General features: G+C 41.7%; 4 protein-coding genes, 1 long non-coding RNA gene and 2 pseudogenes across 13 annotated transcripts; 3 read left to right on the top strand and 4 right to left on the bottom strand.

Annotated features, from left to right (window-relative positions):
- Positions 1-8,890: 8,890 nt before the first annotated feature.
- On the bottom strand, positions 8,891-23,635 carry TLE7 (TLE family member 7). Its single transcript, XM_081274730.1, has 11 exons — positions 23,551-23,635; positions 18,075-18,746; positions 16,727-16,736; positions 14,618-14,630; positions 11,418-11,784; positions 10,866-11,078; positions 10,536-10,777; positions 10,208-10,349; positions 9,898-10,051; positions 9,471-9,544; positions 8,891-9,159 (listed from the first exon to the last, which is right to left on the bottom strand). The coding sequence occupies exons 1-11, from the start codon at positions 23,560-23,562 to the stop codon at positions 9,055-9,057; spliced, it is 2,004 nt and encodes a 667-aa protein (XP_081130856.1). The 5' UTR covers positions 23,563-23,635; the 3' UTR covers positions 8,891-9,054.
- An 8,868-nt stretch (positions 23,636-32,503) lies between these two features.
- Positions 32,504-45,444, bottom strand: ZNF23 (zinc finger protein 23). Of its 7 annotated transcripts, none has more exons than XM_081274048.1 (5): positions 44,925-45,404; positions 41,415-41,479; positions 38,946-39,072; positions 38,325-38,372; positions 32,504-34,810 (listed from the first exon to the last, which is right to left on the bottom strand). In XM_081274048.1, exons 2-5 carry the CDS (start codon positions 41,445-41,447, stop codon positions 33,093-33,095), a joined length of 1,926 nt encoding a protein of 641 aa, XP_081130174.1. In that variant the 5' UTR covers positions 41,448-41,479; positions 44,925-45,404; the 3' UTR covers positions 32,504-33,092. The 7 variants fall into 7 exon arrangements, with proteins under 7 accessions (XP_081130174.1, XP_081130172.1, XP_081130171.1 ...); XM_081274046.1 differs by lacking the exon at positions 44,925-45,404 and adding an exon at positions 45,411-45,442 and having other exon boundaries at positions 32,507-34,813; XM_081274045.1 differs by having other exon boundaries at positions 32,507-34,813.
- A 44,506-nt stretch (positions 45,445-89,950) lies between these two features.
- LOC308637946 lies at positions 89,951-126,809 on the bottom strand. Its single transcript, XR_014019711.1, has 4 exons — positions 126,746-126,809; positions 125,522-125,640; positions 94,700-94,763; positions 89,951-90,065 (listed from the first exon to the last, which is right to left on the bottom strand). It is a non-coding gene; the product is annotated as an uncharacterized lncRNA (long non-coding RNA).
- CHST4 (carbohydrate sulfotransferase 4) lies at positions 99,309-100,496 on the top strand (the record flags this gene model as incomplete). The annotated part of the gene is made up of 1 exon (XM_081274696.1): positions 99,309-100,496. The coding sequence occupies one exon, from the start codon at positions 99,309-99,311 to the stop codon at positions 100,494-100,496; it is 1,188 nt and encodes a 395-aa protein (XP_081130822.1).
- On the top strand, positions 114,214-119,924 carry LOC308637291 (lysosomal dipeptide transporter MFSD1-like; annotated as a pseudogene). The gene is made up of 4 exons: positions 114,214-114,653; positions 114,703-114,932; positions 116,928-116,989; positions 119,880-119,924. The product of its transcript is annotated as a lysosomal dipeptide transporter MFSD1-like (transcript).
- On the top strand, positions 119,935-121,345 carry LOC308637651 (mitochondrial inner membrane protein OXA1L-like; annotated as a pseudogene). Its single transcript has one exon. The product of its transcript is annotated as a mitochondrial inner membrane protein OXA1L-like (transcript).
- A 2,551-nt stretch (positions 126,810-129,360) lies between the features above and the next one.
- Positions 129,361-138,075, bottom strand: TAT (tyrosine aminotransferase; the record flags this gene model as incomplete). Its single annotated transcript, XM_081273732.1, has 11 exons — positions 137,838-138,075; positions 137,583-137,687; positions 135,575-135,642; positions 134,465-134,623; positions 133,400-133,538; positions 132,774-132,826; positions 131,854-132,006; positions 131,150-131,278; positions 130,728-130,811; positions 129,932-130,030; positions 129,361-129,501 (listed from the first exon to the last, which is right to left on the bottom strand). The coding sequence occupies exons 1-11, from the start codon at positions 138,070-138,072 to the stop codon at positions 129,361-129,363; spliced, it is 1,365 nt and encodes a 454-aa protein (XP_081129858.1). The 5' UTR covers positions 138,073-138,075.
- Positions 138,076-144,179: the final 6,104 nt, after the last annotated feature.

Raw genomic sequence — 144,179 nt, 5'->3', positions numbered from 1 at the left:
ATTATGTCTCAATATGCTTTTCTAAGGTGGGGCACACTGGGAAGAATTAACATGGGATATGAATCAGGGAAAAAGAAGTGTGTCTCAAATGGAAAAAAAAATGTAGAACTATATGGCTGCACCTTTAGCAGTACCACCCCCACCTGGCATTGCTACAAGCTGACGCTGGGTCTTCAGGACACAGGTTCCAACACCCAAGTAGCTAAAGAAGAAACCATAGCTCTGCAGGGCTCTAAAACCGGCCATTGTCACCCCAAACAACATTGTCCACGATTCCTTCTTCCTATGGAAATCAGTACTAATAGGGCTAAAAGAAATCCAGTTTTCCTTGAGTGGTTCTCTTGCTATTTGGATTATGTAACACTTTTGACAAGCTTATATATTATTCATGCAAGATTTGATTTAGTGGTAGTACTAATCATGCCCATCTACTATGTCCCAACCTCATCCTATGTCCTTTATATAGGTCACCCCACTGAACCCTGTAAAGTCAGTGCCATTTTATGCCCATGTTTTGAATTTTAAAATGGAAGCACAGAGATATCAAATTCCCAAACCCATACAATGAGGGATGGGTTCAGGAGGTCTTGACCGTAGCCTATCTGGCTACAGAACCCACACTGCCTTCATACCTTGAACTACCCAAGAAGAGACACTGCACTTGGAAGCTAAAAAAGAATAAACCAGGAAGCCTGTACAAAGAGGTGAGAACCAGGCTGGGCCAGACATCTCCACAGCAATATAAGACTGGGGGTAGGAGGCTCAAGGACAACCACCCTGACTCTAGGATTTGATATCCAGCCAAGTCAGCCCTCAAGAATAAAGTCCACATATCAGTGCTTTTGATCATGCCCAAACACAAACAATGCTGTTCCTCTGCTGCTGAGCCTCAGGGAGTGCTAGGGGGGGTGGGGAGGATATGCTATCAACAGATCTGCAGACAAAAACCAAGTTCTCCATGCCTCCATTCTGCAGAAAGGTAATTTTCCAGGTCAACACCTGCATCTTTCAGAGGTGACATGAACAGTGGGGTTCAGGTGGCCTAGGAGTTGGGTGGCAGAGACAGAGGAAGAGTGTGAGGGATGAGGAGTCCAGGGCTGGCAGGCAGAGAGGCAGGCTCCCCCTGGGATGGGCTCCTCTACCTAAGGGGGTCCACATATGAGTTACAAGCAGAGCTCTCTATGACATGCAAGGGGCACAGGCTGAACTGGGTAGCTTGGAAGGCCTGATCCAAAGTGAGACGGTATGGGCCTGAGCACATCTGGAAGGTGGTCCCAGGCACCTCGAACCTCAGCTTCCTCTGCTCTTTGTCCTCTTCTCTTCAACCACCACCCCAACCCTCAGAAGGGGTCACTTGGACCCCAAACTGGCCTCCCAGGGCTCCCATTTCACCCAGCTTGGGACCCCACACCTAGCCCCTGCACGCTCCCCTCCCATTTTCCCCAGGCATCCCTAGTCCCACCAGCCCCAGTCCCAGGAGCCCCCTCTTCAGTGCCCCCCCCCCGCCCTGCTCTATGCCAGGAGAGAGCTCATCAAGGTCCAGGGGAACCTGGAGGAGGTCAGTGCCCCCCGTAGCTTCCTGGCAACACAGAGAAATGCAGAATGCCACAACGGAGGGGCACAAGATCCTCACAACCCAGCATCTGAGAGCACTGCACTTTGCCACTGGAGGCTGAGCTCCCAGGGAGAAAGACTGGGGACACAGGACACTGCCTCCAAACTCTTCTGCTGTGTCCAAGTAGTTGGAGAGAGTGCTTGGAGCTAAGGCTGGCAGAAGGGACACCTATAGCCTCTTTCACCTGTCCATTAGAATGCCCAGGTGACCCCTGTCCTTTGCACCCCCTGGTGCCTGGCTTTAGCTAACAGGAAAAAAGTGGGGGGGGGAGCAATTTTCCTTCCTCACCCAGAGATTGGTCCCCAGAATGAAGTGACTTCAAGGCATCCTAAATACATTGGCATATTTTGAACAAAAATTTAAGGGCATCTTTTGAGCTCATCAGGGTGCAAAACAGGAATCAGTCTGAGGAAATGTCTGGGCTTGAATAAATCAAACTGAACTCTAGTAGGGAATCTGCATGTTCATTTGGAATCAGAGGAACAAGGGAAAATAGCAAAGATGTCAAAAAAACCAGAATCTATAGAAATATTACAAGACTTCACACGAGATTTAACAAAGCATTCCAAGGTGAGAAGAGCTTTAAAGAATTTAAATGGAGAGAAGAGACACGCAGATCCAAACTGTCAGAATCCAATATGAAAAGAACGCTGCAGAAAGCAGCGGGCCAACTTTAAAGACGCCATCAAATGCCCTGAGCCATCTCAGAAAGTTCCAGAAGTCCATTCCAGCAAGACACAAGAAGATGCCTTCTGAAAGATCACACTATGCCCGGGGAAGAGCTGAAAGGCCAGTAAGTGATAAGAACAGTATGTAAAATAATGGTGGATGACTTTGACCAAGTCTCTGTTTACCCACGGTGGGAAACAACAAGAATACTTCCAGGAGGTTATATCAGCCAGGCAACACCAGGAAGAACTGGCAAGGCAGATGAACAGCACTCACTAGGCAAGGTCAACACTCTTCTGAAAAATGAATGTAGATCCCAGCTGTGCAGAGCAAAGTGATCCTAGCAGCAAAAGAAACACAGGTTCTTTAAAATGACACCGAGGGAGCACACCAGTGAAGCACGGGCTAGAATAAAACCCAAGTATTGAAAGACATTTATTGACTTCATAGGGACAATGCTTTCCTGGAAAATCAACATTAAGAGTCTGCAGGGTCTTAGTGAAGACCATCAGCAAACGTACTGTCCCCAAAACAAGTTTATTCAGTGAAGCAAAAACCAGGAAGTAAGGCAGCAAAATCTTTCCCCAAAAGAAATTAACCCAAATCCTTAGACCTGGGTAAAACCCAGAGCAACAGAAAGGTCTTGTAGAATGCACAGTCCTATCTACAAGGAACACCCGCAGACCCTCCTTCATGGCACAGGAGGGTGAAAGAACTCTGGCCACACCGAAGGTGGCGACTGCCAACCCGAGGCACCCTGCAGGTGAAACCAAGAAACAGAGAGATATTTCCACACACTGCGCCCCCCCCCCTCCCAGCAGCTCCCAGAAATAGCAGCCATCAGAGACTTCCTGGGAGATGCCCTCACCTCCAGAGCATTCTCCTGGCCCAACCCCAAAGCAGGGGGAGTCTCCCCACCACCACCCACTGCCTGAACGGTGGAATCTCTCTTCCTGCTGGAGGAACCCTGTCTAGACTGGAGGCCCCAACACCACTTCCTAGGGCTCAGCAGAGGCCCCACCACAGGGGCAAGAAACCCTTCTCTTCTACAGAGCTAGACATCACAGGCTGCCCATCCCTTCCATGAGTTCCATGATCACCCCACCAGGGAGACCACCACCCCTGATATCAGGAGAACATCCTGTGCTTCCCCTTCCTTCCACCTGCTGTTCCTGTAGACCCTTCGAGAAAACACAATCTTTCCCTAAATAAGAACTTCTGTTTGCCCCAAAGGGCACACTTGAACAGAGGTTTGGGGTTCTAAAAACCGGTTTTGACCAGCATAAAATCTACTCTCACTCCTCAAACTGTTTCCTCCAATAGGCTAACTAACTGTTCCTTAGTTCAACCGTTACAAGCTCTAAAAGTATAGATGGAATGCATGACAGCTGTCCCACGGCTCTGCTGAGCAGAATTTGTACCCCCTCAAGACTGGTGGGAAGGGAAGCCACTCTCTGGACCTGCAGGGGTCAGTGCCCTTTCCTCACTGAACACTTGCCTTCCCCCACTGAGTCTATCCCAGAAGATGGCAGCATAGTGTGGTTTAAAGGAAGGACCAAGAACCTTCCCTTAGGCATCCTTCTGAGAGGGTGGAATGTGGGGTGGTGAGGCTGGCTCAGATCCTGTCCCTCCATCACAAAGGTCCCAGTCTAATGCCTCGGGGAACAATGGAGCACCACCTGAAGCCACAGCAGGTGCTAGTTAGACCTACATGCCCTGGAAGACCAAGGAAGAGAGAGCCACAGTGAAATAAGGGAGCCCGAAAAGAAATTGGAGAGGCTTAGTCCTAACAGGTATATTAAAATATAGTATTACTCTAATAAAAACAAAAGGAAAAATTCACAAGGGCTTGGAGAGTGAAAGAGAAGATGCATCTCAGGTAGTCGTATTACCCCATAGCGATTTGGGGGTAAATGGGATGGGTGCAGATTCCTTGGGCACCCATCCCTCTGGGCATCGGTAGCAGAACTGTCCCTGAAGGAGCGAGGGAATGACACCACCATTTCTGCATTCTTTATTCTCATTGCCTTTTCTTAGAATTTTTAAACTCTGCTCAGACAACGTTCAAGGGCGACTCTTTCGCCCTTCAAGATGAGGTGCCCGTACAGATATCGAGGAAACTAAATCATTATTTGAAAGAAAAGAGATTTAAAAAAAAAATGGAGATCAGTTAGCAAGCCCAAGATAATCATTTCTACTTAAGTCACATCCAAGAGTCTCCTAGACCTTCCTTTGTCATCTCTAACTCACCCCCTTTCCCATCTCGACCCCTACCCCCCGGCCTGGGCGCGGAGACTCCTCGTCGCCGTCCCCCGCCCACCAGCCTTCCTCCACCAGGACACACCCACCGTTCCTGGAAGGTGGGGTGCCGAGGCTGAGCTCCCGGGCGACCTGCCCTAGCGACCACCGCGGCCAAGGCTGAGCTCCCCAGCTGGGCCGGCCACTCGCAGGTGCCTCCTCCGCGCGCTCCCGCTCCCAGCCCGCGACCCTTTCCCGAAGCCGGGCGCGAGTTCCCGGCGCCCCCGCGGCCGCCGCCGCGCTCGCCCCTCCCCAGCCTGGCCCCACTCGGCCGCGCCCGGCGTCCCCGGTAACACAGGGACCCCCTCCTCCCGGGTGACCCGCGGCGCGCCGGGAGGGTCCCCTCGGCCGTGCGCCCGGCAGGTGCAGAGCAGCCCGGGACGCAGCTCTCGGGAGGCCCTAACCCGAGCAGGTTCCCTCCGCCCAGGGCGCTCCGTTCCGGAAAGAGACCCTCCTTCCCCACGTGCCTCCCTCGTCCTCCCCCCTGAGCCCAGAGTCCTCTCCGGAGGCCGTTTCGTGGGCGGAAGGTGCTGCTGCATTTTCTCTTTAGTAATAAAGAACACTCTCCCACCAGCGGCCCTCTTGGCGCAGTGGGCAGCGCGTCAGTCTCATAATCTGAAGGTCCTGAGTTCGAGCCTCAGAGAGGGCACGGTTGTTTTGCCTTCTTAAAATCTGAAATTTAGAGAAAATAATAACATTAACATGCGATGCCACCCAGTAAGGTAGTCTTAAGAGGGAACAGGCTCAGGTTCAGACTTCCAAATCCCAAATCCTGCAGCCCCCAAGAGCCAATCTGTGAGCCGCGGGTGTATAGAGACCCTTTGCAGAGCTGAGCGTTAGTACACACCCCCAATGACGGTCCACCCTCCCGCCAACCAGCTTCCAGCCCAAAAGGTCCGGTGGTAGGCGTTGTCCCTAGGTGGTTTAAGAGAGCCCCTTGGGTTGTGTCATTGATGATGTCCAAGCTCTGAGCCTTGCTATTGTTGACCTTTTCATTTTTGATAGTTTACAATTAGATCTAATTGTTGTGACATTCTTTATTTGTATTTAGAAGTACATTTCTTAATTTCCAAAACAGGGAAATTCTTAAGTTTTCTTATTTATTTCTATCTCAATTGCATTGTGTTCAAAAACATGTATTCTGTAAGAATTAAATCTGAATTTCTGTCAATATGAGGTCGTTTGGTAAATGTTCTGTGGAGTGGACTATGTATGAATTCTGTAGTGGTTGTGTGCATTGTTCTGAATTTTCTAATCAGTTATTCAAATCTCTATCCTCATGAAATTTTGTTTGTTTCTGTGAGAGGTACATTTGTCTATTTTGTCAACTTTTCTTTTATGTATTTTGAGGCTCCGTCAAGAGTATTCTTCAAACCCAGGGCTAAGGTCATGCTAGGCAAGTGCTCTACCATTGAGCTGCAACCCCAGCCTGAAAGCAGAGTTCTTTTATCTTCCTGCTGAATTAAAACCTGAATTAAACACATATAAACTGTTCATCTATATCTCAAATACTGGTTTTTGTTTTATATATATGTTGTCTAGTATAATACAGTGACATTGGTTTTCTTTTAGTGTACACGTGAAATATTTTTCAGTCTTTTTTGTTATTCTTTCTGTACCTTTATGTTGTCTCATTTAAAAAGTTATTTTAATTCATTCATACAACCTCTATCGATTAATTGAAATATTTGCTCATTTACATTTAATGTAATTGCAGATATATTTAAATCTACTTAAGTTTCTCCTTTTTTGTTCTGCCTGTTCTTTGTTGATCTTCTTACTTTTGTGTTCTTATTAGTTTGGATACTGAACACTTGTTTAATATTCTTTTTGTAATTAGCCTAGAGATTATAATACTCCTCTTTGACTTATCAACACTACTGTTAATTGGGGCTTTTACTTTTTTCTTTTTTCCAGAAAGGAGTTTGTTAGAATTTCTTGGTCACTCAAAATTATTTCCCTTCAAACTTATGTGACTTTGTTTTCAATTTCAGTTCTTCTGGACATAGGCCTAGGAGCAGAATGGCAGATTACATGATAACAATATGTTTAGCATTCTGAAGACTGCCAAACCATTTTTCAATGTGGCTGCACCATGTTGTTTATTCTTTCATCCCTTGATAGACATTATAAATTTTGGAATTCTTTGTTGCTATGGCCCAGAAGAATAGATTTACTGATGGCCTCTACCCACTGTTTATTTTTAAATGGATGCTAATTGCTTATATTACTTTGAGGAATACCAGTAACAGCAGAGGTAGGCAAACTACCCAGAAGGACAAATCTGTCCCACTGCTTCTTTTTACATATGAAGTTTTATTTATAAAACTCTTACTCATTCATTTATGTATTATCTGTGGCTGCTTTCATGCTACAGCAACAGAATTAAGCAGTTGCAACAGAAAGTCACACAGCACAGATTAAAATATTTTCTACCTGGCCCTTTAAGAAAAAGTTTAGTGTTTCTAACACTACAGTAACATACAGACCTCAAAACTAATAAAAGTTCAAATACAGGTTTATTTTCCTCCCATGTAATAGTCCAAAGTGGGCCTCTCTGCCCTGCCTTCGATGCATGAAAGCATCCTGCACAGGATGCTTCTGCCTTATGATTGTAATGCCCTGGGGTCTTCACCTCATTTACTTTGAGCTGGTAGAATGAGAAAGTCTCTGGAGGGGACAGGACATTCTGCCTCTTTAGGCCTGGCCCAGAAATAGTACATATTATTCAATCATGTTCTGTGGAGAGCCATTCTGACACGTGATTGGGTGACTCCCGTTAAGGGCCTGAGGCGCTCTGGCTGTGTCGGAGCTTTCCCGACCCTTTCCTGATGAGAGAGCCCATCCGTGTGGGGGTGTGCGTGACCACTGACCCCGGAGACCCAATCACTGACCCTGACCTTGGAGTACAGCCCCCCCTCAACCTTCATTGGATGGAATTCTCCCCTGAATCTCTTGTTCCCCAAATAAAAAGCTACTCCCAGGCGTGTTCGCTCTCTCTCTCCTGCTAGCCCAGAGTAATCCTCGCTGCCCTGCTGGGCGGCTGGAGGCGGGAACCAGGGAGGCGAGCCGTCTCGGACCTAGCAATGTAAAATAAGGTACTGGTTTGTGTGTTTTATTTTGATCTCTTCTAACTAACTTAATGCCAGAACCTCATTAATGAAACCACTGCGCAGGCCGCGTGGTAGAATGTTCCCCTGGCAAGAACTGGGGACATGACCATGTCTAGAAGCTGCAAAGAATGAGACAGTTGGTCCCAGGCTGTGAGGATTCCTTGAAGTGACAACTCCAAGCTGCAGATTTCAATGGGTGGCTGCTACCTCAGCCATGCAAAGAGGCAGATGGAAGAAGACCAGAGAGCAGGACTGTATCCCTTTATTTCAGGAGCTGGGGCTTTTTCAAGGAAATACTGCATTCTCAAATAGGAGGAAGGTGTCCTGAAATAATGAGATAGGCAAGTTTGACTGGTACCAAATGCCAGGATGAGGACCAGGGCTTATACAGAGTGAGGTACAAAGAGGTAGCTTGAAGTAGGAAGTTCCTACATTACCCAAGTGAGACCCACAAAGGGAGCCAGCCTCAGGACATGGGGAGACCATCTCCTGGGTTTCTAACTCAGGTAGTGACTGAGCATCGTGGGTCTAGCCACTTCCTGATACCATCTGAAAGTTTGTATATGTACAGTCATCTTTTGGTATCTGTGGGGTACTTGTTCCAGAAGCTCCCATGGATAGCAAAATCCCTTTTATAAAATAGCATAGTATTTATATATAATCTGCACACATCCCCCACACCCTTTAAGCCATCTCTAGATTACTTACAACACCTAATACAACCTAAGTGCTATGTAAATTGTTGTCATACTGTATTATTTAGGAAATAAAGAAAAAACCTCTATATGTTCAGTATAAAAGCAATTTTTTTTCTTAATATTTTCAGTCCATTGTTGGTTGAATCCAAGGACACAGATAGAACCCACAAAGGCCTAACTATACATATTTTTTTCTTGAGCTTTTTAAAGATTCTAGTAATTCTTTGATCTCGCAGAAAAAGATTACAAACAGAAGTAAGTCTGGTCTATAATTCCTGTCCCACCTGCAAGGAAGTTAAGAGAGTACACTTCCATTTACTAAAGACAGGGATAACCAATCTATTACAATGACTTTATTATTTGAAAAAAAATGGACACATATCCAGGCATTTTGGATTATGCTTTGCTGTTTTATTAATTAAAGGCCATATCTCATAACATTTCCTGCCAAAACCCAGAAATCAGAGGCAGAAAAATAATATAGGAAAAGCCTCAAGCCATATAATTTAAAACCCGAAGTGCAGGCTGGAGGTGTGGGAGAGGGCAGAAGACGGGCCATGAAGGCTGAGGCAAGAGGACGACAGCTGTTGAATTTGCCCAGCATGCTAAGTCACACTGGCCTTCTCGGGGTCTTCACTGGAAGGACCATGGTGCATGATCTTCAGTACATGAGCTGGTAAACCGTGGCACTGTTCTTGGAGCCCGTGACCAGATACCGGTTGTCAGAGGAGATGTCACAACACAAGATATCTGAGGACTCCTTTACCTAGAAGGAAAGAGGGGGTGGAAAGAGGGATGGTATGCAGGGGCTTGAGCCAGGCATGGGAGGTTTCATTTAGGACTATTTCCAGGCTCGCACAGCCCAGAGGTTTGGTCTGGAAACAGGGCCCGGTCTTGGGGCTCGAGGTAGAAGCCGTGAGTCCACGGGATCTTAATTCTCAGTGCCCTCCTTGTGTAATGCCCTGGATCGCTGTCTTAGAGGCACTGCCTGGCACTCTCTCTCTCTCTCTGGGTCCAACATCTGGATCTAGGACCGTGAGCTCCAAGTACCTGGTTTGCACATCCCTCCTCCAGTACCTGAAACAGCCTTTGTAGAGAAGGTGCCGCTAAACAATGGATGGACTCGTCCAGTGTGGTCACAAAATAGCTGCCTGGAAGAGGAAAGAACAGAGGGGGAGCGAGAGGCTGAGCCCACATCCCAGTCCCAACTCTGTCCTCAACTAGATGGGGGGAGGGTGACTCTCTTTCTCTGCCTCAGTTTTCCTGTCTGTAAAAATCAGAGACGTGACCCAAACCATTGCCTTATCTGCCTCCAGCCTCCCGTCACACACATGTACCACTGAATGGGACCATCAGGTGGCTTCGTGCCACTTCTGTCTGTCTGTCTTTGGGCTGTCTGTCATTCTATATAGGAAGCCAGAAAAGAAACAGGGGTGAGTAGAGAAAGAAGATGGGAAAGTGGGTTCCAAACAGGAAGTGGAGGGGCCACCTGCTTCTCCCTCACCACAGGAGGAGAACTTGAGGCTGTGGTGGTGGGTGTATTTTTGTAGGACAGCCTTGAACTTCTCCTTCCGATGAGTGTGTAGGATTATGATATCACTCGTTCTCAAGCCCACTAGCATCCATTCCTCGCTAGGATCGTGGGTAATGCTGAGGATCTGTTTGGAAAAAGTTTTGGGATCAGCATTCAGAATTGCCAAGGCCGTGGTGCATGCTGCCTCTTCCAACCTGGACTCCCCCACACACCGGCCGCCACTACCTGCATCCAACCCCCACGGCAGGAGCACTCAGCCCCAACATGGCTGACCAGGTACCTCATTCTGTAAATTGAATTGCTGAAGCCTCTGGTAGCTCCGCAGGTCCCAGGAATACAAGCTGGTGTCTTCACCTCCCGTCCAGAATTTATTGCCTGCGATGTCAACACAGCGGGACCCGTATATAGGGACTTCGTGTTTCCTGGTGAGAAAACCAACTCAGAGGTCCAGGGGTAGGATGGGGCCTCCAGCAGTTTCAGGGCCAGGGAGTCCCAGATATATCTTCCACACTGCCTCGAATCACCCTACTGCCAAGAGGGGAAGGTGAGGTGTCCCAGCCAAGCCCCCCCCCCAGGGGCACCTGAGTAGCTCTGGAGAGAGGTCATACCTGATCAAGATTTGGTTCTGTAAATCCCAGATCTCCACAAATCCTCTGAAACAAGCCAGGCAGATATGAGCATCAGAGGAGATGGCCAGAGAATAGCACATGGGGCCCGTGGAGGCCAGCTGTGCCCTGACGCGGGGTGTGGGCGCCAGGTCCCAGAGAGTCAGGGTCTGGGACACGCCTCCCGTGATCAGGCTCTGCTCATCGGGAAACAGCTTGCAGGTGAGGACACAGTTCTGAGGGTTCTGCAGGGACAGAGCACACTCGTGTCACCTTGCCTCGCCGAAGTAGAGGCCTTCTTTGGGTTCCCCATCCCTACTAGAACACCCTGACCTGCAGGTCCAGCTGGGCCTCAGGGGCCTTGTCCCAGGCGTGCAGAGCACTCTCGTCCCACACCCTGATGTAGCCGGAGCCACACGTGTACACGTGGCGGGTTGCACCACCGACGGCCACCGCGTAGACTCTCTTCCCGTGGCGGAGCATACCAACCTTCCAGGAATCCCGTGGGGGCCTCTGCCTGACCACCACTTCACCTGGAATGGGAGGCTGGGAAGAGTACAGGGTGGGAGGCAATGAGAGGGTCATGGCCTTGACCTGCTGCCACCCACGGGGACAGCACGGTCCTGTCCACTAAGCAAATTCCTAACCATCAATGCATCCAACAGCAGAGTGTGGCTCCAGGCTCCCTGGGCCACATCCCTTGAAGGAGTGTCACTGGGAGCTGAAAGGCCTACTGTGGGGCTGGTGGGAAGAGGAGGGCAGCTTCCTTCAGGGCACCACCACACGTGGGGAGGGAGGGAGAGCACAGATGCACTGTTTCTCAACTAGCAGGCAGGTGGGAGAGGGAGGCTCGGGGGTTAGAGACCAGGACAAGAAGGTACTTACAACCGCTCTGAGGAGTGACCAGACTTCTCCACTGGGGGAAGGTGAAGAAGAGGGATGGCCTGCGGGAAGACAGGACAGCGACACCCACCGGCTGGTGGAGAGGGTGTCAGCACCGAGAGGTGCACGTCTAGGGGAGAGGGATGCTCTCCTGACGCCAGGGCCCCGTTCCGTCGCCTTCCTGCCCACACTGTCACAGCCAGTACTTACCAAGCGCAGATCCTGGTAGGAAGCTGTGACAAATGAGAGGAGGAGGCATGAAGACAGGGCTTCCTGCAGGAATCCCCTCTCCCCAGGGACAGGGGGCCGCCCCACCCGGTCTGGCTGAAAGAGCCCCACCTGGGGCCAGCCTCTGCTGCCTCTCCTGGTTCTGCCCCCGAGAACCACATGGCCCGGAGCTCAGATGTGTCTAGGGTCTGCAAGTCCCACTGCTGCTGGGTCATACTGCTCATCTCCTGATAAACAGGGCCATGCTGCATGGGGGGACATGGAGGGATCTGGAGCATTTCATAAGGACTGTCCAGTTGGTACTGCACTTGTTCATGCTGAGAAGAAATACCAGAGCTTTCTGGCATATTCCTTCTCTCCTCTGGTTCATCATAAATCCTGAGTATACTGAAAGAGTCCTCTTCCTTCTCTCTACTCATGTCCTGGATCAATGAAGTGCCTGAGCCACCTGGCTCTAGGGCTTCAGAAATAGACCCACCAAACAGATCCTGATCCCCTGTAACAGGAAACAGAACAGAGGCAGGAATGCAGATGTGCCACGCGGGATCTATCTGGAAGGGTCTGATATTCCTTTTTCAGGGCAAGACCTCAAAGTGGTCACCGGCTGACTTTTGTACTAAGCATTGGCAGCAACAGAGTCCAGGCTGAGAGTTTCACACAGGCACCCTGAGAGGGAAGGATCAGGTAGGTTTGTTCCTTTTCCATGCATGGCCTGCATTTCTGGTCATATAAAATCAAACTCACCCTTTCATCTGAACACACACATTCTAAATGAGGGTCCATCCCGAGGGTAAATAAAATACGAGCAACAGGAACACCACACTCCAGTCATCTTGCCCCTGGGAGGGGGCAGGGTGAAGGAGATGAAGGCCATGCAAACTCAAAGCATCCCATCTGGATGGACAAGAACGCATAATGATAAAGAGGTTGGCTCAGAGGTAGTGTTTTCTATCCTCGGGAATCGTTCTAAATGGAATCGTCTGTGTAGAATACTCGTCGTTGTATAAGGTTAGTGGCAAATAACGAACGTAACACAGGGTGTTTGGTCGTGAATTATGCCAGGAACCAGGGCTCTGAGGACTTAAGGCAGACTCGGTAACTTCCTTCAGGAAGATTCCATTACAGTCTGTCCAAAAACTAGTCCTAGAAAGGCCCTGGAGAGACCCAGAGCTCTATTCACAGATCATCAGGAGCTACAAGGCACCACAGTCCTCCAGTTAGGAGTGTAGGCTGACAGGTGGGCTCAGTCCTTGGCCCCAGCGGGCACAGGGAGAACCCAGGCCACCTGCCTTTGGGAAGCTATATTGCTGTGTTTGACTCTGAACTAAAGGTTTCATGAGGCTGATCTCATTTTATCCTCACAACCGTGTGCGCCACATTTTATTGGTTTTTCATTCATTTATTTGCAGAGCCGAGGATCAACCCCAGGGCCTCCAGCATGTCGAGAAATGCTCTCCCACTGAGCTACACCCCCAGCCTGTGTGGGCCACACTTTGTAAATTTAAAAACTGAAGCTCAGAGCAGGTGAGCAATAGGTTCTGGATCAGACAGCTAGAAAAACCTAGAAAAGAAACTCAAATGCTGTCTTTCTCAATCTTTTTTCTACCTAACCATTAGAAGAAATATCCACCATAATTACCAAAGCAGTTACCCTCTGACCTAGCTGTTCATTTTCATGAATTTATTCTGCGGATACAATTGGGTCTATACAAAATATATATATACACAAGGTGGGGTATTACAGCACTGTTTGTGACAGCAGACGACTGGACAAAACCCAAATGGCCATATGAGGGGATTGGTGAAATCAATTATAGCATATCCACATACCAGAATACTACACATTTGTTAAAAATAACAAGGACACATAAATTGATATGGAAAATTCCAAGGCTGTTAATAAGTGGGGGGAAATGCAAAGTTAAGAACAATGTGCAAAATAAGTAACCTTTGTGTGAAAGGATGGAAATGAGAATTTATCCTTATATATGTTTGTATGCACACAAAAAATCAGGAAGAGTGGTTGCCTTTGAGGGACAGAAGTTAGTAAACTGGAAAGAAGAATGGGAGGGAAATTAGTTACCATGTAGCTTGGTAGAAATTTTGCATATTTGCAGCTACTTCAGCCTAAATTTAAAAATTGTGAGAGTTAAAGCCTCTTTCTCAGCTAATGGCCATTTTTCTCCCCCCCCCCCCAATGGTAATCCCCATGATTCTCAAGTAGTTGTTCGGTTAATTTAACCCATCCTCCCAGAGATGTGGCAGGCTTCCTTTAACTGGAGACACCAGGGCTGAGATAGCATGGAGCATGGGCACTCCCCGACTATAGCGCCAGACCTCCTATCCAGGCCCCCTTTGGGAAACTGGGTAAAGCTTAAAGACAGTGAAGCTGTTTAACCAGCACTTCTGACTTCAAATTAACCTGAATTTCATCCTATGAATTAAGGCAAGGTTTTCTGAAAAGAGTAGAAGAAAGGATCAATCTCACTGGGGAGCTCACCCTGCCAGCCAGAGAAGCACCCACACATCCCCCACCACAGGAAGCTCACCTCAGAAGACAGGGCAAACCCTAGGAGGTGTAAAGTCAGCAGAATGCAGACCCAGCCAGGCCCTCCCCCATCCCTAGACCCTCCCCTCCAGACTCAGGCACTGCCCAGGGCTGCTATTTGTAAACCTTAGCCTAACAGATAAGGAAGCCCTGGGTCAGAACTCGGGTCAGCTGTTGGGCCTCTGCATGAGTGGTCAATTACTAGGCCCAGATTTCCAATTAACACTCGTGTCTTTGGGTGGGGGAAAGACAGGGACTTCCCCCCAAGAAAGTTCATGGCAGAAAGAAGATGGGGTGATAAACTTGGGGGGCATAAGCCTTTGAACTGGGTTCCAGCTGCCCTTCAAGAACTAGTGTTTGAGCAAAGGCCAGCTGGGTGCCAACTCTCATCTCTAGAGGAATCCCTCCCTCTGCTCCCAAGGCTGACCTTGGGCTGAAGCCTACAGGGCAATCAGGAGAGGGGGGAGGAGCTTTCCCTTTTCTTCTACCTGCTCTGCCTGAACAGGATGGCTCTGTGTTTGCTGCCTTTTTACCAGAGTCTCTCAAAGTGAGGACCAGGGAAACCCTGCACCTCTGTAGTGGTTCTTCAATATGAGCATCAAAATCCCTGGAGGCCTGGTTCAGAGCGAGTGCTCCGCCCACCCCTACAAACTCTCATTCAGGTCTGGGTGAGGCCCAGACTTTGTGTTTCCATCAAGTTGAATGAAGGGGAAGCTGGACACCTGTCCTGCCCAGCTCCCCTCATCTGCTTCCTGCCCACCATCTACACCAAAACTACTCTCTACTCTGATTTCTTTCTCACTCATTGGCTTCCTTCCTTTGAAGCAAAAGTCCTAATATGGCTGCTGCTTGGAAATCTTTTACCACCCCTGACCTCGGCTCTTCAGAGCTCTCTGTCTCTCCCCTCCTCCTCACATCCCCTTTTCCCTCAAAACTTTCGTAGCCACCTATAGTCTTTAAGATAACTCTAGACTCCCTAGCTTGGCATTTAATATTGGGCTCTCTCCATCTCCCCCACCCTCTTCCCTGTTTCTGCCTTACCTGACCCCCAGGGGACGTAAGGGAGCATTTCCACACCTGGGCTTTGCCAGCAGCAGGGGACCACAGATCAGGCTCGGCCAGGCCCAAATCATCCAATTTAAGAGGGGGGTGGAGGAGACCTTGATATACACATAAATCCACACCCTGACTCATGAACCATTTATTTATTCTCACAGGAAACACAACAAAGAAGTAGAGCTTGGATTTTATTCCTAATCTGGAAATATGAGAATTAATTTGGGGAGTCAGAACCTCACATATACTCATCCAAGATCCCAAACAGGCAGAAGAGCTACAATGCAAATCCATATCTCTACGACTTTTTAAAATGTTTTTGAGGGACTAAGGCTATAGCTCAGGGGTAGAGTACTTGCCTCCCATGAAGGAGACACTGTATCCCAAAAAAATGTTTGAGAAAAACTGACTGGATCATAGGAGTTCTTTATATATTGTAGATATGCATCATCCTTTGTTAGATATGTGAGAGACCAATGTCTTTAAGCAATCTGGGCTACCTTTTAACTCTCTTAATGGTGACTTTAGATAAACAGAAGGTTCCCACATTTAGTTGTCTCTTTTACATTTTCTTTTAATATTAATTTGTTGTTGTTGTTGTTGTTGTTGGTTGGTTGGTTGGTTGTTGTTTTGTTTTTCAGTGATGGGGACTGAACCCAGGAACAGTCTACCTCTAAGTTTCTTCCCCGACCTTTTTTTCTTTTTCTTTCTTTTTTTTCAAATTTGAGATAGGGTCTCACTAACTTGTCCAGGCTGGCCTCAAACTTGTAGTCCTCCTGCCTCAGCCTCCAAGCTTCTGGTATTATAGGTGGGTACCATCACTCCTAGCAAGGCTAATTCTTTCTGAGTCTTGTTTGGAAAATGCTTGCTGACCCCAATATCATGAAGATATATACACCTTCATGCTTTTCAAAAAGCTACATATTTACCTTTCCTATTTTTGTCTATGAAATTTAGGACCTTGGTAATATCTAGAAGGGGTTTTAGGGAAAATAGAAGGCCCAGAACAGAGCCTGGGCCTTTCTCAGGGAGGTGGAATGTTGGAATGATTTTCATTAGGCTAAATAAAAGAAGCCACACATGAAAGTCCATATATTGTTTGATTCTTTTCATATGAAATATCTAGAAAACATCAATCCATAATATCAGAAAGCAGGTTAGCAGTGGCTGGAGGACATGGACCAGGGGACTGAGGCACAAGTGCTTGCTTACTAGGTATGGAGCTCCTTTTGGGGCAATGAAAAGTTCTGAAACTAGATGGTAATGATGAGTGTTAAACACTGTGAATGTACCCAAGTCACCAAATGGTACACATAAAAGGAGTTAAAAGTGGTAAATTCCATGTTATATGTATTTTGCCACGAGAAAAAAATAAGTAAAACCAAAGACTGGGTCATGAGTTAGAGGAACTGCAAATCCCAACAGCATTTTCCCTCTTCACCCTGCAAACTCCAGGCAGTTTTGCCTGTGCTTTTCTCACCTTGGCTCCCCTAGAAGAGCCAGACAGCTGCAGGTGCCTCTTCCAGAAGCTCTTGGCGGTTAGTCAAATGGGCAGAGGAACCTCAACCCCAGATGGGCCAACACCGGGGCCAGTGTGGGTCATCTGGATAAAACTGCAGACATCTGCCTCCAGATCTTTATTTTGGGGCTGGGTGCCCTCTAGTGAGCAAATGGAGAACAGGCCAACTCTCCTTCCACCTGTAAGGCTGAGTTCCTAGCAGGGTTCATTGGGTGGTTGTGTTCACAAGTAGCCTCCCCAACCCTGGGAATGTCTCTTTCTGTGCACTGTCCAGTGGGATTCAGCTGGATGCCTGCCAATGAAAATATATAAGCCATATATCCTCAAGCACAAACTCCTCTTCCTTTTCTGATTCATAGTCATCACCCATTCAATTGGGTACTGTGAACAAGGTCTGGGACTATCTGGCCCACTAAGCCTGTTGTCTACTAGGTTGGAACACCAGCAGCTCCCAGGGGACAGGATGTGGTGAGCGGGGAATCCAATGCTGACCAAAGAAACCAGGGAGGCCAGCCAGGGGCAGGTGGCATTTGAGCCCAGTTCAGTGTGGAGAAGAGCCTTCCAGATGGAAGGGAGGAAGCCGCTCCTCATTGTTCACCAGGTCCTTCGCTGTCAAGGGGAGCCTCCCAGCTCACCATGCCTAACCAAGTTCCTTTTCCATGAGATCACTGTGGTGTTCCCGGGTCCAGTAGGGTGCATTGTTCTGCCCACCCTGCACTGATTTCTTAGAACACTTGAGTTCTGAACCCTGCACTGATTTCCGTCCAGGATTACCTCTTACTTCCTGAGGGATCTTTAGGCACTGCCCAGGCCTCTATTCTGGCCTCCATCAACAACATCCCTTCCCCCTCCACAGGGGCAGCTCTATTTATGTAGGGTGTAGGGGGGGGGTCCGCTACTTTTAGGAAGGGTCGCAGTGTCTGGGCCAATCACCAGGGTGATTGGTCTGCAGCTGCAGGGTCCCCGGCTGGGCTCTGTTAAGTCCTGGGGCCCCTCCAGGCCTCGCCTCCCGCCCAGGGCGCGCCCCAGGAGATCCTTCCGCGGAAAGCTCAGTCCCTGGGGAGCTTGGGCCGGGGCAGAGGCTGAAGGGCCACCCTCGAAACAGGCCCACGGGCCGGCCTTCGCCTGGCCGAGGGACCTGGAGGCCTGCGGCTGGTGACCCTCCTCTCACCCGCTGGGCCCGCGGCTTGCGCTGGCCGCGAGGGGCAGCCGAGGGCGGGTGGGGAAGGGAACCTAATGGCTTCCTGCGCCGGGCTCAGGCTCCCCGACACGGGCCCGTCTCCGCCCACTTCCACTAGAAGGCCAGCACGAGGCCGGGCACTAGCCGCCTCCGCCGAGGTCCCAAGCCAGGAGCGGCCCCTCGGCGGCCCCTTCCTGGCAGCACGTGGCCTGCGGGCTCCAGGCCGGCGGAGCGCTGGGAGTGGCAGATACGCGGGGGGCGAGGGCAAAACAGCCCCTTACCGTGGCCCAGGGGACCTGGCGGCCTCGGGCTGGCGACTTTTTGCCACCCTGCTGGAGGCGGCTGGGTGGCAGCCGGAGGAGGCAGGTTCAGCGCGCCATGCAATCGGGAACTCTTCCTGGAGGCTGGGCTGGGCCTGAGGGTGGGTGGGATTTCGGTGGCCGGTAGGGGGTGGGTGCCACACCTCGGGAACATGGCAGCCACTCGTGGACCGGCGTGGGCAGCGGGAGATGAATCCGGAGCGGGAGGTGCAGGCCCCAGAGGCGAAGAGCAGGCAGCGGACCCCGGACCCTCGACCTGGCTGCGACGCTGGGCGGAAGCCTGGGAGCCGTGGAAGGTGCTGGGTGTGCCGAGGACCAACGTGTGTGGAGCATGTGTGCGGCCTCGTGGAGGAAGGCGCTGCCAGAACCCTGCCTGCCCCTGGTCTGGGGCACTAGCTCCCTCTGGAGCAGGCCCAGGCCGCTCATGTGCAGTTGCCCGGCTCTTGGCCTGGGCTGCCTGTGGAAGCGGCTGGTAAACATTCTGAAATGGAATGGAATGAGTGAAGGGGACGGATGTCCTTGGTTCCTGGTCAGGCCAGAGAATAACAGACAAAAGTGGAGAAGGGGTCTGGAGGGAGTGGAGACTTCAGAGAGGACAGGAGGCAATCTAGAACCTTCTTCTCAGAACCCTGAGCCCCACTGCAGAGGGCCACCAACAACGGGGCAGGGAGCAGTGTGATGACATTGGAACCCTGCTCCTGCCACATGGACCCTCCCAGCCCTGACCCTTGTGGGCCTCTCTCCAGGCTCTTCCCTGCTCACTCACTGGTGCCCTTCAGGAGCCATGTTTTCCTTTGAGCTTCCATTTCCCTTTCTGACCAGGAAAGGGCAGGCCAAGGTCAAAGGGTAGAGGGTTCCTGAAGGTCAAAGGGTAGAGGGTGCCCTGAGCTGCAGGAACAGACACACTGATATGGACTGAAGGAGAAAAACTTTAATCCCAGCCTGTGGGGGCACAGGCTTTAGTTGAAAAAACAAATGCTTTAGTGTAGGACAGGTGTCTCTGGTTCTGAGGCTCCTTGTTGTCCTCATAGGCCTCGGCTGGACTCAGGCAGTTCAGCTGGGGATAGTGACTGCCAAGACAGGATATTAGGATTCCTGGGTATTCAGACCATGTGACTTCATGAGGCTGCAGGAACCTGACTGCTTTCTTCACCCTCCCCAAGCTTAGGGTCTAAACAGATGTATCTTCCCTGGGCAGAAACAAACATACAGAGGGAGAGAAACATCAGGGACTATCAGGTCAGGGAAGGTCTTCCAGAGTCCTGGAAGCAGCCCTCCCCCTGTGTTGACCAAGGAACCTGAGGCTCAGAGAGGACATTGGTGGTAGATCTGAGACATCGGATTCTGTCACTAGTAATTCTCCATCTTCTTGGAGTCCCTGCCTCAGTCCTACCACAGCAGAGAACCTGTGGGCCCTGCAGAAAGCCAGGCTACAGGACACACTGTTCCCCTTCCCTGACCACCTCATCCGTGATCTGAAGAGGCTGCTCATGAGCTGAGAAAGTTGCAGTGAGCTCTGACCATCCGACCTCTCCCATGACCAGGTTAAGAGATAACATGAATTGCTGCTTTGCCCTGTGACCAGGGGATGTCCCACCATCCCTGGGCCTCAGCTTGAACCCCATGACCTGGAGCCCTTCTGGGTCTCACAATGCATGGTCTGGATCAGCCCTTATGAGCAAAGCAGGTGATCCAGGTCCTGTCTTCGCCTCTCTGTATAAGTGTGTTCTGGGGGCTCCAGGGTCTTCTTCTACATATAGCCAGCTCCTGGGAGTGCCAGGATGGGTCAGACTTACATGACAGCATCCCTGGGACCCTCAGTAAAGGTCCTATACCACATCACCAGCTTTCTGATAGGAGGGACTCCTTTGAAGCACTCAAGACACACTCCTTGCCAACACTTGATGCTCAAGCTATAGATTGCCAGAGTGGGCATGCCTGTGAGAAGGGATGACCTTTGGGGTGTCCCATGTGTGCCTCTATGTGCCTGTTTTGTGGGAGTTCTGGGGGACATTGTATGTGACTGCATGTCTATCAGAGGGTCTGTGAAAGATACCTTTGGGGCCCTCCTATGTGAGTCTGTGTGCATGCATGATTGGACAGCTGGTAATTCATCAGCCACACTGGGAAGGTAGGTTCTGTGATTACTCCATTTTTCAGATGATAAAATGGAGGCTTGGAGATAGAGGCACTTCTCCAGACCTCAGTTTTCTCACTGACATGCAGGGAAAATACAAAGACATCCAAAACATGGAAACAGGCAAAATGATGTCAGTGTGGCTTTAAAACAAACCAACAAAAATCATGCATTTCCTAAGCAATTCCCCTCAACTGTCTTTTGACTCTCCCAGGAATCCAATTCGGTTGAATTAACTCTGTAGAACCAATTGGGACTCAGCCCTTTCACAGCCAGTGAACTTGGCACAAATGTTAGAGTAGGGCCATGTCTTCTGCCTGGTTGAGAAGATGACCCTACATGAGTACAGTCTGGTGGCCATGCAAGACCAACTCATCCAGTTTGCAAGTCTAACCCATTCAGTTTCCAAAGTAGCAATCCGGCTTTGACTTTCCTTTTCCAACTGAGTATGTAAATCTCTTAGTTTTAATATTCTTGGAACCAATTACCTTGTCTTTCTGCTGATCCTCTCATCATAAGTACAAAATTCATGAATTAAACAGATACTAACATCCCACCCACATCCCGTGTAAGCGGTAGAAATAGGTTTCTCTCAGTGGAGTGGGATGGCTGCAAAATAAAGACTAAGAAAAATAGAGCAGGGGGAAAAGCCACAGAACACAGGAAGTAATTTTAAAATGGGGGGCAGGACAGGCTGGCTGATCTTAGAGATCGGGCTTCCACACTGAAAAGACAAAATGGAGCCCGTGCTTGCTTTACTTATATCGGGGAACATCATAGGTTTTCCGTGGAATGTTCTTTGCCAAATAAAGTAGGAAGTGGGCTGTCCAGTTCCCAGAGGATTAAGTCCAAAACCAGAGCTACAAGAGGGGTCTTCTAGTAAAGTGGAGATAGAGGTCCTGTGCCTTGGGCAACCCAATGCGCGTTGGGGAGCCTTGGATAGTTCCCAAGGATAAATTAAACCTCCGTGGCTCCATACCAAGAGAAGACCCTCAAGCAATTCACGGGTGGCTCCCCGCATTAAAAAAGGGTTCTAAGAATTTTTCTCTTTCAAACATGAAACCAGTATCAGTCACCTTCTTTGCCACCATTAGGCAGGCCTCAATCACAGTGTGAAATGTGCAAAATTTTGAATTCGACAAGCTGATCCTGTGTGCTGAGAGGTATTGTTGTTATTTTTCTTTGGATTGCTTTCCTCAAAAACTCCTTTGCTACTGCCTTCTTAAAAGACTTAATGGATGAATCCACTGAAAGAGAAATTAGGAAAACTATTCCATTCACAACAGCCTCAAAAAAACCCAAAAAACCTGGGAATCAATCTAACAAAGAGGTGAAAGACCTCTACAATGAAAACTACAGAACACTAAAGAAAGAAATTGAAGAAAACCTCAGAAGATGGAAAGATCTCCCATGCTCCTGGATAAGCAGAATTAATATTGTCAAAATGGCCATACTACCAAAAGCATTATACAGATTTAATGCAATTCCTATTAAAATCCCAATGACACTCTTCATAGAAATAGAAAAAGCAATTATGAAATTTATTTGGGAAAATAAGAGACCCAGAATAGCTAAAGCAATCCTTAGTAAGAAAAGTGAAGCAGGAGGCATCACAATACCAGACCTTAAACTATACTACAGAGCTATAGTAACAAAAACTGCATGGTATTGGCCCAAAATAGACTTGTATACCAATGGTACAAAATAGAGGACACAGAGACAAATCCACATAAATATGGTTATCTCATACTAGATAAGGGTGCCAAAAACATTCACTGGAGAAAAGATAGCCTATTCAACAAATGGTGCTGTGAAAACTGGAAATCCATATGTTGCAAAATGAAATTAAACCTCTATCTATCACCCTGCATGAAAATCAACTCAAAATGGATCAAAGACTTAGGTACTAAAACAGATATCCTGTGGCTAATAGAAGAAAAAATAGGCCCAAATCTTCCACCACATCAGCCTAGGATCTGACCCCCTTAACAAGACTCCTAAAGCACAAGAAGTAAAATCAAGAATCAATAAATTGGATGGGTTTAAATTAAAAAGCTTCTTCTTAGCAAAAGGAAACAATAACATGAGGAGAGAGCCTACAGATTCGGAGAAAATCTTTACCACATGCACCTCCAATAAAGCATTAATTTCTTGGATATATAAAAAACACAAAAAACACCAAAAAAAAACACACACACACAAATAACCCAATCAATAAAATGGGCTAAGGAACTGAACAGACACTTCACAGAAGAAGAAATACAATTGATCAACAAATATATGAAAGCGTGTTTAACATCTCTATAATTAGAGAAATGCATCTCACTCCTGTCAGAATGGCAATCATCAAGGATACAGACAACAACAAATGTTGGTGAGGGTGTGGTGAAAAAGGCATACTCATAAATTTCTAGTGGGACTGCAAATTGGTGCAACATAGAAAGAAGTATAGAGATTCCTCAGAAAACTGGGAATGGAACCACCATTTGACCCAGCTATCCCACTCCTTGATTTATACCCAAAAATCTTAAAACCAGCATACTATAGTGATACAGCCACATCAATGTTTATAGCAGCTCAATTCACAATAACTAGATTATGGAACCAACTTAGGTGTCCCTCAATAGATGAATGGATAAAGAAAAGGTGATATATATATACTCAATGGAATACTACTCAGCTTTAAAAAGCCAATCCCACAAAACCAAAGGCCAAATGTTTTATCTAATATGCAGATACTAATTCACAATAAGGCAGGAGGAGGCACTAGGGAAGAATAGCGTTATCTTAGATTAGGTAGAGGGAAGTGATGGGAGGGGAGGGGAAAGATAGTAGAATGAACCAGACATTATTATTGTATGTATATTTGTGACTACATGACCAATATGATGCTGCAACATGTACACTCAGAAATTATATCTCATCTATGTATGATATATCAAAGTGCATAAATGCATGTATAACTGTCATGTATAACTAATTAAAACAATAAATTTTTAAAAAGCCTTATTAAAATTATAAAAATGTTAAAAAAAAGCCTTAGTGGGAACAGGTGGAAATCAACAAACATGCCTATATCATGTTATGGTCCAAGTGACCCCCATAGGTACCTGGGGGACAGCTTCAGACTGCCCCTCCCTATACTCACCTGTATGAGCATGCTGTGGAGAAGACCCCAGGAGGCACGTGACCAGAAGCAGCATCTTCAGGGGTGAGTCATGGTTCCAGAAGCCCAGGAGAGGCCCTCAGTGCTGGTGAGACGTGATCTCTTTAGGTCCACCTCCTCCTACCTCCCCCACTCCCTCCTGGTCCTGCACACAATGGAGAATCTGGGTGATTCTATAGGAGTCCAATCTTTAAATGGTCTTGGATTTCTAGAGAATGAACACTCAACTGGGGACAGAAGTGGATATATGTCCCAAGCCAGGAGGGAGGGGGCTCTTGATGACAACAATGACACATGGCTCCTTCAAGGGGGATGTTTCTCAACTTCTCTATTATCCAAAATGTCTATCTTGAACTGGGCTGCATCTCAGAGGCTGGGGAGCTCCCACTGAGCTTGATGCTGAGCCATGAGAAGGTGGGGGATGGGCAAGCAGGGCAGGGTAGAAGAGAGGGTCTCGACCAAGTACCATGGACAAGCCTCGGTGCTAGGGATTCAAAATTGGTAGAGACTGCTGAACATGGGTACATGGGCATGTCTCGGGAGGGTTCACAACTTCATCTGAGTCGGAAACCAGAATGGTTAAGAACCCATTATATGTCCTCTGAGCTAGCTGCTAAACACAGATCGCCAGAGCCAATGGAATTTAGTCTCTATCTTGTCTACATTGCTGAGGGGCATCATGGGTTGTGTGTGGACTATATTGCACATCGCAACCTAGTGAATAAGAGAATCTGGTGTCTGGGAACTTCCAGTGGACACTTGCTCTGGTTGACTGCCCAGATACATCGTGAGCCCTATTCAAGCTCTGCCTGGTCCCACACAGCAGGGGAGATGGGATGACCTGTTGTAGCCACACAGCCCCTCTGAGATGGATGTGACCTGCCAAGATGCTAATTAACCTGCTGACTGAAAAATATCATGAAGCAAGACTCCCCCGGTAACCTGTCCCTGCCTTGGGTATACTCCAATGTTGCCCCACGGGAGCCATTTCCCGTTGTCTAGCCCCAGCTCCTATGTGGACTGGATCCATCAGGTGCTCCATCTTTTAAACCTAATTCTGACTTTGTCTTTTGTTCTTCACTAATTATTCTAAACTTTAATTTCTTAGGTGGTTTACACCATCCTTGGCAGGAAGAAGAACCCCTAACAAAGGACTGGCTGCCTCCCCATAATAAATGTTCTTCTGTTCCATAGATCAGGAAGCCATAGAACAGGAGGACATTGTGCCCAAGGTCACAGAACACAGAGAAAGGGTTGGTGGTAAAAGGACACTGTGCTTCCAACACAGCCAACACACCTGGTCAGTGTCCATACTGAGCTGGACCCTGATCAGTTTCCACAAGCTCCATATGGAGTCCTTCCCACCCCTAGACACAGCATCACTGCATACAGGTCATCCCACCAGCCACCAGAGAAATGACCCACTGTCTACTTAGGTCTTTCATGGGACCTCAGGAAGACCAAGGAAGATGGATGCCCTCTCAGTGTCCGCTCTCAAACAGCTCAGACACCCAAGAACTATGGAAGTGAGAGAGCAAGGAGGGCTGAGGTGAGAGCATGCATGAGAGGGAAATTTGGGGAAGAGGGAGGAAGAACAGAGAGGGATGGAGAGAGCAGGCCAAGATGCCCTGGGAGGAAGAGGGGGTGGCAACGTGAGGTGCCACTGGCATTGGGAGGCCCTGTGGAGAAGGAGTCAGGCCCTGTGGCACTCTCAAGATGAGACTATGAGGCAAGAGAAGGTACAGCACCTGCCCAGTGCCACCCACGAAGCCTCTTGGGCCCCAGAACCTGGGTCTGTTTGCTATCTGAGTCCAAGCCCTTGCGCCAGAGTACCCTTCTCAGTGAAGTGGGAGTGATGGCCCTCTCAGGCCTATGTCATGGGGGGCATGACACGCCAGTAGGGGGGGATGGGAAAAGCTCTGCTGTCCTCCCCTGAAGGCCTTGACTACATAGAACCCAGGGGGCCAGGGCTGCATCAGTGCCTCTCCGAGGGTCCCCTGTGCACACACCAAGCCCACCTGCTTATGTGGCACCACACTTCCTCCTCTGCTACCTGGCAGCCCACCCCTGGGCCCTGATGCTCTGCTGTGTAGGTATGCAGCCTGCCCATCTGGCCTGGTCTTTCCTTGGGGCAAGATCTTGTCAGGTCTCAGAGATTTCCCTTATGGAGTCTAGTTGGTTGTTCTGGAAGGCCTGGCCAGGACTATGGGTGTGGCATAAATGACTTAGGTCCTCCCTTGGATCTGCCTCATATCTGCAGGTCTATGCTTCTCTTGGGGTCACATCACGTGTCAAAGCCTCCCAACTCTGTCCTCACTTGTCCCCACGGGGACTCAGACTCTCTGAGCAGGAGGGGAGTTAGGTAAGAAAGGAACAAGAGAGGAAAGGAGGAGGGGACAGAGGAGTGGGAAGGGGAGTGGCAGGGGAGTGCGGAGAAGGCAGAGGCCAAAGGAGAGGGGGAAAGGAACCAGGAGTGGGGACAGTGCAGGCCGCTTCTGCTGGAGGTGTCTGCTCAGGTTCCCACAGCCAGTACGTGTGCAGGGCCTGCATGGGTACCTGTACGGGTAAGTGTGTGTCTGATTGCTGGTCGTGTTCGGGACTGGGGATCTGGCTGGCCCTTGTGACACCTGGGGGTTGTGCAAGTGTGTGAGGGTAGTCTGCACAGTTTGGGAACCAGACTCTGTGTTCAGGTGTGTTGGGAGTGTCCTGTGTGGCAAACCAGTGTTGCACCTTCTGAACTGGCAGGACCTCCACTCTCCTTCAGGGGAGCAGCCCATGGGTTCCTTATCTGTCAGGTCAGAGGAGGCCAAGCTCTTCTGGGAGGGAGTGCTGGTGCCCTTGGTACCCTTGCTCTGGGTCAAGGAGAAGGAGGCTTGTGCCTGGATGGAAAGCAAAAATCACTGTATGTGAAATAAAAATGCTTTTTAAGCTACGTAAACCCACACAAGTGTATTCTAACCATGTGGGCTGGGGTAGGTGCAAGAAGGATGACCCTTGGTAGGAGCAGAGAGCTTCAGGACACTGATGACAGGACTCTCCAGGAGTCCTGCCCACCCATCAAGTCCTTGCCTCACTGTATCTGGGGGCCCAGAGTGGGGACCATATGTGGAGTCACTGACCTGCTCCCTGCAGCAGTGGCTGCTGCGGTCCCTGATCGTGCCAACTCTCAGCTGCTGTCAGGCTTGTGTCCAGGCTGCAGCACCTGGCTTGGTCTTTCTTCAGGGTGAGATCTTGTCCCAAAAGGCCCTCAACCCCATTTAAATAGGCCACTAGAGACTCCTCTCTCCAAGCCATGAGACATGCCCATGCAAATTCTAATAGAGATAGAGCATGAATTTCTCTGGAAAGACCCACATTACAATAAAAGAACACTTGTTAGGGCTGCCCTGTCTGTCCCACTTCCTTTTCTGCAAAGGAGATTCCATGGTGTCATACCACACTTGTCAACATATGTATTTTCCCACCACTCTTAACAAAGATGTGGTCTGAGAGTCATCTGTCACCTGACCTGTCAAATCTGCATCCTACGACTCTATTGACCTTTCAGCTCTTCCCACTACATAATGTAATCTTTACAAAGTGAGTTTTCTTTTGCCTTGTATTTTAGTTGGTTTTCTGGAACAAATACATGAGATGAAAAGCTTAAAAAGCAGAAAGGTTTAGGGGCTGGGGTTGTGGGTCAGCGGTAGAACACTTGCCTAGCATGTGCAAGATGCTGGGTTCAGTCCTCAGCACCACATAAAAATAAATAAAAGTATTGTGTCCAACTACAACTAAAAAAATTATTTTAAAAAAAGTGGAAAGGTTTATTTTGGCTCCATTTCAGAAGCGTCAGCCCATGATGGATTGGCCCTGATGCTTTGGGGCTATGCAGCATGATACAACATGACGGAAATACATGGTGGTGGAAGCTGCTCACCTCATTAATAGCAGTTAGCCAAAGAGAGAATAAAAGAAAGAGACTGGAGTCCCACAATCCCTTGGAAGGACATGGCTCCAATGACCTAGGCTCCCACAAGGCCCCAGCTCTGAAGGATTTGTATCACCTTCCAATAGATGAGGACCAAGCCTCACATGAGCCTTTTGGGAGACATTCCAGATCTAAACTATAGCATATTGTAAGCAAGGACTTTTAGAACAAATTTCTCATAAAAAATTGACCAGGGGCTGGGGATGTGGCTCAAGCGGTAGCGCGCTCGCCTGGCATGCATGCAGCACTGGGTTCGATCCTCAGCACCACATAAAAATAAAGATGTGTCCACCGAAAACTAAAAAATAAATATTAAAAATTCTCTCTCTCTCTCTTAAAAAAAATTGACCAGGTAATATAACTTTGGTGTGTGGCTTTCTCCAGTCTTCTTCTCCCTGAGGAACTGCACCTGAGTTTCCAAAACCTTCTATGTTACAGTCTACTCCAGCTCAGCAGAGGTCAGAGCTGCACTTCTCTCTTCTTAGTTAAAATTCTTAAAGAATTCTTTTCCTTCAATAGTCTTTTTAAAATTTCATGTAAAGTTTCATAAGATTTCTAAGATTTCTGAATTTTGTTGTCATCTTTATTTTCTTTTTCCCTTGGGTCCAAATTAAGGATTCATCTTATAGCAAATGAGGTGAAAGTAAAAGGAAAGACAAAGATATTCCATGGAAACCATAACCAAAAGGGAGTTGAGGTGGCTATATTAATAACAGTCAAATCAGACTTCAGGTCAAAAATTGTTACAAGAGAAAGATAAAGACCTTACATATTGATAAAAGGCTTGATTCATCAAGAAAGCATAGCAGATTACTAAGGCATGAATGTTTTCTGTTCCCTCAAAATTCACATGTTGAAGCCTTATCACCAGTGTGATGATTTTAGGAGGAAGGGCCTATCAGAGGTGATTTTTTTAGGCTCTGCGCATACAAATGGGATTAATTCTCTTTTAGAAGAGAGTCCAGAATGCTGCTTTGTCTCTTGGTCTATCACGTGAGACAATAAAAACCATCTATGAATCAAGAAACCGGCCTGCATTGGACACTGAATCTTCCAGCACCTTATTCTTGGACTTACCAGCACCCAGAACAGTGATATTTTTGTTTATAAGCTACTACATTTATGGCATTTTGTTATAGTACCCTGAATGGATTATATAAAATATCAGACCTCCAAAATGCATGAGGCAAAAATTGACAGAATTTAAGAGATCGGACAATTGTTCTACAATAGTAGAAGACCTCAATACCCCCACCTTCAATATGGATAGAACCAGAAAAAAAGATCAATAAGGAAAAAGAGGATTTGGACATATTACAGACTAACTGGACTTAACAAGCATATACAGAAAATTCCACCCAAAACAGCAGTGTACTCCCTGAATACATACAAAACATTCTCTAGGATAATCCAATGCACGAAAACTAATGATATCCTATATGCTAGTAACAAACAATATAAAAAGGTATTTAATAAAACAATTCTATAATAGCATTGAAAAGAAAAAATACTTAGGAATAAATTCAACTAAAGAGGTATACAACTTATAAACTGAAAATTACAAAACAAATCCTGAAAGATAAAAGAAGACCTACATAAATAGAGATAACCTGTGTTCTTGGATTAGAAGTCTAAATATTGTTAAGATGGCAATACTTGGGGCTGTGGCTGTGGCTGAGTGACAGAGTGATTGCCTAGCATGTGTGGGGCACTGGGTTCGATCCTTAGCATCCCATACACATACAAAAATAAACACATAAAGGCATTCTGACCATCTACAACTACAAAAAAAAAATGTTTAAAAAGAAGCCAATACTTCCAAAATCAATACTTAGAGTTCATGTAATTTTTTTCAAAATTCCAAGGGCCTTTTTGCAAAGAGAGAAAAGCTGATCCTAAAATTTATACGGAATTGCATTGCAAGAGACCCTGTATAAGCGTTTGATATCCGAAATTTAGGAAGAACTTAAACCTAACAAACAAGAGACAAGCAAATCAATATAAAAACTTGCAAAGAACTTCAGTAGAATTTCTCTAAAGATACACAAGTGGGCAACAAAGTACACAAAAAGCTCCTCAGCATCATTCATCATTAGTAAAATGCAAATAAAACTAGAATGAGATAACAACTCGTGCCCACTGGGATGGCTATGAGAAAAAACATATTAGAAAATAACGAGTGTTAGTGAGATTATGAAGAAATTGGAACTTTCATAAACACTTAAGGAAATATAAAATGTTGCAGTGTCACCAAGCATACAGTCCCTGGGTTCAATTCCCAGTACCAAAACCAAACAAAAATAAAACACACATTTATTCAACATATGTACATCAACTGATGTATGGATAAACAAAGATGTAATCTATCCATCAATGGAATATCAATACATAGTATTAACATATACTATAATATGAATGAACCTAGAAAACAAATTACACTAAGTATGAGAATCCAAGTAACATATCGTATGCTCCCATTAATATGAAATATCCAGAATGGGAAAGTCCATAAAGACAGAGAGCAGATTAGTGGTTGCCAAGGTTTGGGATGTGGGGAAAAAAAGAGTGACTGATTCATAATTATGGGATTTCCTTTTGGGGTGGTAAAAGAGTTCAAGACCAAGTAGTGATGATGGTTGCACAACATTGAGTATATTAAATGTCACTGAATTGTACACCTTAAAAAGGTCAAAAGGATCACTTTTATGTGCATTTTATCACAATTTTTACTTTTTTCACCTTTTAAATTTTTGAGTGAATGGGATTTGGTGTTACATATTTGTACATGCCCAAAATATCACAATATAATTTGGTCAATATCATTCCCCAGTATTTCCCCTTCCCCTAGTTCCTTTCCTCTGTTCTACTGATCTCCCTGGCCTTTGTCCTTTTTCCTCTCTGGCTTCCACCTATGACAGAAAACATACAACCCTTGACCTTCCAAGTTTGGTTTGTTTTGCTTAATATAATATTCACAAGCTCCATCCATTTTCCTGCAAATGATATAACTAAAAATCAAGAGTAATAACAAAAAAAATTATGTAAACCAAGTCATTTGATTTTTGCCTGTGGCATAAGAAATACATTTGATATTTTTTCCCCATTTCTGGCATAAGAGCTCCTAAAACCATTGGAATTTCCTGATTTGTGTGAAGAAGAATGTTATTCATAATGAGCTCTCTTCAATCACACCTGAGTTTATGTTAATAAAGTGACCTTAGTGGCCCCCTAGTAGCTTCAAGACTGGTTGCCAGAGGAATCAACCATAGGCTTAAAAGGATAGGGACTTTCAGCCCCACCCTCTGACCTGTGGGAAGGAGAGACTGAATTATTCACCAGTGGCCAAATATCTAGTTAATCATAGGCACATAATGAAATCTCCATAAAAACCCCAAATGAGTTGTTTCTGGAATGGAGAATGTGTTCATGTGCCAGTAGTGGTACACCCCAACCTATGAGGACAAAAGCTCCCACACCTGAGATCCCTATAGACCTTGCCCTAAGTACCTCATCATCTGGCTGTTCACTTGTACCCTTTATGATGTCCTTTATAACAACTGGAAATTGTCAAGTGTTTCCCTCAGTTCTGTGAGCTGTAGTAGGAACATGAGCAAAGGATCATGGGAACCCTCAATTTGTAGTCAAGTCAGTCAGAAGTGGGGTAACTTGGGGACCCCCTTCATAAGATGGGTACCTAAAGTAGGAACAGTCTAAGGCTTTATTCCAGGCAGTGTCAAAATTGATTTACATTGTAGAACACCCAGTTGGTGTCCACAGAGAACTGAATTGCCTAGTGTGGAAACCCACACACTGGGCATCAGATTTATTACACAAAACCACCATCTAGAAATGGACTTTTGATTAGTGTTCAACGATTCTGGAACATTAAATTCTGAGATATCAAGATTTCAGATTTTTGAAAATTCATCATTTGGCATTCTCTCATCTGCTTTCCTGCCCAGCCACAACTTGTCATAGCTGAGGAGAGGGTGATCTCCCAGGACGGGCAACCCTTTTCAGTTCTCCACCCTCCTCACTACTCATTGTTACTGAATATCTTCACTCTTTATCTCATCCTTGTAGGATAAGGAACTTTGCCTACAGAACTTTTGAGGAGTTGGCAGTCTCACTGACCAGCAATTGCTTATCTTCATGTAGCCACGGAGGACACCCAAACATGAATATCTGAAGAAACAGAAATACTTTCAGTTTAAGTATCTAAATAATTGTTCTGCATTGTTTTGCATGGGGGGGGGGGAGTTCTCTTGTCCTTGCATCTTGCTTGAGTTTTTCCTAGTTGGGCCTCTTACTCTTCAGCTTCCTGAAAGTTTGAGTATTCTTTTAATTGCTTAGAAATTTTTAAAGGGGTGGGAGATTATCTTCAAAAGAATACCTTTGGACTTCCAAGATTTTCATGGAGTCAGAGACCTTAAAATGCACTAATAAGAATGGGAATCCAAGGCAGACACCTTCCTTCAGGACCTCAAGAATAATGTTTGTAGAGAAGTACCTGTAACAGAAGTAACAGGAACCCTTTAATATGATTTTGCTGAATAACAACTTGTTGCTTTTTATTTCTATTAAGGGCATCTAAAGTAAACCTCATTTTTGAGGGCTGAAGGATATTTGAGACGTGTGTGTGTGTGTGTGTGTGTGTGTATGTGTGTGTGCATGCGCGCATATGATAAGCAAATACTAATCTCTCCTTAGAGTACTACTGACAAAACAGCTTTTCTTGCTTTAATAGTCATTTTTATGTTTTTAAAAGCTGCCTGCTAATGTCATTTGAAGGTTTTTATTGTTACTTATCTTTCAATTGTAAAACTTCCCTATAGATATTATACTTTCTTATCACAAATTTTACAAATGTATTTCCACATTTTGTGTTTTATCTTTTAGCCTTATTTGGGATTATTTAAAACAAAAATGTACAGAAAACTTTAATTCTGAATGATCAGTTTATCAATATTTTCCTTATTGCTGGCTTTTAGCTTTCATTTGAAGCTTTGAAATGCTGCCTCTATTTCATAAAAATATTCACTCATTTTCCTTTCTAAAGGAATTTTTTATTGTTTTTCCTCTTTACAAAAGTAATGCATGCTTGTTGCCAAAAATTAAACAGAAATTAATTAATTAGGTACAGTGAACATCTTTTAAAAATGGGTTTTCCTATGCAAGAACAAGGCTTCTCTTCTCCACTTATTCAAGTTTCTTCTGGTGGCCCTCAGTGGATAATTATAATTTTCTCCATACAGGTCCTACAAAATAATTATTTATACCTAGAAAATCACTTTTCTTGATGTTGCTGGGAGTGAGATATTTTCTTTAATCATGTTTCCTAATTGGCTGTCAACACAAAACAATGTTATACATTTTTTAGATATTACTTTTTAACTGACTATACACTCCTGATTAAAAACTGAATAAAACAGGAGATGTTTCCATGAGAAGACTGCTATATTCATTTCTTTTCCAAGGTATTTCCCCAGGGTGAATCTGATGATACATAATCCATTTCAATATTAGTCTTCAGTTTTCTACATCATTCTCACTATTAGGATTTTCCTTCATTATGGACACTCTGATGTTGCCTAAGTTGGAAGCTAAATCTGAAGGCTTTCCCACACACATTACACACATAAGGTTTCTTCCAAGTGTGGACAGTCTGGTGTATAATATAGTCAGAACTAAAGCTGAAGCCTTTGCCACACTCCCCACATCGGAAAGGTTTCTCCCCAGTGTGGCTTCTCTGATGCCGAATTAGATAGGCATTAACATGAAAGGCTTTTCCACATTCTTTGCATTGAAAGGGTTTCTCTCCAGTATGGATTCTCTGGTGGACAATATAGTAATAACTACAGCTGAATGATTTCTCACATTCCATACATTTAAAAGGTTTCTCCCCAGTATGTATTCGCAGATGCCTCGTTAACTTGGCATTGACACTGAAGGCTTTTCCACATTCCTTACATTGATAAGGCTTTTCTCCAGTATGGATTCGATGATGATCAAGTAGCTTTCTTTTAGAGGTAAAGCATTTCCCACATTCATTACATTCAAAGGGTTTCTCCCCAGTGTGAATTCTCTGATGCTGCACTAGTTTTGCACTAACATTGAAGGCCTTTCCACACTCATTACACTCATAGGGTTTCTCCCCAGTGTGGATTCTCAGATGCTGCCGAAGTTGGTAATTACACCTGAAGGCTTTCCTACATTCATTACATTCATAGGGCTTCTCACCAGTATGGATTCTCTGGTGCTGAATTAACCTCCCTTTGATATTAAAGGCTTTTCCACATTCATTGCACTGATAGGGTTTCTCACCTGTGTGTATTCTCTGATGCTGAATGAGTTTTGCATTATTATTGAAGGCTTTCCCACACTCTTTACACTGAAAGGGCTTCTCTCCAGTATGGACACTTTGATGCTGTCTAAGCTGGGAGCTGCACCTGAAGTTTTTCCCACACTCACTACATTCATAAGGTTTCTCTCCAGTGTGGATTCTCTGATGTTGAATTAACTTTGCATTAGCATTGAAAGCCTTCCCACAGTCATTACACTGATAAGGTTTCTCCCCGGTGTGGACTCTCTGATGTGTGATATATGCAGAACTACAGCTGAAGCCATTTCCACACTCCTGGCACTGATAGGGCTTCTCTCCTGAATGGATCCTCTGGTGCCTACTTAGATTCCCATTAACACTGAAGGCTTTCCCACACACCTTACACTGATAGGGTTTCTCTCCACTGTGGATTCTTTGGTGTGTAATATAATGTGAACTGTAGCTGAAGCATTTCCCACACTCCACACATTTGAAAGGTTTGTCCACACTAGTGTAGCTTTCTAGTTGCTGATTAAGTTGAGAGTCACACTTTAAAGTTTCCACTAATTCTTCACATTTCAAAGGTCTTTCTTCAGTATCAATTATTTCATGCTTAACAAGTTTTGTGTCAAAGCTGAAGACTTTCTCTTGTCCTATAGAACCAGGGTGTTGCTCTCCAGTGGACGTGGTATGATATTGAAATGAGTTTGAACTCTGACTACAGAGACACTCTTCCATAGGACTTGTCTCATTTTTCACTGTACCATCAGTGACACTGCTGTTTTCCTCCTTCATACTTCCTGCTAAGTGGACTTCCTGTTGTTGCTCAAGCATAAAGGCTTCTGAAAAATCTGTTTCCTGGGAAGAGTCCTTGTGGAGTTCAAATGATGTACTAACTTTTTCTTCACACATTTCTTTGGACAAATTACTGCCAGTCTGGATATCAAGATCTACTATAAAAAACAGAAAACAGAAAATTTCATACAAGAAGCATGTTAGGAAAAAAAAAAAAAAACACTTGTACTATAAAGGATCATAGTAATCAGAGGGATTTTTAAAATCACCAGATTAAGTCAAAGAACTTAAGGTTCATTCATAAGCTGAAATACCATATAACTAAGAGTTAAATAAATCCATATACACTGACATGAAAAGTCTAGGTGAATGAATAAATAAGTACAGAAACAGTACATAGAGGTGATTCCACTCATGTAAAGAAACAAAAAAATGCATGCCTATTCCTAGAAAACTACTTCTGGAAGAATACATAAGAAACTGAGCAAACTGTTATAGGAAATTTAGTAGACTTTCTTTTTCTACTTTATATAATTTCTGTACTGATTTGAGCATGTATCAATATTATGAATTTTAAAGTAATAATTATAAAAGATCACTAGTCACGCTCTGCCTAAGAAAAAGCCATTATCAATAATATGAACATTAAAACTGACAACACTGAAAAAACTGTAGGTCTTGTCCACCATATCAGCATTTTCCCCATCATACTATGCTTTTCTATACTCTGCAATCTTAGTCATCTCCATGACACCGAGTTCCTTATTAATAAAAGAAGAAAATGCTTGGGAAAGAAAAGAAATCCAGCAATATGTGGTAATACTGGCAATGACACATCATGGCAAAAGGAAGCAAAAGGGAAAGAATTTTCTTTCCTCAGAACTTAAATTCTAGGCTTTTCAAAATTCCTTCTTTAACTTCTTTTTCTTCCACTTCAGAAAAGCCCTTATTTGATCCACTTCTTCCCATCCCTCCAGAATACTACTGTATTAGCCTCGCCTTTTCCTTCCACCTTTTCCCCTAATCCTAAAATCAATCATTTCCTAAAATTCTTTTATAATTTCAATAATCTTTAGAGCTACTGAATTCTGCATTTGTTCCCAAACTTCTCAAAATGTTGGTCCAAAAAGAGTGCCTCTATTTTTTTCATTTTCCATACCTGTTGAACCACATGGAATATGCCCCTTAATAAACCCAAATAAGCTGGATTTCCTAGAAAGCATTTTCAAAAATAACACTGGTCTTTTCCTAATTAAAAAATAATTCCCATCTGATGCTACAGAATGTTCTCCACCCCCCCCCCACCTTCAATTCATATGCTAAAACCATAACCTTCAATAAAATTGTATTATAAAGTGAGGCCTTTGGCAAAATCCTGAAGAATGGGATTAGCATGGTTTTCAAAGAGATCCTAGAAAGTTCTCTTCCCTTCCACCATGTGAGGATACAGTGAGAAGATAGTTGCCTTAATAGGAAACAGGCCCTTGCCAGGCACAGAATCTGTCTGCACCTTGATCTTAAACTTCCAGCCTCCAGAAATGTAAAAGTAAATTTCTGTTGTTTATAAATCACCCATCTATGGTATTCTGTTACAGTAGTTCAAACTGATTGAGACAGCTATAATATCAGTAACTTATAAAAAAGGAAATTAAAATTACCTGAAATGTGGCCACCTAAAAATAACTACTGCTAATTTGAAGCATCTCTTTCCCTAACCATTTTCACTTTTTTCTAAAAACAAATACATACTATATCAAAACTGAATATTTTTTTCTTTTATTCATGATGATCATTTTCCAATGTCTAGATAGACTGCAAAAATAGGTTTCTGAAATTGCTAAATACTCTTCTCACTCCAGAGGTACCTCAATTTAACCATTCTCTTTACACTGAAAATTGAAACCCTCCCAATATATTGTTACTATATAAATGTGTGGTAAACTTTTATACATACACATGTTTGCCTATAACTTTGATTATTTTATTAGGGTACAGTCAGGTTACCAAGTATAAACTTTTATTCTAGAAAGACTACTAATTCATAATGGATTCACTTAAGGAGTCTATTCCTGTTTTGATGTACTTTTATCAACACTTAATATAATTGCTCTCACTGATGATATAGGTTCTCTGATAGGTGAAATCTCATTATGATGATCATGATTGGTTTTTTTGTGTGTGTTTGATGCTAGGGATCAAATCCGGGGCCTTGCACATACTAGGAAAGCATTCTACCATTGAGTTAAACTCCCAACTCATCTATCATTATTTTAAGTAGTATTTCTCTGGCTTCTGCTGAGGGTGGACTTTCACACAGATTAACATTTAAACTTTGTATGTGGATCAGCCACTTTTATTCTTTGCCAATATTTCCACACTTGGCACCCTTCTGTTTTCGAATTCTATGGTGTGGCAGATGTCAATATCTATTCTCCACTTCATTTTTTAGAGCATATTTTCCATTTTTTTAAAGTAGGAATATACCCATTTTTTTAAAAAACTACATTTTCAACCTCTTTTTGTAGAATGGACATTTATACAGTTTCAGTACAAGAGATTTAAGTGGAAGGTACTGGACGGGGGTTGTGAAAAAGATTTCTAAAAGAAGGTCAACTCTGCTGACATGGACCTTGTGCCTCCTCCTCCTTCCCTTCGAGCTCCTGCCTAGAACCCATTTTACTCCTCACCTTAATTAACCTACACAAATAGGTGAGGCATGAGATTAATGTTAAATCATGTTAATCCTCAGTTAAATCATGATGGGTTGATTAGAGACAAGATTTCAGAACCATCTGTTGCTTATAGAATCAGATCCAAACACCTTTGATTAAGGACCTCAAAATATGAATGAAAATGCAAACTCTTGACTCCATCCCAAGACTGACTCCCTGACAATATGCATATTTGTAAGACACCTGAAGTGTTTTAGCCATAAATCAACGTTTGAAAAGGAAGCTCTTTACTTCTGTTATGTATAGTTCTCTCCCCGGAAGCCCCAAAATAAAAGTATTTAATTAAACACACACTATACTAGGTACTTGATGTGTCTTAACACATTTAATCCTCAACCCACAAGACTAGCAATCCTACCTCCTTTTATTATTATGTTTTCAGAGATGAGATCAGTGAATCTTAGAGATCTCAAATAAATGGACTTCTCAAAGTCACACTACTAGGAAATAGTACAATGAAGAGGGGACCTTGGGGAAGCCTACTCTAAGCCCAGTATGCTTTTTAGCAGCTTCTGCCTTTCTGTGTGAAAAATCTGTTAATTTTATATCCACCACATTAAGTGGAAAATACTTAATGGCAAGGACTCTCAAAATTAATTACTTTTGTCCGAGAAAGATGGGATTCCAAAATTAGGATTGAAAAGAAAACAAGGCACTTGAAAAAATATCCGTTGTTAGAATTAGGGAAATTTCTGAAAACAGAATAGGCCTAGCTCTCATCAAAATTTATATCCAAGACCCTGGATTCAATCCTCAGCACTAAAATAAAATAAGACAAAACAAAAAATAAAAACTATTTAAACTTTACTCTGTAGGGCTGGCCAATAAATGTGGCATGTTTATACGTTGCTGGGCAACATGTGCCTCCTTTTATCAGTGCAGAGGCCCTGGCCTGTTCTACTTCCAGTGGCCAGTGGAGAAGGGCCCACCAACTTACCTCCTCCTTCCAGTCGTGAGATCACAGCAGGTTTGAGAAGTGAAAATCCTGGTTTGGAAGAAGGAAATACAAGTGACATAAATTATTTCCCATACATGAGTTCCTAAACCTCTTCTCACATTGCCTCTGCAATGAGGAAGATAGAACTCTAGGAATGGTGGAGGGCAGAGGAGGGGAGGGGAGGGGAGGGGGATGAGAAGGGCCAGAACTTTGGAAGGGATGTGGGAAGACTTGGGAAAGGCCCAGACTATTGGGATTACCACTTTTTGACCTTGGACTGAAATATTCAGAGCACAGAAATCCTTAAAAAGATTCAAAATAAGTAAGATGAGGAAAATCCTGAAGATGCCACCATGGAACAGGAAGTAACTATTTTTTTGCTGTGTCCAAAACACAATTTCCATAGGGTGAATCAAAGTGTATACAAAACCTAAAAATCCTATGTTGGTCTAAAGAGAGCTTGAGGTTTGCTCTTCCCGGCAATCCCCAGGAGACTAGAAATAGCACCGAGGTACCCACTCAGTAAAAGAGTACCAGGTGCTCCACCTGCAACCTGTCAGGGACAAGGGAGCCAGCAATCCCCAAATGGCAGAGTTTGAATCCAAGGGAGAGAGACCTTACCCAGGGAGGCCACATTCCCATAATTCTCCAGCATCACATCCCTATACAGGGCCCTCTGCGCAGGAGACAGGCCATCCCATTCCGTCTGGGTGAAGTACACAGCCACATCCTCAAAGGTCACCGACTTCTGAAACAACAGGTTCCTGTTGCCCTAGGGCCAATTGCATGGCTCAGGCCCTAAGTGAGGGGCAGAGGGCAGTATAAAGGTCTGGGGAAGGAGCTTGTTAAGAATACACTATTAATAACAAGGAAGATTTAAGAAAAAGCACCAGGAAAGTAAACCATGGACTATCCATCTACTCTCACAGCACAGAAACCTTATGCCATTTTTTTTATGCTTATAAAAGATAACATAAGCTAGGCTAAAAGAAAATGTTTCCCATAAACAAATTCCCCCAAAACAACTCTGCTCCTTTAGAATAGTTTTGGCTTCCATCTCATCTGCCAGGAACTCCCATCACAGACCCCCTAACCAGGGACTCTGTGGCATTTTCTCTGGCACTGCCAGCAGGGAGGCTCAGTGCTGCCTGGGCCAGTGGTTTCACTGGCATTTTCTGATACACTCTCCCTTTCAAGTTCCATCCTTTCCAACTTCTATCTAAAATTCAGTGTTTCTCCAAAAATGTTCGGGAAAGAAGGAAGACCACCATTCCAGTTTGCCAGCTGCTCTGCCACCCTTCTGGTCTCTATTTTTGCCACTAAGCTATGTGGTCAGCACAAGCTGCTGCTAGGGCTGATGTAACTCCCAAGTCCCTTCTAAGCAGCTGCAGTCCCCCGTTGGCTCTCCCTCCTCCTACTTCAGCTTTCTGTTACAACCTTGAGGACTTGAGATCTGCCTCCCAACTCCTCTCTGCTCGGATTTGTCTTCTTGATCCTGCGGACCTCCATCTACCAACAATTCTAGTCCAATTTCTAAGTGTATCTGTGAGTCCTGTATGTGTGACCTCAAGTAGGTCAAGTAACTTCTCTGCACAAAATTAAAGGCCCTCCTAGGGGCTGGGGTTGTGGCTCAGTAGTAGAGCACATGCCTGGCAAGTGCAAGGCCCTGGGTTCAATCCTCAGCCCCACATAAAAATAAATAAAATAAATAATGGTGTTGTGTCCAACTACAACTAAAAAAAAAAAAAAATTAAAAAAAAAGAGCCCTCCTATATGATACCACCACCCTTTCCCCAAGCAAGTTGGCAGCTCCTCCTGAACTCATTCTTAATGTCAGCACCATCCACAAAGGAAATGTCAGGTAGAAACATGGGGTTGTTCTTGATTCTTCCTCTTCTCTATTCATTTTCCAATCATTTGACTTTCTACATCCTAAAGACTTCTAGGTCTCTAGCAGTACTATTTAAACAACTCCTCTTAAACAACTTTCCTTGATAAAGCCCATATCTCCTGGGCCAGTGGAATTTGTTCTGGAATGGTCACCTTGCTTTTGAATCTCCCCTGAAAATTATTTCATACATGGCTGTCACAAATCTGATTAAGTTAACATGACTGGTTCCACAGCTGTCATGTGGCTGGACAGTTTCAAATCACACAATAATTCTGTGACCTAGGGCACATCACTCCCCTTTGCCTCCATGTCTTTTTGGTAGAATGAATACAACACAGCACCGAGCACAGGGTGTTGTGTTCAACTACAACTAAAAAAAATTTAAAACAAAACAAACAAACAAAAAGAACCCCACCCTGTCCAAATGGTCCATGCAAGGGGCACCATTTGGATCTTGCAACACAGTAAGCCTCAAATATGTTACTGGGACTATGGAATTCTAGAGTCTACAGAAGTCCGTGGATAAGCTTCAGGAGATCTGCAAAGTCCCTGAAAAGTGTTTAGACATTTTGGTTTGCAAGCTTGTTCGTTCATTTGTTCGTTGGTTTGTTCATTCATTCATTCCTTCATTCATTTAGCAGGGAGAAGGTCAAGAACTCTTTTCAAAAATCTTAAGTCTGAATTACTGTACCCCAAGCCCTTAAAGCTTCACAAGGACATAAAGGGACACTCTGTTCCACAAGACTCCCTGTCTTTCTCCTCCCTTTATCCCACTCCCATCATCACCTCCTTTCCCTCCTAATTAGAGGCATAGATCATTCTCATTGATCTGGTCCTGGTCCTCCTCTTCCTTGATACCCCTGCCATTGGGAATCCCAAACCTGTGTAATTCTCCTCCACTCACATCAGCGCATAGAGCATCCCACATGTGCAGCTTCCATAGCCCCATTCACCTGCTGGGGATGCTCCTATATGAAGAAACAGGGACCCCTGGAATGCAAAGGACCACATTTGCCTTATGGGCTTCCCTGTTGCCTCCACTGGTCACCATCCCAGTCTCTGCTGCCCCACTCCTGAACCACCTTTCCCAGAAGTTCCTGTCTTGCAGGCAGAAGCTGTTTTCATGCCAAGGCTCACCAGCTCCCTTCTCAGTTCTCCTCAATGAAACTGCCAAAAGAGTTAAAGAACCCACAGCTCACCTGGGGCCAGGCTCTCAGGAGCATGGCTGCCATCACCTGGTATCCCTCTCAGAGAAGGGCTGCAGCTGAGGAGAAACAGAGAAAATGTGAGGAGAGTCATCATCCACCAGGATCAACACAGCCCTTCAGAGAAGATCTGAGGCATAGGTAGCCAGCATCCAGACAGGAGCATGAATAGGAGTTATCATGGAACAGGAAAAAGGAAGTGATCTGTTCCCTGGCTCAGTGCCCAGGATTCCTCCCAGCTACGACAATGATGCTCACTTTCAGAAACCCTAGGACTTCTATACGGCAAAGATCACATAGAAAAGTATATAAAGGTGCATGCAGTCTAAAAGAATGATAAAAAAAATTCATCTATCAACAATTCAGACAGAACATTACTATGATCTTTGACTCATTTCTCTTTCTCTGAACAAACACCATCTTGATTATACTGTAAGAGAACCAAAGATGGCTGGGCTACAGTCCCAGCACACAGGCCTAGGGAGTCAGGCTCTGGGAAGGCACCTGGAGAAAGGAACAGCTGCTTCCTGACAGCTGCCTGTTTCCTGAGAGATCTGAGGGTCCTCCAGAATCCTAGTGCTTCCACAGAGGTCTTGACAGTTAGCTTCCTGCATACCCCAGGATTCCTTAAGGAAGTTGGGCTGGAAGGGAGGTACCAGACTGTGTCCTCACACTATCCGGCATTTTGATTGCAAAGTCATGGACTTCTGAAGTTCCAAGGAAGCACTGACCACCTTTGGGAAGCTACAACCAACAAGGCCTCTGAAAGAATCTATACCATTTAACCTGGTTCCTGCCCTGAGGTCCTCTGATGCCTCTATGGGACACCTGTTGGGACCTGAAGTACAGGGGAGATAACACCTGAAGAGTCACATGAGGCTCCTCAAAGACGGAGCTTCTCTGCAAGACAGCCTGTGTAGACTTTGACAATGCGTCCTTGTATTGGTATGTTCAATTAATTTGGCTGAAGAAAGCCCTCTATTCACATATTTGAGTCTTTGTGTGTATAAAGCTGCAACCTAACATAGAACATAAACTGAAAAATCCCAATGTAACTTACAAATTTGTCTTTGTAATATACAGCTGAGTCCTTTTTTTTTTTAAGTACCAAGGCTTGAACCCAGGACACTTAATAATTGAGCCATATCCCCAGCCCTTTTTTATTTTGTGACAGAGTCTCACTAAGTTCCTTAGAGCCTCACTCAATTGTTGAAGCTGGCCTTGAACTTTCAATCCTCCTGCCTTAACTTTAGCTTTCACTGGGATTATAGTGGTGCACCACCATACCCAGCTATAGCTAAAGTCTTGGTCAATGGCTGAGCTTCAGTCAAGCCAGGTTCAAATAAGGGAAATTCCAGGTATTAACCAACTGAACTTCTGATTTCTGGATGGCAATTCCCCTTTTCTGTTTGAAAGTGCTCTCTAGCCACATGAAGACCCCAGAGTATTCCTGAACCTGCCCTGGTTCTAGGGTGTGTCTAATTATCAAAACATAAGTGAACTTGGTTAAATTTATCTAAAGTTTTTCTTTTATTTATTTTTTCTTATTTATTTATTTGGTACTGGAAACAGAACCTAAGGTTGCTTTTAACTGAACTACATGCTCAGCCCTTTTCATCTTTCCATTTTGTGACAGGGTCTTGCTGAGTTGCTAAGACTGGTCTCAAACTTAAGATCTTCCTGCCTCAGCCTTCCAAGCTGTTGAGATTATAGGTGTGTGCCACCGCACCTAAAGTTTTTCTTTTAATAGGCTTTCCCTTCTGTTTATTCCTCTTGTTATACACTGTCCCTCTGACAAATTCCTCAATAAATTCCTACACACAAATCTTTGTTCCATGTTCTGCTTTTGGAAGAAGCCTTCCCCACCTTCCTGAAGTTCCATGATTTATTCATTATTTTCATTCTTTCTTATTTGGCAAGTAAGGTCTATAAGGCCACAAATTTTCCTCTGGACTATTAGCCACATTCCAAAGATTTTTAAATTTCACATATTAATTACTATTTTGTAGCCAATCAGCAACTCTGTTTTGTCTCTGATCTAACAATAATATTGCTTATTTTTTCCTGTTCATAAGTTCTAGATTTACTGCATGTTTTAAATAACCTTATCTATTAATTTTTACTTCACGGATTGTTAAGAATGGCTCAAGTGTCCATTTTTTTAATGTATTTTATGGTGTTCAAAAGGAAAACTAGGGCTGAGTTTGTGGCTCTGTGGTGGAGCACCTGTCTAGCATGTGTGAGGCACTGGGTTTGCTTCTCAACACCACATTAAGATAAATAAATAAATAAAGTTATTATTTTAAAAAAAGGAAAGCTTATTCTATGATTGAAGAATATGTAACTTCATTTGAATCTAATAAGTCAACTCTACCATTTCTTTTCCACATTAATAAGCCAAAGAAAGATAAACATACTGTTCGTTACAAAGGTATGTAAAAAATTCCAATACTCATGCCTCATTTTAAAAATATATGCCCTAGAGACATATATGTAGGAGATGTGTTAAAAATATTCACTATAAGCACTACTTCATTAAAAAAAAAAAAAACCTGAAAAGAACCCATGTGTCCACTGACACTAACAAGTTTTCATATCATTTTCACAATGGAACATTACCTAACAGCTACACATAACATGAATGGATTTAGGGACATAATACTGATTATGCAAGTACGAGATGACTACAGACACTATGATGCCATTTATATAAAGCTTGCAAATAATAATACACACACACAAACACACACACATACAGGTGATACATTTTTTAAAACAGGCTATGATAACACAAAATTCAAGATAGATGTTATCTCTGAAATGAGAGGCTGGAAGATGAGTGAGAAGAACACTGATGGATGTAGCAGCACCAGCACTGTTCTTTATTAATCAGGTGATATGTCCATAGGTGCTCATTTTGAGACTATATATACTCATATGTAAGTATATTCTTTTTTAAATTTTTTTAAAATTTTTGTTAGTTGTAGTTGGACACAATACCTTTATTTTTGTTTTTATTTTTATGTGGTGCTGAGGATCGAATCCTGCACCTTGCACATGCTAGGCGAGTGCTCTACCGCTCAGCCACAACCTCAGCCCCCTGTAAATATATTCTTGAAGACAGACACACACACACACACACACACACACACACACCCCAACCTGAATGGGGTGAAGGTAAAGTCCCAAAATGGAATGCAAACAACAGCAAATGAGCCTAACTGTGCGACAACTGAATAACATAACCATGGTGAAGAAGTGGGAAAGACAAGAGCTAAGCAACTCTGGAAAATAGTATTTTGACTAAATACTATAAAGACAAAAACAGCTGTATTCAAATACTGTGCTACAGGAAGTAAATTTGTTTTCACTGGGGTTATAGATTAGCAATTCTGTTAACTATTTTATTCGTATTCTAGAACTGAGTAAATTCGTAATTACAGTGTAGAAGTCATGCCCAAGTCACTGTTATTCCGTAGCCTAAGAGAAGTAGCGTCATGTTACCTTTGGAAACCGATGTAGCTCTAGGAGACCGTGCCCTCCTAAAGGCTGCTTCGGCTGCCGGGTGGCTGGGAGAGGTTCTGTTTTTTTCTGTTCCCTCTCGGCCCTAATTCATGACCCCATGGCAGGAGCCGGGGAGCATGGGGTCCAAATTTGAAACTCATAGAAGCAGAAGTCCCTGCCCGACCTCCTTGAGACCTGTGATATCACCTCGGGCCGCTTCAACCCGCAAGGACTCCCCCCGCTGGATGTACCCACACTGGATGGACCCCGAGCAGATCAAGCGCTACTGCTTGGCCACCAACTCCAAAGCAGGAGTCGAGGAGGAAGAGGACCCCTGGCCGCCGTCCGGCTCCTTCTCCCAGGATCGGCCTCCAGGGCCCTGCTGTCTGCGGAAACCCAATTCCGCCCACGATGTAAGGGCGCCCCACCAGCACTCGGAACCTTGGATCAGGGCAGCGCCCACTGGACCTGCTGGCCCCCTCTCACCTCCGCAGCGGGCTGCTCCACGGCGCGACCGGAAATGCGTCACCAAGCGCGCCCAGCCTCTCTAGCGGGTACCGGCTCTACTGCTCGGTGGTGCTTTCGCCCAGCCCCGCCTCGCTGGAATCCTGTCTGCATAGAGCAGGCCATTGCCCCTTTCCCCGTGACAGCTCGATTGTGACCCGCGAGGGTGGTTACTCCTTAAGGGTCCGGGTCCTGGGAGGGGCGTCAAGAACCTGTATGGGGGCTGAGGATGTGGCTCAAGCGATAACGCGCTCGCCTGGCATGCGTGGGGTGCTGGGTTCAAGCCTCAGCACCACATAAAATAAAGATGTTATGTCTGCCGAAAACTGAAAAATGAATGTTAAAAGATTCATTCATATTCTCTCTCTCTCTCTAAAAAAAACAAAACAAAAACAAACAACAACAACAAAAAACCCTGTATTGTAGTAAAGCTGCAGGTGCAACCAGATGGGCCGGACCAGTGCATTACATGCTGTCATGTAGATTTTTCACTGACGTGAATGTCCAGCAAGACATTTGAAATTCTGAAAAATATTTCAATAGGCAAGAGTGCCCTATGCATTGCAGAATTTGGTACTCCTGGCTCCCGTTCACGATGCCGGCAGTAACCTCACCAGCTTCCCCAAATTTAACAACATACATTCCCCCATGAAATTATAAGTCTTGGAGGAGGAGGGAAAGTTCTAAAATCCGCTGGATTGAAACCAACCCTTAAAATTCTCCCTCCCCAACCCTAAGGGGGTAGGCCTTTCTTCCTTCCAATTCTGCTCCCTCCAATGCTGCAGCACTGGATGGTGTTGGCCCCCACTCACCTTCCCAGCATTTTCATCACTCCCATGTTCTCTCTTCTCTCAACTTTTACCCCAATTGCTAAGCCCTGCTGTTCTCTAAACCTAGAATACCTTCCTGTTCTTACCTTCCATCTTGACTACTATTGGAAGTGTCAGCTGGACTCCCATAGAAAGCAATCCTTCCCTGACCATCCAGAATAAGGTAGGCCGCCCACTACATGCCATCACTGCACCCTGTACTTCTCAGTACTTGGCACGTTTTTATCCATTTAGTGGTGATAGTTTACTTCAATATCTGCTTCTCTGGTAGCTCCAAGGAGCAGGGACTATATCTTGTTCAACACCATTATCATCAGGTATAAAAACCAAACCTGGCCCAAAGGAAGGGAACAATAGGTGTTTTGTTGTTGTTGTTGTTGTTGAGTGACCCAAAAGATCTAGCCCCCAAAACCTGGGTAGAACCTGTCTTTATTTCTATTGTAAGATATGGAAAATGACAAACCCCCAAATAGTGTGGTCTGGGAAGAGGGAGTGAGGAACAAGCCAACACACTGATAAGATTGATTCTTTCCCAATACGTCTTTTCCTAGTGACAGGACAATCCCTGGGAAGGAGATATCCATCAAGCCTAAAATGGCAGTCTCTGGGAGGAAGTCAAATTTGATCCTTCCCCCAAATAAATCCTTTCCCAAAGACAATACAATGTACAATTGGACCCCAGAGAGAAAGGGATAAGTACTGAATGCTGACTCCAGACCTTCCATTCTTCCCCAAGTAAAAATATTGCCCAGTAAAAACAAATTTCAAATTCTCACAAACCTGTTTCCTGAGTGCCCAAACTGACACGCTCTGTCAATAATTAAGTCACCTCTCAGTGGAATATGTATAAGCACAGATTCCCGCTTTGGGCAGTGGCTCATTTTCCATCAGAAAAGTGGGCAGATGCATGACTCCACTACTGAATACAGGCTTTGCTGATCCATGAAGTTTGCACCCAGCTCAGTCATTTTGTGTGAACATCTATGCCACCAAGATTAGGATATGTCTTGTGCCTGGGATGGTGTTAGTAATCATGGTCAGAATCCCTTCTCCACCTTGCCCTGATCCCATCTTCACTGTTTTACCATAAGCACTTTGCATGGTTTCTCTCATTCAGACAGAAAAATGTCACCAATAGTTGGGCAGAGCAATACTGGGGATCACATTGCTATCGGCAATAGTTACAGGTCTTCACTTCTTCTTAGACTCAGAAATCAGACCTTTAGATAGGAGTGAAGGCTTGTTGAAAAGAAATAGGAAATCACAACATAAAAAAACACTGTCACTAAAGAGTTGGATTATAAACCAGTCACCTAATTTTACAGATAATATGATAAGTTCCCCTAAATAACCATAAGAGTCATACTCCTAAGAATGATAGAACAGATGCAATCTGAGTTACAAATATCTGTGGTAGGTCTGGAGAGGTGGAAACTGCTGTCTGTCAACCTCCATTCTTCCCTTCTTATGTAATAATAGTCTCTAGTAAAGCACATGACAACCCCCCCCCAAAAAAGCACCTATTCCCCAGCATTCTTGAAAGCAAAGTCTGTCCATATGGCTGACTCAATCAAATAAACTGAAGAAAAACTGATATTATGTCTGTAAATACAAGGACATGGCCATTCCTTGTTTCATATCTCCACCAACCAGATGGAATTTGTTAAGGGTGAGCATCTTGGACCAGGAGGATAAGGGCATGTCCTCTGTGAATGACAGAGATGCTATATTGACCTTAGACTACTTAACTTCAGATAATATATGATAATATATACAAGAGAGAAATAAACTTTCATCAGATTTAAAACACATTTACTTGGGTCCTTCAAATTAATTCCCAATATCAAATCCTAAGTAGTACCACTGGAATGAGGAATGATGGAAAATTATACACCTAACAGTTAAAAATTTAAGCTGGCCTTCATGCTTGGAGCATTCTGCAAGTCCATCTCTATGCAGTCATGTTTGTTCAGTTCTCTCCTGCTGAGGACCACCTCCTCTTCCTTCTTCTCTTATACCTTTGCCCCACAGCCCCAAGGCCTCCAGAAAACCCTTCCTTCCCAACCACTAGAGAAAACTGACAATTTTCTCACATTTAAAAATCTTTATCTGTGCTTTCAGTTTTAATATGACAAAGTGAAGATAGTTATGCTTGCTTCTTCCTCTTGAAAATTATGGCAAAATAATAAATCTGATTGGAGTGCATTCCAGGAGTTCAAAGTTTCAGTATGAAGAAAAAATCAGTTACTTATTAATAAAGGATCAATTGAATCTAGTTTGTAGAAATCATTCATCTATTATGTGGAGAAATATACTAGGGTAGGCAAGGTCTTATTCACAAAGCAACAAAAGATACATAGGAATAATTGTAAAAATTAATATTTAAGACATATGAAGAAAATTTAAATAAAAATGGAAAGGCGTGATAATTTTTCAATAGGAAGGGTATATGTCTTGATTTATTATATAAGTCCAATATTATATTAAATAAAACCCTAATTTGTTTTAGAACTTATAAAAATTATTTTAAAGTTTGTCTAGAAAAAATGTTAGGTGTTTATAAGGTATGAATAAAATTTAGGAATGATACAAATTGGCATAAGTTATAATATACATTATAACTTACAGTTATATAATAACTCTTGTATAAGTTATACATTATTTTAAATACTTAGCTCACAGGAAAGTATAGCCAGACACAAAAAATGAACAAGAAACTAAAATCAGCTGATCAGGTATTTTGACCAATATAAATGTGGGTGGTGAAGATTTCTAAGTTTTTCTCTCTGCAGAAGCTGACTTATAACTTCTGGAAGGCCTGAATGAAGCAAGGAGTAGTAATTGAGGTCTCTCACAGACATATGACCATCTGGATGCCTGGACTCATAAAAGGATAAATTACAAGAAAATCTTCTCATGATCAAAGAAACATAACAAAGAAGTCTGTGGTCCTTGCTTAAGCTCTTTAGTAGCCATGTAAATATCCTCCAAGATTGTGTAATCATAGTCTTGTCACTGAGTACACAGTTCAAGTTAATATTACCTACTTGGACCAGCAACACATAATCAAAAAATTAAATTAAAAATGATTCCTGATACATTCTGAAATAGTCACTACAGAATTAGGTCATGACGGCGTTTAAATTGCTATAACTGCATTTCATATATTCAAAATATAAATGGAGACTTGGAAGATATATAAAAAAAGACCTAAATAAAATTTATAGAGATAAAAAACTAGGATACAATGAAAAATTTGCTGGATGGGATTAAGAACATATAAGATATTATAGTATAAAAAGTTAGTGAATGGGAAGACATAGCAATAGAAAATATGAAAAATATAAAGGAAGTTAAAAACAAATGTGCAGAACTATCAAGTCCTGGATTCTTTAGTTACTAGCTGAGAGACTTTGGGCAACACTTAGCTTTTCTGAAACTCCATTTGTTCATCCAAAAAATGAGGAAGTAGTGCATGGTTGTAAGTACTGCATGGATGGATGGATAGATAGGTAGGTAGGTAGATAGATAGATAGATAGATAGATAGATAGATAGATAGATCAATCTTTAGTATTGGGGATTGAACCCAGGGTCATTTAACCACTGAGCCACATCCCCAGCCATTTTTTAAATTTTTTATTTTGAGACAGGGTCTTGCTAAGTTGCTTAGGGCCTCACTGAGTTGATGAGGCTGGCTTTGAACTCACGATCCTCGTGCCTCAGCATCCTGAGCCACTGGAAATTATAGGCATCTGCTATGTCTTGTCATCAGACTTTCAAAGTCTGATCCCCAAACATGCAACAAAACTACTTGTAGACACTCCACCTGTACGGAAAGGGAAGAACCCAGTTTAAGACACACAAAGACTGCAGAGTATCCTTTCTCATATTAGCCAAAGGGAGACAAACAACAGCCCACAAAATGGTGTTTGTGTTCCTAAAGTTTGGATGACATTTTAGCCCAAAGTCAATCTATTGTTATGAAATGTTGGATTAACTTAGTTTTAAAATTAAGTGAGGTGATCTGGGACAAGTCTTGGTTAATCAGTTCTCCTGGGACTGTGAGTTAACAAGTAAGGGATCCAAAAAGGAGTATATTGGGAGAGGAGAAATTCAAGACTAACGTAAGCCTGGTGACCAAGAGTCTGAAAAAGAATGATCAAGGCAACTTAGAGCCTATAGTCTACTGTCACACCCCTCCTTTTTCTTGCTTCTAGGCAGTTTGGTGTCATAAAATCAGGACTGAGCCATCAACTTATTTCCCTGCTACCCTTTATTCTATCACCCGTTTTGATCACTATCCCCATGATAGTTCTTCTAAGCAATAACCACTTGTCCTCTATCCCAAATTAAGCCTACCTCCCTATTCTCATGGCCCTGTCACCTCCTTCCTGCTGAAAGAAATAAAGGCTGCCCAGGTGAAGTTCTCTACTTCTTTACCTTCCATTTCCACATCCTCCCACCCAGAACTTGCCTCCAAATCTCACACTTCCCAACCATCCTGATGCTACCTCCTCCCACTTCCTTTGAAACATTGCTCTATCAGCTCCATCTCTTTTCTTCATCTTCAAGCTTCTTCTTTAGACCCCCAAATCCACTTGGGTTTAATGATCATCCTTTCATGATCAAATTTTTCTTACAGGGTCTTTTAAACTGCCTAATCATTAGTCATAAATTGATATAGTGCACCACTATCAATTTTTAAAATGAAATATGCTGGTCTACATTAGAATAAAAAATAATAAAACATTTTTCATACATGGCAATGGTAAGGGTGAATTTTGTTTTCTAACATGCTGGTTTCATAGCATAGGGTTTTGCTGTGAAGTGTAAAGCCTTCTGAGAATCATAATGAAAATAATTTGAAAATTAGTACTGTTTATTTTCTTTCATTACTAAACCACAAAAATTAGAGGCTAAAATGCTACCTAGCCTTTTCCCTCTCCCATTCATTCCCCTTCTACAAACCACCCACCCTGAAACTCTCACCCTTGCTTTCACTGTTCCCTCTGGTGGCGCTCTTCTGACTGCCTGACTACTTTCTCTTCCCTCTAAAATTCAATTTTCTTTACTATATAAGACTTAGCTCTTTATTCTCTCTGGAGGAAAGTTCAACCCCACTGTGATACAGTACACTTCCATCTTTACTTTCAGACTTGACATTTATCCCAGATTCCACACTTGCCTTCCCAATGGTCTGCTACAGCCATCCCCTAGAGGAACCTCACACTCTGTACTCAGATCTGAAGTCTGTGAATTTAAAAAGCTTCCCCTATGTCATGTTCCCCAGTGTTATCTAAACTCTCCCATTTTATGGCAACATTTTGGTAAGATGCAGTCAATTTTACTCCAACTTAGCTTCCCATTCCATTTTTGTGTCATCACTAAATTCCTACACAATTTACTCACTCAAAAATTAATGCCTAATAAATAATAGTGAAATGGGACTTTATGCCTTCATTTCCCATCAGTCCAATCAAACCACATCCTACATCAAGTTAGTATTTTGAAAAACAGCCCTGGCAGGCCCATGGAAATAATGGCAAGGTCACTGTAGAGGTCACTGCTCCCACTCCATGCTATTTTGCCTGTACTCTAATTTCCTGTTCCCTGTCCTGGTTTTGCTGGCTTCATTGCTTGCATGAGTTCTTCAGGATAGAGCCCTTCAGGTGCACCACAAACTCTGCATTCTATGTTTTCCACATGAGTCTGAGTGGATAAAACACACTAACTGTACTCACCTATACCACTGGCCATGTGTAAGAGGGCTCAGGGTATGCGCAGACTCTGCCAGCTCCAGTTTCTAAGTAAAGAACAGAAAGACCCATTCAGGCTCTGAGGCTAGGTCTCATGTTCTTGCAAGGATAACTAGAAACCACAGAAAAGACTCACAGATGGGCTCCAGAAATAACTATTTCTATGTGTTTACCAAGTGACTCTCTTGTACGTTGAACTGCAAAATTCTTTGCAATGATTTACTGGCTCTTTTTTTTCCCTTCCTTTAGCCAGATAATCTAAATTATCCCCACCACCATCCAAGAATCACAATAATCCGTCAAATTTGGGACATGTTGTCCTGCAACTGAAGGAGTGTTACATACCTTCTACTCTGGAATTGCCCCAACCCTCCTTTTGCTGTGCTCCCACAGCTCACTGCCTGTATACTAACAACAACTCTTACTATATTTAGCTCTTTACAACTATCTTCAGAACATGTATCCTCCAGAGCTTGTTAAACAAAGCTTGGTAAATGGCAAGTGCTCAAAAACTGCTCTTGAATAAATCCAACCCATATAAAGAAGAAAGACCACTGAGGTGAGCAATGTGGAAACTCAGAAATAATTCAAGAATTGTAGGTGAGATACAATGAATAGTAATATGTGATAAGGGTTAAGATTGGTGGGAAAGGTTTACCTAATGAAATCTATTTCCAGCATGGTTTATTTTAAAATAGACTGCTCCACAAAATTCTATAGTCATTGGTTCTAAATCTGCCTCACTTAACTTTACAGAAGTCTTTGGTCCTCCCTGCACGGGGATCATCCTGTGCTGCCAGCCTGCAAGGCAAATCCCCTCTTTCCAGAAGTAAGATCAGGTAAAGTTTGGGTACGGGGTATCCTAATAAAGGAAATAAAATGGCACCTTTCAGCCCTGAATCTGCATGCCAAAAGAAAGAAAACTCCAGGTATCTCAGTAAGATTAAGACCCACAGAAGTGGGGCTCAGGACTGGAGAAGGCCAAAGAGATTCTGATCAATAGGAAAAAGCACTTGTGACCTCTTTTTAAAATGCACAAGAACAGCAGGTAAGTTCGTGAGATCCTGCAGATACCTGCAAACATAGAGAAGGGATCACACCTTTCCCCAGACAACAGCAATTACTTACTGCTTATTGCACAGCTCCTTGGAAAATGGACATACTATTACACTAGGGACAGCAATTCCCTACACTGGTACCAAGCTGACCCAAGACCTCTCCCTATCCAGTAATCTCTGAAGGTGGTCACTAAACTCAGCCTCACTTAAAAGAGAAAACCAGAGTCAATCTCTCCTTAACCACACCATATCCCCAGCCTGTAAGGAAAAAATAAAATGGGAATCTGACTCCAAGGAGGAAAATCATCTTATCCAGGAAAGTCAAGTTCCCACAATTCATCAGCATCACTTCCCTGTACAGGGCCCTCTGTGCAGGAGAAAGGTGAACCTATTCTGTCTGCATGAAGTACATGGTCACATCCTCAAAGGTCACCACCTTCTAAAACAACAGATTCTGTTACTCCAGAGTCAATCCTCTGCCAGGCTAGAATATGGGGCAAAAGGGAAAGTAATGAGGGCTTGAAATGAAAGCCCTGTAAGAATGGATAATGAAAAAAGGTGAAAGAACTGGGTATAAGGCCATTAAATGACGTCTACAGCCAAATATCTGAAACTTCTCTCAATACCAGAAGAGCTTCCATTAGGACACAAAATTTACCATAATAAAATATGTTTTACATTTAAAAAAAAAAGTCTTCCATGAATAATCTAAAGCAAAATTTCTTTGACTTGGTAAATACTTTGTCTTTGGCTGTTGTACCAACAAGTACACAATTAGCCCCAGTCTGTCCAGACACTCATTCACAAGTGCTCTCTGCTCCCATTTTACTGCTCCTTATGCCCATGAGCCCTTAGAGTCAGGGTTTGTCCTGATAAACTCACTCCTAACCCTCCATCTGAGCTAGCAAAAGTGGCCGCACTGCCTATGCTCAAGAACGACCAGCAGAGGAAGCTCCTGCTGACAGGGCTGGGGCAGTCTATTCTGCTTGCTTCTGGAATGGAGCTTTTGCCGCTGTGGAACTATTTTACACCTCCAAAATAATCTGTAATAGATTCTCCAATCAAGCCTCATGCTCTTTTAGTATCCATCTTTTACCCTCCCTACCTTCCAAACTCTACTTTCCCAGATGGTAGAGAGCCTCTGATCACTCCTTAGACTTTGGTATCAAACTGTTACCTGAATATGCAGCAAACAACTTCCCACCCTCCAACACCTCAACTGACTCTGCAAACCCTCACTGCCCCACTGGTCTCAGCTCTGCCTCAGACTCTGGATGATCCAATATATCAGAATCCCCATCCAGTACCATACACACCTTCCCCCCTAAACTCATGTTCTTTTTAATGCATATGAATTAGAAAAAAAATTGCACAGTGACAATTTTTCCCCTTCTCTCACTTAATAAAACCAATCTAGCCCAGTCTCCTCTGCTAGAAGCTTGAGATTCATCCTGGACAATCTTGTCCCAGTAACTGCTCATTTATGACAAACTGTCAGTAGTCAAATCCTGTCAATGTTATCATCTAAATATTTCTGGAATCTGACTCTGATACATGATACAATCAGCACTAGTTTAACAGCTGGGGACATTTAATATCTCCAATCTCAGATTATTCTGCACTGAATCCATCTCTGCCCAGTAGACAGGCTAGCCCTATCAACTTCTGAAAAAATCCCCTGAATGAATCACCACTTACTAGACAGTAGTTCCCAAAATGTGGTACCAGACCACCACCAGTAACAGTGGCATCAACTAGGAAAACCCATTAGAAAGGCAAATTCTCAGGTCCCTCTCTGAGAAGAATCTGTGTTTTAATGAGTGATCCTGGTGTACACTAAAGTCAATCTTATACTCACAAGATTGTATCTTATAAGTATAAATTACTAGAAAAATATGAGTATAAATTACTAGAAAAATAAGTCAAAAAATAAGGAAGAAGTAAGTGATAAAGCAACACCCACAAACTCATCAGTCTCAAAAAGTGAAGTAAAATTCAAGAAATCAGTTTTCCTCTCCAAAATTTAAGGCACTAATGTTCACTTTACAAATGAAGCCAAGTAAGATGCAAAGGGGCTGAGTGACTGGCTCAGGCCACAATGCCACTGAAGCTTGATGAGATCCCTAATGTCAGGTGTCCTGTCCTAATATAGATTTTCCTATCATAGCCCACTGTCTTGCTTAGCCACGGTACTAACCACATGAAGGATATATATGCCCTAATTCTGAAACCCAAACTTCTTCCATTCCTTTAGAGGAGGACAAATGGCACAGGTTCCCTTTTTCTTTTCTTCTTGCCTTCTCTTTGCTGTCACTTCCCAAGAACCTTGTGACCTTGCTGATCTTGATCATTCCCACTCTAGACTAGAACCCTGCCTTACCTCATTCTCACAGCTCCCTCTGGAGGGTAGGGAGAGCTGCTGAACCTAATAAAGGGATTCCAAGGTTGATATGGAATAACAGTTAAGAATTGCCATCAAGGGCTGGGGCTGTAGTTTAGTGGCAGAGCACTTGCCTAGCATGAGTGAAGCACTGGGGTCGATTCTCAGTACCACATGAAAATAAAACAAATAAAATAAAGAAGCTCAGTAGAGATCCCCAACATGCCAGAGGCTCTCTTCAACACTCCCTCCTGTCTCTGTCTTTGATGGCTCTGGAGCCTGGCTGTGCAGCCCTTAACCATCAGCTCTTTCCCCAGCATCTAGTCCTACTGGAGGGAATTAACAAGCTCTATCTTCCTACTGCTCTGGCTATAAGACTTTCCAGAATCACCCCTATCATCCCCCATTTCCTACAAGTCAGATATTCCTATGGCTGACCTGAGGAAACCACGGCTCACCTGTGCCAGGCTTTCAGGATATCACCTGGGCTCCCTCTCAGGGACAGGCAGGGACTAAGGGAGGAAACAAAAAGAACTAAAAGTAAGCTACATCCAATTGAAGGCTCTCTTTTTAAAAATATCCAACAAATATGTCAATAGCAGCAGCAGTCATTTGCCAATGGCCACTGGGTAGGTGGTGTATAAATATTTTTTTCTTCAGGGTTGCCAGTATAGCTCAGTGGTAGAGAGCTTACCTAGCATGCATGAGGTCCTAGGTTCAATTCCCAGCATCTCCCTGCCCCCCACTCTCTTAAACTAGACTATATCATAAGGTGCATAATTCCGAGGAAACTGGGAAAAGTCAGTAATTTTCCCAAGGTCACCAGAGCCTGAACTAACCAATGTCAAGCAAAAGCAAAGCGCAAAACAGGCAAATAACACACACACACACACACACACACACACACACACACACACAATCAAAGCAAAACCTAATGAGAAGGGCACAGGATCTAAGAGGAAGAAGCAACTACTAATGGGCTTCAAGAGTTGAGTGTATATCCTATTATTTAGAAACCTAATAAAGTGATTCCAAGGTTGATATGGAATAACAGTTAAGAATAGCCATCAAAGACTGGGGCTGTAGCTTAGTGGAAGAGCACTTGCCTCACATGTATGAGGCACTAGGTTTGATCCTCAGCACCACATAAAAATAAAACAAATAAAATAAAGACATTCTGTCCATCTACAACTACAATTTTTTTGAAAAAAGAATAGCCATTAAAATTTAAATTAATAGGAGAAAATCTTGCAATACCAGATACTAAGTATATAACAAAGCAGAATGGAACAAAAACAGACAGCTAGAACAATGAAACAGAATCTAAAACCTGACAAGGACAAAAAATATCAAGTACATTATAAAAATGTCATTCCAAATCAATGGAGAAAAGGAATGGATAATTCAATGAATGACTCTAGGATAACTTATAACTATCTAAGGAAAAAGTATGCAATTAGTTTTCTTTACCTCCTAACATACATTACAAACACCCTAAATTTTGAGAGTGAGAAATAAAACCAAAGAAAGACTAAAGGAAAATAAAAGTAATTGTCCATTCCAGGATATATAGACATCCAGAAAGAGGTGACAATGGTGAGTGAGGTCACAAGTCAACTACCAAAGAAGCTAAGGAAATATATGTTAGGAATAATAATATTGCTCTCTTAAAAGAATGATAGAACTAGAAGCCAGGTCACGTAGTACATGCCTATAATCTTAGCTACTACAGAGGCTGAGGCCAGAAGTTCACAAGTCTGAACCTAGCCTAGGCAAGGCAGCAAGAGCCCATCTCAAAAAAAAAAAGAAGAAGAAAAAGAAAGACAGACTTGAGAAGATCTATTCTTAGAAGGATAAATTTCTGATTTAAAAAAAAAAACTAAGAAAAAGCCAAAGTCAAACTAGGAAACTACCTACAACATGAGAAATTGAATGGTGTCAACATACTTTATATACAACCAGAGATGAAAAATTGTGCTGTATACATATGATAAGAATTGTAATACATTCCACTATTATTTATTTTTTAAAAAATCAATAAATAAAATATTGAATGCTCACAAAGCCAATAAAAAATTCAAGCACATCATCTATAAATGGACAATAAATATAAAAAGCTGTTTATGCTATGGTATATAAAGATGCCAAATTAAAACAGTTACTAAGCTACAGCAAGTGTCAGGAACCAGAGCCTATTTTCTGCTCTTTGGAGTTTAATTGTTGCATCTTTTTCTTCAGACAAATCCCTACTTGAAGAATGTTCCCATCTATATTGTTAAATATCAAGTGCCAAGGATAATATATATTATTTGTTCTCCTTCAGAAAATTGTCACAACTGGTTACATCTAAAGAGAGGGATGGAGGATCTAAATAAAGAGGGAGATTTCTTTCTTACCACACATCTTAAGTATTTCTTTTTCTTACCATGAATGTGTAGTACTGTTTAAATTTGTTCAAAAACTTACATGTTAAACCCAATTTTAAGCATTTCAATGTGAAGGATTTATCTGAGATGTGCCCAGAAGTTTCAGTTCATAAACCTTCCCTGCAGGGTTATTTCTAATAACACAAAATTGAAAACAAATATGCAACAATTTGGAACAAATGAGGAAAAAATAGGGTTGATATTAAAGATCATGTTGTAGAATAGTTTATAACATGAAAATATATTCAAAGGCAGTAAGTGAAGAAATTATTATGAAACTTATGTTTACATATCCAATTGTGTACAAATAATATATTTGTACTCATAAATATCTACATACCACCCCATGTATATGAAGTAAAATAAAAACCCAGCATATTTTTATGCCTTAGTGTTGGACTTATGATGATCTTCAATTTATCTTTGTGCTATTTTTATGTTTTCCCAACTTCTTACTATATCACTATGTTTTGAATTAAATAAATATCAAGTTCAAGTACTAAATGACTGACTAGATCCCAATTCAGGATACTATTGCCTCTACAGCCATTCCAAACCCGCCCTCTGCTTAACTGGTTAGCTCCTTCTGATCCTCGAGATCTCAATCTGAAAGTTAAGCTGTGAAGAATCCAAATTAAGTTGGATCCGCTAGGCATGTATTCACTTTTCTTACATTAAGTATCTTACATTATAATTACAAATATAGGCTTTTCTCGGTTTCACATTTCTAGGTGTACAGTTACTGTGCACTTGGAATGCCATGTGAAAGCTGAAGCTGCATTTCCCATCTGGCTCCTCTGTCCAGCCCTGACCCTCAGATGAGAGTTGTGCCCACTCTATCACCAGCAGCTCAGTGACCAGCAGCAGCCTCACCATCTGCAGCTGGCTTACCTGCTGCAGTTTTAAATAACTGTTTTAAATAACTTTTAATACAGTATATTGTTTTAATTGTTGTTTTGTTATTAGTTATTACTGCTGACAGTGTAGTTAATTTCTTACTATATCTAATTTGCAATCTAAGCTTTAGGCCAATCCCCTATAAGGAGGCTGCCTTCTCTCTCCCAAGTCTATGGTCCTGCCTTCAAATTACTGACTTTTCCCAGTTTCCTCAGAATTATGCACCTGGCTGCACCCTGGTAGCCAGGTCTGATGGCCCAGATGGTAATGACTGCAGTTTATGGGGCTGTGAACTTTGCTGTCAGGCACAAACTGAGCCCTGCCAACTCAGGGGACTTTCGTAGAGGCAGTAATGCTGAGCACTCAAAGTCTGACATCACTTGCCAGGAACCTCAGCAACCCCAGCCAACACAGCAGAAGCAGTTTGGTGGCTCTTGTTTTTAGAAGATAGAACATGCCTAAACCAAGGTCTCATTAAGCTCTATGAGGGTTTCAACGAGATGCTGAAACAGCATGGACTTGCAAATAGACTAATCTAATCAAGAAGTTCAAATTAAAGAAATGAAAAATCACTCTGATGACCAAGTTAGTTTAGCACAAAAACGTAAAGGATAGTGAAAGTATAAAGTAAAACCATCAGTTAAACCTCTCTTATTATTTAAAGCTTCATTGCTTCCGAATGGCAAAGGAAGTGTGTTCTGACTGTATACAGTTTCATTTGAGAAGGTATACAACTTGGGTTTGGGTAAATATTCATGCATCCTCCTTACATAAGCTGTTGTAATATTACTGTTTGTGAGATAATTAGAATAAAGTTATCGTTCCCAAAAGTTAGAAATATATCTGCCTTTTTGGTAAACAGATATTTATTGAGGCATACTCTGTGCTGAGCAATGTGGTTGGCACTAAGGATTACATGGAAAATTACTGTTCATGTGTAACTTGCACTCAACAACTGTAAATGGCTACAGAAAGAGACATACAATGATGATCTGAAAACCCCAAGTTTGCCACAAAAGAGGTGGAATAATTGTCCATCTAGGATAGGAAGATTTAGGAAGAGGAATTAACTAGGCCAGAAAGAGAATCTTTACTAAAGGAACCACATGTTTGAGAAGAACAGTAGACCCCCACCCCAAATCCAGTTTAATTTTCTGTTGTTTCACTTTCCCGAGGTCAATAATGGTCTGAAAATATTACATGGAAAGTTCCAGAAATAAACAATTCATAAGTTTTAAATAAATTTTATCACAGTGTATTGTTGTAATTGTTGTTTTGTTATCAGTTATTACTGCTAACAGTGTAGTTAATTTCTTACTATACCTAATTTTCAATCTAAGCTTTATTTTAGGTATGTATAGAAAAAAATGTAGTATATATAGGATTTTCTACAAATCCTATGGTCCAGGCATCTGCTGGAGGTCTTGGAACAGTATCAGCAAGGGTAAGGAGGATACTATTGTACAAAGCAAGGAGGCTGTAGCAGATCCAAGGACACTGTGCATACTGGTACTTGTGAACGTTAAAAACATTGGTCTTCACTCCTGAAACCTACTCAGGTGGTTGAGGCAGGAGGGTCTCAAGTTGGAGACCAGCCTCATACCAAACCAAACAAAAAAGGCTGTTCCCCCAAAACAATAAGATTGTTAAGTATAAGGGCAGAGATAGGGTCAATCTTGATTGATACTGACTTTCCCATAGACTTGAAAGTTTATGCAACTTCTCATCCTGTTGCATTCCAGAAACCTAGAAGAACACTGAACTTAGTAGGTGCTTGGCAGAATAACAGACTGAATGAACCCAGGGAAGTCTATGGCTATGCCATCTGAACACACCTGATTCTTTCTAAAGGAACATGGGGTTTCCATAGCCAGCTGGTCACACAGGGCCACATCTTCCACTGGCAGCCCACACTCACAGCACCATTTCCCACCTCCTGGAGGTTCTGGGAAACATAAAAGTAGCTTTTTACTTGCATGCATGATGCCACCTTCCTGGGATGCATAACAGAAGCCTCCTCACCTGGCACTCACCTCTGGCAGCTGGAGGCACATCACTCCTTCTAGCACAGTGCTAGGCCTTCACTTCCTTTCCTTTAGGATGCCAGAGCTTCTTGGTTATCCTCTCCTTTTCGCTGGGTCAATCCCCTATAAGGAGGCTGCCTTCTCTCTCCCAAGTCTATGGTCCTGCCTTCAACCTTTGGATGGGGTGGAGGAAGCTCAGGTCAACCTGGATGAGCTCTAACGTTTGGGAATTCTCCTATTTGACTGCACTCAAACTGGCTCTGCCCATTGGATTGGATCACATTTCACTGAGGATCAAACATAGTAACTGTACCATGAAGTTGGACACAAGAGTAATGAGGAATCTATATTAAAATTCCAATCACAATAATGAAGATCTGAATCAAGACAATACTTTTTATAACTCCTTGCTGTCAATGTCTCTCACAAGCTATTCTCAAACAGGAAACAGCTATAAATATGTAAATATAAATATATATACACACACACAAGCACATAACACATGAATCACACACATCTGCCTTCTAGATGGTACCTCTCTGGAAATTAATTTTTAAGTATCCTTAATTTTCTATTATACATAGTTAGCATCAAGACTGCTCCAAGCTTGCCAATGTTTATTCTGCCACAGTACCCTTGGCTTGACAAAGATGTTCTGAAATACACTGAGATACAAAAAAGGTGTTCTGAGAACACTATAAGGTATTCTGAGATGCACCTTCCTACCAAGAACACTGCCACTTCAATAAGAAAATGAAGTTCTAGAAAGATAACACATAGATATCTGAGTTCTCACAGGGATGTAGAATGCTTTCCACCCACCTCTGTGCTATGACATTGGCATCTATCTCTGTCCCCACTACAATAATTCCATCACCAAGAGCCTTAACATCTCTTAGGACTCTGCAAATCCTTCCAGTTCAATTTCTATACAGACCAATAGTAATAGACTTTGATGAAGCTGGACTTTATATTCTGTAATTCAGTTCAAATTCAATGAGGCAAGAAAAATACAAAAGGGGGCTATAGGTAGAACTTGACCTCACTCATTATTCTGGATACAACCAGGTCTCTTCTGGGGGAATTCTTCTAAACAGAGCTTCAGTGCAGGGGTTGTTGCATTCTGGCTTCCAAGGGAGAGCAAGGAATGTTCTTGGAGGCTCAGGAGCCAAACGATGTTCTCAGTTGTAGTGGAGCCTAGCCATTAGTTAGGGTCTTTAGGATATCTTAAGAAAGTTGTTAGAGGATAATTAAGCCATGCTAGTCTATAGGACAACTTAAAGTTTATACCTGTAATAGCTACAACTTAATGGTTTTCTATTTTTATCTCCTTGTGTGGATTCTCTGGTGATATATTTATTATACCTGAAACTTTTCCACATTACTTCCATGAAGTTGTTTCCCAGATAAGTGACAGTAAATCAAGGGTGTTAAACAATAAATTTAGGCATATTAAAATAGTAGGGTTGGGATGTAGCTCAGTGGCAAAGCGTCTGCCTTGCATTTGCAAAGCCCTGGGTTCGACCCCAGTTCCCCCCCCCCAAAAAAAAAGACAAAATTGTAAAGAGTATTTGAGCAGTCAGTAATTCACAAATTAGATAGCATCAAGCCACAACAAATTCATTATACCACCAAAGCGGCAAGAAAAGACAACTTTTACAAGATGTTCAAGGAAGTACGACAAAATATCTGATTGGTTAAAATGGAAAGTCCCTAGTTAAAGGTTAGTCAGAGGTTTCTGATTGTTTAAATGTCAGTTCCATTTCACTTTTCACATTCAGTTGGGATTGACTTGCTTAATAGAAACCCAAGGTGCTGAAGTCATCTCAGCCCAATGGCCTTCTAAGTTATTTTATCTTGCGGGCCAAAGATGTATTTTGTTATAAGGAGACCACTCAGAAAACATTCGAAGACCAAATTTGAAACAAATTAGAGAGCTTTATTACATGGCCAGGGACTGTTTCCCCTGGAGACTGAAGCTCTGTGGAAGAACAGCAATTTCCTGGCTTGTGTCTTGGGAATTCAAGGACAAAAACTACAGCTCAGGGACTTTTCTTAGTGTCATACAAGCAAGCCAATCATAGAAGCTGAAATAGCAGTTAGCAGAACAACTTAGACAACCGCATCTTGGGTTTAAGCAGGTGTTAGACAACCATATACTGGGTTCAAGCGGGAGTAAGTATCTAGTTCAAAGTCTTGGGTCACCAAGACCACCATAACCTGGGTTGAGTACATTTTGTGGGGAACAAAGTACTAAGGACAATATATTTTTTTGAATTTAACAGAAAATAGCTTTAATTTTATTTTCTCAGAAATGGGTCCTGAGGCTGTCTCCATGGCTTAAATCCGGTCTTACAGTTTTTTATTTCTGTTATCATCTTACTTATCAAAATCTTTATTCCTATAATCTATAATTTATTGATTGTATTGATTTGTTCACACCACAACAACTACAAAGAGGCAGCAGGAAGGAGTTTTATTGAGATGACAGAACTGTTTTGAATCTTGATTGTGAGGGTGGTGATGGTTACATGAGTACGCAATTGTTCAGACTCATATCTATACAACCAAGAAGAGTGAATTTTATTGTATGTAAATTTAAAATGAATCAAAAGGGTTTACATTCTTATAAAAAGAATATGTCAGCCCAGTGTTGCAGTGACAGTCAGCTTTCTCTTGCTGTAATAAGAAAAGCAACTTAAAGAAAAAAAGATTTATTTCAGCTCATGGTTTTCTAAGTTATGGGCCATGGTCAGTTGGCTCCACTGTTATGCTTCTGTGATGGAGCAAAGCTGCTCACCTCACGGGAAGGGAATCTGGGGTTACAAAATATAACCTTCAAGCTGAAAGCCACCCTCAGTGACCTTCTTCCTCCAAATAGGTCCCAACTCCTAAAGGTTTCACCATCTCCTAATGCTTTGGGCTGGCAACAAAGCCTTTATTTACTATGTGGCCTTTATGGAACATTCCCGTTACAAATGATAACTCATAGAAAATGTCAAAATTACTAGAAACCCCACAACACTCAAATGTTTGTAAATACTTTCTCAAACAGCATACTAGTATGCTGTCTAGTAATTTGCTCTTTCAGCCAACCCGATATGGACACTGTTATCATGTCGATAGTGATTCTTTGAATAGTTTTCAATGGCTCTACAGTATCCCACGGAATTTTTAAAAACTTTGTGCAATCATCTATTGATGAACAGTTTATTTCCTATTTATTCTTATATAAACCGTATATAAAACTGCAACAAGGACCCTCATAACGACAGTTATGAACCCAATTTCATCACCTGGGAATGAATTCGTCACCTGGGAATGGAGTCCCTGGAACTCCTCAGGGAGAACGTGTCTAGAGTTTCATTAATACACTACAACCACGGTGTCACCCAGAAAAGCTCACCGCTACTTCAACCACAACAGAGCACAGACCGCTCAAAACTGGGTCTGCCATCACCTCAACCTACGCAAGTTCCACGGAAAGACAACACTGATTCTGTGGGACCGTCACCGACTCTAAACCTCGGTCCAGCGCCGGCCACCTACAGACACACCGGAGTTCACAGCTCAGGCGACAGAGGACACCCGGGGAAAGCAAACTCCATAAAGATAACCCACAAACGTTTCTTAAAACAAACTAAACCGAGATGAAGCAGACAAGGCGAACACCACGGTGGCCGAGCCCATCTCCGAGGCGGGCGCCAAGTGGCAGGCGGCCACTCGCGGCGGAATTCGGCCCCACAGCGTCCCCTCCGGGCGGACTCCACTGGGGTGCACACGAGGCGGAAGTGTGTCGTGCGCGAACGCAGCTACGTGAGAATTACCTTCGCGTGCGGCGCTAGGTGGCCGGAAGTGCGTCACACACCCCGCCCCGGTCACCTAGGCGTCAGTGATTTTGAACTTCCAACCGTGGAGGCATCCTGTTCGCTTCCTCGTGCTGCACACGCTCTTCTCTCTCCCTGGGAGCTTCACGCCAAGATGGTTCTCTGGTTGGATGGGGAAGGAAATGGGTCGCCACCACCCAGGACGTACAGTGCTGGAATTCATTATAATATAGCCTTCACCAGGCCCAGGGGGTCGCGGTCATTTGTTGAATGACTCCTTACCGGTGTCTCTAAATTCCGTCCACTCTGCGGTTTCTTGCTGCCAACGCTTGACTCAATGTCCTTTGAAGATGACCCTTGTCACCGTGAGCCATGATTTTTCTTCTGCAAGAGGAGCCACATCCTACCATTCTCGTTTGACTCCCTGCACTGTCACCTCAAGATTTGCCACCAGCCTTGGAATCCATATTGACTTCCAGGGACCTTTAGAATCTTACAGTCGCTCCCCTCTGATTGCTTTTATAAAGAAAATGCCGGAAGCCCAGGGCCTGTGCTATCCCATGCTTAGTCTAAGACAAAGCTCTAAAGTGTTGGTCCCTGTGTCTTTCTGGGTTCTCAAGAGACCTCTTCAGGGAACAGGTTTCTGCTGGAGTGTCAAATCCAAAAGACCAGATCAAGTCATACATAGCCCATAGAGTTCAAAGGTCCTGTCTCCTTTAAATAGAAAAGGGCCTACAGCTATGCATTTTCCCCATGTCCTTTGGGTGATTATGACACCCATCAGTGTTTGAGAACAGTGAAGAAAGTGGATTAAGGAACTGAAATCCCCCAAACCCAGACAATTTTCCTTGGTTACCTACCTAAAAAAATGTCTTTTATGGATATTTTATTTCTAATTCTGTACCAAGTAAGATCCTCATACTGTATTTGGTTGATAGCCCTCTTAAATCTATTAGCAATGAATAAAAATTTCTCTTTTTAATGCTTTTTGTCTTTTTAAGACACTATGCTATTTGTTTTTTAAACATTTTTGTTTGTTCTTTTTAGTTACACATGACAATATGTATTTTGACATACATACATCAAGAACAACTTCCCATTCTTCTGATTGTACATGATGTGGAATTACATTGGTCATGTATTCATAGATGAACATGGGAAAGTAATGTCTGATTCATTCTATCTTTCCTATTCCCATTCTCACTCCCTTCCCTTCATTCCTCTTTCTCTAATCCAAAGTACTCTATTCATCCCTACCTGACCCCTTATTGTAGTTAGCATCCATACATCAGAATATTCAGCCTTTGGTTTTGGGGGATTGGCTTATTTCACTTAGCATAACAGTCTCCAGTTCCATCCATTTACTGGCAAATGCCATAATTTCATTTCTCTTTATGGCTGAGTAATATTCCATTGTGTATATATACCACATTTTTCTTATCCATTCATTTGTTGAAGGCCACCTGGGGTGGTCTCACATTGTAGCTATTGTGAATTGAGCTGCTATAAACAATGATGCCTCAGCATCACTATAGCATGCTAATTTTAAGTCCTTTGGGTATACACTTAGGAGTGGGATAGCTGGGTCAAATTGTGATTCCATCTCAATACTGATTTCTAGAGTTCTACCAATTTGCAGTCTTACCAGCAATGAATACCTTTCCCCCCACATCCTCACCAACATTTATTATTACTTGTAATCTTGATAATTGCCATTCTGACTGGACTGAGATGAAATTTCAGTTTGGTATTCATTTGCATTCCTATACATCAGTGATGAACCAACTGAAAGAGAAATTAGGAAAACTACCCCATCCAAAATCGCTACAAAAAGAATATTTGGGAGTAAATGTAACAAAAGAGGTGGAAGACCTCTACAATGAAAAAACTACAGAACACTAATGAAAGAAACTGAAGAAGACATTAAAAGATGGAAAGATATCCCATGTTCTTGGATAGGCAGAAGTAATATTGTCAAAATATTGTCAAAAAGATAGCCTCTTCAACAAATGGTGCCATGCAGCCTTTCCATATTACCAAAAATGTTATACAGATTTAATTAAATTCCTATTAAAATTTTAATGATGTTCTTCATAGAAATAGAAAAAGCAGTCATGAAATTCATTCAGAAAAATAAGAGACCCAAAATAGCCAAAGAAATTCTTAGCAAGAAAAGTGAAGTAGGAGGTGTCACAATACCAGTCCTTAAATTATACTACAGAGCAGGGTTGGGGATATAGCTTAGTTGGTGGAGTGCTTGCCTCACAGAAACAAGGCCTTGGGTTCAAATCCCAGCACCACAAAAAGAAAAAAATTATACCACAGAGCTATAGTAACAAAAACAGCATTGTATTGGCACCAAAACAGACATGTAGATCAATGGTACAGAACAGAAGACACAGAGACAAACCCATACAAACCCACAGTTATCTCAGACAAAGGCACCAAAAACACACATTGGAGAAAAGATAGCCACTTCAACAAATGGTGCTGGGAAAACTGAAAATCCATATGCAGCAAAATGAAATTAAACCCATATCTCTCACCCTGTACAAAACTCAAAGTGATCAAGGACGTAGGCATTAGACAAGAGACCCCGAACCTAATAGAAGAAAAAGTAGACCCAGATCCCCACCAGATTGACTTAAGAACTGACCATCTTAATAAGACTCCTGAAGCACAAGAAGTAAAATCAACAATCAACAAAAAGGATGATATCAAATTAAAAAGCTTCTTCACAGCAAAGATATAATCAAGAATGTGAAGAGAAAGCCTACAGGATGGGAGAAAATCTTTGCCACCTGCACCTCAGATATAGCATTATTTCCAGAATATACAAAGAACTCAAAAAAATTAACACCAAAGAAACAATCAAATCAATAAATAGGCAAAGGAACTGAACAGGCACTTCACAGAAGGAATACAATTAGTCAACAATTATACGAAAAAATGTTCAACATCTCTCACAGTTAGACAATGTCCTATTTTTCCATCAGGATCTCCCCATTCTGCATTTGACTGTGGTGCTTTCTGACATATGCCTATGCCCACACCCCATGTTTGATCTGAAGACTTGATTTCATTCATGTCCAATTCTGGGGACTCTTCTCAAAGGCTCTTTGCATACTCTTCCTTAACATTTTCATTCTCCTTTTCCTATTTTTTTGAAATTCAGTAAGTTCAGTTTTCCTCTTCACTAAACATTTTGGGGAAAAAACATCTTGATAATAGATAATCATAGGGAAAAAAAACTTGAATGTGGGAATGGAAAGCCATATAGTTTGTTTTTAATGATAAAAGTATATAACATCCAATGTTAAAGCCCTCAAACATTTGCAGAGGGCTCTGTCCATTAAAAATCTTTAATAATTTTTTATTACCCAATGTTTATTTATTTAACCAAATTTTTATTGAGGGCTTACTATGTGCTAGCTGCTATTATGGGAAAATAGCAGTGAATATAATAGACAAATATTTACTTTTATGGGAATAGTGTTATATGATAATTCATTTTTCTTCCATTAATCCTGCTGTCAATAAAGAGAATGAAATGTAAAAAACATTTTCACTGGCATTTACTAGTTTTGTAATTATTTTGTTTACTGGTTTTTGTACATATAAAGTAAAATTATTTCATTGTGAAAGAAACAGGTTTTTATCTACCACGTGAGAACTCAGCCACCATCTAAGATGTTATTCCAATGGGAAGTAGCACTCTGAATTGCAAAAATTAATTTCCAAATTAACTTTGAAGGATAATTGTAAATTTTATAAAATTATGGAAATTTCTTTAAAATTAAGGGGTTTTTACAGCCTAATAAATTATCAAGTTAAAGTCTTAAGTGTAGAAAATGAAATAAAACAATAGAATTCTTTTCACTTTCTGTTATTTATACTCTAAAAACCTCTACTAAAAAGAGTTAAAAACCTTAGACCAGGCTCTTCAGCACTGGAAAAAGCTGAAACATACTAGAATAGAAATTAACCAAATTATTTTCTTCTGACCCCAGATTGATTATTTGAGGTAATTTATCATCAGGGTTTTGCTTATCCACAGAAAACATCCTTTCCATATACTAACCTGAATACAATGAAAATGTGCTGAAGGATTTTAATAATACCTATGAACATCTCTCATATTCAATATTCCAAGCCAGTTTTAAAGCAGCATCCAGCTTTCAACACAGGAAAATGTCTGATTTCTCCACCTGTTCAGTAGGGTCGAATGATAATTTTACAGAAAGAACTTGTGGCTATTTGGAATATATCTTCCTGCAAAAAGTTGAAGCCTCATTATGATAAATTCCACCAATGGGTTGTTTTTAAATAGAAACAATTTAACACAGTTCCTGGATTTTAAAGCAACGTGAAATTATGACTTTCTATTTAGTCCCAAATCATAGTGATCAGATCATCATCTGTCTGCTTATTTCCAAAATCTAGAATCTAGTCAATATCAACTGCAAAGAAGAGCCTTTGGTCAACTCACCCACAGAGATTTTATTGCATACCTTTGTCCTCAAGTTTCAGACCAAAGAAAGGGCCACTCTGATTTTTAGTTCTGTGTTCTCATCTTCAGATGTTAGTTTTTTCTTTCAGATTTTCAAGATTTTTATTTTGTTCATCCACATTTCATTTTCATTCTCCCGTCTTGTAGAAATTCTCATCGCCTACAGAATTGGGTACAGGAAATAAACCACAAACTGCAAGTTTGGCTCCACGTCCATTCTGGAAGTACATGTGCAGCTGGCACATACAGAGTTGGGTTTGGGTTCTAGTGACATGTTATCTAAAAATGGTGTTTCTACCACTGTTCTCATCCCTTTTTTTCTCCCTGCATAAAGCTCTTCAACTCCATGAGCATATTATGTCTTTGTTCATGTTCTCCAGAAAATTTAGATTTTTCAACATGGTATTTCAATCCCTGTTTTTCCCCCAAGCCCATTATACTGAAGTAGTAAGTAATTGCGATGTTTTATTTTAACTTTATTTCATTGTCTTTGACGAGATTCTGAGACAGTTTTCTTCTATTTGAGGCTCTTTGTTCATTCCTGAGGCCCCCCCTCCTGCATCTTCTCAGTGAGCAGATCCAAAATTTGTGACTTGCAATCTGATGTCCAACTCCATCTTAAACATTTGATTTGGGTCTTTTCCAATGTAACCTGAATCTCTTTTTGCATACACAGATTCTTTAATAATGCCAGTTGATATGGCCTCATATTAGAATTATCAGTTGTCCCTAAGGAAAGCTTCTGGGATAACTCTAACTGTTGTCATTGTTGGATCAGATCATATCTGGCATCAAGGGTGGAGGTGTATGTGAGTGGAAGGGACTAATAATCTTCAACCACTTGATGAGCTTGATCTTGTTCTGATTAAATAGCACTCCTGAATCAAAACTACGTTTACATAGCATAACAGTGACATCTAGTGTCTGCTGGATAAATCTGATACTCTGCAGTTTATCTAAAAATGAAGAACAGGGTCTTAGTACCTCTTCCTCTCAGGATCCTCACTTCAACTTCCTGCAGAGGCAAGACATTTTTTTTCCAATTTTTAATCTGCCTTTTAATTTTCATAATAATTGCTCTTTTGTGTTTACATTATTGTGATAAAAATTAACATGCAATAAATGGGTCCCACCCTTTTTTTTAGAATGTACAATCTGATGAGTTTTGAAGATGAGAGAACAAAATAGACCAAAACCCTTTCCTCATAGAGCTTTTGTCCTTAATAGTCAAATTATGTCTCACTGCTACTCTCAACAGCAGGGGAATTTGAAGGGCAGGTTTTTCACTTTCCAGCTTGCAGAGCAGGAGGATGATGGAAAAGGGCGCTGTGTGAACCAACAACATACTGGGACTTCCTGCCACAAGGGCATGAGGAGCAGGCTCACAATGCATAAATGTTCATGTACAACAGTTAGTTTTAAAACATGTTACAGAAGAATTAACATGCTTGTTCTTCAAACCAACCCTAATTTTTTATTTATTAAAGCACTATAGTTATACATAATAGTGGGATTCATTTTGACAAATTCATAAATGCATATAATATAGTTTTCTCTGTTTCTATCCTCAGTACTTCCCCTTTCCCTCCACTACGCCTTCCTGCAGATCCCCTTCCTCTGTTTGTCTTCCTATTTTAAAAATTATCATTATTGCTATTATTATTTAATGGCATGTAAGTAGATCCCCAAGTGCAAGACCTTGAAGCACAGAACACCTCCATCCAATAGCAGATTTTATCTTGCTCCCAGTAATGTACGCTTTGTGGTCTTTCATCTTGGCTTAGATCTTTCATTAGCTTGAGTTCCTTGTTCACAGTAAAAGAGCTCTGTAAACTACAGGCTTACAGGTTTTACTAACCTCTCAAATTCTTCACAGTCTCTGTTTGACAAAGTCTCCTGGATAGAAAGGAACAGTTGCTTATGAGATAGGATGAGTGGAACTGTTTATCTGGCTCAGAGTATTTCCATGCTCATTGAATTAATAATATTAAATTACAGTTTGTAAAACCCTACTCCAAAATTCCTGGGACTTTCATACCAGAATATGCTTCCCAAAGGAAAGACCAACTGAGCACTGGTTCACAAACCTGGCTGTAACCAGGAAACTTCAAAACTGATGACTGGATTTCATCCAGATCATAGTGACTTTCAACTGGGTGATTTGCCCCTCACCTGAGGGAAGCCCTTGGCGATATCTTCTGGTTAGAACAACTGTGGGAAGATGTTACCGGCATCCAGAGGCCACGGATGCTGCAGAACATGTTACAGCGCACAGGACATCACTCAGAGAGCAAAGAATTATCTAGTCCCAAATATCAATAGTGCCAAGGTTAAGATCCCTGTCCAAAGCTTCAACTCTCTAGATGTGAGTGCAGCCCAGGCACAGGATTTTTAAAACTTCCCCAGGTGATTCCAAAATGAAGCAACATTTAAGAACCACTGTTAGAGATCTAATGCTAGAAAATACTCAAATATGTGGCTAACTTCCTTCCTACCCTGTGCGGTTCCATTTTAAGCCAGAAATTTTCCTCTGTGACTCTGGGGGTTGAGGATGGTTGGAGTGAAGAAGAGTCAGTTGTTTAGTGAGAAAAAGCCTAGGTTTCCATGATGTGCTGCCGCAGTCTGGCTGGGCACAGAATCACGAGCCACTCAAGCAGGAACAAAACTTTATTTTTGAAAATGCCGCCAATACCCCGTACATGTCGGGGAAGAAGCCGGTTCACCCACTCGGTGGTGTTCTACCGGAACCCCAGAAGAAGTTCCTGCCCCGGAATTCCCTCCTACTGTACTTCCCCAACCAATGGGAACTCTCCAGGAGTCCCGTAGCAGGCAGAGGTGAACAGCAGGAGTCCAATATCCTTATGAATGCAAATCTAAACATAATCATATCATCTCAATGGCTAGCTGGCATCACCTTACAACCAAAAGTGCCATGCATCATATGACTTGGCTGTGGCTCTTAGCAATGTGCTAGAATGGATATTCCCACGAATATAAATTTTACTGCTTAGTATTCACCCTGAGTTAGCTTCCCTGGTAAAGCTATCTGCTGGGCTGCGACTTCATCTGTCCAGATACTTGTGGTCCTCTCACCTTCTTCCAGGGTGACACCAAAATGTCTTGCCCAGACCACTGCTGCTGAAGCCTATCTGTGAGAATCAGAGCCCAATGTCCCTCCTGGTTATCCTGCCCAACCAAAACATCAGTAAGGAAAGGCAACTATGTCCAAGGGGCTCCCAAAAAGCACTCAAATTTCATCATAGAGGTTTGAATTCTTAGTGTTTATAAAAGAAAATAGAGGAGGCCTAATTTAGCAGGTAGGAGAGAATAATGGTTCTGTTGAAGCTTCGGTATGTAAAGACTCTCAAGCCATTCCCCCCACTCGAGGGAAATTTTGATTTTTTTTTTTAATTTGAGTTTTGTGTTTCTAGAATGGAGAACTGTCCCCTCAGTCAAATACACCTGAAGTCTCAGGGACATAGAAAGGTACTGGAGGACACAGGGCAATTTGGGCAAGATCTTCACAGCGTCTGAAGCTCAGGGTCATGGTATGCAAACTTTTTTGTTGTTATTATTCTTACTTTTAGGTAACCTAAAATAGTTTTGTAAAGACCAGGTACTTATGACCAGCAAGCACCTGAAAAAATGTAGTCAATAAGGAAATGCAAGTCTTAATTACAATGAGATATACTGTTAATCATAATTTTTTAATGGTAAAAAAGAATTGCAGAAAATGTGGAGGAAATTAGAACTCTTACACATTGCTGGTGAAAATATAAAATAGTATGGTTACTGTGGAAAACCTTAGCATTTCCTCAAAAAAGTAAACATAGAATTATCAGCAATTCTACTGCTAGAAATATTCCTCAAAGAATTGAAAACAGCTATTCAAACACATATTTATATATGAATGTTGACAATACCACTAGACACAATATAGTTTAGTATGAACAACCCAACTGTCCATTAACTGATGATGAATGAATAAATACAACATGGTATATTCATAATCATATAATTGAATATTATTCAGCCACAAAAGGGATGAAGTACTGATACATGCTACAACATGGATGAACTCTGAAGACACTCTGAGAGAAGCCATACACACAAGCCTTGCATTTTGTATTTCACATGATTTAAACTGTATAAAGCATTTAGAATAAGTAAATCTACAGAGACCTCTACCCCAGGTGCCTCTGTTTCACACAGTATTTTATCATCAGAGGCACCTGGGTATAGGAGAATGCAGAGTGAGGACTTAATGGGTACAGAGTTTCCTTTTGAGGTAATGAAAATATCTTGGAAATAAAGAGGCAATAGTTGCACAACATTGTGCATGTACTAGATGCCACCAAATTGTACGCCTTGAAATTATTAATGGTTAATTTTATGTTGTGTGAATTCTACTCAATAAAAAATTCATAAAATAAAAACATCTAGACAGCTTTTAATATGTTTTTATCATTTGACATTTTTAATATTTAACATTTTGGGGCTGGGGATGTGGCTCAAGCGGTAGTGCGCTCGCCTGGCATGCGTGCGGCCCGGGTTCGATCCTCAGCACCACATACCAACAAAGATGTTGTGTCCGCCGAGAACTAGAAAATAAATATTAAAAATTCTCTCTCTCTCTCTCTCTCTCTCTCTCTCTCTCTCTCTCTGTCTCCCCTCTTTCACTCTCTCTTTAAAAAAAATATTTAACATTTTGGACATATAATAATATGTCATTATTATATTATTAATAATTTTAAAGGATTTAATTTAAGAAAAAAACATTTAAATTAAACTGCTATGTCATTCTTTTAAATACATCCATATAATCTTAATGCCCTAATCACTGGATGTTCAATCACTTTTTTTTTTTTTTTTTTTTTTGGTACTGAGGATTTAACCCAGGGGTGCATTTGTAACCACTGAGCAACATCCCCAGAACTTTTTATTTTTTATTTTTGAGACAGGGTCTCACTAAGGTGCACAGGGCCTCACTAAATTGTTGAAGCTGGTCTGGAACTTGCAATCTGTTGGGTGCAGAGCAGGCTGAACTGTGTTGTCTGCAGGGCAGGCTGAACAGATGTTGGCTGCAAGATAGCCCACACACTCAAACCCCCCTCTATCTGGTCCTTTATCACCTGTTTGTGTCAAGTCCCGCTCAAGGCTGAGCACTCAACCCCACTTGGGCCAACAAGGCAGCTTGCAGACCCAGAGGCCCCATTAGATTTGGGCTATAAAAACTCCCTCCTGCCAGGCCCCTCTCTCTCTTGCTCTTTCTCTCTTGCTCTTTCTCTCTTGCTCTTTCTCTCTCCCTCTCTTGCTCTCTTTATCTTTCTCTGTCTCTCTCTTGCTCTTGCTCTCTCCCTGTTCATCTCTTCTCTTCTCTCTCTCTCTTTCCTTCCTTCTTTTCTCTTTGTTGCACTGCTGCAATAAAGATCTTTTGGTCGCTCCGAGTGTTGTGGTCACTTTCCTTTCACAATCCTCCTGTCTCAGTCTCCTGAGTCACTGGGATAACAGGTATGTGCCACTGGGCCCAGCTCACTTATTTAAAAGAAAAAAAAATTATGAGTAACCTCTTCTTTAACTTTCAGATATTTTATACCATTCCTTTATCTCTTTGAAATTTTATTTCCATTATACTTCCTCACACATTATCATCCTTTGGGAATGTTTTAGGTTTGAAAGTCTTCTCCCAATTATCTTATCACATACAAAATATGTAATGCATATAATTTGAACTTTACAAATTTGTCCTGAACCAAAGGCTCCAAATATTTAAAACTTCTGAATCTGGTTTTTACAACTGGTATTAGTATACACCTGATTAAAACAACATAAATTTTGATAAAATAACACAAACAATTATTAAACACAAAAATAAAAAAGTGTTAAAAATACATATCTCTTAGGAGATGGGCTTTTCTTTGTCATGTTTCTTTATGTATTCCTACATAAATATCACCTCTTGATAGAATGAAAAAAGTTCAACATATCTTTTTTTTTTAAAGAGAGAGAGAGAGAGAGAGAGAGAATTTTTAATATTTATTTTTTAGTTCTCGGCGGACACAACATCTTTTTTTTTAAAGCAGTTTAGCACTTTATTTTTTTTTATTGGATGTTCACAACATTACAAAGCTCTTGACAAATCATATTTCATACATTAGAATCAAGTGGGTTATGAACTCCCATTTTTACCCCAAATACAGATTGCAGAATCACATCGGTTACACATCACATTTTTACATACTGCCATATTAGTGACTGTTGTATTCTGCTACCTTTCCTATCCTCTACTATCCCCCCTCCCCTCCCCTCCCATCTTCTCTCTCTACCCCATCTACTGTAATTCATTTCCCTCCATGTTTGTTATCCCATTCCCCTCATAACCTCTTATATGTAATTTTGTATAACAATGAGGGTCTCCCTCCATTTCCATGTGATTTCCCTTTTTTTCTCCCTTTCCCTCCCGCCTCATGTCTCTGTTTAATGTTAATCTTTTCTTCCTGCTCTTCCACCCTGTTCTGTTCTTAGTTGCTCTCATTATATCAAAGAAGACATTTGGTATTTGTTTTTTAGGGATTGGCTAGCTTCACTAAGCATAATCTGCTCTAGTGCCATCCATTTTCCTGCAAATTCCATGATTTTGTCATTTTTTAGTGCTGTGTAATACTCCATGGTGTATAAATGCCACATTTTTTTTATCCATTCATCTATTGAAGGGCATCTGGGTTGATTCCACAGTCTAGCAATTGTGAATTGTGCTGCTATGAACATCGATGTGGCAGTATCCCTGTAGTGTGCTCTTTTAAGGTTTTCAGGAAATAGTCAGAGAAGGGCAATAGCTGGGTCAAATGGTGGTTCCATTCCCAGCTTTCCCAGGAATCTCCATACTGCTTTCCAAATTGGCTGCACCCATTTGCAGTCCCACCAGCAGTGTACAAGAGTACCCTTTTCCCCACATCCTCGCCAGCACTCGTTGTTGTTTGACTTCATCATGGCTGCCAATCTTACTGGGGTGAGGTGGTATCTTAGGGTGGTTTTGATTTGCATTTCCTTGACTGCTAGAGATGGTGAGCATTTTTTCATGTACTTGTTGATTGATTGTATGTCCTCCTCTGTGAAGTGTTTGTTCATGTCCTTGGCCCATTTGTTGATTGGGTTGTTTGTTTTCTTATTGTCTAATTTTTTGAGTTCTTTGTATACTCTGGATATTAGGGCTCTATCTGAAGTGTGAGGAGTAAAAATTTGTTCCCAGGATGTAGGCTCCCTATTTACCTCTCTAATTGTTTCTCTTGCTGAGAAAAAACTTTTCAGTTTAAGAAAGTCCCATTTGTTGATTCTTGGACACAACATCTTTGTTTGTATGTGGTGCTGAGGATCGAACCCGGGCTGCACACATGCCAGTCGAGCGTGCCACTGCTTGAGCCACATCCCCAGCCCAGTTCAACATATCTTGATTTTCTTTCTAGAATAATAAACATTGTTTATATAAGCAAATCAATGGGAATCAATGTCAGGTGCTCCATCCTCTCAACTTCATACTAAAAATCACACAGTATTTTATCATCAAAAAATGCTATATTTAGTGATCTACCAGCTGGTGGCTAGATAAGGTACTTCTTTAATGCATCGATTTATTTTTTAGATTTTTTCTATATTTATATTGGAAATTTCAAGTCTATACAAACATGATGTACAAACAAGATGAATGAAATGGATCTAGCTGTGCCCACCACCAGCTTTAACAACATGGTCAATCTTGTTTCATCTCAACCCTTCTTCACAATCTATTATCCACATTTTATCACCAGTGGATTATTTTGAAGCAAATTCCAGGTATCAGACCACTTCATCTGTAAATATCTCTGTATATGTCTCTAAAAAGTGAAGATGCTTTTTTTAAGCGTAACTATAAACCAGCATATACCTTTAAAATGCAAGTCATGCAATATCCAGCTGGTGTGAAAATTCTCTCTGATTGTCTCATACATATTTTTGTTAGGGTTTGATTTGTATTTCAGTGGGGTTTCTTTTCCACTGAAAATCTTAACAATGTCCACACGTTGTGTTTGCCTGATATTTCTTCTACATCTCTTTTGTCCTTTCAATTCTTCCCCTGTTTTTCTTTACCCTCACAATTGATCTGATGAAAACTGGGTCATTTGTCCTATAGAGTTTTCCAAATTCTGAATTCTGCTAATGGCAGCTGCTTGGACCACGTTAACATGTTCCTCTGATCCCTGTATTTCCTCAAGATTGATGGTTTGAGCTTAAGGCTTGGTCGAATTCATATTTGATACTGGGGCAAGAATCCTTTGTAGTGGAATAGGTAATTCCTACTTCACTGGAAGTACATAGAGTCTGAGCATCTCTGTTTTTGTGACGGGATTGATCATTAGCAGGTTCAGTGTTATCTGCTAAAGTCACTCATTATCTAGTTCCGCATCAGCTTTTCATCTAATGGAGCTAGCAGGTATTTTTAACACTGTCTAAATCCATCATTTTATTACAAGTTTCTCCTTTAATTTTGATGAAAACCAATAAGTAGAAAGATTCAAAAGAATGTGTTGCCTACTTATTGGAGCAATTCACTTACTTAATTCCTGGAATCTAGTACACTCAAAAAAACTTCAAGAATTATCATGCTAAATAATTATTCACTCATATAACAATGTTATTATTTTATATAATGGATACCTTGTTTAATCTGATATACTCAAAATATTAGGAAGGCAAAATATTAATTCCAAACACGATCACCAATTCAATACTTTTTCAATAATTTTTATCTCATCTCATCTCATGTTTTAAATGCACTTTTACTAAAAGTCTTGGTGACTGAATGTACAGACTACAATGGTCTATCTCAAATATGTAGGGGAAAAGAGATTTTGAAGGGCTGGGGTTGTGGCTCAGTGGTAGTGTGCTCAACTAGCATGCATGAGGCACTGGGTTCGATCCTCAGCACCACATAAAAATAAAAGAAAATAAAGTCTATCAACAATTAAAAAAAATTTAAAAAAAAAGAGATTTTGAGATTTGATGTCCATGAAAGCAAATCACAAGATTCTAGCTAGGAGCAAAGAGCTGGAATAGGTGAAATCACTTCTGCTCCTCTATCCTGTTCAACAATCCCCAACTCAGAATATCCATTCACAGGCCAATTCCTCCCAACAGGAAAATGTGCACGACAATGAAAGACAAATGGTAGACAATGTTTTTTTTTCTTCCCCTTTTGATTATTCATTTTTTAACCTATTGAGGCAATTCAGAGCAGGTTACGAGTATATATTCTTTTTGCAAAACAAGAGGGGGCAGATGGCAAAAGGGGGTTGAGGCAAGAAGAACTGGCTTGAGCAATCAGGCCCACTCCCAGAAGACCACAAGTGAAGCTGACAATCTGGAACTGGATTCCCTCAGAACGGTCCATCCCAGCATGGAAGATACTGACCTCTAGCTTTGAGAATACTTCCTCAGGCTGTGAAAAGGCAGATGTGGCCAATCCCATCACTGACATACTTGACATACTTTGCAACCCCCCAAACATTCTTTTTTTCTTTTTTTGTACCAGGAATTGAATCCAGAGGCACTTAATCACTGAGCCACAGCCCCAGTCCTTTTTAAATTTTATTTTATTTTTTTTATTTTGAGACAGGATCTAACTAGTTGCTTATGGACTTGCTAATTGGTGAGACTGGCTTTGAACTTGCAATCCTCCTGCCTCAGCCTCCCGAGCCACTGGGATTACAGGCATGTGCCACCACACCTGGCCCCCAAGAACATTCCTCAGTCTTGTTCTGATGTGGAAAGTAGAACAAGTACCTAGTTTCCTGTTTCTTTCTCAAGGTATTTTGAGAATCAAGTATGAGGAATAGTTGATATTATTTAGGTTTTGAATGATACTTTTAACTTTCTGAAAACTTTGGTGTCTGCATTTTGTTTCCCTCCCAACTGTCCCTGTGTGGCAGATATAAGTCACAGAGACCCAGGGCAAGAAAGACTTGCCAAAGATCACACAACAAACAAGTGAACTGGTTGGGAATAGCCCCTACATTTACCAGCTTCCTCAAAATGTGTCATCATGGAAGATTATCAAGGAAACTGCAAAAGCAAAACCCAAAGAAATCACTAATTAAATCAGGCAAATAAACAGAAGGAAATTTACCAGTATGTGTCAGGTATATAATATATAGTATATCTGGGTTTATAGTATATACAGATTTTTTAAAAATAATTTTTCATAAAGTAACAGAGGCCAATTAAAATTCTTAGTCCATTCCATCAAGCTGTGACTCAAGTATTTGAAGGGGAAGAAAACAAAGGCAGTCTGCATCCTAAACTGCATATTCATGCTTCACTGTCACATGATATGTGACGTGCTTCCTACTTCTGTATTCACTCTGCAAGATGGGCCTCCCCTAAAGGAGATCCTCCAGCCAAACAAGGAAGTTCTTAGAAATAACTACACCAGGAACGATTTTGGGGTTGGTTGGTTTGGTTGGTTTTGCTTCACTTACGACAAAGTTTTAATTTAACTTTTTACTAGTTATACAGAACCTGTTGCAAAAGAGTTGAGTTTCCCTCCTTTGCCTTTTCTCCTGCTACCTACCCTGGAGGTACTCAACCAGAAAGAACTTAAACATGAAACGAGTTGTAATCCTGTACTGCCACAGTGTGAAACACACCACTGGGCTAATCCCTAGACCAGGAAGTGCCTGGATATTGTAAGAGCATTTGCTCTGTGAGATTTAGTACAGAAAGTTGGGGGAGAGGTCTACTCAAAGGAGAAAGTAAAAGCTGACATGTCACTTAAGCATAAAAGAGGATGGGGGTCAGGAATGAAATAACAAGACTAGAAGTACAAAGTCATAACTGGGAATTATGTGCGCTTGAGATAGGGATACAAGTTTTCTGACGTTCATTGAAAATGTTTTCTTTGATATGAGGATGATGACTCATAATGTTAATGGGGGGGTGAGGGGTATGGGAGGAATGAAGGAAATTTAGATAGGGCAAAGGAGAGGGAGGTGAAGGGAGAGGTCACAGGGTAGCAGGGGTAGGAAAGATGGGGAAATGAGTTAGACATCATTACCCTAAGTGTATGTATGAAGACACGAATGGTGTGAATATGCTTTATATACAGCCAGAGATATGAAAAATCGTGCTCTATATGTGTAATATGAATTGTAATGCATTCTGCTGTCATATATAACAAAGTAGAATAAAAAATAAATTTAAAAAAAAGATCAGAATAAATCCAAGTAGCCCAAAACAGTCAAGAACAAGCATGGAGACAGGCCCCAGGGCTGCCTCTTTTTCTGAGTTGATCTGGAAACTGATTAGTGATCTTGAGCCCTAATGTTCACCCTCCAAAACTTGTACCTTGCCTAAACTGCTTTAAGAGTTGAGAATATCCAAAATTATACAGCTAGGGGGAAAAACTATATTTTATCTTGTGGTAGTAGGAGCAAATGTGACTCCATTTTGTTTTATGACTTCATCCTGTAAAACAACCATGCCAAGTAGAAGAGTCTTGACTGGGGCAAGATGTTCTTTTCCTTTTGCTATAGAAACCTTTAAGAACACGGAACTACCTAATGGTGTATTGTTTCTGGAACTAGAGTAACGGGGCTCTGTTTCTGTAACTGGGGTGACTGGGCTAACTGTGATTGGTTAGGCTTCCCTCTGCTTGACTGCACTGTCCCGCTTCCGTAACCTGGCTGGCTTGCATTGGCTAGACCCCCTGGACATCCCTTTTGCAGTTTTCAGGCTTATAAGGATTGCCCTTGCAATTGTTCGGGGCTGATCAGGGGAACAGCTTTATGTTTTGGTCAGCCACCTCCGGTGTGCTTCAATAAAGGCTTGATTCGATTATACGTGAGTGGTCTGGAAGTCAGTTTATGAAACCCTGGGACGAAGCTTTAACTATAACAATCTAATATATCTATTCTCAAGCATTTTTGATCTCAGGGCTCCTCAATACTCTGAAAGAATTAAAACCCCTGAGGAGTTTTTGTATATATGGGCTTCTATGTATCAATATTTACCATATTAGAAATTAAAACTGATAATTTAAAATTTGTATTTATTTTATTTAAAGATAACAATAATAAACACATTACACGTTAACATAATTAACATGCTTTTTATGAAAAATAGCTATATTTTCCAAAACCAAAAAATTAAATTAAAATATTGGTATTATTATTTTTGAAAATCTCTTTTAACATTGGCTTAATAGAAGACAGCTGGGTTCTTTTTCTGCTTCTACATTCAAGGTGTTTGATATCATATTTCATGAATTGCTCAAGAATAAGGGACACAGTGAATCTCACTATCGTGTACATCCACAGGACTGGGACACTAATTAGAATAAGATGTATTCCATGCATGTATAATTTCATCAAAATAGAATCTACTGTCATGTATAAGAAAAAACAACCAATTTTTTTTTTTTAAAAGAGTAGGGAAGATAAAACAAATACAGAGAGCTGAAGACAAAACAGAATTGTCAAGAATGATAGAAATGGGGACGTCACATTCATTCATTTATTCAACAAACTTTAATCCAGTTGGCTCCTACTGCCAGGAGCAACAGAGGGAAGGGGGGCCCAGGCTCTGCTTCCCCAGGACACACCCGCAGGACTCAACCCCAAGCCAGGGGGCCTTGGCTTTGTCTGCAGAAGCAGCTGCAGGAGCTGGCCTGCTGAGGCCCACTTCCTCCTCGCCTGCTAACTAAACCGTGCTCAAGTTCCATCAATCCTCACGGAGGGCGGATTACACTGCACGCCTGTCTGATTACAAATATGAGAAGGAACGTTCACCGAGTAAAAAGAAAACACCCCGGGGCTCAGAGCTAGACTCCCCCTCCTGCCCCACCACCCGCAGCTCTGCCTGGCTCCGGGAGGCGGTGGGTAGAGGAGGATGTAGCAAGGAAGGCTGATCTCTGAGGAAGAACACAACGTTCCTGCGTGATGGAAACGTGAGAAAACAGGACAAAAAGGTGTACAGGAGCCAGCTTCCAGTTGGAACAGAGGCGAGGCCGCGCTCTGCAGTGGTAAAGGAAGCTGCCCGCATCTCCGCAGTAGAGATGCCTCAAAGAGCCTTTTAAATGAATACCATAAAGGGGCCACACGGCATTGCCTTGATTGCCACTGGAGGGCTGTGAAACCAAATACTTTAAGAAGGAGTAATCGAATTTGAGTTGTTTTTAGGTATTGCACTTTATATTTTGCTCTGATTTCTTAGAAGAATTTAGAATTTCAGTCTTTGCCCTTAGATCTTCTCCCTTTGGCTTGAACACTAACTGAGAGCCTACTAGATGCTAGATCTTATGTTGGATGCTGGGGATACAAAAGGAACTACAGGACAGACATGAAATGCATGTGCATGACTAACTTTGTATAACAAGAGAGTGGCTATTTACATGGTGGGGTTAGGTGTGGAGTAGGGAGGAGATCACAGATCATCAGGATAAGGGAAGGCTGCACAGACAAAAGGTTTAGAAGGCTGAATGGAGTTTGTCCATTTGTGGAATGGGAGCTTGGCAGGATGAATGTTCTAGAGGCAACAGCAGGTAGAGAGGCATGGAGTGTGAAAGGATGGGCTTCCCTTACTAACATGACATACAGAATTAACCTTCTTGACACTAAGCTTCTGTTGAATAAAAGGAAACACTGACACCAACATAGCAATTAGTATCCAGTTATAGGGCTGTGAAATACTTCAAGGGCAAAGGACACCCTCACACCCAAAAGGTAAATGTTCCCAGAACTCAGGGAGCTCTGTTCTTGGGAAGGGAACTCAGAGCAGGTGATTCGCATGTTGATTCTAGTTTTGGCTTCAAGGAGCCTCATTTTTGTCACTTCCAAGCTGTGCCCCTGGCTACAATTAGGTTTCCACACAACTGGATCAACAGGAACCAGGGGAGAGTTTTAAAAGCACAACAAAGGAAAATGAGATCAACCCAATGTAGTTCAGATAAAAAGAAGAAAAAAGTCTGATAGCTAGAAACAGTGGCTCAAGCCTATAATCCCAGTGGCTCAGGAAGCTGAGGCCAGAGTTCAAAGTTCAGAGTTCAGAGTTCAAAGCCAGCCTCAGCAACATGGCAAGGCCTTGACCATCTCAGTGAAACCCTTGTCTCTAAATAAAATATAAAAAAAACAGGCTAGGACATGGTTTGGTGGCTAAGCACCCAGGGTTCAATTCCTTGACACCAAAACAAAAACAAACACCTGATAGAATTGTGGCAAAATGCTCAGTTTTAATTTGCTATGGATATTTCTGGTTATATTTGGTACTCATGATATCATTTATGTATTTTATGAGAATTACTGAATAGTAAAATAATTTTTTAAATTGAAAAAAATAATAATAATTATTCATGGACTCCCAATGGGCAACAGGCTAAATGGTTATAAGGAAGAGAACAACAAACATTTGACCTCAAAATAATTCCTTGGTCTTTTGTATTTTGACATAAATCTAGACTTTAATGAAATATTATTTTTAAATAAATGGCCCATTGCCTGCAAATAGTATTTTGATATTAAATGATTTGATGTGATTATTAAACATGTTTCTGCAAAAATCATCTCACAGCATACTGCTGGAACCTAGCAGCTAGAGTGACCGTGCTTCGTACATTTTGGTCATTGCCTTCCTTAAAAGTTGCATTCTCTGCTCAGCAAGAGCTAATGTTAAAATGCCCTCATATCATACTCCAGGATTTCCATAGCTGGGCTCCACTCTACCTTCCACCCATAGACTTTTTTTAATGTTTGATCTGCAGGAAACTCTCATCCTGGTCAAAACTAGTTTGCTCAGTGTCCCCAAAACAGTCCATGTCATGTGATCTTTGACCTTTCACAAGGATGATAGCCTCATCTTCCCACCTGCACACTGACTAAGCTAGTAGATACACCTTTGCTCCCAGTAGGCAGACCCCCAGTAAAAATTTTCTTTTTTATATTAATGCAAATAATTTCTTTCAGAAATACAAGTTTCTTCACATTATTTAGGAAATGTCAGTAGTTAAAATGGTCTAGTAGTGTTTACTGAAGATAATAGTAAGGATATTTAGACTGAGTCATATCCACTTATTTACACTCTACCCTACAAAAGGTATTATGGGATTTAGATTATCTTTAAACTGATCTATACAATATAATAAAATGTAAAAGCAAGTGCCCAGTGTTTAAGAAATGACCATTGTACTGGAGGTATAAAAGTGCTTTAATCTGTGATGAGAGTTTATTTTTTGTGGGAGCTTCATGTAGTTTATTGAACTGGATTTTCCGTGGGTAGATCATTTTGATTTCATTGTTTAAATATAGGAAATTTGCACCTGTTGTGCACAAAGCAGTGAGTTCCTTAAACAAAGGCTCATTCACTCATTCCTTTCACAGGCTTTCACTGAACAATCCCTATGTGGCAGGCACTAGGTTGGGTGCTGGATATATGCAGATAAAAGGTGGCTCTTTCCCAACATTAGTTGGGGAGACAAGGCTAAGATTTGTCTACCTTGCCCTTTAGTGTTCCATGTTTAGAGTCATGTCCGAGGGATTGTGTCAATCATCTGATGCTACAATAATCCTGAATAACAACCAGCCACATAATTTCAGTGATACACAACAATAGCTGTCAATTTCTCATGCATTGGGGTAGTCACCCATATGGTTCTGCTGATTTGGGTGGGTTCGTTCAAGTATTCAGGGCTAAACTGCTCTTGGCAGAGTTTGGATGGCCTTGGCTAGGACAAACATGGTGATCTGGGTCTGTTTCATGTGCATCTCATCAAGCAGGCACATTATCATTGTTGTTACTTTACACTCAAGAGCAAGAGCACACCCAACTGCACAGTGATTTTTAAGCCTCTGTTTAAAAATATCCCAATGATTAAAATAAGTTGCACTGCCAAGTCAGAGTTACACAGCACAGGAAATAGAGACACAGAAGAATCAGAGTCATCCCTGCAACTTAAACACACAAACCAGGGGCACCTAACTCAGCCTAGGGAGATAATAAATGGTCTCCCAGAAAAGGTGATACTAACTTGGGTTGAATCTTGAAAGAAAAGACAGAAGTTAGGTTGGCCATAAAGAAGGGAAGCTGTTTTAAACAGAGCAAACACACAAGAGCTAAGAACTTTGGAGGCTTAAGTACATGCACCTCTTTGCTTATGCCATGCATATCCTCTCCACCTATTAACTGTTCCCCTACTTCCTCTCTGAAACACGGATGTTAGTCCTAGATGTTCTGCAGTATTTTTATGGCCATGACACAATAAATGAGGTTGAAAAGTCTACAGAAAGATTACACCCAAGGGCATCATTGAGCTGCCATATCAGCCCAAATTGTGAGTGTACAACGTCGTGTCAGATGGGTCAGTACTCAGGAACTCCTGTGAAGTCTCCCGGAGTCTACCTTGCCCTTTAGTGTTCCACGCTGCTCCGTCACTTCCCTTCCTGCCTTCGACCAGACTCCCATTTCTCAGGCAAGCTGACTCAAAACACTCTGCACTATTACAGTGGTGACACTGTTCATATTCAGTGTGAGGGGTCTCCATTTCTAGAGTTTCAACAACACTCCTTCCCTGGCCTTCGCATCACCAGTGATGAGAACAAAGAGTAAAGAACCAGCTCTCTGGATGCTCTCCCCCAACACTCAGCTGGGCCACCTCTGCCTGCAGTGTGACCATAATTTCTCTTATCATTATTCTCTTTCTCCTGATTTATGCTGGAAGTTCAAAAAGACCAGGATCCCATGTTGCTCCATATCCCATCCCAAATGGCTCTGTATAGCCCATCTTTTGACCTCATTTTCCACTCTCCATCTCCTAAAATCTTCATGAGTTCATTGCTGGGAACAACAAAATCCTTCTTAGAGTCTGTATTTTTCCTTCTCCTTGTTTCTCTAACAGAAATTGGGTCTTATTTGAGGTCACTCCTTCCCCGGTAGCCCTCTCTAGGGACAGCTATTCTCTGTTCCCCACAGTGGAACAGAGTCCACTTGCTCTCCTCATTGAGGCTTCCAGATCATTCTGCCTCTTCCTTTCCTACAGTTGCCCACATTTGACACAACTTTATATCACTGTGACCAAAATATCCAGCAAGACCAACTTAGATGAAGAAAAGTTGATTTTGGTCTCATGGTTTTAGAGGTTTAGTCCAGGGTTGGCCGTCCCTATTGCTCTGGGCCCAAGGTAAGGCCGACCATCATGGCAGAAGGGTGTGATGGAAGAGCACTGCTTTTCTCATGGCAGCCAGGAAGCAGAGAGGGAGGGAAGGGGCCACAAGAAGATGAACCCTTCCAGGGCAAGCGCCCAGGACTGTAATCCTTTCAAATTATTGATCCATCAACTAGATTAACCCACTGATTAGGTTCTGATTCTCATAATTTAATCATTGCAACTCTGAACATTCCTACATTAACATGAGCTTTTAGGGGACATCTCATAGCCAAATCACAACAGAAGTTAGCCAGACTAAACGACCCTCATAGCAGTCATATGGTTATGCTCCAACACTGCTCCTAGGATGCAGCTACATAATCTCAATGCTCTTATATATGGTCCTTCCAAAACTATCATGCCTCAAATCCTGACCCTTGGCTTCCAAAAAGCTTGTCCTCCACATTAGCTCAGCTATGCCATTTGTGCCCTTGTTTCTCCTCTAATCCAGCTTAGTTTCCATGGTTATTATAATCACATCTTTTAATGTTCCCCTGATTTCACCTGCTCTACTATCAGTTCCAGGATCCTGATTCCACATAAGGCAACCATTATCCAGCAATGTTCAGCAATGTCAAGCTCCTGATCCACCAAAGACATAAAGGATGCCTGATCTCTACCAGGAACTCCCTATTTTCCTATCCTCTATGCCCTATTAAGAGGCCTCAAAAAACAACAACCAACAAGAAACTTAAAACTACATTTCCCTTTTCCCTGATTCTGACCTCCCCTAATCTAGCTTGTTCTACCATTATTGAAACAAATATTTCTAACACAGCGATAAAGACCATCCTATTGCCATGGGGCACCTACACAGGTGTCCACCCCCAGGACGCAACTCAAAGAAGCAAGTTTTATTTAAAACAACTGTCAATTTGATAAAAAGATTTATAGCACCCAAGATTATCTTCCTGGTTTGCAGACACTTCTTCAGAAGGTGCTGGATCACTATGATGCTAAGGTCAAATATGTAGAAGTTTAGCCAAAACACAAAGGTCTAGTCCCCCTAGATCCATTCTTTAAATCCAGCCACTTAGCCAATACACAGTCTCTGCCAGACACCAGACTTTGGTAAGTAATGTAGGGTTGGTGACAAAGATAGTTTCAGATCACTCAAAAGTTTCAGGTCTTCACATCCACATTGTAGGCTGATGTACACAGTAAAATGAGGAATGTTGGAGCCCCCACATGAAAAGAAACTCAAGAAAAACCTCATTGACCTTTCAGTGCCACTGTGAGCAGGAAAGACCTGTACCCAAGTCGAGCCACAAAGGAACTCCAGTCTCAGTACACGAGGAACAATGGTCTAGATAAAAGCAGTAGCACTAGATGATACAACCAGCAGAAACTGATATAAAGTAATCAGAGACTAGATGAGTGTCTGACCCAAGGTCTTGTCACCATTCAGGTGGAGCCCACACTGTAAAGGTGGTAAAGATCCAAGGGCAGGGATAGAGAATCCAGTTCTCTGGAATGGTGCTTCCAGGAAGACAACAGTCTTCAAACCATGTTTTGAGAGTGCATGAAGTCTACAGAGCCTATTGTAGGGATCTCTGAGATTCCCTGAAATAAAACACAATTTGTGTATCTGATATATGAGAGCGCTTGCTGAGCATGTGTGAGGCACTGGGTTTGATCCCGATACCACATTAAAAAAAAAAATAAACAAAATAAAGGTATTGTGTCCATCCATCTACAACCAAAATATATAAAAAGTCACCTATTCATCACAGTGTTGGATGTAATAGGAAAAAATCAGAAACAATACGATCTAATTTTGTCTGAGAGTGGAGCACTGGAATATTATAAATCCTGTCAAAATAACATCTGCCAAATATATTAGTTGACATGGGTAAATAGCATGAAGTAAAAAACTCAAAGCCCAACATGGACTGTGTCCCAGCATCCCCAAGAGACACTGCAGTAGACATGTATGCCAGGGTACATGTCAAGAACGTCCAGTCACGTCAGGTGCAGTGGTGCACTGTAATCCCAGCGACTCAGCAGACTGAGGCAGGAAGATCACAAGTTCGAGTCTGGCTTGGGCAACATAGCAAGTCCCTGTCTCAAAAAAAAAAAAAAAATTAACAAGGTAGCTCATTGGTAGAGCACCCCAGGGTTCAGTTCTCAGTACCAAAAAAAAAAAAAAAAGTCAATCACAACTATAAACAATCCCAATGCCCATTAACAAGATACATCATAAGAGGTGGTATAAGGAACATTACATAGAAATTTTTTACAAAGATAACTATATGAAATGGTGTGATGACTCTTAAAGGATAAGGTTGAAAGGAAAGCTCAAAAGAATGTCTGCAGGTATGATTCCACTGATATTGCCTACATGGTAAGCCACAAACAGAAGCAAGGACCTGCTTACTGTGAAAGCAGCCACCCTGAGTGCTGAGCGGGGAAGGTCTGTGAGGGAAGGGAGGTGGCTTTGACGCTGTTCTGATTTTGGTTTGTTTTTGTTATTTAAGTGGTAGTTCCTTTGTTAAATTTACCCCCTTTTTAATATGTATTTTTTAGTTGTAGTTGGACACAACACCTTTATTTTATTTATTTATTTTTATGTGGTGCTGGGGATCAAACCCAGGGTCTCACAGGTGTGAGGTGAGTGCTCTACTGCTGAGCCACAACCTCAGCCCTGTTAAATTTACCTTTATAACCTATTTGCATTTCATAATTTAAACTATCTTTAAATAGAGCAAAAAATAAAAGAAAAGCATGTATAAAATTGTCTTTTCTACATGAACAGAAAAATTATCAATGGCAATTTTCTCTGGGAAGCAATGTACAAAGGGATTCCTATTTCCTTCCTTATAAATAGTGTATTTTCAAACTTTTTATACTTAACAAGTATTCCTTTTAAAATAAAAATAAAAACGGAACTACTGCTACCTACTCTGGCTCTTGAACTTACATCTCTGCACAGAACAGGGAGGAAGAGAAATTTCTCTTCTCTCTGCCAGAAAGAAACAGGAAGAAAAGAAGAGATGCACAGTTGAAATCAATACGTGGCAACCTCACAGGTTCTTGTCCTTTGTGCAGTGATACTCAGCTGATGGAAATCATCCAAACCCTAGAGTTCCAGAACTCACACAATGCTTGCCTACTCTTTCAGAGCCTGGAAATTGAGCCAGCAGCCCAGGAATAAACAAGAGGTATATTATTATTATTCAATAATAGCTACTGCTTTAAAACTTTTATTACTATCATAATACTGTATAGGGACTTTGTGTGTATTAATCCCAACGTTCACAACAATACTATCAGGTGGATGTTATCACCCTTATTTTACACTGATATTCTAGGACTCAAAAGAGATGCAGTAACTTGCCCAGATCTCTGAAAGTCTGTGGTTTCTATGCTGCATCACAGTTTCCATTTCTGCACATGCATCTTCTGTTTTAGACTCTTAACAACCATGTAAAGTAGCTCAGAGTGGGTATGTGTTTTGCTCAAGGCACACAGCTAGTAAGACATTATCATTCTTAATAATGACTCTTTTCTCTTTTTTTAAAGGGAAATTTTTTTGTCCCCTTTACTCCAACCAAATGCCAGTACATCTGTGTCCTTCCAGAACATATTTATTACCTCTTATGAGAAGGGTAAAGATGTTGGATGTGACACAGAAGATAAGACATTTTACCTCTGTAGGGTGGAGGGAGCAAAGAAGTGCAAGGCATAAACAATCTTCACATTTTCTCCTTAGAAATTAAAAAAAAGAGATATGAGTAAGGTATAAGACCTTCTGAGCAATTCTGCCTATAATGAGCAATGTCCCTGTGAACTCATCTGCTAAGTCTGCTTCTTTTCTGCTTCTACCTTGCCATGAGAGCTGACCTTTGAGCAGTCAACATTCTAGGCAACATCCCAGGCTGGGGAGAGAATGCGTCCGCCTTTGCTTTGCCCACATGCTGGAGAGTCTCCCCACCCCTTGAGTCTCACTGGTGTTAAAGTTATAAATGTCACAGCTTCCTGGGAGCCAGTGGTTTGTCAGCCTCTTGCAAGGTGGATCTTTTTTAGGAGGAGGAGGAGGAGGAGGAGGAAGAGGAGGAGGAGGAGGAGGAGGAGGAGGAGGAGGAGGAAGCCGTGAAGGGATCTGGTGAGTCAGTGAACAGTGATCAGCTCGGCTAGCAGTGAGCCTCTCAAAAGCAGTGGGAAGCCTAAGCCATTAATAAGGTAAGAAGAGAATTATCCCAGGGCTGTGGGATCAGAGTATCAGATAACTTCTGGCAGCAAAGCTTGGGATCCGGTTGGCTGGCTAGAGAGGCTGGTGGTGAATCTGTATCCAAATCACCAGGGGCATCTTCTGAGTAGAAAGCAGCCTCCTACTATTAGCTCTTCCACCAAGCCTGACCCTATCCCTAAAGTGCCTAGAATTGGGCAGGGCTGTTTTGATGTACATTTGTAAACTGTCCCCTGGTGTCCCGACTGGCAGGACACATCAACGTAGGCAGCGAACCTAGATGGGGAGGAATGAAGGGACAAGAGACACGAAGGGTGACAGCAAGACAGGAGTTCTGATCAAGCTGCAAACTTTTATTGTTCACACAGGGGTATTTATGTGCTGGGGATGGGGGAAGCTCTCTTATTGGCAGTTGCTGGATGTCTTCACAAGGTGAGATAACGCAGGATGTTTCAGGAAGACAGATGGCCGCAGGATGTCTCAGGGAGATAGATGGCTGCAGGGTGTCTCCCAGGCAGGATGTCTCCCAGGGGGCTGTTTCTTGTAACTGTCAGGCTATTCTTTGAAGGAGAACTCCCTTCTAGTCCCTGGCACCCTGGTACATCTGATCTGTTCAGATCCTGCTTTGGAGCTCAAGTTTCTGTGATTCCCACAGTTTCTCTCCTGCTCTCTGCTGGGGATGGGAGAGGCATAGAGAGCTGAAGGTTTTTTCGAGCTTAGGTGCAGTGTAGTGTGATCACTGAAAACTGAGACCCAAAAGATGGGCATTGTGAGCCAGGCAGAGCTATTATAGCTGGTGAGTCAATCAATCAAAAGTTCAGTTTACAAATAAACTGAATAAATTCTGAAAAATAAGAAAGTGGCTCATCACTCCAAAATTTCTAATTGGGTTATTTTCATGACTAACCCTCAAAGGGCTTTGAAAATCATGAAACACCATGCAGATATAAAATATGATTAAGTTAGAGAGCCAGCATGTCAGCTAAGGTAGAAGGACCTGTATCTTGAATGGTCTTGAGCAAGTCTGGAACTTTTAATTGGAATTTGAATGCTTTATATGTGTAAAATAAAAACAAGGGCTGGGGATGTGGCTCAAGCAGTAGCGCGCTCGCCTGGCATGTGTGCGGCCCGGGTTCGATTCTCAGCATCACATACAAACAAAGATGTTGTGTCTGCCAAAAACTAAAAAAATAAATATTAAAAAATTCTCTCTCTCTCTCTCTCTCTCTCTCTCTCTCTCTCTCTCTCTCTCTCTCTCTCTAAAAAAAAAAAAAAAAAAAAAAAAAAAACAATACCTTGGGCTGGCTGGGGATATAGCTCAGTTGGTAGAGCCTCACATGCACAAGACCCTGGGTTCAATCCTCAGTATCACAAAAAAAAAAAAAAAAAAAAGAATAAATGAGTTGACCTTTTTAAAAAGTAATAATAATAATAATACCTTGTCCAGCCTTCCTTGTTGGGTCAGTGAGGGCATCTCAAACAGTAAAACAACCTCTACAAATGTTTGTTCACTCAGTTATTCCTTGATAGATGTTTCTTTTTTTTTATTGATTGTTCAAAACATTAGAGAGCTCATGATATATCATCTTTCATACATTAGACTCAATTGGGTTTTGAACTCCCATTTTTACCCCAAATACAGATTGCAGAATCACAACTGTTACATACTCACATTATTACATAATGGCATATTAGTGACTGTTGTATTCTGCTACCTTTCCTATCCTCTACTATCCCCCCTCCCCTCCCCTCCCCTCCCATCTTCCCTCTCTACCTCCTCTGCTGTTGTTCAATTCTCTCCCCCTTTTCCCCCCCTCCCCCTTGCCCCTCATAACCTCTTATAATTTTGTGTATCATTGAAGGTCTCCTACCATTTCCATATGCTTTCCCTTCTCTCTCCCTTTCTCTCCCCCCATTCGTCTTTGTTTACTATTAGTCTTTTCCTCATGCTCTTCCTTCCTGTTCTGTTCTTAGTTGCTCTCTTTACATCAAAGAAGACATTTGGCATTTGTTTTTTAGGGCTTGGCTAGCTTCACTTAGCATAATCTGCTCTAATGCCATCCATTTCCCTGAAAATTCTATGATTTTGTCATTTTTTATTGCTGCATAATACTCCATTGTGTATAGATGCCACATTTTTTTAATCCATTCATCTATTGAAGGGCATCTAGGTTGGTTCCACAGTCTAGCTATTGTGAATTGTGCCGCTATAATCATTGATGTGGCCGTATCCCTATAGTGCGCTCTTTTAAGGTCCTCAGGGAATAGTCCGAGAAGGGCGATAGCTGGGTCGAATGGTGGATCCATTCCCAGCTTTCCCAGGAATCTCCATACTGCTTTCCAAATTGGCCTCACCATTTTGCAGCCCCACCAGCAGTGTACAAGTGTACCCTTTTCCCCACATCCCCGCCAACACTTATTGTTGTTTGACTTCATAATGGCTGCCAATCTTACTGGAGTGAGATGGTATCTTAGGGTGGTTTTGATTTGCATTTCTCTGACTGCTAGAGATGGTGAGCATTTTTTCATGTACTTGTTGATTGATTGTATGTCCTCCTCTGAGAAGTGTCTGTTCAGGTCCTTGGCCCATTTGTTGATTGGGTTGTTTGTTATCTTATTGTTTAATTTTTTGAGTTCTTTGTACATTCTGGATATTAGGGCTCTATCTGAGGTGTGAGGGGTAAAAATTTGTTCCCATGATGTAGGCTCTCTGTTTACCTCTTTTATTGTTTCTCTTACTGAGAAAAAACTTTTTAGTTTAAGTAAGTCCCATTTGTTTATTCTTGTTATTAACTCTTGGGCTATGGGCGTCCTATTAAGGAATTTGGAGCCTGACCCCACTATATATAGATGGGAGCCAACTTTTTCTTCTATCAGACGCACCGTCTCTGATTTGCTATCTAGCTCCGATAGATGTTTCTTAAGCATGTACTACATGCCAGGCATTGCCTTTGGCACTATGGACACAGCACTGGCAAAGACAAAAGTTCAGTCCCCTGGCACTCTCAATCTAGTGAAAAAATTGATGTATAGAAACCCTTTGCCCTGGAACTTAGTTCTTCAGATTTCCCAGTTTACAGGCTCTTTTTTAAGGTGGGTGTCCCCAGCACAACCCCATTCCCTCAGCTGTACAGGCATCTTCTGTCATCCCTGATATCTGGGCACAGGGATAGAATATCACTGGAGAATCTAAATTAGCAACATGCCAAGTGGTTGGAATCCAGGCGGCGGCGGCGGCGGCGGCGGCGGCTTCTTCTTCTTCTTCTTCTTCTTCTTCTTCTTCTTCTTCTTCTTCTTCTTCGTTGTAGATGGTCACAGTACCTTTATTTTATTTATTTATTTTTATGTGGTGTTGGGGATCAAACCCAGTGCCTCACACATGCTAGGCAAGTGTTCTACTACTGAGCTACAACTCAGCCCCTGGGATTCAGGCTTCTTAAACTGCTATCTTTTTTTTTCACAGAATTTCTCATTTTGTTCCTAAAAGTCTTTACAGTATGATTATGGGGATACCCAAACTTCAGCCCTCTTTAATCAGACTGTTCAGTGAGGCTCATTGTTCTGGTGTTTTCACGGTCACTGTACCTTATCACCACCCCTTTGGTGATATGTTTCAAAATCCTAACATCCTTACTATTCTTCAACTAGAGGCTGTCCACTGTGTTTCAGTTTGATGCCAATCACCCATCACTGGAGCAATACGGGTTCAAATTATTTCTGGGGTGATGGGATGTGCTGAGTTTGGGGGTTTTGTTGTTTGTTTTGCCTTGTCTACCTAGTAACTGAACTGATTAGAACAAGGCAGCCTGTCACCTGTATGGGGCTTTTATTTCGTTTTAATAAAAATTTCTAAAAATAATTTAATGTTGTTTTTCCTCTTAGTTTTAACTACTACAGGATCAGTGTAGGAAAATATTTTTAGTGTGCCATCTCATATCAATACTATGCACCTGATTTTATTAATACCACACCTGAGAAAGTACTGGTTATGTGCTTTAGTACTCAATGTAGTCATTGATACTAAAGATTGTCTGTATGCATTCTATAAAATGATAAGTTTCAGTTTCGAGAAGGAGCTTGTTGGGTTATTTGCTTCTAACAGTGAAGATATCTCCTCCCACACTCAACTACTTACTGATTTCTTACTACTTACTATTTCATTCATTTGAAAAGTGTTTAAGGAATCCTCATCACTCGCCAAATTGTTATTGACCTGTAAGAAAAACAAGACAGACTTTCCCTTAAATTATTGCAGTTCAGTGGGAAGAGACATTCACATACAGCTAATTCCTCTAGAGTGGGATGGATGCTAGAGGTACATTTGGAAAGAGGAGGAAAAGCTTTCTTAAAGGAAGAAGGTCGGCTGACTCTGGAAGAGTTGTAGTTGAAGGTCTCAGGACTCCTAAATAACAGGGAAGTTTTGGAAGAATTTAAAGTTGAGTCTGGATTCTAAGGTACCAAAAAGAAGGGGAGTGGCAGGAAATCAAAGATCAGGCCATGAAGGACCCAGAGTGAGAGATTTGGGGACTTTGATTTAGCCCTATATATGTTGAAAAGTTATTGAGGATTTTTCAGCAGGGAGTGATACACTTGTGTTTTAGAAATATAATTTAGCTCAGCAGTGGATGATGGGAGAGAGCTGAGAGACAGAAGAGGAAGGGTACTGTCCAAGGCCCTGCTTGAGAAGAGCAGGCTGGGAATTCTGGCAATGAGAGTGCAATTCAAGAAGGCAACTGAAGAGTCTCCTTTTCTCCACTGAGCCTCCCTAAGCACACTGGTGACCCACAGCCCCTCACCTCTGCCAGGGCTCCAAAGCATCCACCTCCACTGATGATTACAGTCTCTGCAGATGAGCTTTGCCAGAACACCCTAGAGTGTTTCCTGGTGGCCTGGGCAGCCCCACCATGTGTTGTCCAAAGTGGGACTCACTTCACAAAAGCATGTTCTTTCTGGCCAGGGAAAGTGCTCATGGAGAGTAAAATCAAAGAAAGAAGTTAGAGGATTTCTGTAGGAATTCTTGAGAACTATGGACAACTTCTAACAGAGTTAGAAGGTCAAGCTCCAGCTTGCAGAGGGAATGGGCTTGGGGCCAGGAGCAGAGCTGGCTGGCAAAGAAGGCACAAGGCCATTGAGCCCCACAGGACAAAGTTAGCCTACAGCTGGGATGGAGGGAGGGAGGACGTACTTTGAAAGGTGTCTGCTCTCCTAATTGCCAGGAAATATCAGCTTTATTCCTAAAGTCATTATAGGCCCTGTGTATAAAATTCTACCAACAGTCTCCTTATAACTGCATACAGGTCAAGTTCTTCTCTCCTTAGGTTCCTCTCTCTTTTGCTCCATGGTTTCCTCTCTTTGTTCCAAACTGTTTCTCTTGCTCATGTTACCCTAAGCAGAAGCTCTTTGTTCAAGTTGCATCTGTCTTGGGTGGAGGATGGAGAGGGCATCCTTTGACCATTATCAGTAACGTTCTAGTTTCTAATCACTTCCTCTTGATTTCAAGTTTAAGAACTAGGAGCCTACTTAGTTGGCCTTCTTCTAATCCACAGGGCCAAGTCTACAAGGCAGGATTACCATCCATTGGCATTTCCCAGGCAGAGAGCAACATGGTTATTTTAGGAGGGGGGTTTGTCTAGTTTTGTTTTTGTTTTGGCCACAAAAGAAAGAAGATCCTCCCTGGATCCTTCTGGCACATCCTGGGGAAGAGCACTGTTGTGATGGATGGAAGAGAAGGGGATTTTCTGCCATTGCCACACAAGGCCTGGCATGGATCATTACCCATTTCCCAGAAGGTCCAGGGGACTTCCAAGGGAAGCCCATGAGCTGGCAAAGTAAGCTCTACCTCTTCAGGAAACAAGCTATAAATTCTAAGAGTCACATCTTCCTCCTCTAAAAGCCATTCTCAAATATCTCTGGAGCTCTGGACACAGAGAATGGTTTACAAGCAGCATGAAGGCTGCCTGGGCAATAGATACCGAAACTTAGCATGCACATACTCTTTGACTTGCCAATTCCACTTCAGGGTATTTAGCTTACGTACAGACGTGTGCAATGGTGTGTGAACATAAAGGTCATTACTGAGGCACTGAAATGTAAAAGATTGCAAAGCAAGCCAAAACCCATCAATAAGAAAATGAGTTAAATAAGTCATTGTATATCCATATAATAGAATCTGTGTAGTAAAAAGGAAAGAGGAAATGCCTTATATACTACCAGGGAAAGCTTCCCACAAGACATGTTCACAAGTTAAAAAAAAAATGTGCATCACAGTGGGAATAACTTACTATTTTTTGTGTTTTTTAAACAATTTTTATATTTATTTTTTAGTTGTAGTTGGACACAATATTTTTTATTTTATTTATTTATATGTGGTGCTGTAGATCGAATCCAGGGCCTCATACCTGATAGGTGAGCACTCTACCGCTGAGCCACAATCCCAGCCCCATATTTTTTGTGTTTTAAAGAGGGAAAAAAACAAGAAAATATATACATTTGAACTTTTTGGGGAATGCATAAAGCAAATGAAATTACACATAAAAAAATAAACCCAATTGCTATGTTAGGGACAAGTTGAGAAATGGGCAGATGGGGGACAGATTTTTGGAGGTAGATTTTTCACCATATCCTACAAGCTATATAAATACTAGCTGTTAGTAAATAGAGAAGAGGTTACCAGTTCAGCAACTAGTAAATTCTTGTTCTTTTTCCCTTGGGGGGGGAGCTGTGACCCTTTAAAAAATATATCATTATCCCTATTTACAGTAGGTCTAGAGGCTTTCTAAAATGTGACTACAGACTTCCCTTACAGACACAACTCCTTGTCAAAAAATTTCCCCTTCTCTGTCATGTGTGTTAAAGACTGGGTGTGATGGACCAGGCTGCGGACTGGTAAGCACTCCCTATCTTTTCTTCTGCATGCAGAATCTTAGGAATGCCCTGTTTTAAATTCTGAGTCTATGGAATATCCAGGAGAATGATACTTTTTATCAAAAACCTTTTTTTTTTTTTTAGCTGGATGCAGTGGTGCTCACCTGTAATCCCAGTGGCTCGGGCTGAGGCAGGAGGATCGTGAGTTCAAAGCCAGCCTCAGCAATTTAGCAAGGCACTAAGAAACTCAGTGAGACTCTGTCTCTAAATAAAATACAATAGCTTGTGTACACACATGTGCAATGGTGTGTGAACATAAAGGTCATTACGGAGGCATCTGAAATGGTAAAAGACTGCGAAAGACTGGCTCAGTGATCGAGTACCCTTGAGTTCAATCCCTAGTACCCCAAAAAACAAAAACAAAATCAAACACTTTTTTTAAAAAACTTGGTGATAAAACTCATCACCAGGAAAATAGTAAACCCTACATCTAACTCCAGTTACTATCCAGAAATAGTTTCTCCTCTATATAAAAACTAAAAGGGAGAATTTCTTGGATGTATAGAGTTATGCTAATTAGCAACTTGCTGCTAATAATATTTGTACTATATATAATAGCTGTTTTATCTCTCAATTGTTAATTTATATCAAGAAGTTGCCCAAAATGATCTATAGTCATGTGGGAAAGAGTTAAAATCTCCAAAGGAAAAAAATCTGGCACAGTCTTTTCATATGAAGCAACCCTTGAATGTCACAAGAATATGTTCAAGATTGCTCCCAGTCTATATGAACCTTGGTGCAAAAATGGAAGTCCTTTCTTTAAATATTTTATATCTAGCAACTGGAAAACTATCCTATAATATTTACCTTGTTGGACCAAGATACTTTAAGATCACCTACAGAACTTTTTATAATAAGTTTTTAAATCCTTGATGAGATGGCATGCCCTGGGGTCGTGCAATGCACTATCTGCCCAACCATACTGAGCAGCCCTGAATAGGTTGTGTCAAGTGGCCAAGCATTCCACAAGCAGCAGCACAGTGACAAAACGGCCATAAGGATCACTATTACAGCTGAGAGTTGCTTGGCACACTTTCAGAGTCAGCTGATAAGGAGACAACAATGCAACTGAAATAGATAGATTGTTTATTACCTATGCAGACCCAAGGTCACCATTGGATCAGTTCCCCCATGTCCTTAGTCCCATAAGATGAGGCGAAATCAGAGAGAACCAGATGACAGGTATCATGGGCATTTGGTTCTGCTGCTGAGGATACAATTCTAAAGCCAAGCAGTTTTATAACCTGCAGCTCGATTTTTCAGGGAAGTGAAGTGGAAAGTCCTGTGCTTAATGAAAAATGGGGAAGGAGATGACAAAAGAGCTTGAGGCAATCTCCCTCAAGTTGGGGGTGTCGGTTGAGAAATGTCCTCAGGGTGTTCCTTGCTGGGTGGCTCCTCTCCTTAAGCTTCAGGAGAATCACAAGGCATCCAACCAAGACTTGGGTTAGACTGAGATTAAGCTTTGCCTCTGTGGCCTGTGTGAAGGCATATAGCCACCAGGGTGCCCGCTGCAGTCATTCTCCTATGTTGATTAAACTTGGCTGAGTTCAGGAATTCTTGGTAACCCAAGAAAGACCAGGGGGAGGAATTAAAGACCCCAAAATATATAAAACTTATCGACACATTAACTGCAAGGAACAGGAACTGGTCAGGACAGGAATTTGTGCAATTTGTGCAACTGGTTGCACAAATGTTCTAGCTTTCCACGTTGCTCCTTGGAAGGTGTCAGGGAGAAGGTGGCTTTGGCTAGAAAGAGAATGGAAAGCAGGTACCAAAACAGCAGCCTGATTCAGTCCCTTCTGCTTGTTCCTTAAAGGTCATCCTCTTCAGCACAATGATATTGCTCAAAAAAATGAGGCTCCTGCTGTTCCTGGTTTCCCAGGTGGCTGTCTTTGCTCTCTTCTTCCACATGTATAACCATGGCGCCCTGTTTAGAAAGGAGGAGCCCAAGCCTGTGCATGTGCTGATCCTGTCTTCCTGGCGCTCTGGCTCTTCTTTCGTGGGGCAGCTTTTTGGGCAGCACCCAGATGTCTTCTACCTAATGGAGCCAGCCTGGCACGTGTGGATGACCTTCACCGACAGCACTGCCTGGAGTCTGCACATGGCCGTGCGGGATCTACTGCGTTCTGTCTTTCTGTGTGACATGAGTGTCTTTGATGCCTACATGAAACCTGGTCCCCTCAAACAGTCCAGTCTCTTCCAGTGGGAGCACAGCCGGGCACTGTGTTCCCCACCTGCCTGTGACTTCTTCCCCAGGGAGGAGATCACCTTCCATGCTCACTGCAAGACCCTGTGCAACAAACAGCCTTTCACCGTGGTGGAGAAGGCCTGCCGCTCCTACAGCCACGTAGTACTCAAGGAGGTGCGCTTCCTCAACCTGCAGCCCCTCTACCAGCTGCTGATAGACCCTTCCCTCAACCTGCACATCGTGCACCTGGTCCGGGACCCCCGGGCTGTGTTCCGTTCCCGAGAACACACCACAGCAGAACTCATGATTGACAGTCATATTGTGATGGGGCAGAATTGGCAGAAACTCAAAAAGGAAGATCATCCGTACTACACGATGCAAATCATCTGCAAAGGCCAGCTGGACATATACAAGGCCATCCAGTCCTTGCCCAAAGCTCTGCGGAAGCGCTACTTGCTCATCCGCTATGAAGACCTAGTGCGGGCCCCACTGGCTCAGACTTCCCGGATGTATGAATATGTGAGGTTGAAATTCTTGCCCCATCTCCAGAACTGGGTGGTTAACATCACCCGGGGCAAGGGCATGGGAGAGCATGCCTTCCACACCAATGCCAGGAATGCCCTCAACGTTTCCCAGGCTTGGCGCTGGTCCTTGCCTTATGAAAAGGTTTCTCGACTTCAGGAAGTCTGTGGTGATACTATGGATGTGCTGGGCTACCTCCAGGTCAGATCCAAACAAGAACAGAGCAACCTCTCCCTGGACCTTCTGTCTACCTGGAAACCCTCTGAGCGAGTCTACCAGGGGGGAGAAGGCTCTGTCCCCACTTGGTTCTAACCTCAGCCACATTCTCTGAATGCTTCTGAGCCTTAACTGTGTCTGCAGTTGTGCACATTGGGTGTGAGTTGTGCCCACACGTGCTCCAGCAGAGGAACTGTGCTATTTTCCTGTGCAGAAAAGAGACTCAGGGACCTGGTGTGAGCAGCATATCCTATCAATTACATGGGGGATTGCCTCTCTTCTTGATCTTCCTATCTGTGAATACCTCAGAGACTTGGTGGCTTGGAGGCCCATTAGACAGCAAACAGTATCAGTGGAGTAAGTCCATAAACGTCCCTATTTGCATTTTACCCACTGGGAAGGGGAGAGAAAGTAAAAGCCAGGCAAGTGGGTCTTTCACTGAAGAGTTCAGAAGCACATTCCACAGAGAGACAGTTCCCAGCGGATTCAAAGAGGGAATCAGGAACAGGGTTGGGTGCTTACCTATGGGTTTGGCCAGAACAACTAGCAGCCATCACAAACCCTAAACAGACTCTGTACAACAGGGCAAGTTCTGAAGTGCAGTGGATAGCTGGGCTCTGTTTGGATGTCATTTTCCCACAGCATTTCCTATCACATGAAGACTTTGATCCAAGAAGCTGCCATCCATTAATACTAAAATTCCAAAATAAGATTCTGTTTGGAATTTTCCCTTTCTATCTGTAGTAAATGTTCATCCTTACAGGAGCCTAACCTAAGAACATAATCATCTTTATAGATTTTTATATGTTTGTTATTATCTATGTATATAAACCATGTATATAAAAAATTGCCACAATAATATTTGGTGTCAGATGATGAACTAAGCCTACATCCTCTTCAGCCACTTAGCCCTTTCCTGTGTAAGGCATAAGTTATAATAAAGCCAAATGCATCACCCTAGGATCTGAGCAAATAATTCTTTTACTCTGATCCTTCAGCCAGAAGTCCTCAGTATCAGTATGTGCCTCACCTGACTTTTTTAATGTCTTAATTGTCCAAATCTGAGAGACCTTTTCATTTCATCTTTTTGTTTACAACGTCTTCTTTTTGAATACTGGGGAATTGAACCTAGGTGAGCTACCATTGCTACCACTGAGCTACACTCCCAGCCCTTTAAAAATATTTTTCGAGAGAGGGTCTTGCTAAGTTGTCCAGGCTGGCCTGAAACTTGCGATCCCTCTGCCTCAGCCTCCCAAGTACCTGGGATTATAGGTGTGCACCACCACACCCAACTTATTTCCACCTTTTGACATGTTTCTCACTACATAAGTTTCCTTTAATGTCAGAACTGAATTTCCCCATTCCCTTGAGCTGAGTGGTGCCGGCGTGGCTCCATCATCTAAGATACTCGAGCAATTACCTTTGTCAATTGGATTGGTTGAAGTCAGTATATATGTGACTTTAAAGGAGTGAATTTATTCTAATGTCCAAACCCAAGCCACTCTAGGAACTCCTCAAGAGTGTAGGAGCTCCCATGAAAAGGCTTGCCTCTGTAAATCTTCCAAAACAGTGTCAATCTTCCAAGATAGCAGATGTGCACAGAAGGATGTGGGCCAGTGTGGGAACAGGCTGTGATAGACTCACCATTTCTGATTTTCCCTCTGAAAGTCCAGTCCCTGCCAAACTGTTTTAAAGTTAATAACTTCCTTGGAAACCATTTCTATGTGATGCTAAAGTACAGAGCTGTCTGCTGTCCCTCTCCAAAAGGATCCCCCCATCCTGAGACAAGGAAAGATACTAGCCATGTGGAAGCCTAAGGGTCTTATTCAAGATCCACTTTAACACAGCTTTAAATTTCCTATATACCAAATAGTAGACGTCCTTTAAGGCTCAGACATCTAGGCACAGATGTAGATCATTTCAATCACTGCAAAAGTTCTCCTGGACAGCTCTGCCTAAATTCATTTTTTGTGTGTAGCATTCTATCCCACCTCCAAAAGTTTAAACAATATATAATAATACTATCATGGCATTTTATATACCATAAAACTGTGTGCAATATAAAATCATGCTCTATGACCTCTTTAAAACCTGACCCAGTGTTGAAAGAGACTTTTGGAGAGCAAAGGGACAGTCTCCCATGATGTCTTCAGGTGGTGGCACTAGGAATCAGAGGTTAGGGAGGTAGTGTGCTCCCTGTGGGGTGTGGGGTACGTATGGACTGAACACTGGTGATGAGTATAGGGGATAATATTCTCCAGGTGTATCCTTTCTAACTCGGAGGTCTCTGGACCATCCCAAACCCCAACAATGGAGAGGCTTTTCTTTGCCTTCTTGGACTACTCACCTGCACAGGATCTAAAGATGAGTTTAAACCTAGATGAGGATGAACCAGATCTAAATTTTTCAGGCCCAATTGTCAGGGTTTAGGGAATGAGCTCTCTCAAATCTGAGAGAAATGCCTAACTGCAGGATGGCAATCTACATCTTTGTAAAAGGGAAACTGAGCAAGCTCTCCCGAGTCCTATAGTTTCAGGGGTAGAATGGAGAATGGGGTCCCAAAACTTCAAGGTAATTTTGTGGAGAGTGAGAAAGTCATAGTTTTGAGACCCAGAGGCTTTGACTCTCTGTATTTCCTTTTTTTTTTTTTTTTTTGGGGGGGGGGGGTTGGTACACCATTCCTAGAAGAGCTGCAAAAGCAGGTCATAATGTGTCTGCATTTCCACCTGTAATTACTATGTGGCTTCTTTTTCAATATAATGAGAGCAATTGTTAAATTCTTAGTACACTTTAATTAAAATTATATTCTTTTCAACATATGAATAATAGTCTTAGAGCTATACAGAGAGGTATAATGGACTAATTTTTGTACAAAAAATATAGCCTTGTATTATCTGTTAATTTTTCTCCAAAATAGTTTAGAATTACTACATGATTTATATCCAAGCCTAAAAAATTAATTCCACTATCTATATTATCATGACTCTACTGAATTACTATAGACCCATGAAGCAAAATTTTTAAAATGGACATATGAGAGTACCCCAGCCAGTTAACAATAAATCTCTGATAGTCATTAATCTGGGATCCTCAAGATGCCAGCCCTTCTGTTGACCCTCCTGTCTGGCCCCAATACTATGCTCCTCTTCTGCACAAATTTCCCTGGTCATTCAGAGGAGAGTTGTCTTTTTATAAGAATACTGAGGAAAAGTAGTAACCAATAACCAGAGTATGAATGTAGCGTTCAGCTAACGTGTATTTTCATTCATTCACATGCTTAATAGACATCTGTTCTATGTCAAGGATTGTTCTAGATGTTGTGGCTATAGCAGTGAGCACAACAGGCAAAGCCCCTCTTTTCATTTTTTTCCAATTTTTAAAATTTATTCCAATCAGTCACATATGGCAGCAGAATGCATCTCAACATATTGTACACAGATGGAGCATAACTTCCCATTCCTCTGGCTGTACACAGTGCAGAGTCACACCAGTAGTGCAATCATACATACGTAGATAGGGTAAAAATGGCCTTCTCACTCCACTATCCTTCTCATCCCCACCGCCCGACCCCTCCTCTCATTCCCCTCTCCAAAATACAAAGTTCCTTCATTCCTCCCTCCCTTCTCCACCCTGTCCCACTATGGATCAGCATCCACTTATCAGAGAAAACATTAAGCATTTGTTTGGGGGGGGGGGATTGGTTTATTTCACTTAACACAATATTCTCTAGTTCCATCCATTTACCTACAAATGCTATGATTTCATTCTTCTTTAAGGCTGAGTAATATTCCATTGTTTATATGGACATAATTTCTATATCCTTCCATCTGTTGAAGGGAATCTAGGTTGGTTTCATAGGTTAGCTACTGTGAATTGAGCTGCTATAAACACTGATGTGGCTGTGTCCCCGTAGTATGCTGTTTTTAAGTTCCTTGGGTATAAACTGAGGGGTGGGATAGCTAGGTTAAAATGGTGGTTCCATTCAAAGTTTTCTGAGGTTTCTCCATACTGCTTTCCATATTGGCTGCACCAATTTGCAGTCCCAACACAATGTATGAGTGTACCTTTCCCCACAGAGCCTCACCAACACTTATTATTGCTTGTATTCTTGATAATTGCCATTCCAACTGGAGTGAGATGAACTCTTAGAGTAGTTTTGATTTCTCTAATTGATAGAAATTATGAACATTTTTTCATATATTTGTGGATCAATTATATTTCTTCTTCTGTGAAGTGTTTGTTTAGTTCCTTAGCCCATTTATTGATTGGGTTATTTGTTTTTTGTATCTTAAGTTTTTTGAGTTCTTTATATATGCTGGAGATTAGTGCTCTATCTGAGGTGCATGTGGTAAAGATTTTTTCCCATTCTGTAGGCTCTCATCACATTACTGATTGTTTTCTTTGCCGAGAAGAAGCTTTTTAGTTTGAGTCCATCCCATTTATTTATTCTTGATTTTACTTCTTGAACTTTAGGAGTCTTGTTAAGGAAGTCAGGTCCTAAGCCAACATGATGAAGATTTGGACCTATATTTTATTCTGTTAGGTGCAGGGTCTCTGTTCTAGTGCCTAAGTCTTTGACCTACTTTGAGTTGATTTTTGGGCAGGGTGAGACATAGAGGTTTAATTTCATTTTGCAACATACGGATTTCCGGTTTTCCTAGTACCATTTGTTGAATAGGTTATCTTTTCTCCAATGTATGTTTCTGGCGCCTTTGTCTAGTATAAGATAACCGTATTTACATGGACTTGTCTTTGCATCTTCTATTTTGTATCAGTGGTCTACATGTCTATTATGGTACCAATACCCATGCCATTTTTTTTAAAGAGAGAGGGGAGAGAGGGGGAGAGGGAGGGAGGGAGGGAGGGAGAGAGAATCTTTTTTTTTTTTTTTTGGTAGATGGACACAACACAATGCCTTTATTTATTTATTTTTTTATGTGATACTGAGAATCGAACCCGGGTCCCACCCATGCTAGTTGAGTGCTCAACCGCTGAGCCAAATCTCAGCCCAACCATGCCATTTTTGATACGATTGCTCAGTAGTATAGTTTAAGGTCTAGTATTGTGATACCTCCTGCTTTACTCTTCTTGCTTAGGACTGCCTTGGCTATTTTGAGTCTCTTATTTTTCCAAATGAATTTCATGATTGCTTTTTCTAGTTCTATGAAGAATGTCACTAGGATTTAATAGGAATCACATTAAATCTGTATAATAGTTTTGGTAGAATAAAGCCCCTCCTTTCATTCATTTTGAGTCTGTTGAAGGGCAAGGGAACAAACAATAAGTACTAAGAGGAGGCTAAGTACTGTGCTAAGTACTCTTGGGATGGCTAAAACGGGGTAAAGGGATAGAAAATGAAGGAGGGTGCTGTTTTATAGACACATAAGAGACGTTATCACCAAGGGAAGAATGGTTGAACAGGGACCCTCTGGAAACAGGGGAGTGTGCCCCAGTAAATGCCAATGTCAAAACAGACAAAAGCCAATCGGTTCTCATGACAAGCTATTATGTGCTCAGTACCGTGCTGGTCTGTGAAGGATGAAGTACGGACTTTACAGGAAAGACAGCAGGACAGAGATATGATGCACTCATGAATGCTTGAGCACTAACTCTGCCACCTGGGTGACTCTGCTGTTACCAGCCAGGTGACCTCAGGCAGGTCCCCATGTCTCAGTTCCTCAGCTATAGGGTGGGCAGAATAAAATGGCACTGATTCTCTAGAGTTGTTGGGAAGACTAATAGTTAACATGTGGAACATCCTCACCAAGTACTCACCCAGTGATCGTTGTGAATGTTGTGGCCACAATACTTTCATCCACCATTTCTGATAATACTGTGTTCTCATCAAGGCCATGCTTAACAACAGAACTCAAACCCTTCGTGGCAAAATTTCTGATCAGACCAATATGGTGATGAAGAGACTGATACTTTTTGACCATCTGGGTTCTCCACATCAGTGGCTCTCAACCAGAGGGGACTTTGTCCCCCAGGGGACATTTGGCTCTGTCTTTTAGTATCTTATTTTAACTGGTGTAAATAATTGTACTTATTTACCTAAAGGCATTTTTTTGGTTATCATAACTTGGTGAGGGTGGGGTCTGCTGTAATCTAGTGAGTAGGGGACTGGGATGCTGAGAAACGCACTCCAAGGACAGGACAGTTTCCACAACATCAACAACAACAACAAAATGTGATCCAAATGATAGTGTAGCTGCTGGGAAACCTAACTCCACATTAACCAGGAATAAAGACAAAGATCTGATGATTCAGTGAATTTCTCTTCTAACACATTCACTCTTGTTCAAATGGATGAGCCCCTGTGCCCAAAGGTCGTGACCGGAAAGATGCCATAACCAAGGCTTTTTTGGTACCCACTCTTTTGGCAGCCACTTCAAAAGTAAAGTGGTAGAGCAGGCATCCAGAAATACAGAGCTGCATCTCAGGAGATGGAGAAGAGCCTGAGGAGAGAGCTTGAGGCGCAGCCAGGCTTCCGGGGACAGTCACTCACGGGCTGCTCTCTGCCCTACCTGGCTGTGGCTCACATCCACCCTAATTCAGGCACTGTGTCCAAAGGACGAAAGGGGCTTTAAACATGGTTATTTAGGGCCTCAGTGAGCAGGACCAGTGCAGCCAGCTGCAGATGTGCAAAGACAAACTTGTCTAACATGTCCGAGAACAGAGGAATCGGTCATGAATGTCAAAAGTTCTCTAGGCACCAGAGGATGTCGTCAGTGTTTCTCCACCTTTTTTTTATTATTGATTCAGTGAGCATTTTAGATATTTTTTCTTAATCATCACCCCCAATGAAATTTTAATAATCACAGGTATATCTTTCCATCTGTTCATGTACTAGAACCCACTGAAGGATATAAGCCATTATAATATCTAAGTTTATCACCCCCCAGAGCTATTTTTCATTCCTTGGCAATAATATCACCTTCAATGAGAATACATGGCTTAAGGGCTAAGGACGTAGCTCAGTGGCAGAGTGTTTGCCTATCACGCACATGACCCTGATTTAATCCCCAGCATCGAGAGGCAGGCAGAGAATGGCTCACTCCACCACCCACCAATACTTCCCCAGGCCCTCACTTTCTTTTTTAACATGTCTTTTCATTGTCATCCCCCCAATCTGTATACCTTGTTCAACAATAATTGTCATTAAGTCAACATGCATATAAGTAATTTTTAAACTGTAAAGATCTATAAAATGTTGGACATTACTAATAGTAAAAAAAAATAAATAAATAAAACAATTAACTGATTGCTGCCCCATCCAAACCCAGCCCTGCCAACTCTAACCCTCACCATTTGGGATAGCCTTTGGCCCTATCTTCCTGGACAGTTTTCAAGTTGGCTTCTTCTGCTACTGGAAGAACCAAAAGGAAGCTATTTAATTTTTTTAAAAAATATTTTGACAGGAGTTGATAAATGCAATAGGCACATGGAGCTACCATTCATTAAAATGAGGTACGTTTCAGAAGGTTAGTATTGTTCCACCCAAAATCAATACTGACTTAAGTGGATAAATGCAGAGAATGTAAACAGGTTGAACAAGAAGAAATAAAGGTTTCTGTTCTTCTATGTCAGGCTGAGCTGCAGGAAGAGAACTCCATTATTTGATTCATCATTAACCAAACTATGACCTTAGCATTCTGGATGCAAATAACTCAAGTTCATTAAATTTAATTGAAGTTTCTCTATCAAAGACCCTCAGAACCTCAGACTCAAGGTCCAAATTGCATTCAAGATTTTCCCCTCCTCCACCCCACACCATTCTGCATCCTTCTGGTTCTCTTTTCCACTTTCAACATGCTGCCAAATCAAAAACCTAGATTTTGTCCTTAACTTCTTCCACCGATCATCCATCAATTGTCTATTATATCTAGTTAGCTTTTTCCTTTTCAGTACTAAAGTCAGGGGCACTTCACCTCTGAGATACATCCTCAGACCTTTTTTAAAACTTTTGAGACAAGGTCTCACTGAGTTGCTGAGGCTGGTCTTGAACTTGCAATCCTCTTGCCTCAGCCTCCTGAGTCACTGGAATTATAGGCATGCACGACAGCATCTAGCCCTGGTTAGCATTTTTAAAGTTCATCTACTTTTCTCTTTCCCCAAGGCCCTCCCCAGTTGATGTTCATGGCACTACCATCCTTTTCCTGAACCACTGACTTGGCTTCCTGCCTCTAAACTGCCCCCTTCAATCCAGAATCTACACTATATTTTAGACGTCAGAAAATCCAAATATCTTAGTGCAATTAGAAAGCTCCACCATCTGGTCTTTGTGTCTTTCATAGATTCTACTTCTCACCCATCTGAATTTATAGTTCTACTAATGTACCACACAGACATCTTTCTCTGGATTTCCCACCTGGAATACCCTACTTTGTCCTACCTTCAATTTATCTAGCTATTTTTTCAAACTTCAGGTCTCAATTTAGACATCTCTGCAAAATTTTTCCTGGCTTGACCCCCTCCCAATCCTTTATTGGATGCCAGGCTATGAGCTTCCTATTAACAGCATTTATCACACTACAATGAAATGATCCAGTTTACATATTCTTTTCGAGGACATTAAGTGCAATAGGCACATGGAGCTAGCATTCATAAAAATGAGGTGAATTTCAGAAAGTTAGTATTGTTCCACCTGAAATCAATACTGACTTAAATGGCTAACTGCAGAGAATGTAAACCCATTAGGAGGCTGTTGTTGCAGTTCGTGTGAGATTTGGTAGTAGTGGTGAGGGTTAGAGTTGGTAGTTCTGGGTTTGGAGGAGGGCAAAGGTAGTTAATTGTTTTATTTTTTTACTATTAGTAATGATCAACATTTTTTATAGATCTTTACAGTTTAAAAATTAAAAATTACTTATATGCATGTTTACTTAATGATACTTAGTAACTATTGTTGAACAAGGAATATAAATTGTGGGGATGACAAATGACATATTCTTTGAGGAAAGGGACTATCTCATTCCCAGAGTTGCTAGCACATAGTAGGCACTCAATAAATATCTGTTTAATAAACAAAAACATCAATCTCATCTCTATTATATGTAAAGGGCTCATTCCTCACATAATATTTTAGGGGGAATATCATTTAACCAATCACAGAAACTTCCATTCTGAGAAACAGTGATATGTTTGAAGACTCAGATAAGAATAGGCTAACATTTAGAAGTTTCCTGTTTGAGAGAAATAGCTCAGAAGTGCTGGGTCAAGTGATATGTGTGGGCAGAGCCGGGGGCAGTAAGCTAAGGATCCAAACACTTCAGTTGACTGACGTTTTTAATAGTGATATTACTTTGGCCAGAAAGCTACAGATTGTTCTGATTTTCTGAAGGGTTTTATGTATTCACAGGGTGTAGCCTACAAATTAATCAATTGCTTTCTATAAGAACTTGGCAAATACTTGGCAACTGATTACAATCTGGTTTTTAGCCAAATATCTAAGCAGAAAGTTTCTAACCTGGTTTTTATTGACACTTCACTCCCATGATGGTATAGTTAAAGGAATGGTTAAAGGAATAGTCATTTTAGAGTCATATTCTTTCTGTACTCTTCCCTCACCTTCCATATCTTATCATTAGCAAGACCTGAGAGCTCAACTTCCCCAAAATGTACTGAGCCAGACACCTTTCACCATCTCTACTACTACAGTGTTCATCCAAATCTCACCTGAACTGCAACAACAGCCTCCTAATGGGTCTTTGATTCTCCTTGTCCTGCTCCCCAAAAAGCTCGCCTTCCATTCCTATCCAGAATGAGCTATCTAAAGAGTAAACGAGATGATATAAATTCTCAGACTAAAATCTTCCAGTAGAATAATTTAGTGACTGTAATTCAGAAAACGAATAAGAAAATTGTTAAATTCATATCATCCCATACTTTTCTTCAATTAAAAGGGATAAACTGAGCTGAGGATACAGCTCAGTGGTAGAGCACTTGCTTAGCATGCATAAGACCCTGGGAGCAATCTTCACTACTCCAAAACAAACAAAAAGAAGTGTATGGGGGGATGAACCACTAATGCACAAATGTGCATGCCTCTCAAAAGCATACAACAAGAAGTCTTACATAAAAAAATTCACAATGTATGATATCTTTTATATCTGGTTCCAAACAGAAGATAAGTAATACCTGCATATCTTAGAAGAAAATCAGAACAGTATTTTCCTCTGGACAGAGGAGACACATGAGGGAACTTTGTGGGTTAATAAAAATGTTCCTCATCCTGGTAAGAATTTAGGTTACATCATTGAAGAATTTGTCAAAATAAGTGATTGTGTGCTTATTATTTTTGTACTTCAATGTATGCAAATTTTACCCAAAAAATATAAATACTGAGTTCTAGTTAATGAGATACATGCTGAAATATTTATGAGAATTTACTGTTGTCTACATGAGACTGAAGGACAGGTAGACAGATGAAAAGATGGACAGATACATTATAAAAGAACTATAACAAAAATGCTAATGGTAGAATCATGGTGAGGAGAATATAAATCTTCAATGTGAAATTCTTTCAACCTTGCTGTTTAAATTTTTTATACTAAAATGATGGATAAGTAAAAACTTCTAAGGTAACCACACTTCTGGAATATTCAGTCAATGTGAGGAATTTGCCTGACACTCTCCCCAGTGAAATAAGTATTTAAAGAGTAAAAACTGTGGAAAAATATCCACTTAAAACCTCTAGATATTGTCCCAAGTATATAACAAGCAGAGAACAGTAAGAGTCTGTGGCATATAAGCCACCATCTGATCTGATTTCCCCCAGTTCAGTGTGACAGAAATTCTAATTCCAGCAGGGTGCACAAGAAGATGGAGCTTCCTCTCCTTCAAGGCTCTTGTCTGGGACGAGGGTTTCTAAGCTCTTTTGTCTAAGATTAGGAAGGAAAGGTAGCTAGCATCTCTCATGACCACACCAAGCTCTGCATTGAAGAAGCTCCTTCCCGGCAGGGGACTGGACTGGGACTCCCTTGCAAAATCGAATCCCAACTTGTAGTGCAGAAATCCTATCTAGGTACTGAATGCTGAGAATACTGGGTCCCAAATGCCTCTACCCCTTTTCACAGTCATAGGTTCCATGCCAGGAGAAGCGAGCTGAAAAGACTAGGGGCTACCATCTACATCCAATACCCCACCTGTAGACCAAGGCAGATATGTCACTTCAGGAGAAGAGGACTGCAGTCCCTGCCCCCTACTCTAGAGCAGTAGCCCAGAGATTATGTCCAAAGAGAGAAGTAGACCTTAAGAACGAACAGCTCAGTAGCTCTTCTTAGGAGGACTTAATTTATGTTTAAAGAAACATGGGGAAGTTTGTGCCTCCGTGTGTTGGCAAAAACAATGAATATTTTGGAGGTAAGCAATTAGTAGAAGGCTCTTAGCTCTACCAAACTAGTAACAACAATAACAACAAGTAAAGTGGCAGACGAGCCAGAAATTCAAAAGAGAGAACCAGAAAAATACACAACTAAGAAAATCCCTTCTGGATTCAAAGCAAGTCTCAAAGACTGCCCTCATATAGGGGCCTGATGGCTTGGATCAGACTGTAGAGCAATCTGTGTCCCAGACATTGACAAAAATAATTTAAAAATCAGCTGGCAAGTGCTAGAGTCTAATAGTTCCATGTGCTACCAATATAGTTAGACCACCCAGGAATTGAGACTGAAGTAAGGAGAGATAAGAGAACTGGTAAAACAGCAGTAACCTAGCACTTCAGAGAGCCTGTGTGTACGGTTAAGGTTTGACTCTCAGAGCCTGCATACAGTGGGGAAATATACTTCAGTAAACTGTTCAGCCAAGTAACTAAATAAATGAACAAGCAAATAACAATAGGCACCAGGCAAGAGGGAGACCAATATCCAGAATTTCTACAAAATATTATCTGAAATATAAAATTTTCCACAACAAGAAATTATGAGTCATGCAAAGAAACAAAAACATGTGTCCCAAAACAAGAAGTTGGGGAGGAGGAACGAGCAATAAAAGCTGCCTTAGAGAAGGCCCAGATTTTGGACTTAACAAAGATGTCAAAGCCCCTATTTTAAGTATGTTCAAAGAATAAAAAGACACGATACTTAAAGAATAAATAATTTTTTAAAGAATGAGTGAGGAGCTGGTAGCTAGTGGTAGAGTACTTGCCTAGTATGCATAGGTCCTGGATTTGATCCCCAGTATTGCAAAAAATAACAAAAAGAACGAATAAAAATGAAAATGTAACATACCAAAACTTATGGCCTAGAGCTAAAGTAGTGCTTAGAAGGAAATTTTTAGCTTTAAATGTCAATATTTAAAAAGAAAAAAATCTCAAAATCAATAAACTAAACTTCCACCTTAAGATATAGGGATAGAAAATCAAACTAAACCCAGAGCAGTCAGAAAGAAACAAACAATAAAAGTTAAAGCAAAAATAAAGGGAATGAAGAACAGGACAAAATATAAGAATAAAATCATTGAAACCAAATTTGGTTTTTGAAAAGATCAACAAAAGTGACAAAGCTTTACCTAGATTGATCAACAAAATAAGAGACAAGACTAGGTACTGAAATCATGAACGAAAGAGGGACATTAATCTTGAACTTAAAAAAATAAAGAGGGTTATAAGAGATCATTACAAACAAACATATGTCAAAAAATGAGATAACTTAGATGAAATGGATAAATTTCTAGAAAGACCCAAACTACCAAACCCAACTCAAGAAGAAACTGAAAACTCCTATGAGAGTAAAGATATTGAATTAGTAATTTACACTTTCTCATTAAGAAAATCCCCAAAAACATATGGCTTCACAGATAAATTCTACCAAATATTTAAACAATTATTATTAATTCTCTCAACTTCTCTCCAAATATAGAAAAAGATAAAACACTTCCTAATACATTCCATAAGATCAATATTACCCTGACAGAAAAACCAGACAAACCAATCACCCACACACACAAAACTATATATTACCCAGGTGTGGTGGCATGAGCCTGTAATTCCAGCACTCAGAAGGCCAAGGAGGTAGGATTAATTGAGTCTAGGAATTTTGGACCCCTCCGGGCAACATAGCAAGATCTGTCTCAAAAATAACTATATATTAATATATCTTATGAATGTCAATGCAAAAAGCCTAACAAAACTAGCCAACTGACTCATATAACATATCACATTATATCACAACCAAGTGGGAATTATTCCAGGAATGTAAAGTTGGTCTTACATTGGAAAATTTATTAGTATAATATGCCATGTTAAGAGAATAAAGAAAATAAAGGATAAAAAATCATTTGATTATCTCAGTAGATACAGAAAACACAACAAAATTCAACAATTTTTCTTGATTTAAAAAAAAAATCCACAAACTTAGATCTAAGAACTTCCTCAAACTGATAAACAGCATCATGAAAAACCCATAGGAAAAATCATACTTAGTGGTGAAGGAATTAATAATTTCCCTCAAATATCAGAATCAATACAAGGGTAACTATTACCACCCCTTTGCTGGAGATTCTAGCCAGGACAACCGGACAAGAAATAAAAAGATTGGGGAAAAAAAAGAAGCAAAGTGATCTCTATTTGCAGATGTCATGATCTTGTTTAAAGAAAATCCTAAGGAATCCACTAAAAAATTAGGTTGCAAGATACTAGGTTGGTAAACAAAAATCACTTCTATTTCCCTATACTATCAATGAACAAACTAAAATGAAATTTAAAAAACAATTACAATAACATAAACTACTTAAGAGTAAATTTGCTGGAGATGCAAAACTTGTACAATGAAAAGCCTAAAACAATAATGAAAGAAATAAAATAAGATCTAAATAAATGGAAACATGTATCCATGTTTGTTGGAAAGAAGACACAGAGATAATCCTTCACAAACAATAAGGAAAAACAGGTGAAGTTATAAGTTGGCTGATAGAAAGGACTTCTCCTTCCCTCTATGGCTGATATCCATCAACTGTGTCAGCTACTATGTTGCAGTGTCCTTTTATTGGACTGGGAAAAGTTTTCTTTATAGAGAAATTTGAACTGTCTTCCTAGGCAGCAAATACAGTTAACAGTGTCGTGTTTGTCATATCAGCACACTTGTCCCCAATATCTGGGCTCTTGGTGGATAAGACAGGGAAAAACATAATTTGGATTCTGTGTGCAGTGACCACCACTCTTGTGTCCCACATGATGCTGGCCTTCACCATGAGGAATCCTTGGATCACTATGTGTCTCTGGGACTCCCCTATTCATTGCTCGCACTATGGCCAATGGTGGCATTTGACAGAAAATGCTGAAGTTCACCTGGATTGATGTTCCCAGACTGATGTTCCTGAACATCAACTGGGCACTGCATATGGCTTCATGCAGTCCATTCAGAACCTGGGGCTGGCCATCATTTCCATTATCACTGGCCTGATACTGGATACTCGGGACATTTGTTTCTAGAAGTTTTCTTCACTTCCTGTATTTCTTTGTCATTTTTATCTGTGGTCTTTCTTTATTTGATGAATCATGCCCGAGTGGGAACCTAAATTATTTTCTACTTTTGTGTATGCTTGAAAGTTTTCATAATTTTTTAATATTCTCAAGTCATAGATAACTACTAGGTCCACCAAGAGGCAATTGTAGTGGGAAAGTGAAGTCAGGGATGATGTGTATCTGCCCCAAAGCCAATGTTGAAGAAGAACAGGAAGCAGTAAGGTTCATGGACCACCTGTCATTCATTTAATCCTCCCATCACAACTCTGTAAAGTGACTCCACCTTAACCAAGTGATTGAATTAAGCAACACCAAACAAATATGTATAATAACAACATATGATAAAAGCAATGATAAAAAGGAAGCTGACCAAAGCCAACTTCTTGCAAAGCCATAGTACAATATCACAATGAAGATGCTAACATGGACACAGTCAAGATATAATTTCCATCATTATGTGCTATTTTTGTCATATTGAAGCAAAATTCTATTAAATAAAATAACATGTTTTACCAATAATTAGATCTCGTGTGTTCTCACTTTTTTTAAAGCCTACATATAAAAAAACCTACCACAGCAAATAGTAATAGTAGTCATCTCTGGGCATGAAGATTACAAGTAGTTAATTTTTATTTACTTATTGAGTTAGTTTTATAGTTATTACATTTTTCTTTTCTAATTGGACCAAAATTCATATTAACTATTTCAGAATGTACTATTCAATGGCATTTAGCACAAACATTTCTTTCTATTTTCAAAGCATTTTCATCACCCTAGAAGAATATTCTGCACCTATTAAGTACCCACTTATTATTCCCTCTCCCTGCCCAGTCCCTGGCAATCACTAGTTATCTTTCTGTCTCTATGGATTTTCCTATTCTGGATATTCCACAGAGAAGAAATCATACAATATGTGACCTCTGGTTTCTTAGAATATTTTAGAGACTCATCCAAAGCTGAAGCATGTATCAGTACTTCATTTCTTTATTATGACTGAATATTCCATGATATGTATATATCATAATTTGTTTAAATCTATTAATTTACATTTAGATTGCTTCCACCTTTTGACCAGTGTAAATAGTGTTTATATGAACATTCATATGAAAGTTTTATTTGGACACCTGCCTTCAATTATTTGGGGTATAAACCTACAAATGGAATTGCTGAGTCATCTGGTTATTCTATATTTACTTTTTTGAGGAATCAACAAACTATTTTCCAATTTACATTACAACCAAAAATTAATAAAGGTTTCTACTTCTCCACATTCTTGCCAGTAATAAATAACAGTAATGTTATTTTCTGACGTGTTTTTTTATTATAGCCTACTTAAAGGGTATGAGGGGTATCTCATTGAGGCTTTGATTTACATTTATCTAATGACCAATGATGTCAAACATCCTTTTAATATGCTTGTCAATCACTTGTATATTTCCTTTGATGAAATGTTAACTCAAGTGTGTGTTATTTTTAATTATGTAATTGAAAATGCATTTTATTTTTTTAATATTTATTTTTTAGTTGTACACAATACCTTTATTTTGTTTATTTGTTTTTATGTGGTGCTGAGGATCAAACCCAGGGCCTTGCATGTGCTAGGCAAGTGCTCTACTGCTAAGCCACAACCCCAGCCCGTTAATGTATTTTAAAACAGAGGAACAAATATTATATCACTGTTTATACATATAATTTTCTTATTCCTAATGAAAAATAAAATTTAATAATGGTGCTGAGTGCGGTGGCACATGCCTGTAATCCCTAAGGCTCAGAAGGCTGAGGCAGGAGGATTTCGAGTTCAAGGCCAGCCTCAGCAATTTAGCAAGGCATTAAGTAACTCAGTGAGACACTGTCTCTAAATGCAATACAAAAAAGGGCTGGGATGTGGCTCAGTGCTTAAGTGTGCCTGGGTTCAATTCCCACTACAAAAAAAAATGGTATCTGTTTTATTAGTTAAAGTAATGGTTCTGTTTTTAAAAATTCCCAAATGTGTGATGGCTAAAACACAACTAAATTTTCTCTTTTGCTGAAACAAACAACATAGTCAGTAAATGGCTGTTCTCTAGGCTCCTCCCGTTACGTGGCTCTGCCACCTCCAATTCACAACTTCCTAGAAAGCACTGGTCCAGTACTTGATAATGTATCTTCAAAACAATGCCCATTTGCCTTTATTTTAAGTATAAAAATGAAGAGCCATCAGGATTACATTAATCCCAGATAGAGCTTCATACAGTGAACACGGTAGGAAGCAAAGAAAGAATGTGAGTGGAATACTGCACCATGGAATGTCCACTGGAAAGGAAAAGAAGTTTTAACAACACAGGGGCACTAATGGACTTCAGAGGAAATATATGAAGAGATTAGAGGACTTAAAGTGCAAAGTGTAAGGTTGCAAGAAAGCTGAAGGATAAACAGATTATGATCAGCAAATTATATATCAGGATTTAATATTGTGAAAATATTACAGTCTAGTTTGGATGATGACGAAGAGCAAAGGTATGGCTTTGGGAGTAGAATTCATAGCTCCTCGGGTTCAGAATAGGCAAGGGGCTGCAAAGTTAGGGTGTTGGCCAGATTATTCACAGAGATGTTGAAATTTCCCACATGTCAAGGGCCAAAGTAAACAAAGGATAGGGCCCAGAAAGGATATAAAGTAATGTAGCTGTGTTTTAAAGGAGGAGAATTATAGCATGAGTTCATGGGTGTCAACATCCTAACAGTCCAATAGAGTCAGGACCATGTGAAAACAGCAATTTCATATTAAACCTAAGCCATGTTAAATTTAAATGAAATGATGGATTAAAAAGAAATTGTCCTTGCTCTGGCCTCTGGAGAGAAAAATTAAAACTCTCTTATGAGATTTACAAACATTCCATCTCATGGCTTTGACATTGAATGTATTCTACCTAAATGGTCTGGGAAACCCCAAATTGAGAAAATCACATGAAAAGTGATCCTGGCCAGTTAGATCAGCAGTTTTTAATACTGGAAAAGAAGAGAGAAGGGTCCTGGGGAATGTCTAGCAGTCTGTCACATCAGTCCATATTTCTGTTGCAAAGAAAGATAATCATAAAATACTTTCAAAGACTAAAACAAACTACATCAACATCAACTAGGGAGCATTAAAATAAAGATACAACATCAGAAAAGGAAGACGTAAAGTTTCCAGAATCTCCCCTGTTGAAAATGCATGCTCTAGAGCTAAAATCTATTTAATGGAAGTATGGAGCTAGAGGAACAAGTTAAATGACACCACACAGAACCAAACACACACATCCAGAATATGGGAAATTTTATAGGCCACTCATTTCTGCACCAAGTCAGAGCCATGAGAAGAAAAGATTAAGAAATAAGAGGAGGTTCTTTAGATCAAGAAAGACTTTCGAGACACAAAACTAAAAAAAGCAATGTTTGAACTTTGGATTCTGATTCAAATGAAACCATTAAAAGACATTTTGAAGGCAAGCAGAGATACCTAAATATCTGATGCAGTGTGGCATCATGGTTAAGAAATTGGGTTTTAGAGATGTGAACTGCAGTGTGTGGGGGAAATGACTTGATGTTATTTTAATTTTTCAGTAAAAGAAACTCTGCCACACTGCTCAGTGGCAGAGTGCTTGCCTAGCATGTGTGAGGCACTGGGTTCAATCCTCAGCACCACATAAAAGAAGAATAAATAAAGATACTGTGTCCAACTACAACTAAAAATAAATATTAAAAAAAGAGAGAGAAACAATTTCAGATATAAAATATGGTACAGAGAGGGACTAGAGTTGTGGCTCAGTGGGAGAGCACTTGCCTAGCATGTGTGAGGCATTGGGTTCGATTCTCAGCACCATATAAAAGATAAATAAAATAAAATAAAGGTATTGAGTCCATCTACAACTAAAAAAATATTTAAAAAAGAAAACAAGAGAAGGGAGGAAAGAACAAATATGGCAAAATCCTGATAATCATTAAATCTGAGTGAGGAATATATCAGCATCAACTATACTCTTACGTATGTTTTTTTATGTTTTAGAATTTCATAGTCAAGAATTCAGGGCTGGGGATGTGGCTCAAGCGTTAGCGCGCTCGCCTGGCATGCGTGCAGCCCGGGTTCGATCCTCAGCACCACATACCAACAAAGATGTTGTGTCCACCGAAAACTAAAAAATAAATGTTAAAAAACTCTCTCTCTCTCTCTCTCTCTCTTCCTCTCTCACTCTCTCTTTAAAAAAAAAAAAAAAGAATTCAAAACTTTAGGAAACACATGAACAACTAGTCAGGTATGCACGATCACTCTGCTATTTACAGAACTATCTCAGTTGTTTTTTTAGAAATATGTTATTCTTTCCAGTGCAGAAGCCCAAATGACACTTTGCCCTGATTCCATTATGAAACACCAATCAGGAAAAATAAGCACTTTGTACCCTCAAATGAACCAACAATGACAAGGTCACCCCATCTAGCTCTAATTCACAAACTTAAGTACTTCCTGTAAATGTGGACTCCATAATAATACCCCCAACTTTCAAAATGTTAAACCCTGAAATAACGTTGATCTTTTGGATAAAACACGAGAAAAAGTTATGTTTCCCACTGTGAAGAAATGAATGCACACTAATAAGATTGCAGGATTTTTTTCTTTAAAAATTTTTGAGAGACTGGGGATGTAGTTCAGTGGTAGAACACTGGCTGGCATGGCCTAGGCCCTGAGTTTGATCCCTAGTACCACCAAAAAAAAAAAAAAAAAATTAAATTCCTTTAAATGCTAAACCCATATTTTGGCTGGTCTTCTTTTTCTAACATTATGATTAATTTAACAAACATTTAAAGTATTTATATAAACTTTATAAATTGGCAAGATCCATATGATTTAGAAATGCACACATAGAGTCTGCGAGAGCAGGAGCAGCGATGTGCTCGCCTGGATGGCAAGCTGCTTCTTGAGGGGTGATCTTAGTGAGTACCCTGTGGCCCCACGCTGGGCCTTCTGCTTCCAGCATAGACATTCCATTATCCTTTCATCTGATTAGTTCCACAGTATCTTAGGTCCTCGCAATGGCCGTGGAAACCGCTGAGAGAGGGGCTCCAGGTCCCAAGCCACCTGGGCTGCAGGCAGCCGCATTATGTCCTCATCACAATCTCCAGCCACCCACCGCTGCCTCAGTACCTCTGCTATTTCATTTGCAGAAGCCCAGGTCCAAGTACCTCCTGTTGTTCCTGCAACTCCTTCACCCACAGCAGTACCTGAGGTGGCTTCTGGAAGAACTACAGATGTAATCCACGCTGTTGCAGAACAGAGCTTCACTGAACTGGGACTAGGGTCATACACCCCAGTGGGATTGATCCAGAACCTCCTGGAATTTATGCATGTTAGCCTGGGCCTTCCTTGGTGGGGGGCCATTGCAGCATGTACAGTCCTTGCCCCCGCTGCCTCGTTTTTCCTCTCATCGTGAAGGGCAAGAGGCAGCCAAGATTCACAACCACTTGCCAGAGATCCAGAAGTTTTCCACTAGAATCAGAGAGGCCAAGTTGGCAGGAGACAATGCTGAGTTTTACAGGGCCTCCAAGGAGATGACACTTTACCAGAAAAAGCAAGATATTAAATTCTTTAAACCCCTCATTCTGCCTCTGACTCAGGCACTAGTCTTCATCTCCTTCTTCATTGCCTTGAGAGAGATGGCCAACCTTCCTGTGCTCAGTATGCAGACAGGTGGCCTCTGGTGGTTCCAGGATCTCACTGTATCTGATCCCATCTACATGTTACCGATAGTAGTCACTGCTACAATGTGGGGTGTCCTGGAGCTAGGTGCTGACACAGGTGTGCAAAGTTCTGACCTTCAGTGGATGAGAAATGTTATCAGAGTGATGCCCCTGGCAGTCTTGCCCAAACCATCCACTTCCCCTCGGCAGTGTTCATGTACTGGCTCTCCTCCAATATGTTTTCCCTGGGCCAAGTAGCCTGCCTCCGGCTACTGTACACACTGTACTTAAAATACCCCAGCGTGTTGTGCATGACCCTGACAAATTACCTCCCCGGGAAGGCTTCATAAAGAGCTTCAAACAAGGCTGGAAGAATGCTGAAATTGCACATCAGCTCCATGAGCATGAACGACGCATGCAGAACCACTTGGAGCTAGCAGCCAGGGGTCCCTTACAGCAGACCTTTACCCACAACGCTCTACTACAACATGAAAAGAATCACCCTCCCAAAACCCCCAGCAGCAGCAACAGCAACAACAGCAACAAACCAAAGTCAAAGCAGCCCTGGCGTGACACACTTGGCTGACTTGTGTTCTCTGCTCATTCTGTCAGGAACTCTGTCTCCTCAAAGAACCATCCTAAAGACAGACTTGATGCTTTGTCCTTGTATCAGGCCTAGGAACTGTAGGATATGGAAATGTTCATTTTAAAAACTGATTCCACTACAAACTCTTATTCCTGCATATAAAAGTACAGGGGAGCCAAGCAATCTTCCTTTCCATAGGATTAGGAAACCTCTGTACTACATGCTGCTTCCTGATACTTTATTAAACAGAGAAATGGATTGTGTACTTCAGAGAAATGAATTGGTTGGGTCAAGATTGCTTTTGATAGCTCATGCTCTTGGGAAGTATCTGACCGTTTTTACCTGGCATTAAGACCTTACACTTCTACCCTGTGTGCGTGTTCCAGCCACATTTGCATTGTGGTCATAGAGAAATGACTGATAAGATTGTATCTGAGAATTATAACCACATTTCTTGATAACCTATACAATTTCCATTTCCATCAAGAAATAGATTACTCAGATTTTTAATGAAAATTAAGAATGAAAGGTGATGTTTTTATGTAAAAACTTAAAAGAAAAAAAAAGAAATGCACACATAGACATTTATTGGGGCTTTATACTTGATTAACTTTGGGTAAATGTTCAATTTTTAAATAATGGGCATTCCATTTTGGTTATAGGATTTCATATATACATATAAATAGAATACATATATGTACCACATATAACATATATTGTTAGTTTGCAAGATCTGTGAAGCTGAGAGAGATTTATGTTTAAAAAAAGATTTCCATGATGACTGCGTATTGTCAGTTCTTCATTGTAATTCTTTCTTTTTTCTTTGTATTTTTCCAGCTATATGTTAGTTTAGTTGCATACTTGTTTGTAATTATACTATTTCCTACAGGATTCTTCTTTGTGATATAATAAGAGTCAAATTTTTGTCCTTATTAATGTTACTCAATAAATAATACTTGACAATTAATAGTTCCAAAAAGTTGTTTTATAATTCGTGTAGTATGTCTTTTTCTTTTTTTTATTTTCTATACTTTAGTTGTTTAGTTTTAGATATTTTAGTAGCTTTAGTCTTAATTGTCTTAGGAATAATAGTATGGCTTGTTAATGAGGTATGTAGCTCACATGTCCTCTCTGTTGGGCTATCTCTTCTCACTGCCTAGATGTGACCTTCAATAAATGTTCTGTGTTTCTGGCATCTCTAAGATCTTGGGATCTTCAATGCAGCTCCAGTTTCACTTTCACAGCTTCATAATTGCCCTCTCAGGGGCCACTCACAGGAATTCCCTCCCTGTTCACACACTGCCTGGCCTCCCAGGCCTTCCTTTGAAATCTCAGTGGAAGCCTCCTTGGTCCCCTAACTCTAACATTTTGCATTCCTCTGAAACCAGCACCAATGTGGATGAAGCCAAGGTCCACCACCAACTTGAACAGTAGCAGGCCTGCTTGGACTCTGGCTGTAGTGGTCTCTGAGTGCCTGGATGACTGAGCACAGTGAACCAAATCCTGTGGAAATATCTTTCTAGGTGGCCCTGTGGCAGCAGGGTGCTCCTACAGTCTCTTTTTAAAGCAAAGTTTTTCAAATGAGTCTTCATTTTTACACCTTTGAGCCTGTGAATAATAGGATCTTACTGATTCCTCAGGTGCCCTCAAGGCAACTTTCCTATTATCTCTGTGCAAAGAACTTGGTTTCTCTTTAATGGCTCTAATATCTTTAGCAACCACAATTTTATATGCACTTTTCTGGTTAAACTACAAGTTTTTAAAATCTTTCTGCTCTGCTTTTTTATCCTAATTCTCACAGTAAACCTAGCCAAAAGCTACCAGCAATTCTCATGCCACTCCTCAAATGCTATGCTGCCTTGAAATTTCCTCCACCCAATTAATTATCCCATGACTTTAAATTCATCCTCATTGAAATACCCAGGACATGCACAAAATGTACCCAAGTCCTTTGCCAGAATGTAACATGAATGACCTCTAGTCCAGTTTCCAATAGAGTCCTCACAATTCCATCTGAAACCTCATGAGCTGGGCAAAGTGGCACCCACTTGTAATCCCAATGACTCAGGAGGCTGAGGCAAGAGGATCACAAATTCAAGGCCAGTCTCAGAAACTTAGCAAGACCTTGTCGAAAAATAAAATTAAAAAGGCTGGGGACATAGCTCAGTGATAAAACCCCAGGTTCAATCCCCAGTAATAAAAACAAAAAGTCTGAAACCTATGCACACAATCTTTACATACTGTTGGCATTCTGGTCCTTTGAGCTTCCACCGTAATTGCCCACTAAATTCTGCCTACAACATTTTAAGGCCTCTCTAGTCTGCATCTCCAGACTTTTCCAAACTCCTCTCACAAACCAGTTCCAAACACTTCTGAACACAGGGTCAGGTATAGTCACAGCAAAGCCTCCACTTCTGGGACCAAAATCTGTACTAGGTAGGGTTCTCTAGAGGAACGGAACTAATAGGAAATGTATGTGTACCATTATAAAACAGGATTTATTAGGGTGTCTTACATCATCAGAAGCTGGACAGTTACTCAATGACTATCTGCACACTAGAGAACCAGAAGAACCAGTAGCTGCTCAGTCTAAGAAGCTAGAGCCTCAGGATGAGAGGGACCAAAGGTGCAGCCACATCCAAGATTAGAGGCATGGAAACTCCCTCAGGAATAGCTTTACAATGGAAAAGTGAAGAAGCTGGGTCTGACATCCACACACAGTGGCAGCAGCAATAGACACACCTGCTCAAGAATAACAGAGCTTGCATCTTCTATGGCTTCCTCTGTTCACTTTGCTGCTTCTGAGTTTCCTAGCTACAGGACAGTGCTGCTCACATTCAGAGCAAATCTACCCTTCAGTTTACTGTCCCACAAGCCAATGTCTCTGGAAACACCCATTAATCTCTTAATCCCAGGTTTATCTCAATCCAATCAAGTTAATAGTCCAGATTAACCATCAGAGATATATTACCAATACTCTCTTCCAGTCCTCGAGCATAAGCTATTTCTTTGTGTCTTCTTCAGTTTCTTTCACCAACATTTCATAGTTTTCATTATATTAGTCTTTCATTTTCTTAACTAGATTGATTTTTAATTTTTACTGTTTTGATGCTACTATTAACTGTTTTCTTAATTTCATTTGGGGTTGTTATTGTTAGTGTATAAAAATATAACTGATGAATACTGCTATGGTATCCTTCAACTTTGCTGAATTTAGTTATTTTAACAATTTTTGGTGGAATATTTAGGATTTTCTACATACAAGACCATGTCATCTATGAACAGAAACTATTTCTTCTTTTCTAATTTAGAGAATTTTCTTTCTTTTTCTATCTAATTGCTCTGGTTATGACTTCCAATACTATATTGAATAGAAGTGTTGAGAGCAGGGATTCTTGCCTTTTCCCTGATATTACAGGAAAAATTTTCAGTCTTTTCTCATTTAATATGTTAGCTGTAGGCCTTTTGTAGGTAACCCTTATTCTGTGGACAAAATATCTTCTATTCTTAATCATTCAGTGAAAAGATATTGCATCCTGTCAACTGCTCTTTCTGCATCTGTTGAGATGATTTTATGTGTTTTGTCCTTCATTCTCCTAATGTAGTATATTATACTGAGTGATTTTATATGTTAAACCATCCTTGCATCCTAGGAATAAAGATCACTTAGTTAGAATACATACTCATTTTAATGTGCTGTTGAATTTGGTTTGCTAGTACCATAATCTTTTTATTGTTCTAATCTTAGTTTAGACACTATCAAAGGAACACATTTATGGCTTTAGTTTTAAATGCAGCATAACATGAAAATGCTTTGAATATTGATTATCAGGTTACTGTCTCGAGGAATGAGAATTCAATTCTGTGCTTGAAATATTGACAAATATTAAGATAGCCATGTTTGGTTATACAGATTGTTTTATTTGAGGAGTTGGACATTACCTCCTACATAATATGCTTCAATCTGAATGTCAAACAACCAAAAAAGCTTATTGGGAAGGTACCATAAAACAGTTTGGCCAATAGCATTGGATTTTCACGTTTATGACATATGAAATGTGTCTATAAACATACAATAAATAAAGAGTATGAGTAAGATGTTCCAGGAACTCCATTCTTCTCCAACGAATACAATAATTCAAACTTTAGGGTAATTAAAATATAGCCCTTTGTATATAGTAATTTGCAAGTACATAGTGTGACAAAGAGTCTCTCCTTGATCAAATTCCAGCCAGGTTCTTCTGAGTCCTTTCTCAACTAGCCTCCAGGGACTTGAACAAAACACTAATGCAATTTCTAATAGCTCTGTACCACACCCCAGGATGACAGAGTTTGTTAGTAGGTGTTCTATTGCTGTGACAAAATTAGTTGAGAAAATCAACTTACAGAAGGAAATATTCATTTTGGCTCAGAGTTTTGAGGTTTCAGTCCATGGTCAGTTGGTTCCAAGGCAAAAACATCATGGCAGAAGGGCATGATGAAGGAAAAATCATCACCTCAAGCATCTGAAAAGGAGAGAAGGAGAGACCTTAGAAACAGAGAGGAGGAGGAAGGGATCAAGAACAAGATATAGTCATCCAGGGCATGCCCCCAGTGACCTACTTCCTGCAATGAGTCCTCACCTCCTATAGTTTCCATCCTTACCCAAATAATACAATCAGATTATTAATCCATCCATGGATTTAACCAAATGAGATCAGAGCCATCATGATCCAATCACTTCCCAAGAGTCCCACTTCTGAGCAAAGCTATATTGGAGACCAAGCCTTCAACACATTAGCCTTTGGGAGAATTCCAGAGCCAAACTATAACACCCAGGACCTGTTTAAACCACCGCCAAAGAAATCTCAAGTCTGTCAAAAGAGTTTATTATTTATTCCAGCCACCACCTGAGATTGTGTCCCTGTCTCCCAGCCTCTCTGGGAAGATGGGAGCCCAACTTCCTTAATCTTCATTTAACAGTGAACCTAGATGGACTGCATACCGACCAACCCCTTCCTTCTTATTTTGTAACTTTTCATTGCCCCAATGCTGAACCTACCAGTTCATTCCCCTATTCCTTTACCATCACCTCGGTACAACCTGAAGTTCAGTTCAGTTCATGCTGGAATCCTCCCTATTATAATAGCATACTACCGATTATAAACTGTCTTCACTTTATCTTTGACAAGACCATAAAGGTGGATTTCTTTTTCCCCTCAGAGGCAGAGGCTTCTTTAGAAAAGTAGGCACATATTCAAGGAAGAATGCAGGCCATCTCCAGAGGGAGGACAGGCCGGATTCTTTGTTCTGAGTAGAGGTCTTACCATATGGCAAGCACTGGGGACCATGAGAGACGCGATTCTTTGGAGTTAAGTTCCAAAGGTCCCTACTTTTGGAAATTGACACCAGGTAAATGGAATTCCTACTCGGCTTCTCAATTCATTGGATTTGCAGGGACTGGCCCGAGATTGGAAATAGATTAACAACTGTGTACAACACTCAGGGATGATTTGTCAAATTCCCAGAAACCTTCTGCCAGACAAGACCCAAACTGGGAGCACAGGAAGAAGAGAATCTCGCAACAGAACTTAGAACACGAGGAAGCCAAAGGAGGAAACAAAACTGTACCCTCTGCCTAAGAAAACCAGGAGCTGCTCAGAACCAGAAAACCTCACCGCCCGCTGGGATCTGCGCCTGCGCACTGGAGGGCACCCCCCCACAACACACGCGTGGTCCCTGGCGACAGCGCATGCGCCCTAGCACCGCAGCGCCCCCTCCCCCCCGCCGCGCGCATCTGCGCCTGCGCAGCCGTGGTATCTACAACAGGCGTTGAAGGTTGCTAGGGAGAGGAGTGGAAGGAACACTTTGTGCTCCTGTTCTGAGGTTTTCGAAGTGAGTCACCTGATAGGCGGTGTTCGGGCACAGGTGAATTCACAGTAGAGTCCTTGTCTCGGATCTTGTAATGTGTTCTTAGAGTTATCTCATGACACTCAGATGCTAGTATCCGGAAAGTCAAAAAGTTAAATATCAAAGTTTGTTTGGAAACAGCTCCTGCCTGGGAGGAGGGAGAGTGTTTTTATCTGAAGACACCCACGAAGTGATGGACACTTCAATATGTCATCCCTTCTTTGACCTTCGTAGGGCTCAGAATTCTAAAGCTGAGTGATAGTTGGTTTGAAAAAAGGAAAAGGACACACGGAGACCCTTACATATGCACAGAATATTTTTGATTATGAACCCGCGACTGATGAGGGTATTCGTTCCTTCAAGGGGTGGGATGGGGGAATTGGATGGCTAGAGGATGGAATGGAAAAGAAAGAGGGTTTGTTTGTATTGTATGAAATTTGTCCAGTGTGCATGTACTACTTTTTAAATGTTTGAATGTTTACTTGACACCTTTATCAAAATGTAGACACCAAGGACATTCAGGAATTTAAAAGGACTGAGCAGAATTCTTTTAGTAATGCGGGATAGAATTATCTATACATGCGAAGCTAAAATGTCTTGTGTAAAGCACAGAGTCTTCCTGTTTATTTCTGGACAGAGATCTATGGGGGGTTGGTAGCAGGAGACAGGAAAAGAGGAGCCAGGCATTTTTTGAAAATTTTTGGCAATGCTCTCATACAGGAAACTGACATCTTTATCATTTCAATCATTGTGCATTAATTTTGGATCTGCTGAAGAGCATTGAAAGACAAATATTTGTGTGAACTCCCTGAACTCAAACATGGATCGGAAGGGGAATTTAATCTTTATTTTTGTAAAGGTAATTAATTAGATGTGACTATTAGGGTTAAGGCCCAAAGTTCCTCTTCTAGTTAAGAAAACTTCCTTTGGTGAGAAATGTCCACATTGGTTAAGGTGTAGTCCCATCCCCAACCAACCTTGCAAGATAATTTTGGGCTTCCCTTCTCTAAGGGAAGTGTCAAAAGAAAAAATTAAACAGGCAACTGTACCTAAGAGAATTTGCAGTCAAAATGTTCATGCAAATCTGGAAGACCTCTCATTGGCTAGTCAAGCTGAACTTTGTGTCCCAATGAGCAGTTACTGGGTCTAGGCAAGGGTACCAGAGGATGGGGATCCAAAAAAGTTGAAAGTATGAAGTTCAAGGGTAGAGATTATAATTTGTTACTTTTGGGTTTCCCTTGTTTATAAGTAGAAAGCCAGAAGTTGAGCTCCCAAATAAAATATTCTAGAAGTTATGTTTCTTAAGTAACTCCAAAAATTAGTACATCTATGAAGAACTAAATCCTACAAAGAAATAAGCCACCTGGCTAATATATCAACAGAGTAGGGCCTGGAGATTCCCCTACAGAGGAGGAAAAACACATCACAGAGAAGCATACTTGATACAATTTATTTTAAAAAAGAAGAAAAAATAATTTAAGTCCTTGGCAAAATAAAAGATCTAGTAATACAAATGTTTCTTAGAAAACATGAAAAGATAATATAACAAATATTAATAAATCAATATTAACATCACAGCAAAAGTGATAATGATTCTGTAACAATGACAAGTGAGGATATTTTTGGCCCATACACAGCAGTATTTCTTGAAGGTCCTCTGATTTCTCTTTTCTCTTAAAACAAGATGTGGTCTCATTTTAAGAAAGCCTGATGCATGTAAAACTAAATTTAGGAAACTGATCAATTAAAGGTTATTTATCTGCATCACAAAATAATTCTTTACCAAAATAATCCATGAAAATGTTTCTTTAAATGATCCTTCAAATAGCAAATTTCCAAATGTGTTTAGAATAAAACCAGCCAGATACATGTTTCTCTGTGGCAAAAGTGAGGTATACCTGAAATGAGGCAGTAACAGAGTTGGGCGTCAGACCTGTCTGGACAGTGTCCTTACTTAGACCATAAGGAAATAGTTGGGGGCACCTGTTCTCAGTCTTTTGTTTCTCCCACCTTGAACTCTTACTTTTATAGGCTTAACTGCTTTCTGGTAAACTTTGTTCACCTGGTATTCTCAGGGAAAAAAGGAGGAAGCCATATGAGAGGGGGACAAATTAAATAACTGGTGAGTCACTCCAGCCAAGCAGAGCGAGAGGAGAATCTGGGGTTCAGAGTGTGCATGTGGATGTGAACGGGGGAAAGTAGGAACAATCCTGAATCCCTGACATGATGCTTTTGAGGCTCCTCTCCCTGTGGGGGTGTCTGACTCACTGAGGAGCAGCAGAGCCCAGTCCAACCCTCCTCAGAAGGGACACATCTTCAGGAGAATAGAGGAGGGTCTATTTGTCACACTCCTCCTGGCTCCCTTCAGTACAATGATAGTGCTGCTCACAGAACTCCTGGATCCGGCTACAAGCCTCCAGCATCATCACCTCGGGGACAGTAATTACCACCCGGAAGAAATTCGGGTACTCGAAGCACTGCAAAAATAAGAACCTATTATTTTCAGAGCAATTGAATCTGGCACTGGACCACCCTAAAACAGCAGGTCTCTCGCCAGCAAGAAGTGCTGGCGTTTCCCCTGGGGTATCCATCCACCCCGTCCCCATCACTAGGGTGCTCAGTCAGTAACTGAGTTAATTCATCTTGAAATGGACTGTGGGACAAGCTTGAATGTGTCTCGTCTAGCATGTTTGTTATAAACATGGGTTATCTCACCCATTATGGATGAGATAATGATGGGGAGAAACAAACTTTAAATTGAAGTCATGAGACATATAAGTGTGAATCATGACAAATGAGAATATACTTTGTTGGAGGGGAAAAGGTCAGGCTAGCCCCTAGCTCAGGGAGAGCTCCGGGGGCTCTAGAAACTGTTGAGAGTGTCCTGAGAAATGCACAAGCACTCACCGTTGCTGGGAGGCAGTGGACAGACTGTTCAGCAACTAACCGCTCTGTGAACTCCACATCGTTTTCAAATTCTGGGAAATGTTCCATCTCAATTCCAACCTGTACCAATAATAAAAGGGAGAGGCCATCTTATCAGAAGGAGGGAAAACAGGCCAATTTGCTATGCCAGAAATTAGGGTAGGAACTGCTTTAAAAGATATCTTGGAACTCTGCTACTGATAACCAAGCATTCTAGCACTTATAAATGTGTGGAATTTATCACAGGGAAGAGAGGATATATTTATATTCATATTTTAGTTTGTTACAGAGTTCCTTCTTGGGTGTTGATAAATGAAAGGAAACAGAATGCCAGTGTTTCTCAACAGAGGTACGATTAGCATTAGCGTCAGGTCCTTCTTTATCGCATGGGACTGTTTCACCCATTGTAAGATCTTTGGAATTCCTGGCCCACAAAATGGCAATAGCACCCTTAAGTCATCCTGAAATTCCCATACAGTTCCAAATACCCCTAGAGGACCAGAATCATTCCCAGTTATGAGCTATAAAGTAGCTTGTTTGCATCTTATAACTTCCCTGTATCTACATATAAAATGATTATCAGTACCACGTTTTGAGAACTTTGAGATTAAATCTTATCGGTGGGACAATTCAGAACAAGACAATTCCTCAACTGTCTTGTTGAGGAGCCTAGCCTTTGTGAATGCAGCATGCCCTGCACAACCCCATAAGCAGCCCTGCCTACCACCTTCCCATGCTTTACAACATGCATGGGCCTACTGCCCACACACCTACTTACCATGAGATACATGGCCCCAGAAGGGCGGACCGGCTGAAGCCCAGGGATGGCAGCCAATGCCCCATAGCAAAGATCAGCATTGGACTAAAAGAGGAGGTAGAGAGAACATCAAGGATCAAATTTTAAGTAAAAGAAAAACCACATCATTAAAAGAATCCTCAGTGAAAGCTGGAAACTTGGGTTTGATCTTCCGGCATAAGGAGTCAACAAGAAAAACTCTATCACTTAGAGTTCCTGGCCAAGAGCAGAGTGAGTTACCAGAAGTGAGAGTACGGGTGAATTCTTACATGATGCCATTTCCTGATATTGAAGTTCCATATTAGAATGGTGCTCCAGAAATGGGGATCAATCATTCCTCATTCCACTGCTGGTATTCTCTGACTCCCAAACTCCCCAAGTAGAAGTCCATAGGCTGCCCTTACCTTGAGGAAGCTTAGTGTGTTGTGGTAGAACTCCTGAGGGGTACGGCGCAGGATACTTTTCAGAGCTCCCTGGACAATGGTACAGGGTCCCAAGATCCGCTGACTCAGCTTCACCAGCCCATCTCGAATCTAGAAGTCCCCCCAAGAAATGCATTATTCATCTTATTTACGCGTCCCTGTTTGGGGAATTCTTATTCTGACCTATCAGGTTTTTAATACTAGGAAGTAATGTGGCCTGATGACATCTTATATCAGGTCACTAGGTCTATAGCATAGTTCTGTCATACACCTGCTGGACGACTGTAGGCAAATAATGTAACTTCTCTGTACCTTTCTCAACTGTAAAATGGAGTGAATACTAATACTAGCCTCATAAGGTTGTTGTGAGAATTAAGTTAAAACTGTTCATAAAGCACAGGTACATGGTTCACCCTCCGGCACTATTAGTTGTCATTACTGTCATTGTTCCCCTTTCTGCAGTCCTAAAACTGGAGGTGGATGGAACTTCTTCACAGAGCCAGATAGTGAAAACTGAACTTGGGAGAGCTATGACTATTCCCATCTTTATCTAGTGTTTCCAGACACCATGAACTATAAGGCCAAGAAGAAAGGGGAGGGATCCTACCTTCTCACTACTATGCATACAAAACAAATATATATATATATCCTAAATCACACATCCTATTGCACCACATTGCCCTCACCTCATTGCCAAAAATGTCTCTTCTGTCATGGATAAGGATCCAGCCCAATCTCCAGCCAGGAACCAGCCAGCGCTTGGCCAGCCCTCCGCAGGACAGGATGGGGACATTGGTGCTGAGGGTGGCTAATGGCTCATATTTGCAATCTGAAAACACCTAAGGAGAAGAGATCTTCTTGTTTACTTCTCTCTGTATCCCATACCTCCACCCTTTTCCTTCTATCTAGAGGAACAGGGATTCAGATTTACAGGTTCATTTCTACCCTGAAGCATGATCAGATTTCCAAGAGGCTTCAAAGGGAATTATTTAAAACATTTAATTCCAGGTCTAGTCTGGATGAAAGGAAGCCTAAAGTAGGGAAACGGACTCTATCCCAGTAGTGCATACAACTTCATGAAGCCAGCCTTATGGAATTAGTGACTATTAGAGTTCTAGATTTAAAAATAAAACATGGCTCCATAATCCCTTATCTAAAATTCCTGGGCCCAGATGTGTTGTAGAATGCAGAACTGTCTGGATTTTGAAAAGACTATACAACACGTGTACCACACATTATGAAACGTGCCCACAGCAGTCTAGGATAATTAAGAATATTAATATTTCTGCCAATTTCCCTGCACTCTTAACAAATAGATATCCACACATGGGATAAATAAAAAAATCTACAGATATATCAGGTCAGCTCAGAATTTGCAACCAAATAAATTTCAAGTATCTTTGGATTTTCAAGGCTTATGGATATAAAAAAAAAACTGACCAAGGAGTCATGGATCTATACATTTGTTACGTTTCCAAGGATGCTGAATTGCTACAGGGAAAGGATTAGGAGTTGCTTCTGATTGTTTCACTTGCCAATTTAAGAGTTCCCATGAAACGATTTGGGATAGACATTACTGTAGCTTTGCATCCTGACCCAGACTCACCATGTCTCCATAGATCTCATCAGCCAGGATGGGGACACACTGCCTTGAGGCCACTGAAAATAAGAAAATCATGCTGAAATCATTTTTAATGCAAATTTCCCTCTCATTTAATATTCACCTACTCTTATTATTGCTAATTTCATGTCTTCCTCTTCAAGAACTGTAGATCTTTCTGATACTCTTCCAGGCTGTGGGGCCTAAATTTGCCATTTAATTAACTAGATATTTCAAACTCTCACTTCCACATGATGGGATTGGTGATGAAGTGAGGACAGGTAAAGTACCTAACCAAGATTTTCAGGACGAGAAGTGTTTCAGATTTTGTATTTTTAAAATTTTGAATATTTACATAGATTTTTCCAGTTCAACTTTCCTAATCTGAAATCTGACTGATCCAAAGTGCTCCAGGGATTTGGGGATGAGTGATGCTCAACCCATAAGTATTTCCTTTTTATCCTCCTTTAGGCAGGTCCACCCTTACAATGCCACACAATGGACTAGAGACATCAGTGGAGTTCCTCTACCTTCATCCCAGGCTTGGAATACAGGGAAGAATATTAATATTCTTTTCATCATTCCAGGAAACTGCTAAATGACCCCATTCCTACCTCCTCCTCTGGACTTACCTGCCAGAATCTTCTGAAGATGACTCTTACTGAACACTGACCCACAGGGATTTGACGGGTTGTTCACAATGACACAAGCTGTCTTTTCATCAATCAGAGATTCCAGTTGTTTCAGGTCAATTTCCCAAGACTTCTCTGGCTGGGGAGAAAGAAAGAGGGAGACCAAGATGATTGCAGGGGGAATACTCAACCCAAGGGTGCAGTGTAAATAACAAAATTTGTCTTTGGCCTCAACCACCCCCTGCCAGAGCCTTTTCTTTTCTTCTTTTTTAAGAGCTTTATTGTTATACATAATAGTCGGGTTCATTCTGACAAACTCATACGTGCATGGAAATTGATTTTATTCATGGTCCCTTCTTTTCTCTTCCCCCTTTTCTCTCCTGTTCTCCCTGCCCTCTCCCATTCTCCTTCCTCGACTCTATAGACTTCCTTTCACCTATTAATTTAAATTCAATTGGTTCTTTATGTTATCCTTTCCTTCCGTCCCCCTTTCCTTTAGTTTACGCTAGCTTCCACATATGAGAGAAAACATTTTTTCACCTTTGCGTTTGAGTTTGGCTTATTCCACTTAGCATGATATTCTCCATTTCCATTTACCAACAAATGCCATTATTTCATTCTTTTTTTATGGCTGAGTAGAACTCCAATGTATGTATATACCACAATTTCTTAATTCATTCATCTATTGACAGGCATCTGGTTTGATTTCATAATTTAGCTATTGTGAATTGGGCTGCTATAAACATTGAGATGGACGTGTCTCTGTAGAATGCTGATTTTAGATCTTTGGGGGAAATACCAAGGAATGGGATAGCTGGGTCATATGGTGGTTCTATCCCTAGTTTTTTGAGGAGTCTCCATACTGTATTCCAGAATGGCCGTGCTAGTCTGCAGTCCCACCAACCATTTAGAATTGTCCCCTTTTCCCCCACAGCCTCACCAGCATTTATGTTGTTCACATTCTTGATCATTGCCATTCTGCCAGACTCTTTTCTTTGAGGTAAAAGTCATAATTTTACAGGGTAGTAATTGAGCACTTGAATCTAAAATTAAAAAGTCACTTACCAATAGATTATATAGTTTGACCTCAATTCCCATAGATTCAGCCAAAGTCTTGTAGAGAGAAAAACCGGGTCTTGGAATGAGGATGTTTTGTCCTGGATTGGCCAACACAGCTAAACAAAGTTCAATAGCCTGACTGCAGCCACTTGTCAGAATGACATCCTGTGAAGATAAAAAAAAAAAAAAAGGTTTAGTTCTGTTAGGGGTTCCAACAATCACAGAAGAAAAGACCTTGTGAGATGGATATGGGTGAGTTAGGAGCAGTAATGAAGCAAACAGTTTTATGTAAAATAGTAAGAACTATACTAAGCCAAAACCAAACATGTGTCCATACCTAAATGTTGTTGAAAATGTTGGCCACTTGAAAGAAATAAACAAATCATTCTTATAAGGATAAGTTGTGGGGGGAGGATAAGTTGGCTATGACTCAGCCAACTTCCATGAGAGACCTTGGGCTGACCTGGGCATTTTTAGCCTGGCTATTTACTTAATTTTGGCCAGAGACTTGAAATCTGGCTCTTCTCTGAAGCACGGATGAAGGACACCTCTTATGTTAGGAAATGTCTACCCCACGCCGCAGACAATAGAGGGAAGGGCGGCATCTAAACTTGGCACTGCCATCAATTTGTATGCCGTTGGAATATCTATCTCTCTTTCTGAATGCCCTAGGTGAATGAAGAAAGCTACAAATTAAAATGATCCTATTGGCAAATTTTTAAATTTATTTCTCTCTCTCTCTCTCTCTCTCTCTCTCCTCTCTCTCACTCTCTCTTTAAAAAAAAATTAAAAAAATAAATTTAATTATTTGGTGTTTGTGAGTTGTGTTTCAAATGGTCTTTTGCATAACATCAAATCTAGGGTGACCTCTGGGTCCTTGGAGACTCCTTGTGACAGACACCCCAGATATTATAAGAGATATCCATATCATACTATGATGACATTAAATATAAGCACTGATTAGTGGTCCCAATTAATAAGAAGTCCTCAAATTGCTAAAGGGAAATTATCCTCAGTATCCCCCCCCAGACAATTACTCCTATAAAACATAAACAAGGAAAGGGGGTACAGTTTGCCCTAAATTGCTTCCAAGCTGGTACTTTGACTAAGGCTCACCTTAGCTTCCAATGGTGCCTCAGGACAGTGGAAATAAGAAGCAACCTCCTCCCGGCTAGACAGGTATCCTGAAAGAAGAGCAGGGAGAGGAAGCTGGCGATTTCTCCTCCAACTGACAACTGTGCCCTAGAGTGTCAACGTGGGCTTCAAGCTGCCTCCTGTCCCTGCTCAAAGCAATCTGTTCAGCTTAGCTCTCAGCCACTGTAGATCAAGGTGATTAACTGATATTTTATATCTTACAATTTTATTATATTCACTGTCAATAAAAGAAACAGATCCCCAAACTATAAAATACTTTCTGTAATCTTGATTACTGTGATTATGTTTTGGTCTCTAAAAGATAAAAGATTTAAATTATTCCTAAGTCCCTTATAGGAACTACAGTTTTTGAAAAGTTGTCATCAATGCATTAAGTAAGTGTGGTCCATTTTATATTTTTTTATATTATATGTTTATAAGTTCTTGTACAAATTTTTTCTTTGAAACTATATTCTTGTACAATATTTCCACCTTTGGCTTATAAGCCTGAAGTTTTGACAGTTTCATGCCCATTATAATATTTTGTAAAGCTTCTATCCAAAAAGACAAGTTATCAAGGCCAGGGGCAACATTTCATGTTTCTTCATTTAATAGAAACAATGGATCCCTTGAAATTATATAAATCAGCTCTCCATTATGAGTGAGGAGAAGCAAATTCCTAGTTATATGTTATTGTCTGTATTTCCTTTGGCATGAGATGTTCAGATCCTCCAACTGTTTCTCAAAGAAGATTTGGTTTTGGTTTTCTGGGTTGGATCAGTTCCCTAATACTTTGGATATTAAAGTCAGAAACTTAATTACATAACTTTTGTGTTGATTTTTGCTGTATTAAATTGTCTAATGTGGGGCTGGGGTTTTGGCTCAGCGGTAGAGCCCTTGTCTAGCATCTTCGAGGCCCTGGGTTCAATCCTCAGCACCACATGAAAATAAATAAATAAAATAAAAGGTATTGTGACCAACTACAACTAAAATATAATTTTAAAAAATTATCTAATGTGTAAGTAACCCAACTAAAAACACAGTGCTGACACCTCTTTGAAGCACTTTGTTTTGTTTTTGTGGTACTAGATACTTAATTCACACGTGTTAGGCAAGTGTTCTAAAAGTGAGCTGCTACATCCCCAGCCCCTTTTTTAAAAATTTTATTTTGAGACAGTGTGTTGGTAAGTTGCAAAGGCTGACCTCAAACTTGAGATCCTCCTGCCTCAGCCTCCCAAATATCTGGGATTAAAAGGTGTGCACTACTACACCCAGTGTGAAGCAATTTTAAAATCTGATCTTAACATTTAACTGGATTTTTATTCTATACTAAGAATATGTTCCTATGTACACATAAACACAGGGAAGAAAATGTGCAACACTGACAGTAATCACTTATTTTACCAAAATATTTTGGGCAGAAATTTTTGACAAATGGAGAATGTTAAACCTAAATAGAAAAACTTGCTAACAGAGAAACCTTCTATCCTTCAGTATGGCTGCCTTTTCTGCCGTGTATGTGTGTGTGTGTGTGTGTGTGTGGTTTTGACCTTTCTACCTTAAATAGTTACAATTGCATTTCAATGTGATCATAACCACAATGAAAATAAGCCTTTAATATAGAGAGAAGGAGAAATAAAATGAAGGAACTATTTACATAGGGCAGTAAGTAAATTAATGTAGGATTTAGAGGACTCAGCAAACAAGCAGTTCCAGCCAGACTCAAAGCCTTTCTATCACAATTAGTAATGATGGGTTGAGAGCATTATTTGAGAAGTAAGTCTGTTTGAGAGTCTAGAGGGGAGGGGCAGCATGCCAAAGGGAGCCCGGAAAGAAGTTAGACCTTGATGGTTTGTGTTGAAGCATCTGGAGCAAGACTCTTTTCCCCCAAAACCAAAGGGCTGTTTAATCTAGAGTTGGTAGGAACAGTCTCCTATTAAAAGAGCTAAACGTTTGAAAGCCACCAGGTATATTCTCAACAAGAGCCTACCTATGGATGGGGCATAACCATTGTATTTCCCAGAGTCCAGGGCATCTTTCATTGCTTGTGTAACTTCAGGATCGGTAGGTAGGTTTCCAAACACAGTTGGGTCTCCTATTCATAGGAGGGGAAAAAAGCCAAAAAGAGCCCAGAATTACTCTTCCATGTTCAGTACTCAGATTCATTTCTACCACCATCTTCTCCAACCAGCCCATGAGGATCGGAGAGACAATACTACCCCTCCATCAAGTGTCCCCAACTCACCAATGGACAGAGAAATCATGGCTTTGTTTGGATTAGGCTTCACCTTCATGCTGTCCACAATGGCCCGGATGGGATTAAAAGTTTTGTCAGACATGTCAGAGGGCTTCACAGACCACCTGGCCTTCCTGCCTTTCATTTTTCCCAGTCCAGAGCTTTTCCCATTGATATTGACATGCACATCCAGAACTGGGGAGAGGTTGCCATCGCCATTGGTGTGAATCATGTAGGAGTCCATCACTAGAGAAACCTATGAGCAAAGAAGGTCCTGTGAGGCAGAGCAGGGGTGGGCAGCCACGTTTGGATCTAAACATCAGGGTGACATCACTGGATGTCTCTTTTCCAAACATTTTTGCTGCCTTCTCTTATAAAGTAGATTTATTATAAATAATGAAAGTTTTAAGGCTTTTTGCTGAGATGGAAAACAAAATAACCTATTCTACAACATCGACAGGTCCCATTTGGTTGAATATTTATCTACTGTTCAGTAGGATTTGCTGGGTACAAATATAATCACTGCAAAGGCAGAAGGATTCTCTAAGGAAAACCAAGGGAAAATGATACAAAGAAAAAGTACTGCCCCATTTCTATGAAAAACCAGCCTGAGAAAGAATCTCCTTTAATTCTTCAACACTCTGTGTCTGGCCCTGGGTGGAAAAAGAAGTTAGCACGTGGGAGAGAAAAGTGCGAGCGCCCCACTCACCACCACCATATCACTGAGGTTTGAGGTTTACCTTTCTCTTGGGGGAGATGCAACCTCCAAACAGCCAAAGCTGAGAGCTCACCAGTCCTCTGACAAGTTACCCGTGGCAATGAACTCAGGTACAAATTCCGACTCCTAAAATAGTCTCCACTAATGGGCGTTGGACCTGAAACTTTTATGCTATTGGTTAGGGGTAAGAGCTAAGTTCTCATCTGGGCCTCTCTTCTCCCCTTGACTGTTTCTCACCTGCTGCCACCCTCCAATCATGAATGTGTCCTCACTTCAAACATCTGGAATTCTCTATTAATCCTTTCCAGGCACTGGGTTGGGTGTTTCAGAAAACTGCCAGAGGGCAGTTATGATGTCAGTAGGTAATTTTTATTAAATCTCTTTTGTTACAAAACATTCTATTGAATTTTTAACAGTACGGAAATACATAAAGTGAAAAGGTGAAAGTACTTTCTTGCCCCCCTCTGTGTGCACACACTCCATTCTCCTTCCTGGGGGTAGGGAGTATAGGCATTTGACTCCTTCTGTCATTCACCAAAAAAAGATGATAGCTAGCTTAAGATAGACCCAGATGCATACTTTCATAGGGTTTCAAAACAGAGGGAATCACGTTCTACGACTTGCTTGACAAGGTCTTTTTTTATTTCCTACATCTTGTTCCCCTTTCCTTATCAGTCCCCAAAGTTGCAAACTCCAATTAGAAGAAAGGTGGACAGTTGAAATAAATGGTCACTCAACAAATAGCTTAAAAGGTCAGGGTCTCCAAGGCAGCTAAAACTTGTACAATTGTATCTGTATGTAGGTAAAGGCTCCTTCATTTATCAGCTGTAGTATTATTGGAAGAATATGATACAGATGACATCTACAAAACAAAAGCAAAGTCACAGTCCTCAGCAGGAACCACAATATTCCTGTGAGTTAATGAAAATATCAGTGACTCCCAGGGCTCAGATCCTATCTGTTTATTTGTTTGGATACAGAGTTATTACATAATTTTTTCTTTTCCATCTACTTTTCAGAGATCTGAGTCAGGAGGTTGTGGGGCGGGGGCGGGCGGGGGGGGGTGGCGGCGGCGAGTTGAGTAACCTTGTGTTTTTCTGGACCTTGTATTCCTTATTACTTTCCAGAATGTGTACAATGCTTTCTCTTCTCCATTATAATGAAGCAAGCAGTTACCACCTCATTTTAGCAGTGGAGATGCAGAAGCATCAGTGAGGATGGGAAGCCAACACTTTCATTTCAAGGGAATGGGAGTTCTAGTACTAGAAGCCCTGAGCTCACCAACCAGGGCTCCTCTGTCTCAAAAGGCAAATGCATAGCCCTGTCTTAGGAATATCCAAAGACACAGAGAAGGAAAGGACTGGTCGGCTCTGGCATTTACCACCCTATGCCCAAAGTGTCCTTGTAGACAGAAGTATACCTCACAGTCTAGACAGGATCGCACTTGGCAGAATCACTGACAGAGTGAGAACATGGTATTATTTCCAAAGCACATAGTTGTTTGTACAAGGGATTGAACCCAGAGATGCTCAACCACTAAGCCTCTTCCTCAGCCCTTTTAGTTTTTTTATTTTGAGACAGGATCTTCCTAAGTTGCTTAGGGCCTCACTAAGCTGCTAAGACTGGCTTTAAAGTTGCAATCCTCCTGCTTCAGCCTCCCAAGCCACTGGGATTACAGGTGTGCACCACCACAACCAGAAGCAAACAGATTTTGCCAAGAGAGTAAACCATTATTTTCTACAATCTTTTACGCCCCTGTCCATTTTAAATATAAATATGTTGGAGGAAAATTAGAAAAAAATTATAAGAATTTACAATTCCACCACCACTCTTAACATATTGGAACTTGTATGGTTTTATTTCCCCCCACAAAGCTGGGGTCTTCACTATATAGATATTCTTTAAACTGAAATAAAATTCATGTAACAGAAAATTCACTGTTTTCATCTTTTCTTTCTTTCTTTCTTTTTTTTACCTTTTGGTATCCAAGAGTGAACTCAGCACCTAACCACTGAGCACATCCCCACCCCTTTTTATATTTTATTTAGAGACAGGGTCTCACCACGTTGCTGAGGCTGACTTTTAACTTGTGATTCTCCTGACTCACCCAACCGAGATACTGGGGGATTACGGGCATGTGCCACCACACCCAACTATTTTCATTATTTTAAAGTATAAGATTCAGTAATTTTTAGCACACTTATAACTATGTGCAATCATCACCACTTATCTAGTTCCAGAACATTCAAATCACCACAAAAAGAAGCCCATACCCATGGAGCAGCGGCTCCCCACCCTGACTCTCCCCAGCTCCTGAAAACCAACCATCCATCTTCTGTCTCTACAGATTTCCCTATTTCTGACATTTCAAATAAATGAAATCATACAATATGTGGTCTTTTATGTCTGGTTTCTTTCACTTAGCAAATGTTTTCCATGCTCAACCATATTACATGTAGCATAGAGTTCTTCATTTCTTTTTATGAATGAATAATATTCTATGAAATGGATATATTACATTTTGTTTACCCCTTCACCAGTTGATGGACATTTGAATTGTTTCCATTTTGCCTATTTTGAATAATGCTTCTATTAACATTTGAGTACGAGTTTTTGTGTGAATACCTGTCTTCAATTCTCTTAGGTATATAGCTTGAAGTTACTGGATCATTATATGCTTAGTGTTTTCATCTTGAATTTTTAAATTTTATCAGAAATATTTTCCCATGTTATAAGAAACATTATACCGAGATGAGGGAAGATGGCGGCGATGGGAGTGCATCACCCCAGTGCGCTGCGTCACTGAGCGGGAGAAAGACGAGGTGAAACGGCTGAAGGCTACCTTGTTGGGAATTTCCAGTGAAATTGAGGTGCTCCAGAATCTAGAGGACGGATTTCCATCGTGCGGGATTCAACTGTGGGGGCTCGGTCGTGGGCGATTTCTCCGCACGGAGGGTAGCAGAGCCTGGTCGGCGGACCACCCCGCGGATGGAGTCTGGGGCGCGCGCTGGGTAGCGGCGAGGTACCGGAGCCGGAGTACAGCGATGCGGATTCTGGGGGCTCCTGCCAGCGGTGCAATGGCCGTGCTTAGTGCTGAGTTCTGGCTTTGAGACAGAAGAGAGAAGCGGTCCAATTCGGTTCTCGACACCAGTCGGACCACGGAGGAGGACAGCAGCTGCCATCTTGGAGAGCTGATGTAATCATCCCTGTTTTCTACTGATCTCAGCTCATTCAACTACGGAACAGGTGATTTCAGGCTGGTATTTGCCTGCGTCTCGCAGACAGATCGCTCAGGCTCGGGACTGGAGAACCTGAGAATACTCCTCGGGGCTCGCTCCTGGCAAGGCGTGCGCCGAGCTTTGAGCGGCCGGATTCTGGTTCCCCGGGCTGCTTTGGCCCAGGGCTAGGGAACCTGCGGGGACTGTGTGCTGAGGCCAGCTCCAAGTGGAACGTGCGCTGAGGGGCGGCTGGGCTCTGACTCCCGGAACAGTTTTGGCCCGAGGCTGGGGAGCCCTCGGGGACTGCATCTTTGACCCTGCTCCTAGCGGAGCGTGCACCGAGCTGGGAGAGTTTGGAGCAGCCGGGCTTGGGCTCCCGGGGCTGCTTTGGCCTGGGGCTGGGGAACCCGCGGGGGTCGCTCTGTGGAGCCTGCTCCTAGCAGAGCGTGGCCGGGATTGGAGAGGCCGGGTTCTGGCTCCCGAAGCTGCTTTGGCCCAGGGCTGGGGAACCTGCGGGGACAGCTTCTCGGTCCGGGTCCTGCTGGGTGCTGTGGGGGCCTGGGGGGCAGAGTGGAGCTGCCACCTGCGCCCAGAGCAGGCCAAGTGACCCGCCGGCGTGGTATCACGACACCCCAACTGCAGCTGGGGCTGAGGAGACTAGCCGCCCACGCCTGGAACAGGACCAGCGACCCGACGGCGCGGTAGCCAAGTCACCCCATTTGGAGTGGGGGCTGTGCAGAGCCGCCGTCTGAGCCTGCAAGGTAGGCAGACCTGCGACCCACTGGCAGGACAGGCCCGGCAGCCTGCCAGTGTGGTGGACAAGTAGCATCGAGGCAGTCACATCACACTGGTTGGAGTGGGGGTGGAGCAGAGCCGCCGCCCGTGTCCGGAAAAGGCCCAGCAACCCGTTGGGGAGGCAGTCAGGTACCCCCACTGGGAGTGGGGGCTGAGCAGAACTGCCGCCCGAGCCCACAAGGTAGGCAGAACTGCGACCCACTGGCGGAACAGGCTTAGAGGCCGACCGGCGTAGTAGACACGTCACACCAATTGGAGTAGGGGCGGAGCAGAGCTGCCGCCCACATCCGGATCAGGACCCGAGGGCGTGGTAGTTACGTCACCACAATTGGAGTGGGGGCAGAGCAGAGCCGCCACCCGCACCCGCAGGGTGGGCAGACCTGCGACCAACCAGCGTGGTAGATAGATCACCCTAATTAGAGGAGGAGCACAGCCACTACCCGCCCTGCAAGAGAGATCTCCCAACTATACAAGAGCAATATAAATAAATAGGGGGGAAATTTCAAAAACACAACAGTTTCACCAAGCAGAAAGAAACGCGAGCAACATGAAAAGACAAGGAAAGAAAGGACCACAAGCAATGCAGGTCAACTCAACTTTAGAAGAGGTAATAGCTGCAACAGATGGAATGTCAGAAAAAGGGTTCAGGATATACATGCTTCAGATGATCTGGAGTCTCAAGGAAGACATGAGACAGCAAAATCAGACAATGAAAGATCACTTTGACAAGGAACTACATAAACAAATCCAGGAAGTAAAAGATCAATTTCACAGGGAGATAGAGGTAATAAAAAACAAACAAATAGAAATCCTAGAAATGCAGGAAGCAATAAACCAACTTAAAACCTCAATTGACAATACTACCAGCAGAGTAGATCACTTAGAAGATAGAACATCAGACAATGAAGACAAAGTATTTCAACTTGAAAAGAACATAGACAGCTCAGCAAGTCTGCTAAGAAACCATGAGCAGAACATCCAAGAAATATGGGATAACATTAAAAGACCAAACTTAAGAGTCATTGGGATACAGGAAGGCACAGAGCTCCAAACCAAAGGAATAAACAATCTATTCAATGAAATAATACGAGAAAACTTTCCAGACTTGAAGAATGAAACAGAATCCCAAATCCTAGAAGCCTACAGGACGCCAAAAGTGCAAAATCATAAGAGATCCACACCTAGACACATTATAATGAAGATGCCCAACATATAGAATAAGGAGAGAATTTTAAAAGCTACAAGAGAAAGGAAGCAGATTACATTTAGGGGTAAACCAATCAGGATAACAGCTGATCTCTCAACACAGACTCTGAAAGCTAGAAGATCCTGGAATAACATATTTCAAACACTGAAAGAAAATGGGTTCCAACCAAGAATCGTGTATCCAGCGAAATTAAGCTTCAGGATGGAAGATGAAATTAAAACCTTCCACAATAAACAAAAGTTAAAAGAATTCGCAGCTAAAAAACTATCTCTTCAAAAAATCCTTGGCAAAACATTACAGGAAGAGGAAATCGAAAATAACATTGAAAACCAACAGTAGGAGGTAGGACAGTAAAGGGGGGGAAGTAATCAAAGAGGAAAACAAATCAGGTTTAGTAACATTAATAAACAAAT

This window comes from Spermophilus citellus (genome assembly GCF_964194105.1).
Source record: "Spermophilus citellus genome assembly, chromosome: 18".
Classification (NCBI taxonomy): Eukaryota; Metazoa; Chordata; class Mammalia; order Rodentia; family Sciuridae; genus Spermophilus; species Spermophilus citellus.
This window is presented reverse-complemented; position numbering and strand designations above follow the sequence as displayed.

Coding starts and splice junctions, on each gene's coding strand:
- TLE7 (XM_081274730.1), bottom strand. Junction 10,350..10,535: donor CAGAACCAAATCTTGATCAG/GTATGACCTCTC, acceptor TTTTCTCACCAG/GAAACACGAAGTCCCTATAT. Junction 9,160..9,470: donor CTCTACAAAGGCTGTTTCAG/GTACTGGAGGAG, acceptor CTTTCCTTCTAG/GTAAAGGAGTCCTCAGATAT.
- ZNF23 (XM_081274046.1), bottom strand. CDS start 41,447: ATGGCAGCCATGCTCCTGAGAGCCTGGCCCCAG. Junction 38,373..38,945: donor TGGGAATGTGGCCTCCCTGG/GTAAGGTCTCTC, acceptor CTTCCAAACCAG/GATTTTCACTTCTCAAACCT. Junction 34,814..38,324: donor CTCACGACTGGAAGGAGGAG/GTAAGTTGGTGG, acceptor TGTTTTTTATAG/TAGATCTTGATATCCAGACT.